The 125,375-nt window shown below is 42.8% G+C and overlaps 3 protein-coding genes across 16 annotated transcripts; 1 reads left to right on the forward strand and 2 right to left on the reverse strand.

The window, feature by feature from the left end:
* Window positions 1-1,083: 1,083 nt before the first annotated feature.
* On the reverse strand, window positions 1,084-23,342 carry TRMT61A (tRNA methyltransferase 61A). 2 transcript variants are annotated; one of them, XM_032189481.1, is made up of 4 exons: window positions 23,255-23,342; window positions 20,572-20,936; window positions 10,935-11,201; window positions 1,084-1,749 (listed from the first exon to the last, which is right to left on the reverse strand). In XM_032189481.1, exons 2-4 carry the CDS (start codon window positions 20,900-20,902, stop codon window positions 1,421-1,423), a joined length of 927 nt encoding a protein of 308 aa, XP_032045372.1. In that variant the 5' UTR covers window positions 20,903-20,936; window positions 23,255-23,342; the 3' UTR covers window positions 1,084-1,420. The 2 variants fall into 2 exon arrangements, with proteins under 2 accessions (XP_032045372.1, XP_032045373.1); XM_032189482.1 differs by having other exon boundaries at window positions 23,215-23,342.
* Window positions 23,343-27,618: 4,276 nt separating this feature from the next.
* CKB (creatine kinase B) lies at window positions 27,619-35,303 on the forward strand. Of its 2 annotated transcripts, none has more exons than XM_032188223.1 (8): window positions 27,619-27,682; window positions 28,413-28,625; window positions 29,743-29,897; window positions 30,622-30,754; window positions 31,633-31,804; window positions 33,287-33,410; window positions 34,163-34,352; window positions 34,937-35,303. In XM_032188223.1, the coding sequence occupies exons 2-8, from the start codon at window positions 28,433-28,435 to the stop codon at window positions 35,113-35,115; spliced, it is 1,146 nt and encodes a 381-aa protein (XP_032044114.1). In that variant the 5' UTR covers window positions 27,619-27,682; window positions 28,413-28,432; the 3' UTR covers window positions 35,116-35,303. The 2 variants fall into 2 exon arrangements, with proteins under 2 accessions (XP_032044114.1, XP_032044115.1); XM_032188224.1 differs by lacking the exon at window positions 28,413-28,625 and adding an exon at window positions 29,076-29,263.
* An 18,113-nt stretch (window positions 35,304-53,416) lies between these two features.
* MARK3 (microtubule affinity regulating kinase 3) lies at window positions 53,417-116,869 on the reverse strand. 12 transcript variants are annotated; one of them, XM_032187606.1, is made up of 21 exons: window positions 116,384-116,869; window positions 108,641-108,679; window positions 102,967-103,158; window positions 96,935-96,988; window positions 90,102-90,150; window positions 89,351-89,416; window positions 87,065-87,135; window positions 81,573-81,629; window positions 80,448-80,684; window positions 80,222-80,341; window positions 79,410-79,509; window positions 79,068-79,180; window positions 78,132-78,285; window positions 76,149-76,366; window positions 72,089-72,166; window positions 71,327-71,430; window positions 66,486-66,650; window positions 65,512-65,769; window positions 63,086-63,112; window positions 58,127-58,171; window positions 53,417-55,893 (listed from the first exon to the last, which is right to left on the reverse strand). In XM_032187606.1, exons 1-21 carry the CDS (start codon window positions 116,432-116,434, stop codon window positions 55,548-55,550), a joined length of 2,544 nt encoding a protein of 847 aa, XP_032043497.1. In that variant the 5' UTR covers window positions 116,435-116,869; the 3' UTR covers window positions 53,417-55,547. The 12 variants fall into 12 exon arrangements, with proteins under 12 accessions (XP_032043497.1, XP_032043499.1, XP_032043503.1 ...); XM_032187608.1 differs by lacking the exon at window positions 108,641-108,679; XM_032187612.1 differs by lacking the exon at window positions 72,089-72,166.
* Window positions 116,870-125,375: the final 8,506 nt, after the last annotated feature.

Below are 125,375 nucleotides of genomic sequence, written 5' to 3' on the forward strand. Positions count from 1 at the left end.
TTTCTGCCTTTAATCTGCTCAGCAGTTTATCTTTGCTGTCGTGATCGGTTGAGCTTTCTTTAAACCGTTATGGATTAGCATTCTGCTATAACACGTTAAAAGCTTAGCTTTGTTTATTTTTGTCGGGAATGGGGGAGGGATATCAGGTTCAAATGTTCAGGCAGCAGTTTGTGAACGGTTACTTTTCCTACACCATATTCAGGTACCAAATGCAAAGCGCAGCCAAATAGAGGCTGGAACAAAAATATTTGTGAATCCATTAAAAAGAAAGCAACAAGGAACTTCATATATTTGCATAATTATTTTACTCCGTGAATATAAAATGTAATCCAGCATTCAAAAAGTTCATCACACCCACCAGCCTTATATGGAAGACTGAAGAGTAAATGGAAGAGTAAAAGTCTAAAACCTTACTAAATAAAGCTGGCTGATGATTTTACTAAGTTTGCATTATTGTTGCAATTTGGAGACAGAAATCCTGCCGAAAGCAACACTTCTGTCACTCAGCCACAGGAATATAACACACCATAATGCACAAATAACACCAAGCAAACTGAACCTCAGCCACACTGCTTACAAAGAGCTGTTGGGGTAACATGAACCAGCCGTTCAGTGAATTTTCACAGTGGACTCGTCAACAATGACAGCTGATGATCTATTAGAAGATTACAGTACAAATCCAGGTCCAAATTTCTACTACAAATCAATCACAATCTACTATTTTAATCCAAATCCAACAATTAGCACGCTTATTTGACCTCTGTGTAACCGAAATGATTTGCAGATGCCAGAACGGAGTAAGAGGCTGTGCTCCTGAGCGCTGCCAATAACCCTCTGTGCAGCTGAACTCTGCTCCAAGGAAACACTGATTCTGTGATCAGCCATGCTGGCAAACACATGACCTTGCAACTTTCATATCTAAAACGAAGCAAGGAGGCACTTTCACATTCCTAAGAAAAACGCACACACTAGTTAGTGAAAGTGTGTTAAAAGAGAAGATCTTTTTTTTTAAAAAATGTATCTAGTGGTGCTCAGAAAAAATAAAAACATAAAACGAGGAAAGTAATTCAATAAAGAGGAAGAAAAAAATCCCAGTTTATTTGTGATTAGTATGCTGTTTGTTTTACTTTCTTATCAGGAGGGATCTTTATTCTGCAGATTCCAGTGAATGGCCCTTCCCTATTAATTTATCTCCTTTCTGATGGCAAGTGGAGCACGGTTCCAGAGTTCCAGCATTCCCTTAATGCTGCTCTGCTTAATGCTTGTGTGCTATTTAAACAAAGCATATTCCAACCAAATCTGACTATATATGGAATTCCCTGACAAGTAAAAACTTGGATGCCCTACAAGAAGGAACCATGAAAACAGCAAACACACACAAACACACAAGGCACTCCGAACTGCACAGACTCGCCATGGACTAAAAGAGGCTCTTGGTGGCAAAGGTCAGGTACCCGGTGTGACCGACCATTTCCTTCTGTGGCACGCCGCTTTTGAACTGCACAGTTCCTTGCTGCAGATTAGTGCAGGGGCTACCTTGGTTTGATGGGTTGCTGCTGTCAAAGCCAGCGCTAGAATTATCCTCGGCTGCTTTTCCAAGGTCAGGGATTTGCAAGCTAATTGTCCTTACGTTGTACACTCGGAGCAGAATTTCCAAGGTGTTAATCTCTGTGAAACCATATTCCTCCATTGCTAGGCAGGTTCTCTGGACTTGTTCAATGCAGGGGGAGAACGAGCAGATGCGGCCACCTACAAAATAAGGCAGGAAGTGGTAAAAGAGGGTAAAAACCAAAACGAAGCACTTTTTCTTTTTTTTTTTTTGAATCCTCTCAGCTGCACATAAAAATACTGTTATACAGAAGTGTGAATATTCCGAAAAAATCTTCGTGAGGCAACTGTGCGGGTTTTAAAAGTGTCAAAATCAAACACGGATGACTTTACAAGATGCTTCAGACCCTTCAAAAATTGCAGTGGCAGATTCATTCATCTTCCAAACGCAGTGCTGCCCATCACATTTGTTCACGATAAAACTGTTAACGTCGATCCCTTTCGAACCACTGCCCACTACTCTGGACCGAGGCACTGAGCTGCCGTTGGCACCTACACAAAGCCAGAAGTCATTCTTCACACACTGTACAGAGTCGCCTTCATTAGAATATAAGTGTGCGTGCACACACACCCTGACAAAAGCGGCTGTGTTTATTTGAGGACGATGGTATGCGTGTACAGAATGAAGTAATCTCTCCAGGCCATAGAAGGAGCGCTGCTAAGACTTTACCCTTTTAGTCAAGATGACGAGCACGTCTCTCGAGCATTAAAATTTACTGGATAGCACATCGGGCAGTTTCACAGCAAACGTTTCAAAACTCTAGGAAAGGTTTTTAAGTGATAAACTAACACTCGTCTCCTCATCTGCCCATGGCTCATTTTTGATTCTAAATAGGGAGAACTAATAGGCCCCCTACAACTTTCTGCTGGCTCCAGTGTCACCTTAGCAGCTGAGAATAGAAGGATTCAGATTTACTCTGAAAAGCCACAGCCAAATCAGATCAAAGAATTATAAGGACACTGTCTGCCATAAAGCCAGGGCATGTGCTTTCTCCCAGGACACAGCGTCCCACAAGGCGACTGCCCTTCCTGAAAAGCTTTTGTGCTGGGGGAAGGAGAGCTGGACAATGCAGCTTCAGCTATTGTTTCACTTAGTACAATTAGATGAAAATGTTTGCTGACCTGATTTGCATTCCTTCCCAGCCCTCTCCCAGGCTCATCCAGTCGAGCCTTCCAACACCAGTTGCCTAAGCAGTTAAAGAACCCATGCAAGTGAGAGCAAAGCCTCCTGCTAAAAATAGAGGCTATGCTGGGACTACACGAAGTCTGCTTTATCTCATACTCCCCCCTTTTTTTTTTCCTTTCTCGTTTCTAAAGTCATATCTCTAAAAAAAGAAAGCATCAGGTCTGAAAGCGTCAGTGCAGCACTCCAGTTACTGTGCAGCACTGATGTGCTGGGTACTGATTGGGGAAGAACACTTTCCATGACCATTAATCCACCACACACTAACAGGGAATTAATTTTAGTCCTGGAATAAAGTCTCTGCAGCCAGGGGTTCTTATCACGCATCTTCAGAACAAAGCACCCTGGACAAGTAGTTCCCCCGAGTGACAATTAAAAAACAATCTAATAATCACCTGCAAAAATAATGCTGGTATGTGTCATTATTAACCAACTCTGGTGATGCCAATTTAATTGCACGCCCAGTCTGCTAGCTCCCGTGAAATTAGATTTCTGTGTTTAGCAGGGTGGCCAGGGCTACCAGAACGGTTTTGAATCCACCAGCTCGTCCCTTCTGGCCAGAGCAGAGCACATTTCTGCCACGTCTGTAGATGCAAAAGAGAAAAGCCCAAGAAGAAATTCCTGTTACATAATTAGAAAGCTACTATAATGCACACAGGTTATTTAGAAAGCTGCTGCGTTCTTACTGTGTACGGAACTGAACAAACGTCTAGCTGAGCTAAATGTCAGCTCACAGCGACTCTTTGTCTGCAGAGAAAGAATTTGTGGGGAGATCAGAGACTTACTACTACTTCATTCACGCCTTGCTTTTCTGGTGTTTTGCACCGAAACAAAAACTGGAAATATATTTACATTTACAGTACGGCAGCTCTCCTTATTTGTTCCAACCACAAGGATTTCAAGACATCCTTAGGCTTTCGAGTTCACATGCTGTGGATTTACCGAGCAGCAAGGAGCCTGCACGCACTGCTGCAATACAAGCTGCAGGCCCGCCTACGGTTCTTGTCGAGCCTTCAATTAAAGCCCGAGCAACCTTCATCTTGCCTCAGAGCCATCAGCTGACTGCAGCACGTCAGCACCAAACTTGGTGCTGATTTATCAGGCTGCCCTCCTGCAAGGCAGACTGCCTGGGGGAAGCAGGGGTACAGAAAATGGGCTTTCAAGCCACTTCGTAGAGAAGAAGAAAGTTCTTGCTTGTAATAGCTGATCTCCAGGTGGGAGGTGCAAAAGGAAAGTTATTTCACTTACTGCACTGCTGGGAGATTCCCAGGTATGAAGAGTGATAAAACAGGGTAACACAGCTGGTATTCCACATAACTGAGTGGGTTTTATTAGCTTTTTCAATTGCATTTTTTCCCCTTAGCACCTATTGTTTTGGTTATTATTATGCGTTCCTCCCGAACCAATATACCTACAAACAGCTTAGAAGCAGAACCCCCAAGCATCTGTCTTTACAGATGGCAGCAAAGGGGGAAGGGGGTGTCCTCTGCTTTCTCCTCCCCACACCATCCGCAGGCTGGATTTGACTGGCAGGCTGGACGTGTCTGATTAGGCAGGTGTTAACAAAAGGTTGGAAGGCTGCAATTAGCAGAAGGCTGGAAGGCAAAAATGAAATTGCAGCTCCAGACTTAACAGAGACTGCCTAAAATAGAAAGACTTGGGGAGCTTCAATTGACACGATGCTTTATGAGTTGCAAAAGGGTGGACTCTGAGCAAGAGGAAGCACTGAGCAGGACATGCTCTTCTGCTCCAGGAGCAGCGATGCTGTCCTCAGCAGCCCAAATGCTTCTGAATTCTCTGCAGGCTGCCCTCTGCACCCCTGCAGGATTATCAGCTAGGCCCTTTCTGTCACAACCCTTTTTGTCACAACCCGTTCTGTCACAACCACCAAACAGACATAAATCTAGATTTCAGCACTCACAATGCTCAGATTCTCTGAGAGCCCTCTTGTCCTTTACACATCAAGAGGCATTTAGGGCTTAAAGGGCTTGAATATGCAGTGCTTTGTCTTGCCGTGCCAAGGATTCCTTAATGAAGGAAGAAAAGACATGTACTGCCTCCCTTTCAGCTCGCTGGGGAATGCTGCACTGTCTGCGGATGACAAAGGGGTAGACTAGACTAGAGAGCAGGAAAAACAACTGAACTCAGACTTCTGAGTACAAACCAGGTTCGTGTTCTCTCAGAGCTCTCCTTTTCGGAGAGCTACCATTCCTAAATTTGTTTAATGAGATCTGTGTGTCATCATAAATTGATACAGTAATTATCTGAGATTAATCCTGTTCGCATTGGGAAGCTGTGTGAGCTTTTTGATCTGAAGAGCTGTCTAAAAATGTGTTTATTCATGTATAATGCATCTGACAAGTGCTACAGTTGAGGAGAAGAGAATAATGAGTCTGTATTAAAGACTTAAATTTCTTTTTCCACCTTCAATTTTACAGAGAGTGAGTTTGAAACATTTAATGGAGAGGTTAAACCTCCTGAATCTGTAGGCTGAAATGAGCCCACACAGTCCTGGCAGTCATTGTAACCAGCAGCAGGGTCAAAAGCATATGAAAATTAAAGTACAATTGGAACAATTAGAGGAGAGAGCTTAAGGGAAGGGGGGGAAATAACAGAGGATTTGCATCTACATAGCACTGTACATTTTTAAAACATGGAACAGACAGTATCTAACTCATAATCACGGGACACACCCTGCTATCTCAGAGATCAGTGCCTTGAAAGTTGCTCCTCTTTCAAGAGCAGTTCCTGGTGTGTTCCTGTGCAACTCCAACAAGCAATTTGGCTTCTGGTTTGTCTGAGCAAGGACTGGCATCTCTACCAGTTCTACTCAGCTAAACTCTGCCGTAGGTTTCCAGTATGGAAAAGCTGGTAGTGCTGCCCAGCTGACAAGAACTCCAACTCATGACATGAAAACATGCGTCCAAGTTACGTACCCTCTCTTCTGCAGGCTGTAGCATGAGTCACGAGCTCTCTGCTAGGTTTTTTCATCGTCACAGTATTATTCAGAGGATGTGAAAAGAACATATGTAGTGCAGCACCATTAAGCTCTGGAGCCCATAATTTTGGAAACGATTCCGTGACGTACGGAATACAGCACAGCATTTTTATTTCTGGTAAAAGAACACAGCTCTGCGTTTTGGGATCTCAGTGCATCGTGGTAATTGGAAGATTGCGTTACAAAGATCGCATGGAAGAAAAAGACGACACAGGCATTAACATTATGTAGGGGCGAGGCAAGAAGAGTCACCGAGCAGCATCACCATGGCATTTACTCTGAGCTAGTAGGACGCTAAAAATATTGCCTCTGAAAAAGGGGACAGAACGTCCTTTAAGTGAGTGTGCTCGTGGGCGATTTGATGTAGCTTCCCTGACAAGTGAAATTAGAGGATTTGGCTGTCGGAAGAAATTAAAGGATGTTTCTTGATTCAGAAAAGAAAATTTTCTCCGAATCACTTGCCAGCTCATTAATAGGAGCTTGATGTGTTTTTCTGCAAATGTGACCTTAACCTCCATGTTTGTAGGTACATCCTTCCAGAGGAATTCATTCCTGCTCACTGGGACCAGGCTGGCAAAAGCATGTACAAAAACTAAATATCTGTTGGCTCCAAACTGGGGAATAAAACCTAACACTTCCTTTAAAGTTCCTTTCATCCCCAGCTACTTCCTACAAGCTGTGCAAAGGCCAGCGATTTGGGCCAGCCTTTCTCAACATGGATTATGATGCAGGAATCCTGCTGGACTCACATGTGAGAGAATCACTTCTGCTTCTGGGTATGGGGCCAGACCCATTGTGGGCACCTGACCCAACAATCCCTGACAGACCTGAGCTAGGTTAATGCCCTCCAACAACACAAAACTGGGGTTGGCCCAGCAAACAGCCCGTGCTTGGGAGCTGGAAGATAGCAGACTCTAGTGGGGCAGCTCTGCTCTTGACCAGATGCCCCCTCAACACTGAGAGGCTGTTTCGATTTAGTTAGTGGATTTTTAACCTCACCTTGAGTGAAGTCTCCTTCAAATCACAGCAGGTGCCACACTAGTAAAGGCTGGTGATGAAATTTTGCAAGCACTCATGGCTTCATCCATTTATCCCTAAACAATCTCCTGTGGTCAGAAGCATTGATATTGCCTTGAGTACCACCTGCATGGGTGGAGGAAGGCAGTCTAGACGGCATGCCAGACTGCAAGGCTCCACTTCCAGCCCTAACACATCCCCTGAGTGCTCCTGAGGGAGCCTGAGCCCAGCCAGCACCGGCCTCATGTCGCTGCCCTCTCGGCGTCATTCAGCCTGGGGTTCTCCCTACCCTGAGACTTGTGGCTGGGGATTTCAGCTGCTCCTCCAAGCCACACCTGGGTGGTTGAAAAACGGGACCGTGAATAACCTCTGGGCCTCAAGAAAAATAGCCAGTGAGGCTTTGTACATGGAACTGGTATTCCCTGAAAGCTCAGGGGAGGAGGGAGGCCAGCCCAAATGAAAATTGAAACTAGCAAAACCAAGCAATGCCTTACCTACACCACAGGCTGCTGGGAGGATGAGATATTATTTATTTGCTTGTACATCAACTGTAAGAACCAAACCCGGCAGGTTAGGACAACAATCGATGGCTGTGCTAGAGCAAAAATTGTAAGCAAGACCTACCTGTTTTAACTCCACTGTGAACAAGCAAAACAAACAAAAGACTTTGGAAATAAAAAGCAACAGCAAAGAGTAGAGCATTGCTGAAGGGCTTCTGTGATGGCAGGAAAATACATATGGGAGGTGGTCAGAGGGGACTTCCCCCGCAGAGTTTTGGGGGAGATCTGACAGCACCACGTTACCTGATTCACATGGTCTACCATGGATCATAATTTGACAAGCTCATAATTCATGGGCTTTATGACACTTAAAAGGGAGTGGAAAGTCTGGATGTAAGAGTAATATCGTTAATATAAAGAATGGAAATAACAGAGGGGTGGTTGTAATACGTTTGTTACTCAGACTGCTAATTTAAGCACCACCAAGGACGGATTTATTAATGCAAGAGGCCCATCCAGCCTAATATATGGCTGTATTTTTCCATCTCCCTATCTGAAAATTTAAGACCTGTAGGAAAATTATTACACAAATGCATCATCTTCCACGGCCTTGGAAGAAATAGGCAATATTTATGAGAGTGGAGTAGGTGGGTGCAGAATTATAATCAAAGCACTACAGTATTCAGCTGTGAGATGACTGAGTCAAAAGTTTCAGGGTATTTAAGAACTGTAGGATATGTTTGTTACCTCACTTTTTTTTTCCCCATTGTGTTTTTTTTTTGTTTTGTTTTAAATAAGCCCAAAGGGGTTAACAGCAACTTTGCAAAACCACCAAGGTCAGATAACGCGAAGAGCAGCCATGACTACAGAAACACATTCATCAGCTGACGCTCCTAAAGGAAAACAGTGCAAGCCTGGGAATGAAGGCAAGTTCTGCAGTGCAGCAGTGCCTGAGAGGTATTACAAGCAGCATTTCTGCTCGAAAGCGTGACTGGTGAAATGAGCACAGAAGGATGCAGCTGAGATGCAAGCCTGAACATCATCAGCAGAGCGCATCACTAGGGAACAAAAACCTTCTAGTCACAAGCTCTCTGTGCATTTTTATCCTTCTAGCTCTTCACAAATTGGCAGTGCTTTAAATGGGAGGCCAAGCTATTGTAAGCAGCACATTTACAGCCTACTGTAAGGCATAACGTGAGTGATAAGCGTACCCTGTGAAGAGGATCATTAGCACTCAGCCTACTAGGAGCTGCAAGATTCAGGATCTTGAGCCTAAGTAGGAGAGAAAATACTGATTTGATAAGGATTTGTTAAGGTTAAGAACTCTCTCTTACACACTGTCTCAGCTGAAAACTCCATAATGAACAGTGTGGTTTTAAAGAGGAGGCTAGCTGATGCTACGTATTGCATTTCTTTAGCCCTGACTTCATTCTAAGCACCTTAAGACTTTGGGGAATGAATGACCACTGTCTGGCAGCACAGCTGCAATATTAGCATTGTGCATCGCAGTAAAACCCACAATGTGACCCTGTCCAGATGTGAGTGAGAGGGCATGGAGGGAAAAGAATGGAACGACTCCTTTCCTCCAGTGATGCCCTATCATTATACTAACCCTTGGAACAGCCGTGAACATCAGCAGTACGTGCACAAACTGTTCTTACTGCAGAAGAGCTTTAACTACTTAAAAACAAAACAAAGGAGCACTATGAAATAATCTGCTGGCAGTAGGGAAAGAGAAGCACTTACAGTATTCTTCTATCATATTTTAGATTTTACAGCAGTAAAACAAACAAAAAACAAAACAAAACAGAAAACCAGACCAACCAACCTAAAACAAACAAACAAAAACTACCCACATGATTTGGAATAAAACAGAGGCATGTGTAAGTTTGTATCTACTGCTATTGCAATTGACTATACACAAAAAAACAGCTTTTGTTTTTATGCAAAAACAAAACAAAACAAAAGCTCCACGGCTCAACCAGGTACTATGAAACAGAAAAGATGAGCCATAGGCCTACACCAGGTCTTAGACACTGGTGGCTATTTGCAGTGAAAACTGCAGCAAGGATCAGCAGCTTTCCCTCTCGAGTGGTACCTAACATGTGTGATGCCACTTTACAAACACAACAATGTGGGGTTTTAAAATATGTTTTATATTGGCTAAGCAGATGTAACCTTGTAGCACAGGCAAATATAGACAAAGAATATGGCCAGTTTGGCCAGATTTAGAATGTACAGAAATCCTTTTCTAGGATTTCAAATGCTGAAGTGAGACAGGGATTCAAATCCTGGAGCTGCTCAAGCAGCTCTGCTTAGTATTCTAAACATGCAGCACTTAAATAATTCAAATTGGACTGCGCAATGCAGCGCCTTCTAAGCTGGGAAGTCAGCTGAGTGTTGTGCTCACTAGATTAGATAATTTGAGCATGGGAAGGACATTGTACAGTGCAGTGAAAATTATTTTCTTCCCAGGACACACTGGAAAGCAGCTACAAAATCAGCTGTAACCCTTGCAGGTAGAGTGCTAACGAGTCTCTATTTATTTACTTTTAAAAGAAAGAATGGATTACGTTGGTATTTGAAAGCTTTCCTGAAAATTTTCCAGAGGGACCCCAATGCTGGGGTTGGTCCTGACTCAGCAAGGTAGCGCACATTCAGTGACCTTTAAGAACAAGTTGAAATGCTGTGATTTCAGGAAGACCTAGCAATTTACCTGAAGTCAGTGTTCTACTAAGCTTGTGTCCCAGCACGGGGCTGGGTTCTGCTCCCTACACTTCCTTTACTAGCAACACCACTTTTGTAGCTGGGAGCAGCCTGGCCTACGTTAGCTCAGATTCACACCAGTACTGCTACAATGTTAGAACAATAATTAGGGGAAAACTTGTTCCAGGATAAAAGAATGATGTGTTCACTGAAGTTTATTTTTCAATAGGGAAAAGATTTATTATAAACTGAAAAAAGCCATCCAATTGCTCAATAGCAGTTCCCACCTGCTGTCACTGTCCAGGAATAGCTGGCACAAGCTGGAACAGCCTTTATGTTCAGTTCCTACTGTTACCAATGGCAAACTTCTCATTACCTCCAACAGCAGAGATTTAAGGCAGAAATTGGCAAGCATATTTAAGTACAACCACATTTTCTTTAACATTACCAATGGAGAGCTCTGTTAAATAGGTCCAAATCTGCAATGATTGATGTAAAGTGCTTCTGAACACCTTCTATACAAACACCTTTCCACTGAAGTGCCAAAGAAATTTGCTTTCAGCATTCATTGTTGCTGCTGCTGCCCACACACGCTCAGATCTAGCAAAATGCACTTGACAAAGCTTCAAACGTGTTGTGTTGTTTTTTTAAAAAAGTTTTTCCTTTTTTTTTTTTTAAGCAACCTGCCCCTGCTAATTGTAGCAGCTAGCACAGGCTTGTAGGAAAAAGTTGTTCTGCTCTTTTCAAATCTTTTGCTGCAAATCGCAGACCTCTTTTGAAGGTTTTTCATCCTTCGAAATGCCTACAGACTGACATTTGAGAACAGCGATCACACAATGGAAAGGAGCAGATCTAGCATATAGCTCAGAGGCAGAGATGTGTGCATGCACAGTACTTCCTAAAAAGAGATCAGTGCGGTTACCTTCAGCTTTTAACGCTGCCTTTGCATGTCCTATGGCTTCCCATGGAGACGGAATATCTAGGAACACAGCATCTGCAATGTTTGAGACACCAAACCCGTTCTTGCAGACATCCTGGTTGGTCACAGTCACCAGATGCTCCACCCCGTGCTCCCGAAACTCCTCCCTGGCCTTCTCAGCCCGCTGTTGGTGGAACTCCACCGTGTACAGGTGCCCTGTGGGAGCCACTGTCCTGATGAGAGCGTGGGAGAGGGATCCGCTGCCTGTACCTGGAAAAGAAAAAGAGCTCATGAAATGCCTTCTGACAGTGCTCCACGTTAGCATGTTGGTCTTCTCCATCAGTCCGGCTGCTTGGAACACTACTCGAAACCAACATGAACACAAATTGTTGGTTAAACTACTGAAAGAGAGCAGTCCTTCCCCAACAAGGAGACTGAATGATCTAGTAAACAGTCTTCAGGGTCCTCAAAGCATTATTTAAAATAATGCCAAGGGCCAACTATAGCTCTAACAAGAACCACAACAGGACAGGAGGGATCAAACCCAACAGGAAACATTCAGGAAAATAAACCAGAGATACTTTTTTCTTAAAGTGCCAGACTCTTCTAGCGTAAAAAAGAGATGAAAGCAAAGTTGAGCATTTTCAAAACCTCAAACTTTGTTAGAACAAAGAAGAGACGTTGGCAAGGGTCTGTGTTTGAAAACCCTACTGGTCCTAAAGGCCAAATTTTTTGCATGGACACGTGTACTGCCTCTTAAGACTCTGGGCACCCTCGGCTCACACTGGAATTATCCAAAACTAAGGCCTTCAGCTCCTTGCAGCCACACTGACCAAATGAGCTGATTACTCAAGTGACTTACCTATCCACGTGCCTGCACAACCTTCATGGAGTTTAACGAGAGCCACCACATACCTGCAACTGTCCATAATTGCCATGTACAGTGAGGGGCTACCTATGAAGACAAACTTTTTTTCTTGCTTTAATTTGATAATTTAGGAAACTTATTTTTAATGATCCATTGGCGTATTAACTAGATGAATGACTAATAACCATTTCACTAAAAAAAAACACCCATATACCAATTTGCCTTGCAAATTACTCACTGAAATGGCATTTAGCAGAATAACCCCCCAAACTCAAAACCCCACAGCTACCCCAAATTATCCGTGTTTATTGATTTATAATTCTGTACTGGGAGCACATTTCTCCTGTAAAAAGAAAATCTATTTCTAGCTATCTTCAGTGACGGTTCAGGCTGTATTTCAGCCTGAAGCAAGTTCTTTTAACTAGCATAGATTTTAGAAGTTTTTTTTTTCTTTTTTTTAAAGACAGAACCTGAAGTACAGCAGTAGCAGAGAAAGCTTAGACACTGCGGAGAGGAAGTTAATTAGGGGACACAGAGGCTGGTGTGCTGCTTAATTGGAGCAATACTTCCCCTAACCATACAGGAAGTCAGAGTTTACTGACAGATCCAAGGCTCTTTCCCTCTAGTCACAGAAGGGGAGAAATATTGCTGTGGCACTGCATTTAATCTGACAGCTCTGAAAAGGGAGCCGTTCAGACTGTAAACAGAGCTCAGGGCCCGTGCTTGCCATGGGATCAACCAAATGAGCTGCAGAATGGGCACTGCTCCTCGGCTCCCCTCTGCGAGGGTTGTGACCCCAGCAGGCAGGCCAGCAACTCCCCCAGCTCTAATGGGGCAGATTAGGCAGAGAAGGACCTACAATTTCAGCACTGGCCCCAAAGAGATCCAAGGGAAGAGAGAAGCTGTGGCACAAACATTTATTTAACGTGAAAATGCATGCATACGTGCCAGGATTAAAGCAAACAAAAGGCAAATGGCAGCTCTGTGTGCACATGTGGAAAACTGCTCACGGCACCTGTCAGCTCTAAACGTCGGCATTCTCCCTGTTCAAAACAGGCAATGGTATCACAGCAGCCACGTGGTTGCCAAAACTCTCTGATATACTTACATAGCAAAGAAACAGCATCTCATTGATTGTCTTCTAACGATAAAAGCAGCGATGCCCATGGGATGCTAAAATGACTGAAATTCTGCCTTTCCGTTTCAGGCCAGCAGGCAGGATTGCACAGCTGAGAACTTCTGCAACCTCACCAAATTTAATTATTTTACCTTTCAAATGGGTAATGCTGCCCGCTTTCTGCATCCTTCTCAGCTAATCTGGAAGAGCGAGCAGAAGGTCTGTCAGCACAGCTGGGATATGAGCAGAAAGGAGAGGCAGCTTGCGCATGTATCCGATTTCCTTGTTCATACTCTTTCACATTTTTAATCACTTTACTTTCAAATTAGCTTTTAAAAACACCAGAGAAGATACTGGAAGGAAATCCCATTAAGATATTTTGGCTTATTTTCTGTTACTCTTTTTTTTTTAATCCATAAACACTCCAAGCCAAAACCAGAACCAAAAACAGGATGTTGGAAGTCACTGCTTGCAGGCATGCCTCACAGACCGAGCTTTTGTTAGACAAGGTTGCCAGGAACTATTTGTTGTTGACTGGGCTGCTGCAAACATGAGAATAATACACACGGATCACACTTTACTCCATTAAATTCTATCACGCTAACATCACTAATGAGAGTATTTCTGAAGATGCTGCCTGCCTTCTCCTTGACAACACTCTCAAAACTGCAGGAAACAAAGAAGATGGCTATGAATCACCCACCATTGCAAATTTTCTTCTTTTCTTCAAAAGACCGGGGATTCTGAACCCAATCCTGTGAAATAACGAAGACCCTCAACTCTCGTGTGCCTGATAGTTTGCTGTGGTTCATCAAGAGTATCCTCACCAAGGGTCTGGCAGTTCCCAGACCCAGTTTCCTAAAACCCAGTCAGCACTGTCTGTAGAAGGCAGGGGTATGTTTCTCTGCTGTTATAGATGGGGAAATGAACGTTTATTTTCACCTCCTCCCTTGCAAATCTGCAATATCCACATCCGAATCTTCTCACCACCTTCTCAATTCCTTTCCAATTTCTCTCTGTCCTCATTTCAAAATCACTGTAGAAAAAAGCAGGGTTCAGCAACACGTGACACCTAGGCACCAGCCTGAAATAAGTTCCAGCCAGGTTCAGAATTCCTTGGGAAATGAAAGGCAGCCCTAGCATGATACAGCACCTGCCAGGAAAGCAGCAAAATGTAAGGAGCACTGCTGAAAACATGGACTGGAAGAACTCTACCAAACCTGAAATACTGTAGCTGAATTACCTGCATACAAAAGAACAAAACCTTGAATGCCCCAAATGAGTATTTCTATCGGAAGAGGCAAGCTAAGAAGTGGATGGACTGCAGTATTTTCATTTCTCTTCATTCATGGGCACAGTGAAATGCCTGTTCCTGATTTGGCCCTGAAAGCAGAAGGTAGGGCAAGAATTTTTACAGCAGGATCCTTGCCTTTCTGGCAGTTTGCACTATAAATAGCCTGAGAAACCGTTTGCTCTCTACCACAGGACAATAGCCATTTAACTAGAGCAAATTAATCATGAAAAGGCTCTGCAAGAGAGGTAAAACTGGAATAACTCAAACTGTACCAAAGGAATCCTTACCAGCACAGCTGGCGTTTTAGAGCTCATTTAGATGAAGAAACACGATCTGTGAATCTCACCCTGGCTGTTGCACCTATGACTTGTGAAAGTACAATGCACTTTTACATTGATTTTTGTGACTTTAAACATCTTGGTCAAAAAGCAGACATCTGCATTGTAGGCATTTAATGAGACGCCACAGGGTCCACAGTAGGCTATGCTCAAAGCTCAAAGCTCAGGGTTTGAGGAAGAAGAACTATGCGGGGAATCAGGATGTGGACCAGGAAAGCAGCCCATCTCAGTCCAAAGGCATGAATTAAGATCCCATGTTAAAACCATGGTTAGCTGGCTAGTGGCCCTGCAGATACAGCAACGTGCTGTTCTTCCCTTCCCAGGCTCATCTGAGCTCCGGGGAATGTTTCTCCCCTCTCCCAAGACAAGGACACCGGAGCAGCTTTAGAAGGATTTATATCCTAACAAGTGGACACCGAGGTGAAACAACAGCTCAGTGCCTATTGATACTTCCTTCTGAATTAGAGACAGCAAAGTATTGATCAGACGAAGAACTCGATCATTCTCCTGACCTCAAAAAGATTTGTTCTTCCCACTCTCTGCTTATTCAAGTGACAGGTTTTCCACAGAGAAGCCTTCGCACACCTCAGTCTTGAGGCAATGTCCACGTTAAGATCATTTCTCACCTTTTCAAAGCTGCTGCAGCCAACATCTGACCCCTTCAAAACCACCACCTGCTATTTCAGTACTGGAGTGATGCACATCAGGACACTGACAAGACACAGACGAGTGTTACCCCAGCACCAAACACAGCACTTGACTGAGAGCTGAGCAAGAGAGCACATTTTTACACTGTTTTCTGTTCAGTCTGGTTTTTGTATTACAAAGGATATTTGCCTACACTCCTGCAATCCCAGCCATGCTATGACACAGGAGACCTGATGTTGTGTTCCACTACGTTTTCTCAGTGCAAGCTATCACTTGGCTTGCCTTCCCCCCAGATTTCTCTTCATGGATACTACTTTCTTTAAAAAAAAGTACACATTGTGATTTATAACCCATAAAGTTTAGAGCTGTGCACCTGCAAAATACTTGCCGAGTTTATTACGGCAGCTTTGTAATCCAGAATAAAGCTGGGGAAGCTCGTAAGTGCACCCTGAAGTTCATATAGCTTGAAAACAGGAAAAGTGATAACTATGAAGAGCTATTAAATACTGGATCAATACAGTGCCTAGTGATATTTCAACAGAACTGAAGTATGTGGTGCAGTATTTGGCTACTCAAGGTATTCTAAAATGGGCAAATACAACAAAACAATGGCAGTGTTGCTGTGTTAGTCTCCTAGCTACCATGCTTAAACCCAGCAAATAGTAAGAGAGGTCATGAGTCAGCCACGAGAACGGATGGAGCCTCAAACCCAGAGGAAAATTAATCTTTAGACAGAGCTAACAACTCCACAGCTAGGATCTGTCAAGAAAGGCAGAGCAGAGGAAGACTGCTCACTGTACATGACAAGTTTATGTAACAGGGGAGTCATTAATCACTTTGAGCGAATATATAAAGAGATATTAAGCATCTGATGGAAGCTAACCCAGAGATCTTACCGTGAAGACAGTCAAAGGCATAAACGGTGGCAGAAATGAGAGACAGCAAGAGCTGGGATGGAGGGAGGGAAGAGGAGCGGGAGGGAAAGAATGACAAGGAAGGAGATTAGCCCTTTCCCTTGCCTGTCTGTTGAGGACACGCTGCCAAAACAGGCATCTTAGGAAGCAGGAGGCCAGAGAGGGCCACTGCTCACTGACCAGATCCAGGAGTCGGGGCGCTAACAGTGTGCAAGTTTTTAAGACTGGCATTGCCTACAAAAGGAATGGGAATGTAAAGACTGAAAACAATTTGCTCTTAGAGATTCAAGAGTCGGAGCTCCTTATGGGGAGATCTGCAAAACGGGCGTAGCATCGTGCAGTTCGGAGCTGCAGGAGAAATGCACTTGGTAGCCAAGTGAAATGGTAAGATGACAGCAAGCCTGGAAGTCTGGAAACAAACACTTTGGGGCATGAACAGCATTTCTCATCAGCTGCAGCCCTGCTGCAAGGCTGCATACATCAGAGTGATGCCTCAAGTGGCCACAGTTTTGGTTTAGGTCTTTGGTATGCCGAGAGAATACAATGTTCTCTGACGTGTCCTGATGAGGCCTTTCTTCTGCTTCAAAAGGTGTCACACCAGGATCGGGTTTTTGACTTCTTCTCTAAGGTGAACAGCTGCTAAGAGGTAGATGGGGGAGACATTATAAAGTTAATTAGCGTATGTTCCAAAATCAAATTAATAGTTACAAAGCTTTGGTCTGCACTTTACACAGAAGATACAGCTGCAAACAGTTTACTTGCACTTCTGCCACAGAGATGGTGCAGACATGAGCAGCGTTTGTCAAAAAGTCAGAGGAGTCAGGGCAGTACAGCTGACTTGCTGGGACTCCACAATACACTATTAATCATTTATTAAGTACCCATTAATCATTAAGTCCTCATTATTTTTTTATGAGCGTACTCTTAACAAAATCTATACTCAGACCATGAGGTTGAAAATTTCATAACTGTTTTGAAGAAGCTCTAGTGTAAGACTAGCCAGGGGCTCTTGTTATTCCTCCACAAAGAAGCCGTGAGGACCCAGGGTACTGCCCTCAGCCTTCAGAAATCCTGTCTGTGGCTTCAGAAATCCATTGCTCTGTGGCAGTGACCAGGGTTTAGCAATTTTTAATTTGGGATATAGCTGGAGGGAAGCAAAAAATCCAATTAACATTTTTGCTCATGTGAGTCTGATTTTGTTGAGTGCTAACGGATCAGTGGGATGGTGGTTTGAATACTTTTGACTAAATTACATTTTGTCTGAATACAACGCTCTGTCGAAGCCAAAATAATTCTTAGATTTATCAGATTAAACAAGGTTACACAGTGCTGTACTGCATTTCCCGGGTAATTCAGAGGGTTAGGACAGATAATTGTTTAGGTCTTACCAGGGACAGAGGACAGCAAAAAAGCCTATGTAAGTGGTCACTGGGAAAAAAAAAGGAAAAAGAAAAAAAAAAAAAGTTTTTACATACTTTGGTTTGGCCAAAGCATCTGAAAGGTTTCATATTTGTACCAATGTAGTATAAAAATAAATTTCAAAACCTCAAATTCTTTTGTTAAATGGGGTTATTATCCTATAGGCAGCTGTAATCACTGGGCTGAGAATAGCCTTGCCTTGGAAGTTGACATCAAGTTTAGTTTTAGAGAGTGTGGTGGCACGAAATAAAGACTCTGTTTATTCCTTTATTTAAACAGGGACTTGTGCATGCAAGGAACACAAGTAAGACCAGAGTTACCTGATGAGAATGAAAGTTTCGTACTACCAGGCCACCCACAGCAGGTATTTTAGCAGCTATCTCAAGTACCCTTTAATTCTGGAAAGATCGGGCTGCTAAATACTCCTTCAGGAGGTCAATTCCAAATACCAGGGACCAATACTTTCAAGAGATCTTAGCTCCAACAACAGCGATAATGGTTTTAAAATCTCAGCATACTGTCATAAATTAGCAATTAGCAGATCATATTCCTGTGCCTCCATCATGGAACATCGGGCAGATGCTGAGTTTCCTTATAGCCTCAATAGAGTATGCTTGGATCGCTTTAATTATGCATGTGCTGCTGACAAGCTTACTCTTTATGTATTTATTAGAGATAATTAAAATAGTAAAAACTGTATTAATATGTTTATATCACTTGTGACAAATCATTACTAATCAATTTGAACTGCACAACTGAAGCAACACCAAATTGAGCCTTCTGGTTGTTTTCCTGATTTCTTCTAAGCACACACAAAAGCTCACATACACTGGAATTCCCAGTGTTCGAACACGACACAGAGGACATTTCACCTTACTTTATCCACCCATACTTAACACAGGTGTGCAGATTACTCCACAATTCTGCTTGCTTGCCCTGGTTACATTCCTGTTACAGTTCTAAGACACAGGGAAAAGAGCCTGGCCTGTTTATTGTGCCTGCTTTGCCCATCCCTACAGCAGCTACGTGTTCAGATAACAAAAAAGACAGACCTCCATGCTAATTAATGCTCAAGATACATCTAAAGCCAGCAGCAATGGGAGGAAGCAGACTCAAATGTCATTATTAGGCCAGATTTCCTGTCTTGTTCCTATTAAACATCATTGGCTAACTCCTTCTAGGTCACGCAAGGTAAATCTAGAACTAATGATTTTGGATCACTGAACACAGTCTAATTTTGGATGCCACCAAAGTAGGTTACATCATCACACAGGAGGCTCCTGTCGTCAATACATGTACAATTTTTTAATTCAAATCACCACTTCTGGTCAGTTGTGTGCAAATTTGCAGTAAAGCTCTTGCTTCAAGATTAACCAGATGAATTCGACACAATGCTCCTTTTCTCTTCACGTACAGTGAATGTTTCAGGCAATACAAACACAACAAGCTCAACTGCAGTAGTAAAACTGTCCACTTGTCCTAGAAAGCTGAAGTTAAAATACTTTCATTAGAACAGCACAGACATTAAAATAAACCTGGGGACAGTTTCCCATTAGCAAAAGGATTGTTTGCAGCTACAACCTTTGACTCATAACATTTCTGGCAATCTGGACTGGTTACCTCACCAAGTGTTTCCATTTCTTAGCTGTTTAGATAAATGAGCTTTTAAAGATTTTCATCGAGGTACCTTTGACATTACTGAAAACATTTTATGTGCAGCTCTGTACTTTAACATTCACCTGTCCCAAGTGAGGCAGGACGTGCAGAAACTCACATCTCCCCAACCCAATTTGTTGTATTTATTCTTCCCACAAAGCAAGGAGGGGAGGAGGTAAAGACCTGCACTACGAACAACACTGCTACTTCCATGACAGCCCCAGAACCATGTAATTGCCCTACAAACTGAATTATGAACACATAAGGGCTTGGCCACTTTACCAGAGGTTTCTCTGCCTCTTTCAAGTGCCAGCACACAGCAGCCAGCTCCATGTGCCCCCTGTTTATTAGCGGGTGTAACTGGACGCAGAGATAAATGGTATTTCGGTTGTGCTGGAAAGCAGCCATTCTGGACCCAAAGCTGCCCAAAATTATGCACGGGTGGGAACAGGAAATGTTAAATGCAAGTAAATGCGGTGCAGTACAACCCCATCATGCAGATCCTTTGCTACAGAAGGAAGCATGTAGGACTGCTTCCTAAAAAGACTCCAAGTAAACAGCCAGAAAAAAATGAGGACAAACTCTCTACAGTTCATATTTTTCCCAGACTAGAGAAACATGATCAAATCAAGCAAGCCTCATACTGCCTGCAGCAATAAAACCATGAAGGCATTATTTTAAACTGTATTAACTAGGAAAATGTCTATCTAAATGAAATTTAACTCCTCCTTACTTGCGAATTATGCAAAATCATGGAAGGGGCAATACACTAAACCAAGTTTAGAAACACAACACAGGACTTTAATGAATGCATCAGCCATTATATCACAGAACTCTAGTGCGTTTTGCATGCAGTTGAAGTGCTACAAGTGGATCACACTTGGGAAGAGAACGATGAAATGTATGTACTTACGTGGTATCACATGGTGAATGTATTGACATTTTATTTCCCTTATTACTAGAGTTCAACCTCTCGTCTTCAGAGCCTTTTACTACTTCACCTCAACTGTTTTATCTCTAACTTATAATTCAAGGTCTGGATTTCGATTCAAATAATATATTTTGAAAATGTTTTTGAAGTGCTTAACAGTTTTAGAGAACGGAAAGAAAAATGTTTATGTATTTATTTTAAGAAGATGAATTAATCGTGTACTCAAAGGTATACATGTACATAAGGCCAACACACTGAAGTAGCATCGCTTGTTGAAGAAACAGCAGCTGATACCACGTGCAAATTAAATAGAATTACTCAATGTGTAGGCTGGGAAAATTACACCACAATGGAAAAAAAAAAAGACTTTTTGCAAAATGTAAAGTTAAGCCTGTTTTTCATGAAAAGTGTTGGTGTTAGCCCTTAATAAAGGATTTCAACATATTAATTATTACCTGATTCACAGACTATGGAGCCCGGCTTCAGTTCTAACATCATGGTGATTATAGAGATGTCAGTGGAATACAGAATCTGTGTCCTGTGCGGAAGATTCATAGTCCACAGTTCTGGAGTTGGATGAAGAATAAAAACCCATCCTCCTTTACTGCAGGTCACTTTGGAGCCATACTTCTTGCCTATGAGATCCATGGAATGCCGGATGACCCCGTACTTGGTCTGAGTTACGGTCCCATGTTGGACTTTCACAGGGAACATGGACTCGTGGCCCAAGAACACAATAGCTGTGTCACCATCCTTTATCGTATCTCCATATTCAATAAAACTCATTGTGACAGTCTTGTAGTGGGCTGGTGGCTGTCACCTAAATGGGAATAAACATCAAGACAGTTTTATGGTATCGTGATAGGGCTGTAAGTACAGACAAGTTACTTTATTTTCCCCAATATATAAAAAAGTACACACTGTGCAAATGAGATGTTAGCAAGAGAACTCCATGAAACTGAGGGACCTCCCTCTGCCACACTGTTTATTCAATTAAAATCAATGGAAAGATCCCACTGATTTGCATATAACCAGTATTTGTAGCATTATATGATACATTTAAAAGAAAATTTACCAAATACATTATAATTTACTCAGCCTGCTCCACAATGCTACTGGGAAACTTGCAAGGTAGTATCAATTTCAGCAGTCTGTTCACTTCCAGTTCACAAGCTCTCAGAGTATGTTGTTAAGTAGTGACTTTTATTTCCTTCTGTTGGCTCACCCCTTGGTTATTTGCAACATAAGACAATGGTTACTTGCCTGGATATCAATCACTAGTTATTAGGACCACTTAGCAAAAGTTTGCTTGAAAGTTTTCCAAATGAAACTTTAGAGATAAGATAAAGGTAGTATCCACATTAATTTAGGTATGAATTTGACTAAGTACAAAGAAAAAACAATATTACAACCTTTAATTTGCCATTGGGGGAGCAAAGTAATTGTCTGGGAAGTGATCTGTGCTGTAACTGAACATAAACAGCCATTTGCAAGCCAATGCAAACACAGTTGCATCATTTTAGTCCCGTGTTCTCAGAGCTGTTTAGAGAATTACAATTAAATTTTGTTTTCTTTGAGAAGAAAACATCGATCTTGGAAGGCAGTTTACAATAAAACCTGGCACTGCTTTTCAGATAAGGTAGCTAACAACCTAAGCTGCAGGTTGATCAATTTGTGGAAGGAATTGACTAATGAGGCAATGGTGATCCCGAAGTTAGAAATGAAGGCCAGCACTAATTTTAGTTTCGGAATAATTACTTAGTTTGGGTGCTTTTGTATCGAGCATGTAAGACCTACTTCACTGTTTTCACTAAAAAACTTTTTTCTAGTCTGTTTTTGTTGACCAATGTTTGTTTTAGTTCAATTTCCTGCTAAGCAGCTGGGTTTATAAATTGCCTGCTGGAGTCATTGAGACTGAGAGACAGAAATGGTTGTGGCCCAAACTTCCAAAGCTTATGACATGTAATACACGTATTCATATACCAAAGCAGAACAGGCTTGTCTGGACATATGGTGAAACAGCCAGAACATCCCATAAATGCAGAAATGTACACATACTGGACTTTGTGAGATAGTACAGTGATGCTTAACCAGGTTTTATAGCTTGCACCATCTGATTATATTGATGTTCTTAATCTTTCATGAATTACATCTGTAGTTCTCAGTCTGGATACTATTTATGAAATGTAGTTTTCAGCTCTTGTTTAGAATAATGCCATTTGGAAAGAGTGTGAGTGCAATCCATTTCTTTTACAGCAAAGCATCATTCCTGCAGCACTTCTGCAGGAATAAGGAGTTATTCTCCTTTTGGCTTCTAATTTCTCTGCCTCCCTTTGAGCACTACATTTATCACAGCTCATCAGAACAATGGATGCTGACATCCCCGGTGACAGCTCTCAGCACCTGGCAGGTTATTTTTGGGGTAAGCTGGGGGTCTGTGAGGAGCTCTGGTAGCTTCACTGCCTCCCCCTATGACATGGAGCACATCAGTTGACAAACATCAGTTATTTTCATGCATTTTCAGTCATTTTCCATTCCGTTATGAGTGCAGGGCCTAATGCCCTGTTGCTACACTCCCTCCTTTTCTCTTCCAGGTGTCACGGTGCGCCTGTGTGGATTTCTGCCACAGGCTGCTGGGGAGCGAGAGTGAAGGTGGACCTGTGGCTTGTGGCAAGGGGTTGGCGTTTTCCTCTGGGTTCCCCTTAACTTTACATCACCTGCGACTGCTACGACCTGCACTTGGTGACCCGGGCGATCCCTTGCGATCCCACAGAGGGAATCCCTACGATTTGTGCTGGCTCTGACCAAACCCCAGCTCTGTCTCTGCGCTCCCTGACCCCTGTGGCCGCAGAGCTGGCGGCTCCTTCATCTCCCTCAGGGCTAAGCCCTGCCACGGCGGTGGAGATGACCCTGCTGAGGAGGATGAGGAGGATGAGGAGGATGAGGAAGGCAGGCGCTGCCACACACACAGATAACACCCCAAACCCAAGCCACACGCGGTGGAGGCGGCTCGGGCGTGCAGCGCCTCAGTTCCGGACTTGTGAGGGGTTCAAAGCACAAACGGAGCAGCGAAAAGCGGGACCGGGGAGCGCCCTCACCTCCTGCCTGGGCGTCCCCCCGGGGCCACCGTGTCCTTACCGTTACCTCCCGGGGCTCAGCCCCGCCAGCACGCCCAGCCCGGCCCGGCCCGGCTCGGCTCTCCTCACACGCTGTGGCCGCCCAGCGCCTCCTCCCAGCCCGGTCGCAGGCTGCTGACGCTCCCCGCCGCCTCCGCCCCCGCCAGCCCTGCCTGCAGCCCTGCCTCGCTCCCCCGTGCCCCGGTTCCCCTCAGCGCTGCGCCCCCCGCCATGGAGGGGAGCCCCCGAGGGCTGGGCCGGGGACGCCCAGCCGGTCCCTGCCCGCTGTGGGGCTGCCCTACACCTGGCCATAAAGTGACTCGTGGGGTCCCTGTGGGTGGGGGTTTGGGTGGTTCTTCCCAATTTTGGCTTCTTTCCCCCCACACCGATTGCCTCCATGGGGCTTGTACCCTGGTGGTTTGCTGTGAGCCCATCGGGAGCTCGTCTTTATTATCTGTCAAAGTGTCAGGGCTACAGCTTGTGGGGTGAAGCCCCTTCCACAGGGAATGACACCCCCTTTGCCGTCGACACACGCAGGTCTTCCAGGCAAAGCGGCTTCCAGAAAGTTCCAGGCGCTCCCCGAGGAGCAGCGGGTGCAGGGACAGGCGGTTGACGACCAACCGACCGCTCAGCGCGGGTTTCTGAAGGCTGCCGGCGAAACCCACAACTGAATGTGGGCTCGTGAGAAGCCGAATCATTACCGAAACCCCAAATAGCGCTGTACTAACTCCTACTCGTGTCTTGTGTTTAGGATTGCAGTGATGTGGAGAGCCGTAGGTGCCCCGGCGGCGTGGGGATGGAGCCGGGAGGCAAGGAGAGGCGCCGGAGGACAGCATCGCCCCAGCTGCTGCTCCCAACAAGCCCAGGCCACCGGGCTTGGGAGGGGTGCGGGCACAGCACAGGGCATGTGAGTCACCTCGGACATGCAGGTAACGTTCCCGTCTCTATCAGATAACTCTGGAGGGTTCACCAATAAGTGGTAACGCACAAGAGTGGAGAAAAAGTCACACATCCACAATGAATGACACCACCGATGTACGCTGCTGACCTGAGAGCTGTTTGGATGACCGCCTGTGAGTTTTTTAATGGGTGTGATTTCGTTCGGGATAAGGGAAATTTTGCACACCATCTTCAGTGAGAACATGTTTTCTGTTATGCTATTGACCTGCCCATATCATAATTGCAGTACTCTTTGTTACTTAGTTATGAAACTCTCCTTCATCTAATCTAAATATAATGTATGCAGTTTCAGAGGTTTCTTAAACTGCAGACTCCTACTCAGCTGTTTTCCTGACTGGCAATCACGGCTCTGCTGCGCCTTTATATTTGCACCTACCTTGTTTTTCGTGTCATTTTTGTGTGTGTCGTTGGTTGCATTTGTCATAGTTTATATAGTTGTGTCCTTTCTTTCCCATGAAGTACTGCTGTTCAGATCACTGTGGGCCTGACTGTATGCAAGATTAGGACACTCAACAACTCATGGTTCTCACAGGCACTCAGTTTACTGCAAATGATCAGTAATTTTCAACAGGCTGCCCAACCAGTGTGAAAAAAATGCACCGTGGATAATTACTAGGCAGATACATATTAAATGATAAATTAAAATGGGAAGAAATTTTTCACTTGTGAAGTTAAGCAGATGCAGCTCCAGCCAGATCCTGCTATTTAGCTGTGTTAGGCATTGGAAAAAAAAATCAGTTATATGTAGCAAACTGTTTTCTCTTGCTATTTCCTAATTTGGAAGTATTCTTCTAGATATTCAAGAAGATGTTTATACCATATTTCTTCAGGTTCATCTTATGTTCACATGAATAATTTCAGAAGACACATTCACTAGCCAACACCCATCTCCTCTTGCAGTCCTACACTGCATAACATTTATAATTAAGCCTCTTAGGAAGTTAGCTTCGTGGCCCATGATTAACTTCCCTTAATTCTTCATTGTTAAAGCTTACTGCAGAGATCTCTGGAGTAATCACTCTACCTTTCCATCAGAAACTGCCAAGCTGCAGCGTAGTTTACAAGTCCGTATGCACTGATATCATCCCAGCATGGAAAGTACATTTTGATGCCTTTATCACAGTCCAACAGGCAATACAGGCTTATCCAAAGAAAGTATTCTCTCAGCAGATGAGCTAGATAAAACAGTTGATCAGAGGCTGTTGACACACAGCACAACATCTATAATTAAGTCACTAGGGAAGCCGGGATGGGATGCTGTAATGAAGGTAGGATCCAGTTTACACACAGTTTTCAACAAATCTCAAAGCATTGAATAAAACCCAGTGAGGTAATAGCCACTTCTGACTTAGTGAATTTTAGAAATTTGACAAATAATGGTGAGAAAAAGGGGATAGGGGGTGCAGTGTTTATTAAACATGTACACTGGATATATTTTGATTATGTTGCCACCATGACTCTCTTTACAAGTCTTTTTTCAGATAAAAGTTGTGTGAAGAAGAGGTGTCTGTTTGTGTCGGAAGTGCTATAATGAATGGCACATTGAGAACACGACTGGCTTATAATAACTAAAATGACTGGTATTCCCTGTTCTGCAGGCCTGGGAGGAAAAGAGCGTATCCAATCAACAGAAATGAACCCCTGGATTTGGGTTCTGGAGGTAACCTTGACTCTGCAAATCTATAAAACAATTATAGTAAAGAACAGGTGATTGCTTCTCTTGCATGTGGCAATAGATTATGGGATAAGACAAAAGGAACCTTCAGTTCCTTGTGGTAATGCTTTTTGGGTTTTGTGATGAAAAACACTTGAAAATACGATTGTAGAAGTTGTTCTTAGTCTTATTTGTTTTCTTCTACATTAAAAATGATAACTGGTTTATGTTAAAAAAAAAAAAAAAAAGAAAAAAAATCCTTAATCAGAACTCCCTGTGAATTTGGAAAAAAAAAGTTGCAACGAAGATCATCAAGGAATATAAAGTATTATGAGGATTCTGGGTATGATTTTACACTCACGTCCATTTAATACTTGCATATGAATGTTTTTACTTGCAACTTACACTATTCTGAAGTACGAGCAATGTGTGAAACTAGTAAAATTTAGGGGAAGACTTTGTGAGGTTAAAAAGGCAGAGGAGACTTAGAGAGGATTTGTTCTTTGATCCGGGAGATAAGAGACCAGACTTGCACGGATGCTGCGCCTTTGACTTCTGCCGGAGATCTGTACACTCAGCATCTCGGTGTATCAGACTTGGAGTAACTTGGAAACGTGGAAGGCAGCCAAGCACAACACATTTTTATTTGAGGTAGTCTCTGCTTTATTTTGTAATGATTTATTTATTTATTTTTTAATCCTAAGCAATTCTGTGCACTGCTTCACACTTCTGGCCATCTTGATGAGGGTACTGGTTGTGGTGCTGAAAGAATGGAGGTGGGAACAGAGTTTCTGTTGCTGTCTTCTGACAAAACTCATCTGAAGCAACGCAGTGCCGTGACTTAGATCTGCATTTATTTGGTTAAATACACGATCTGGATGGGAAGATAAGCATGGATTCTGTTGCACTTCAAAGAAACTGTTATGTGAAGGTGAAAAGCACATCAAGATAGTTGATCGCTTTGTTTATTTCAGTAAACACTGAAATTCTCAGCCATGTCATAGCTTTGAGAGAAATCCTGCAAACTATTGATGAATTTAAGGTGAGTTTCTGAGGGGTCAAATCCCAGCCTTTCTGCTCTCGTCTTCAGGGAGAAACCAGGCACTGTAATAAAACGTAGGGTTCCCTTTTTGCATATGGCAGAAGGAGGAGACCTTCTGCATGTTACACAATAAACACACGTCCAAATTCAGATATAAATGAGACAGCCCAGGGCTGGAGGCGCAGACAGGCCAGTGGCCACCCCTTGGGGCTGCTCAGTGACGGTCCCTGCTGGCCCACGGGCACCCCAACAGCCACGGGGAGGCTTTGTGGGGCGAGCCCCCGGGCCGTTACTCGCTGCCACCGCGCCTCACGCCGGTCCCGGCCCCACAGAGCCGTTATTTGTGGGGCGGCGGATAATTACACCTCACTGAACCCTCAACCACGGCACGACGCCTCAACAGAAAGCCTCGCTGCCCGCCTCGCTGTGCAGAGGCACCGTGTTTTGGGGACGTTTTCCGCCCCATAGCTGACGGGGGGCGGCGGTGGCTTCGTGCCCGCAGCCCCGTGAGGAGCCGGGCGGCCCCAGGCAGGCGCCGACCCCCGCGCGCCGCCCGCCCCCAAGGCGCGCAAAATGGCGGCCGGCTCGGCAGCGGCCGGCGACCGGCCGTTGGCCCCGCCCCCCCGCGCCTCGCCCAATGGAATGAATGGGCTATAAATAGCGGCCAATGGGGCGGTGGCTCGCTCCCTATATAAAAAGGGCGCGGCAGGAGCGCTGGGGCTCCAGTTCGGCGAGGGCAGCGGTTGGGTGCGGAGCTGGGCGCGGAGGTCCTTGCTTTGGCTGCGGAGCCCTCGGTAAGTCCCGGGGCAGCCGAGCCGTCCTGAGGCTTTTAAAAAAAAAAAAAAGAAAAGAGAAAAAGTATTTTTTTTTTTCCTTTTGTGTTGTACGGGTGCGGCTGGGAGGGTGTTGGGGGGGAGCGGGATGGGGGATGCAGGGCAGGGGCGCGCCGCAGGTGCTTACCGGGCTGATCCGCGGCCGGCGCCCCCGCTGTAAAGCCGGCTTAACCCGGTATTTAGCAGGGTAGTTACATAGCTTCGCCCCAGCCAGGTCCCCCCAGGGAGCCGTCCGTTGTATAACGCCTCCCACCGCTCTGCTCCCCAGCGGGGCAGGCAGCTCCGCCCGACCGGGGCCCCGCGGGCGCTGCCGGAGCCCCCCCCGGCCCCCTTCAGGGCTTCCCTAGACCCCACAACGCTCCTCCAGCCCCCCCAAGCCATTCTAGGACCCCCCCCAGGCTGCTCTGTCCCCCCCCGGGCTCGTCCCTTCGCACCCCCGAGCAGCCGGGACCGGCGCTGCCCTTGCCGGGATGTTTAAGGACAGGGCAAGGTGGAAAACTTTTTTTTTTTTTTTCCCGATCTCTTTATCCCGCCTTGTTTTGGTGGAAGGTGTTGTGACAACAAAGGTGTGAAAGGCACGGGTGGAATGACAGCCAAGGTGACCTTGCTGGGTGCCTGGCGTCCTCCCCTGGGTGTCGGGGAGGCTCGCCGAGCCCCCAGTGACAGCCTTCCCCTCTCTCTCCCCCCCCAGTGACTGCGGTAGGGTCAGCCATGCCCTTCTCAAACAGCCACAACCTCCTGAAGATGAAGCACTCTGCTACCGATGAGTTCCCCGACCTGAGCGCCCACAACAATCACATGGCCAAGGTGCTGACCCTGGACCTGTACAAGAAGCTGAGGGACAAACAGACTCCCAGTGGATTTACGCTGGATGATGTCATCCAGACTGGGGTTGACAACCCAGGTAACGGCCGGGCCCGTTAGATCCGCATAACGATCTGTTCTCCCTCGCTCCTGGAAGTGCTTCTTGACAACAGCACCCAAGGCTCTCGAGCTGCCGAGAGGCAGAGCTCATAAAGCCCCGCAGGACGGCTCTAAAGGCACGGCCGTGTTAAAAGGGGCCTTATTCCATCAAGCCATGTTCCTTGCTGAGATCTGACACATCAATTCCCAGACACTTCAATTATGTAACTGCTCTGCTAAATACTTTAAATCCGAACCAAAAAAAAAAAGCTTGTTCTAATTTTTACACAGCTTGGGAGGGGGAAGTTCTCTTATGCTGTGTGGGCTTACCCGGCTGCTCGGATCTTGTCCTATTCCAAAGTGGATGTCTGATGTTGTGTAGCACTTCTATGAAAAAAGGGGGAGCAGATGCGTTTACGTGTTAACATTACAGTATTTATTTTTACTCTAGCAATATCAAAATGGCCCAACTAAATAATCAGAGACTGCCTCCCGATGAGGAGTACCCGGACCTGAGCACCCACAACAACCACATGGCCAAAGTGCTAACCCTGGATTTGTACAAGAAACTGAGAGACAGAGTCACGCCCAGTGGCTTCACCCTGGATGATGTCATTCAGACTGGGGTTGATAATCCTGGTAAAATGCGTTGAGAATATTCTGTGTGAACCAGCCAAAGTAACTGGTGCTTTTGAATACGGTGACTTAAGCTAGGCTTGTGGAGGTGGTATTTATGAGCAGGCTACAAAAATGCAGTTCTGTCTGTAGCTGAGCAAACAGAGTGATGCGTGCTTGCTTAGAGCAAAGCATGATTGTTTAGGTATCGTTTTACCTGCTGGTCTAAATTAGCTAGTAAAATTGGATGTGCTGTGCAAAATTGTCCTCAACCAAAGCTTGACAAAAGTGTGCTTTAATGGCAACAGCTATGGTTTTCCATAGCACTGCATTTTGACTAACTGGATGAAACGTAAAATGTAGGGTCTCTCAGCTGCTCCTATGTGAGAATGCATTTCTAAGTGACTAGACCTACCACTAAAGAACTTGCCTGGTTAGTGCTGCTCTGGAGTACAGCCAAACATCACCCAAACTTAGCTCTTCTGACTTTATTACCACTCCAGGCCATCCCTTCATAATGACAGTAGGATGCGTAGCTGGCGATGAAGAATCCTATGAAGTGTTTAAGGAACTCTTTGATCCAGTTATTGAAGACAGGCATGGTGGCTACAAACCAACTGATCAACACAAGACTGACCTGAATGCTGCTAATCTGCAGGTATACATCTTGATCAATTGCTGGTCTGAGGCCTGGGTAAAGCTGTTGGTGGTTGTCTGAACTGATTGCTCAGGCCCTGTCCTCTCAGTTTCACCCTGTGTGGACTGACAGGCAGTGTGCCCAGTGCAGTCTTGCTTCTGAGCTTGCTGCTGTGGGGTTTCAATAGCTGGGTAGAACCAAGCAGCTGGCACACAGCAGAGACTTGCTTGATGGGCTGCTGCAGCAGAGGCCATGCCAAATATGTTGAACATGTATTTTTGTCCGCTCTTGGCTGTAGTCGAGCTAAACAGCCCATTCCCAGGAATCAAGGGGTGTTACAAACCTTAACACTTCCTGTGTTATACTAAAAATCAGCTGGTGGTCTCATACTATAGAATAGCCATTGTTACAGCTACCTAAACAAGAATTTGTTTTATGTTGATGCCTCTGGATTGCAGATCTAAAAGGGTAGCAAGCCCAGATGCTGGTCTTGGAATGTAAAACTGATGGCCTGATGGTGTCCCGATTTTCTAGCATGTACTTGGTAGCCCTAGCCTCAGAACAAGGGTTGTGTTACACAGATACTTGTGCTAAGGCTGAAGAAAATGCTCCCCAAATCTGTCTGCTTGGAGGCCAAGTAGTCGGTTTCAAGTATAAGGTGTACGCCCAAATGCACAGGAGCTGCATTATTTAGGGTAAGTAACTTGGCAACTAGGCTGTGCTCACCGATTTCCTAATCTTGTAGGGTGGTGATGACCTGGATCCCAATTACGTGCTCAGCTCTCGTGTCAGAACTGGCAGGAGCATCCGTGGATTCTGTCTTCCCCCTCACTGTAGTAGAGGAGAGAGGCGGGCTATTGAAAAGCTCTCTGTTGAAGGTAAAGTGAGAACGGGGTGGTCAGGGGGAACTACTCACATCTGGGCTGGAGCTGCTCCTTGCAGTTGGCACAAGCTGCCTTCCTCAAGGCTTAGCCTGAACACGGAGCTCTCCCTGAAAACAGCAGTTTGAATTCCAGTTGCATCAGCATTACAGTTTGTAGCTTAGAGCAAGAGCACATGTCAGAGGGAAGTTGGACTCTGTTAAGTTGACCTTTGCTGATCTTGAAAGCTTTTTTTTTTTTATGTGTGTGGGGAAAGAGGTTGGTTCATCATGGCTCAAGCTTGAAATGTAACAGGTATGTAGCAACTTCAGGGCTTGAGTCACATTTACAGTATTTTGTGGCTGCTTTTAATTGACTTTCATTAAGGTTCAGCTTGCTTAGGGGCGTAGTCTTGCTCCAAGGGTGCAGTTGACTAGAGTGAGCTCTGGTCTTCAGTGGAACTTCTTAGCTGCAGTTTTTTGTTGTTTCCCACCTCCTTTAAGTGAGAGGGAAGGAGATTCTCAAGGTGCATTCCTGGAGACTGATGCTGTCACTGTTCCAAAACTTCTCAAGGGCAGAGTAACAGTCCTTGACTGGAATACTGCTTGTTGTATTTGTGACCTTGGTTCTCCTTGGAAGAAAGCACTCTACTTCTACAGTTCAGCAGCTGTAGGGATCCCATACTGCATGTAAGAGAACAAAGGCGACTTGTTTAAGCCTGGAAGGTGCAGACAAATCATCTGATACAGCCTAAAGTTCTGCAGTGCCACAAAGGCATTGACATCACAGATGAAAGCAAGGGAGGAACCAAAACCAGCAGATAATTTGAATGCAGCCTCTAAAAGGCTGGCAATGTTCGTCATCTTTGGTTTCATCCTAAAAGTGTCTTTTTTCAGCTCTGGGTAGTCTGGGAGGTGATCTCAAGGGGAAGTACTATGCCCTGCGGAACATGACGGATGCGGAGCAGCAGCAGCTGATTGATGATCACTTCTTGTTCGACAAGCCTGTCTCTCCTCTGCTGCTGGCATCTGGGATGGCACGAGATTGGCCTGACGCCAGGGGAATCTGGTGAGTGTATGCCCAGAAGGAAGGAGTTGCACGAAGTCCCTGCAAAAAAAACTTGAAATTTTAGTTGTGGCTAATACTGCTGGGCAGAATGGCAGGCTCTGAGCTCATACTGCTGAATCGAAGGAGAATCTTCTGTGGTGTCCTCTGGGGAAGTTGCATCTAAAAGCAGAATTTGGAGAAGTGTTAGCATGCACTGCATTGGGCTGGTAGGAACAAGCCAGCTGGGCTAGCCTGTAGGCAGAGCCTACAATCCTTCACAGGTCTGTGAAGCACCAGACAGTAACCAAAGCAGCCTAGGAAAGTAGATCACTTTTAAGAGTTGATGTACCCCTGCATTTGTTTCTCATCTTAAGAGTGTAGAGTAACTTAAGGTGACAAACCACAGCATGGGTTTAGCTGAAACCTGGTACTGGCTGTGTAGCTGCTCCTGTGCTGTCTCATTGCTTCTGCTTGCAGGAACTCACTGATGCCAGACTAGGCTGGCTTTACCTGTACCAGTGATATTTTTTTCCCCCCTCTAGAGACTCAATGGCATGAGTTGACCGATGCAGAGGTGTGGAGCAGAAGGATTCTGCTTGTTAGATGTGGGTCACCTACATAGAACCCTGCACCTCTGGAGCTTCTGCAGCATAATTAACTTGCTCCCTTGTAAGCTAAGGGCTAGTTTCTATCAGCTGAAACACTCCAAGCTTATTACTGTAGCTGCTTCAACACAGCTCAGAGGAAGCATGCTTTGTTTCTGTAGGTCACCTTTAAGATTGCGTCACCTACCTGCAGATGCAAGTGCTAGATAGTGCTGTCATCTGAGCATGACTAATGTACAGGCTTGAAGTGTAAAGTCTCAGTGCACATAAATAACTTTCATCAGGTGCTAGTTAATTCTTGATCATAATCAGGCTGGGAAATTATTAGTGTGATGAATATTGACCAGCTGCAAGCTAAGGTAGAGTGGCCATTGTCATTTGGAGGTTTTTATGGCATCTCTGAAAAGCCCTTCTTCTACATGAAGAGTGGAAATTCTCCTTACTTCTCCTATAAGTACAAAGTGCAGCCTAACAGAATGTGATAAAAATTCTGATAAGTCGTGGTTACACACTGTCAATGTGGTGTCCTTATGAACATCTGTGTTCTGGGCTGCGTCAGTGTCTGCATTAATCATCCTCCTTCAAACTCTGACCAAACTAAATCTAAATTTGTAAACTCAAGACCAAAATAGCTGGTTAACTGAATTCTAGGCTTTCATACATGACACTAGCCAGGGTTATGGTTCCTACTCATTCTGACACGTTTAGATACAGGCCACTGCCAACCACCTCATGAAGAGAGCAGGGTAAAAGTACTAGGTCAACTCCTAGCTTCTTGATGAGTAAAAGAAGCAAAATATTTTTTTGAAGGAGCAACTAAAGAGGCTTCTTGAAAGCAACTGCAATGAGTAATTTGGTGCTGTTATATCTATACTGAAAATGGACACTTGTCTCCTAGGCACAATGATAACAAGACTTTCCTTGTCTGGATCAATGAGGAGGATCACCTTAGAGTTATTTCCATGCAGAAAGGTGGCAACATGAAAGAAGTATTTACTCGCTTCTGTACTGGACTAACACAGGTAAAGCAAATATTGACTGAGCTGTAGGTGTAAACGTTAAACATTTCTCTAGTTTGAGCTGACAACACATACTCTTCCAAGCTGGGAGTATAGGAGTCATCCTGTGTTCCCAGAGCCTTCTCTGTTGTTCCACAGGATGCTTCTTTGTAATTGGGGTCTCTGGGAGCACCCTGATGAGGTCTTCAGCTGTGAGGGCTCTAAAATGTCTGTACTGGCAAAACATTATGAAATGTAGAATAAGTTATCTTAATCTGATACCCTTATCAGAGTGTCTAAACTGCTTAAAGGATCTCTGCATGGTTCTATAAATCACAGCCTTTAGAGACCCTGGGTGGGAGGAGAAATTGCTTGAATGTGGATGGACAAAAATGGACTGAAGTTTCTAGGCTGAATGCCTTTCTCAGCATCTGGTCTTGATATCAACTTGAGCCTTACCAGCTCCTTCCTTAATCCTAACAGAGATGCCAATTCAACGTGCAGTAAATCAAGCTTGCCAGTAGATAGTGACTTTAGACTTTGTAGTGGAGCTTAAGCTTAATCTTGTGCCCAGCAGTGAGAAGGACTAAGGCCTTAAAAGCCCCTTGTTAGTGACTTTCTTTCCCAAATGGAGGGGGCTTATGGGACTGACTGAAATAGCTGCTCCAATGTTATGGCTGTTGCTATGCAACTGGAGCTGTAAATGAGCACTAATGGATGACCTACATCTTTCAGGCAGAGAACGATCTCTAAACATTCATTCTCTCTATTTATAGATAGAAAATCTCTTCAAGTCCAAAAACCATGAGTTCATGTGGAATCCGCATTTGGGCTACATCCTGACCTGCCCATCCAACCTGGGAACGGGGCTCCGTGCTGGTGTGCACATCAAGCTGCCACACCTTGGGAAACATGAGAAGTTTGGAGAGGTCCTCAAGAAGCTTCGGCTGCAGAAACGAGGCACAGGTGAGAAGTGAGGGTGCAGTGCTGCCTGTGTCAGGCACCTCTGACCAGGCACCAGTGAGAGCCTGGCTCCAACCAAAGCCAGGTCTTGGTTCATGCTGACAGTGACTGTCCAGAAGGGAGCCTTTGAAGGCACGTGGTTAAAACCAAGCCTTAAAGTCATAGTTTTGAAGAGGTGGAGATGCAGATACTTTGCTTAAACCTTACTGTATTCACCTTCTGAGCACTCCTAGGCATATCCTTCCCTGTGGTATTCTGAGCTCCAGATAAGGTGGACCTGGTGGGCCTGTTGTAAGCAGGGATGGGAATTCTGACTGAACTTGTGACTGGGAAATAGCTACAGCACGTACTTCTGGCCACAGGTTAGATTACTCATGGATTAAAAAAATTAAAAAGCTCGCCTAATGGTGTGCTCAAAGTGGCTCATGTTTAGTCACATGTAGCTTTATCTCCCTGCAGGGAGGAGGAGGTGGTGGCAACTTGTAGAGAATTGTCTTGCTGTGCTCCCACCTCGGGCTGGTGAGGGAAGAAAGGTAGATTTACTGGCTCAAGCAGTGGTCATGTACTAATTAAACCTCTTGCTCCAGGTGGTGTGGACACAGCTGCTGTCGGAGGAGTGTTTGATGTCTCCAATGCTGATCGCCTTGGCTTCTCTGAGGTGGAGCTGGTGCAGATGGTGGTGGATGGTGTGAAGCTGCTCATTGAGATGGAAAAACGCCTTGAGAAAGGCCAGTCCATTGATGACCTCATACCAGCTCAGAAATAAAGCACTTTATTCTCATGCTTCCTAACTTATTGGATGAATAATAAAATGTCACTCCAATTCAAACCCCTGGGGTCAGAGCCCACTTAGTTACACTGTAGAGAAGTCTTCCATCCATCTGTGTTAGAGTTTATTTTTTGATGGCTGAGATGTTGTTGAAAATGAAATAAACTGTTGTTTTGGCCTGATGCTGTGTTAGATGTGTTAACTGAATGTCTTCTGAGACTTAAGGGGCTTGATTTTCTTAATTATGCTAAGCTGGCTGTTTTTATGTGCTTGCACACCTTCCTGGCTGCACTGCTGCAGTCTATCTGCTTGAGTGTGCTTGCAGCAGTGTCAAAAGCGAGCTTTTAACATGATTGCAGTTGCTGTAAACCTGAGAACTAGTGCTAAACATGAGTCATTCCAAACCTGCCCTACCTCGGAGGCTTCAGCTTGTGCATCTGCTCATGGCAAGCGTAGACTGTTATTAGCCTGACTAGGGCAAGCCAGACTGACTCCTGGAAGGGAGGGGAAATGGAGCTGGGTACAAAGGGCTGCTGTTCAGAGACAGGTCCTCCTGGGGCTGCGGGGCAATGCTCTGAGGTCAGACCTCAGCCTGTAATAATACCTCCACTCAACTAGTTTGCAAAAAGATCACGTCCTTTAATCTCTGGCGATGTGCAGAAGCTTGGTGTAAATGCTAATTGCTCTTCTGGGGCTGAAAGTGAGGTGAAGCTCAGACCAAAATGATGCTTATATCTGAGCTCTTTGGGTTTAACTAAGGAAGAGATGGGGATTGCAAGCTAGTTACAGGAAAACAGCAAAAGCACTGCTTTCTTCAGCTATTTCTTGTTGGTCTGAGCCAGCAGAACAGCACAGTCAACTAAAATATACCAAATGGATATTTTTTTTTTCCAGTTCTGGTCTGGCTTGCAAGCTCAGGCTCTTCTCTGTGGTGTCAAACTGTAGTGTTGCATCAAGTAGGTCTGTTCTCCAGGGGGACTGCGATCAGTCTACGTGTGCTTGCTGTGTGGAATACCCACCTTATTAATCCACAAGAACAACTTTTTTTTTTTCTTTTTCCCAGAAACTGGGAGCATTGGACTCCTAAGGAAAAACAGCTTTTGCAGCTCATGTGACCTGGGAAGCAGAGCACTTTCTCAGCACCTGGGGTTTACAGAGGGAGTGTGCTGAAAGGCTGATAAATGGCTTTACAGGGAGCAGCTTTATGTAGGCTTGTGGAGATAAGTGAAGCTTGCTTTTGTAGAAGCTGTGATATTTCTAAGGCACTGATTGCGTGCTGTCGCTGAGCTGAAGTGATGGCTCTGGCTGGGGTAAGCTAAAGGCTGAGTGAATGTCTCAGATGAGACTTTTTTTGTCTTAAAATGCAGCTTTTTGTACGATTCGACTTTAGCTGGGTGCAGGAGAGGAGATCGCATGTAGGAATTTTGATCTGTGCTGAGTCCTTTCTGAGTTGCCACAAGGTTGGCAAGAGCAGGGGAGGGAAAACGGTGCCAGAAGCAGCCGATTAGTTCTGTGTACTTTTTCGATCCTCCTCGCTGTGCTTCGTGTCACTGTTCCACGGACACCCGGCAAACAGCTGGTGCTGCATCGTGTAATCAGAGAGGCACCACTAAATTAGTGCTCTCTTCAACACAGCATTGTTACTGCAGTCAGCAATTATCTAATGCAAGGAGGTGCCTGAAAACTTGCCTATTTTTTTTTTATTTATGTCACTTGGACTAATAAAACTGTCTTTCCTTGTGTATCCTGTTTCCTTAGCCCATCAGAGCTGCTGCACCTCTGGTTTGAGCACCTGGGTCCCCACAGTCTGAGGTGGGAGCTGGAGCTGGCTAACAAATTATGGTGCAAACGGCAAGCTAGTCTTTAATGCCTGAACCCAACCAGAAAACATTTCTTTCTTTAATTGATTTTCATTGCCACCCACCACCTTAGCTGTGTTGTTCCCTCTGTGTTTTTGTTTCAGCTTGCAGCAAGTGATTGGAAAAAAAAGGTGATCAAGAGAGAAATTCAACCTTCTACCCCCGTGTCTTAAAATTGTCAAGGTGCAGCTTGGTTCATGGCTCCCTATCATGCCCTGGGTTTCCTGGGGACGTCGCTGGCTGTGCGCAGTGGTCACTCCTCCTGCCTCGGGCACCTGCAGAGCTGTGGCAAGCCGTCGTGTGTCACGGATACCACAGCGTTAAACCAGGGGGAGAAGAGGAAGGTTGGTGGTGCCTGGTGTGCTTTGTACAGGGAGCTGAGTTAGCCTTGCTGCTGCAGCAGCCGTGACACACAGCTTTCGGGAAGGAACCGGAGCTGGCAGGGCCATGGGGCCGGGTGAGCTCACACCGAGCATCACCCAGCGGCGGTGGCGTCACCCATCAGCCAGCTTCTTGGCCAAAAAAGCGCTGATGAGCTGAGGGGGTGGGAAGCCGGGCGGGAGGAGCCCTTCCAGGAGCTCTCTGCCAAGGGTTTGGCAGCTCAGGGCTTCCCCTCGGAGGCTCGGGCTGCACTTACTTCACGTGCAGGTCGGGGAGCAGCAGTGGCTGCTGGCTGAAACGCGCTCCCGTTGCGCTGCCCTGTTGCACAACCTCACACGTGCTCCCGTCTAAACACGCACGCCAGCTTTAGAATGTTTTCAAGGCAATGTCTCCCTTTTAATCCCTTTTTTTCTCCTGGATTTTCCCCTCTGGGAGCAGGTGCCCAGCTGCAGCTGCCTGGGGCAGCTCGGGCGATGCCAGCAGCGGGATGCAGGGTGAGCCACCCTGTTCCCCTTGCTGCCGTGTTCCCAGGATCCTTCCCCGAGAAACGCAGCTATTTGGGCAGCCATTTACTTCTCCGATTACACTTCCTGGCAGCAGACTGCCCATAAATGCTGCTTTTAACATTTTTGTGCCATCTACTGGGAAATCATTCCTGGTCTTTCACCCGTTTGTGGACTCAGCCACTTGGAGGACGGTGGCGGGGAGGCTGCGAGCTCAGCACCGCGGCGCCGGCCTGGGCGCGCTGCCACACCACGGGAAGCTCCCGGCCCCACGGGAAGAGGCCGAGCTGCCCGCAGCCTCCCTTGTGCCCCAAGCCCAGCAGGGGACAGCGGCTCCACCGGGAGCTCCCCGGGCTGCAGGGAGGCTCCAGGCTTCTGCACTGGGGTGGCTGAAGTGGCCAAAGCCTCTGTCTCCCCAGAACAAGGGCTGGAGCGAGGTGGCTTGATTGTTGGCCGCCCCTGCCCATGTGCCAGCTGCAGCTGGGGACGGGGCAGCGCTTGCCTCCAGCTTTTCCATAATTAATCCATCATTAAGCTAAGCAGGAAAACGAGGGTGCTGTTGCCTAACGGCCCCAGCACCCACCTGGGAGGGAGGCGGTGTAGGCTCCAGCCTGCCCTCAGCTTATTCCCGTCTTTTACGCAATGTGGACGAGCTGGAGCTGGGCTGCTGGAGCGATTCCTCCCCCAAAACCCACAGCAGCGTGGTGGCGTGCTGGGCAGGGCGCTCTGCTGGAACGGAGACGGCGTCGCAGCCTTTTCATCTCCTGCTTGCTTCGCTTTTCGCCCGGGGTAAGGAGCAGTCAGCAGGCTCTGCCTTCCCCTGTATCCTAAAAAGAAAAAATCCCATTTCCTAACTGGGCACAGCCCACACGGCCAGTGGATCCAGCCCTCCTCCAGCAGGACAAGGCACATCTCTGCCACCCCGTGCGGGTTTATTTGTCCCCATGAGGGGGGAGCCTCCTGTGCCGGAGGAGGACACCCCACGGCCCCAGACGTCGCGATGAGCCTGTTCAGAACAAGCTCTTGCATCACTTGCCCCTCTTCCCCTGGTTTTGACATGTTGGGATTTAGCTCCCCAGGCAGAAATTACGCCTTCAAAACCTCCCAGCCAGCTCCAAGTAGCGGCACGGCCCAGCAGGGAAACGCCACGGCTGGCTCTGAGCTTGGATTTCGGGGGTGCTGTGTCAGTATGCTGGGTTTTCCCTGGGCTTTAAAGATCATCTTTTATTTTTTTTTTGTACAAATGGTGCCCAGAGCCAGGCTGAGAGCATCAGGTGGGAAGACACGGCTGCTGCCCGCAGTGCGGGGCTGGTAGGTAAATAGGCAGCGTGGTCGCAGGCTGGAGTCAGCGATTAATGGGGAAAATCTGCATCTAGCAGACAGGGTAAAAATAAACAGAGACGCATCCAAACCTAGCAAAGATGTTTGTTTTTCTCCTAGCAGTGAGCAAGAGCATGAGAGCCCCTATAAAACTTCATGTGGCGAAATGTCTCATGCCCAACACCTGGGCAAGGGGATAGCAAGGGTACCTGGTAGACCCCAGACGAATGAAAACGTCAAGGTTTTTGTTGTTGAAAGTCAAAAGCTTCAGCCTAGTGAACCTTTCCTGGATTACTCAGTGAAACCCTGGCAGGAAAGTGAACGTAATGCAACTGAAAATCTGTGTTCATTACCTGAGTCTGGCAGGGGTGCTTAGCACGCATGCTGGATGCTTTGCCTCCTGTTTGGAGCACCCCAAGTACTCAGAAATCCCCCAAACCACCCCAAATAGTGCCTGGGGCTGGCGGCAGGGCCAGGTGCTCGGCAGAGCCCTCCCGTAAGGGAGGACGGACAGCGGGAGGCTGGTGGGACCGTGCGGGTCGTCCTTGCAGAAGGGGTGGCATCGGGTCGGCTCGCTGCTGTGCAACAGCCTCCGAGTTGGGACTTGTCCGGGGAGAGCTGCCTGCAGAGATACCCGTGGGAACCTGCATGGGAAGAGGATTGCAGCGGGCGCGAACACCCATGGCCCCAGAGAGTCTGCTCCTCGCCACGGCTGGGTAAGGGCTTTTTTTTTTTTTTTTTTTTTTAAGGCAAAGCATCCTAATGCAGAGCTGGGAGGAGCCCCTTGCTTCTGTCCCTCTGGGATGGCCCCTGCTAAGACACCCCAAATCCTATTTCCCAAATCCTAAGAAACCCTCAGGAGAGGTTTGAGGACTTGTTACAACTCTCACAATGTCCTGAGCAGAATAAGGCTGCCAAGGTGTCCCCTAGCCCCTGTTGATCTTGCTAAAGCGCTCGCTTTGACTTAATCCCCCCGTGGGGTGCTGTGAAGTGGGGCGCAGGGCACGCATCCAGCCGCGAGCTGTAAGCTGTGCTCCTCTGGTACTTGGTGATTCGGTTTGGTCTTTCGCTGGGCTGCTTATTTATTTGTTTACTTATTTTGCAATGAGCCCTGTGGTTTGCAGAGGGGTTTGTCAGCAGGACGGGCCCGTGCAGCTGAGCACGGAGGGAGCTGCCTGCCATGGGGGGCAGCAGTGTGTGCCACTGCCTGGGCTGAGCGAGGTGACAAGGGCAGCATCAGCACGGGGAGGGGATCTGCTGGTTTCACAGACTTTGCTTCCTTTGCAGCAGCCTCAAAGGAAGCTCTCCCCAAATGCCCGCCATTTTTTTTTGTATTTTTTTTTAAAGCAGATGGAAGTTTCAGTGGTTTTGCTTGTTCGTTTATTTTTTTTTCTTGACAAGGGATCAAAAAAAAACCACAGGCTTCAAGCAGTGGTTACGAGGAAGGTCAGCGAGTGGCTGGTCAGCTGGAGCCCCTGAAGGGGCACAGGCAGCAGATGGTCAGTGTGCCTCTTCCAAATACTTTTATATAAGCAGTGTTAAAAACAGCAATGACACATGTTCGCATTTAGCCTATGTGCTCTTTCAGCCATCACTGCCTGCTGTACCTGTGCACCCTCCTCCTCTCTCTCCATCACCTCCATTTCCCTTGCCATTGGTGTGGCCACGCTGAGATTTTTCATACAATTTAGTTCAAGAGTGAAGCCTACGCAGGAACAGCTCCTCCAGAGAGCCATCCTCTAGATTTATTTAAAATGCCCTGCTGCTTTGCCTTTCAGCTCTGCTTATTCACTTTAAGTTAAAGTTAACCCACTGAAAACACCTGTCAGTTTACCTAAAAGGGTTTTGCATTACGCACATCCAGAAGATACAGAGAAACAATGAAAGGCACTTCTAAAACCCAGAGCTATTCCAGGCTGAACAGTTACTAGCAAGGCTCAGAACACCAGGAAGCGGGGTGAAACGACTTGTGCCTGCTGCTAAGATGCTCAGAAATATCCTCCCAGGTGCCAGCAAGAGAAGGGGGGCACTTTGTCTCTTGCTGCACTCTCAGCCCCACCGCCCTCCCGACCACAAGCCCCTGCCGCTAAGCCTTGATTAATCTTTGCTTCTGACTTCTGTGCGGGCCATTCAGCATCAGTTAATATTGAGCTTAGGGGAAAACCCAATAAAAGAACCACTAATCTTTGAACTTGGCACATAATCCCCCACGTGCTGTTGCCCGGCATGTCCCTTCTTGCCTTTCTCCCCCCCCGAGAAAGCCCCCGAGCGCTGGCTGCAACAAGGCTGGGACACGATAGCCGTGTCCGAGTGGCTGCAGCTTCCCAGCAAGTCTTTTCTGGGGATATTTTGGGCCTCAGAAGTGAGCCTCTCAGAAAGGTAAACTGTTGTGAAAGGCTCTTATCAAGCCAGACTGCAGGATATTTGCAAAATAAGCTGAAGATTAAATATATATTTATTTTAAGCCCTGTCATTTCCACCCTGCACAAAGCATGCAGCTGAGGCATATTTGAGAAGCCCTGACAGCTTGGCAGTAATTTCTTCCCTTTCCTTTCCAAGGCAGAACCCCACAGAGCCCCCACCAGCAGCAGCTGGGCTCTGTGGGCTGTGACCCTGGCCCGGGGGAAGGAAACCCCCAGGGCTGGGGACATCAACAACTGTGAAACCCCAGCCTCTGGCTTGGAGAAGAAGACGAGACCACTCCTTCAGCTGATGCTGGGCCCAGTAATAACGTTGCTATGCCTCTGTGTAAGGCTGCAGGTTTTGCAAAGCAGCACGCAGGCTTTTAACCAGCCCTCCGGGAGCATCTTTATCCCTGTTTGCAGTGGAGGAAGCTCCTCTGCTGGGGCTGGGCAGGGAGGGTGGCTCTTGGTGCCTCCCTCTTGGATGTGATCTTCTGCCCTCCCACTCAGCTTTGGAGCCTGGTCACTCCTCTTCTCCAGGACTACAGAAAATAATAAATCCAGGTTTATCATGCAGAGTTCCCCCTTAGCTGAACGTCTCTCAAGCACAAACTCACTCAGCCCCGGGCAAGGATTTTGACCAAGTATTTTTGTCCCAGCTAGCTGGATTTTTATTTATGCCACTTTTAGTCTGTTCCTTCCTCCAGATTAAAGAAACAAAAACAAAAGTAAAAATAAAGCACACAGGTCTCCAGAGAGCTCAACCTTTCCTCTCCCTGCCCTTCAGAAAGAGAAAATGCCTGCAGAACATCTCGTGGGAACTGAGAAGACTGCAAAAAAGCAAGTTAGCAAGGTGAAGAGCCCCACGGTCCACTTTCTCCTCCCAGGCTGGGGACCCTGGTTCCCCTGAAGGTCACCTCCCAGTGATGTGAGACCACCACAGGGGACGTCGCCCCACCACCCAGCTTGGTGCAGCCCCTCACTTCCCAGCACTAACACCCCAGAGCAGACCTGGCCCTCTCCTAGCCCCCAGTTTCAGGGGCTGTGCTTTGCCCTTGAGCTGTTGGGGGCCATGGGACCCCTCGTGTCCAGGTGCTGGCACTGGCAGCAGAAGGGCTCGGGGCTGGCAGGAGCATTTACAGCGTATGGGGATGGCAGCCAGGCTCCATCCTCAGCAGCCCGAATAAGGAAAGGGGGTAAAAGCAGGCACGAGCCAAGGAGAAAGCCCATCAGCGCGTGACAGCGCGGTAGGAAACCCGCAGCCAGAGCCAGGCTCTCCTGGCAGCTTCCTTCCCTCGTTCTCATGGAAACGGGAGCGATGCCCTCCTGCTTCGCTGTTTTCTCAGCTTATTTTTAAACACACCGCCTGTTTATGCTTCAGCATCCCCCTTCCCGGCCCCACCGTGTGTAGGATTTGGGGTGGGCCCCCAGGAGCAGGGCAGCCCCTCGAGGTGCAGGGTGAGGGCTGCAGCCCCCCGGGTGGCATCGCCGGCAAACCCTGGCCCCAAAGAGCTGAGGTGCTGAGGAGCTGGCGGTAGCTCCCGCGCTTGCCGTAGGTCAAAGTCACGTTCATCGGGGCCAGGAGCGCGGGCTGGCGTCTCTACACTGAGCAGACACTGAGTAAAAATATCTCCCTTGGCCCAGGCGCAGGGAACGGCCGCCTTTCTAGTAGAGACTTCCAAATCAGGGCATTTCGGTCCCCCCTCGGTGCTCTCGCTTCCCGCGTGCAGGCTCTGAATGGGGAATGCTCCTTTCTGCCTGCGCTAGAAGCAGCCGCCTGGTGTTCCTATTAAAGGATATTGTTTAATCTCTGGGCTGTCCTGGTGCTCGTGCAGGCTGGAGGCAGCAACCCTTGGCAAGCGCATCAGGAGCTCGGGTGTGTTTGGGGATGCTCTCAGTTCGTGAAGGGCTCAGCTCTGGAGTGCAGCAGGGCATTGCTACAAACGGGGCAGCCCGTGGCAGAGGTGGTGGGTCCCAGGAACTGATTCCCCCTCCCGACCACCTGGGTGGTGCTTCTCTGGAGCAACAAGACCTGCAAGCCTGCCGTGCTGTTTCCTACAGAGCATCAGGGTTTGTGCTGACGTGTTCACCCTGCCGCCCTGACAAGGTTCAGCTTGGCTCAGAGGTTCACAGAAGCCATAGAGATATCTGGGAACAGTGGATGGGGCTACGTCTCAGAAAACCTTGCCCATGGACCAGAAGCCCTTTTCCATACGTGCACACCGAAGCATGGGGTTTTGCCTTCAGCCAGGCCTGGCCAGCAGTGTATTGGGAAACCCCTGTCCCTCCTTTCCCTCTTTTCTCCTCCTCCCAGCTCCCCGAAGGCAAGGAGGGGCACAGGCTCATCACAGCAACAGAAGACTTTTTCCACGGAAACAGACGTCTGCTTCAGTCGATGGGTTGTCTTTGTGTTGAGCTCAGTCCCCTCTCTTGTGATTGTCACTGCTGCTATTATCTCCGTAACCGCTTTTCCTCCAGGTTTCCGGCACGTTCCTGCTCCAGGAACTCAGTACTTCAGCCCTGCCTGCTCCCAAGTGTCTTCAAAAGGCATCTGCGAGACCTGTGCTTCCTGGTGACAAGTGCTCCTTCCCTTGGATCATCTGGGGATGCCTCCTGCAGTGTGTGGCACCGGGCAGCCCAGCTGGCACCGCAGGAGCCACTCTGGGGACCAGGGGGAAGCAGCGACGCTCTCGGTTAGAGCCAAACTGGAGGGCGGCTTCGCTCCTCTGCCAAGGGAGAAAACATCGAATTCAAGTGTGTGACAGCCCAAGCAAGAGCCAACACTCCTTTTATTTTTTTTATTTTTATTTTTTTTTTTTTTTCTCTTGGTTGCTGCTGGGTAAGAGATTCATAAAAAAACCTTGCTGCTTCCTTCTGCAGTGGTGGTGAGATGGCCACAGTTATCCAGCCAGGGAGACTTCAGGACACGTCCCCCAGCTTCAGACACAATATTCCCGGATCTCATCTCCTTGCTCTCCTCTCCTGGATGCACACAGGACAACTCTGGTCCAGCTGACACAGGCGGCCACGCCATGGCTGTAGCCCGAGCTGTCAAAGAGAACTGCCCTTTTCAGCACAGCTTCAGACAGATATCAGAGCCTTACGGTGAGGATTCAAGAGATTTTCTGGCTCCCCAGAGACATGGCTGGCCAAGCATCTGCCTGAGTTGACTGAATATTTATGACCTCTGAAAAGCAGAGCAGCAGCTTACTCACAGGACAGATAATCATGGGGTTGATGAATCATTCCCATGGAAGATGAAAAAAATGTCCCTCCTCCAAGTTCTTCTCTGAGCTCCATGACTGTAATGCAAGCTCGAAGGTCCTCCTGGGTGTCCTTGGATGCTATGATCCCCTTTCCCTTCTCTTCTCCAGGAGAGAAACAAATTCAGCAAAATTCTCACAACACTGTGCAAAGTTACTGCTTTACTTCACTGAGAAGAAAATTGGGGATCTTCTCACAAACTCCTCTGCTCGTATCTACCAACAGAGAGATTTTGCTGTCCTCCACGTCAGCCAGACTCATCCAGAAGGCTGAGACAGCCAGGAAGAGACTTAGCCTTAGGAAAGTTTGACTCTTGCTCTTCCTGCCTGGTGACAAACTTGCACAAGCAGCACCAGTCCCCATGTGCGCAGCCAGGCCCTGCCCTTCCTCTTTCACACAGTCCCTGGCCTGGCCAGCATGGAAGGGCCTTCCGAAGCAAGGCCACGTAGCAGCCAGCAGAACAGCCAGCAAAAGGAGAAGTTAGTCTAGCAACTAGTCGAGAAATGTGGGCTAGGAAATGTCCTGGCCACAACCCAGCCTGGCCCCAGGCCAGAAAAGAGAAATGAAACCAGCTGAGATGGGAAGAGGCTTTTGCTATGGTTCGGCAGCATTCCTCCACTGCCACCAGCCACGGCCACTGTGACAGAGGAAGGTGGCAGCAGAGCAGGGTGCTCGTCTGTGGAAAAGCACAGCTAGAGAAGGATGTGCCAGGGCTGGGAACTTCTTTCTTGTGCGTCTTCTCCCACACCTGCCGGGCTGGTTCCTGGGGGCAGGAAGGCAGCAGCAGCAAATGCTGGTGAATAGGCTTGGGTTGTAACACAAAAAATAGCGAAGTGGGTCCTTCCCTCAGGGAGGCCAGTGCTGCAGCCTGTCCTCTTTGGGACTCCGCTCTATTTCTGTGCAGTCTCCTGGTTCTGGAGATAGAATCTTAGAATATGCTGAGTTGGAAGGGACCGTAAGTGTCATCGAGTCCAACTCCTGACTTCACACAGGACCACCCAAAAATCAGACCCTGTGTCTGAGAGCGGTGTCCAAACGCTGCTTGAGCTCTGTCAGACTCAGTGCCGTGACCACTGCCCTGAGGAGCCTGTCCCTGTGCCCGACCACCCTCTGGGTGCAGAACCTGTCCCTAACCCCCAGCCTGACCCTCCCCTGTCCCAGCTCCATGCCGTCCCCTCGGGTCCTGTCGCTGTCCCCAGAGAGCAGAGCTCAGCGCCTGCCCCTCCGCTCCCCTCATGAGGGAGCTGCAGGCCGCCATGAGGCCTCCCCTCAGCCTGCTCTGCTCGGGGCTGAACAACCAAGGGGCCTCAGCTGCTCCTCGTGCATCCTCCCCTCCAGGCCCTTCACCACCTCTGTAGCCCTCCACTGGGCACTCTCTAATAGTTTTATGTCCTTATATTGCAGTACCCAAAACCGCACACAGAAGTAGATGACTAATTGCACAGTGTAGACAGGCTTCAGGCTGTGCTCTGCCTCTCGGAGTCCCGTTGTCCTTCATGTGCTGGGATCACGCAGCCTGCGTGGATTCTCCGGAGTGAGATGGCCTACTTAGAGACCCCATCACTCTCAGAGACAGAATTTAGTACCTTTTCCTGAATCTCAGCCCACTCTGGGATTTTCCACACCGCAGCTGTTGAGTGGGATTGCTGGCAGGCCTTTTTGTCTCTGATGGCATCAAGGCTGAGCAGGGCTGCATTCTAGCTCCTACATGGTTTAACACCTAGTTTCCTTTGCCGTATGCCCCAGAAATGTGGGTAAAGGAGGCCACGTGCCTTTTAGACTCAACAGCAAATTGTACAACTCCATGGCAGCGCAGACAACTCGCTGTGCTATGATCTGAGGCACTGGTTTGGGAGCTCAAATTTGCTGATGGCCATACTCTCTTTGTGTGCACACTGAAGGTTTCTACAGGAGCACAAGCCCTTCTTCAGGGTGCCAGAGAGTGGCCTGAAGTCCTCCTAAGCTGCACAAAGAGCACCCGGGGAAGCTACCTCTTCTGCACTGCACTTACAGATGCCTATGGAGCCTGTCCCCTTCACGGAGTACTGCAGCAGCACGAGAAGCATCCAGAAAATCTTCCTCTAGCACAGACATTTTGACAACCAATACTGCAAAAGAGGTCACTGCCAGCATGACCCACGCGTTGGAGATGTCTCCAGCCTGCCTGCTTGTCCACAGGGTAGCTAAGGGAGGGCAAGGTACAGTGATAAGCAAGGACTTTGTAGGCTCAGTTTGCTGTAATCCTCAGAGCTGTTTCCAGTGGTAATTTTGTTTGAAAAGACGGAGTTACTGCACTGTTTCCAAGACACTGCTGGGGATGCTGAGAAGTGGAAGCTCCTGGATTTGCCCCCCAGCAGGCTGCAGGGTGCCCAGGCTGGGCAGAAGGCATGGTTTTAGGCATCCCATCTTTGTTAAACAAAGAATTGGATATAATTCTAAAAATACATGTAAATTTGAGCTGTCTGTTTTAAAAAGGGTTGAGGTGTTGGAAAAATGCTACTGAACTCATAGCAGAGATGGGCCAACGCCCCCAGTTGTTTACATCTCTGCACTAACAGCAGAAGGGTTACTGCGTTCTGGGGGCAGCTACTGTCAGGGTGAATTGAGGTCTCCCACCCCTCGAGCTGTGGGGCTTCTGCAGCTGTTGGAGCAGGCCAGTGCAGCCTAGACTTGGTAAGGGCAAGAAATTACCTTTTACTGTCTCCAGGCTGCAAAGGTCGAGCAGTGGGGGCACAAGAAAGGAGAGCTCCAGCACACCGCCCTGCACCATCCATGGGGGGGGGGAGAATCAGGCCCCTTTTTGAAGTCAGAATTTGGTTTCATTTGTCTTCATCCTCTGCAAAGCCCTACTCACAGGGTTGCCGTATCACCAGTGAATTTCTCAGTACAAATCTCACTTTCTCTGCCACCAGACAACATTGCATGAGAGATGACTGCCGGTAAGACCCACACACCCCCAGCCAGGACATGTATCTGAGCAGTTAGTAAAGAGAAAAGGGCAAGTTACAGCCATGAGTGCAACAGGTAGAGTCAGCAAACCACCAATTTTCATGCTGATCCAGAGCTTGACTTCCAAGTTTTTGGTTTGCCATTAGCAACATGTCTATGTTTGGCTTATTCCAAATTTAGGACTTGTTTTCATCCCCCCCCTTCCCCTAACTCAGCTGCTAAATCAATGAAACTCAGCCTTGCGGTGCAAATGCTGAATGTTGCTGCTTCCAAGACATACAGAAAACTGGAAAATGGCATCATCCAGGTGACATACAAGAGTAAGACTGAAATATTTGTTGTTCTCACATGTTGTCATAGGGCAGAAGGGGAGGATAAAGGTAACAGTAAGCTAATGAGAGATGCTGGCTGCACGTAGTAGATGGTATAAACAATGTGTTTCCCTCTACATGTTAGTTCTCATCCTTCCCAATTTTATGTTTGCCTTTGCTGTAAATATTTTAAGTTACCAGCATCATTAGGTACACAAATGAGACCTCAGCTCTCTTGTGCTCAGCTGAATCCATCCCTATTCTACCAGAATTCACCCCGAGTACGGCTCTGACCTGAAAAGAGACCTTTTAAGGAGAGCTGCCTCAGCTGTGGGATCTGGTCTCTGCTGTGAACCATCGTGGGCTTTTATTGCCCAGTTTCCTGGAGAAATAGGCTTTATGCAACCATGCACTGTGTGAGCACATGTACCCATCTGCTGGATTTGTCCTCCTTGTGACGTGGACCTGCAAGCTGGCTTTGGCTGGGTTTGTCAAATGGATCTGAGTAGAAGTCCCTGCAAGCCCTGAGAGCTCAGAGGAGAAAGGGACCTTTCTGTGCAGCCCCTGTAAGCCTCAGCTTTACTTCAAGAGCTGTTTGCACCACTCTGAGACAGTGCGGGGAGGTTTGTGGCTGGGCCTGAGAATCCATATGACCCCCAGCTCACGGAGCTCCTCTTCCACCACCAGTGCCTGCTCTCTTTCCCTTCACAACTTGTGAAAACTGCTTGCAATTGCAATGTCTGTCCTGTGCAGATCCAAAGGGCCACAGAGGTGAAAAATGCAAGCACTTGGTGGTGCAGTGTTCTCTTCCCTAAGGGGAAGTCTGGAAAGCGCTGAGGGGCAAAAAGCATTCAGACAGGATGACTCCCCCTCCTCTTCATCCCAGGCACTGCTGTGAATTCAGCAATTCATTACAGTTTTGTGCTTCCTTGAGCTCAGCTGCCCTCCAGGTGGAAGGATTAACACTGAGGAGACGCCTTCCCTTTGCCAAGCTCTGTACCACAGACTTGTGTTGAGACACTCAAGTGGGCCCTGGAGCACTTGTACTCTTTCCCCAGCTAGAACAGCACTTACCCTGTCTGGACTGATTCACAGAGCTCTGACAGCAGAGGAAACCTCAAAAACTGACTGTCACTCGAATCTAGACTTTAATTAGAAGAAGCATTCAGCCAGGAGGGTTCAGCCAATGCTCATCTCTCCCAAAGATGAGGAGGCAGCAACAAATTTCAGATGTCAGTGACAAAGGGGTCAGTTGTGTAAAACCAATGAAGTACACGTATTTGACCAAACATTTGCTCCTGGTGGCAGCTGCCACGTCTCTCGGTGACAAGGAGCAGAACTTGCTGAGAGCAAAGCTCAGCTCATCGCTCCTCCCGTGTCCCTGTGCCCAAAGTGCTCTGCTCACTGATGCCATGACTCCAGTACACAGCAGCCTCACAAGGCACACAGGGGCTTGGTGCTCCTCCTGGCTCTATCTGCAGCAAGGAGTCCTTTTTGCAGAAGGAACATGAAGGCTGAGATCAGCTGCAAGCAGCAGCTTCCACACTTCCACTCCCGGAATGCAAACATCAGGGCCATAAACGTTAGCACCAGTCACTGCTAATCCCCCGACCGCAAACTTCGGCTACAATAAAAGCAAAAGCCTCAGCAAAATATGGAATATGAAAAACTCCTGAGCAAATAAGGAAGTTTCATTTCTTGCTCGCTCAAAGCACGAGTGACAAGATTTGTTTGAAGATTAAAACAGACTCCAGGCATGGAAAATGCCAGGCGTAAGGCTTTACGGAGTTACTTAACACAGCGCAGTATAAATGGCAAGCCATCCCGGGTTATTTTAGAAAGGGCTGGCTGCAACTTCCAGCCTCGATGAGAGCGATTACCAAAGGATGAAGAGCAGAGCAGCTTCATTAATTACATTTCCCAACAGGAAACCGAGGACTCCCAAAAGCTGGAAAGGCGTTTAGCTGCCGGGCACTACATCTGCCCCGCTCAGCAGGGTGGCTTTTGGGGAAAACGGAGAAAAGCGACCGGGGTTTTGCTGTGCTGGTGCCCTGCGGAGCCGGCCAGCCCTGGGGATGCTCCTGGCGAGCCCCGGCCCTGGAGGGGCACCCTGCGGCCGCTGCCGGCACTGCAGCCTCCATCCTGCGGCCCCTGGCATGGGGCTGGGGGCTCGGGCTGCCCAGCAGGGCCCCCGGGCGAGCAGCAGGGCAGCGGGTGGAAAAGCCTGGGACTGCACCAGCGGTAGAGGTTTGCATTCTCAGTTTGCATCCCCTTTTGTTTACAAAGAATTATTTTCGTAATGAGAGTCGAAGAGCTGATTTTATTCACGTAATACATCCAGCGTGATCCCATCAGCGACTACAAGGAAATACGAAGTGCACGAACACTTTGTTTTTGTGCCCTGAATTTCATAATCGATATTAAACAACGCAGACCGGTGTTAAAGCGGTGGCTGAGAACGGCGGCGTTTCCGTGCCTCGAAATTCAGCGCCGTGGTTCCCACAGCAACCACAACCACGGACACTTCACACGAATCTCACGGCCGAGTCTCTGATCACGCAGTTCTGAGCACCCAACACGTGTAAGCAAAACGACAAGCAAAAGCAGTTTTGTTTTCTCCAGCTAGAACGATCTTACCTGCTAAGTCACATCTGCTACAGGGCGTTAATGGCACTTGCAGGTGAGCACGAACTCACAGCTGGCAATTAATACCCTGAAAATAGCTTCTGTACACAAATACTTACAGGCGTCAGTCAGTATTGACACATTTCTGTTTGCAGTTATTGCTGGAATGAAAAGCCCAATGTTCATAGCAAAGTTTAGAAGGCTGAAAAAGAGGGGTTAGGAGTCTTTCATTTTTTTTGCTTCAAATGCAGGACTGTTTCAGCTTCAGAAAAGACCATTTCTTCCTGGTTTTGCTAATTTTATCTAGCCCTTTTGCTTGGAGGTAGTACCTGGTGGTATATTAAGGGCAGACCAGAAGAAATAGGAACATGAAAACCAGAGTTATTTGAGTGAGTTTATGTGGTAGCAAGGAGTGCACGCACAGGGCTGCTGTATGTCTTCTGTCTTCCCTTCCTTAAGCATTTACTGCTGCTGTACCACTGGACACTGATGGGCCTTTGGTATGTAGCAGTATAACTTTTAAATAATTCTTATTACATTAGTTTGAGCTTTCATCCACAACTTACACACCTTCCTGCTGGCTAACAGTCTGTTCTGTGAAGCAACAGAGCCTTCAAAACAATGGTCAGTGGTGAAGTCAACGAAACAACTTACTATGAAGGGAAAATTTCTGGTCAAACACAGAATTGTCACAACCACACGGTATCAGAACTTCAGGTTGGGGGTTCAGTTGGCAGTATTGGTGATTTCTAATAACATGAACTTAGCTTGATAGGAAAGCACCAGGGCCCTTCTATGAAAACTTACAAAGAGATCATGCTGACAGAAACACAGGAAATTGCAAATCTACATGCTTAAATATTAATGTACAGTGGGATCAGCCTTCCAAAACTGTTTAATGCTTCCTAAACATCTGCAATCTGAATTAGAGAACAATTTTACATCAGTAAGAACCCCCTAAATAGTAGAAAATATCATCTAATGTCAAGATACTCTAAATGTTTAACTCTTCAGGTTACTACGAAAAGACCTGGTGTTGGAGAGCTGGTCAAGAATGCACTGCAAGAAACACTCAACCACCTTTGAAACACAGAGACCACTATGGTAGCTTGCTGGCAGCCTCTGCCCATACCCAGCCAGGTATCGAGAGAGCACTTGAACCTAAGCCAGCCAGAGCAAGTGGGTCTTGACCCAAAGCCATGCATGTACTGCTGCTCTCGCTGTCTTTAACAGAGAAAAGGGTTCTCCGGGTCGGCTGTAGTCCTAACTAAATTGCAATACATAATACATTGTATGACACAGCAGCTATGGGAAAGATGATTAAAGCCTCTGCATGTTATCCCAATAGGTCCCCGTACATTTGGGCTTATAACTGAAGTGGGGAGATCAATATTTAAACTCCAGATCTGCTGCAATCTTCCCATATGACTGGAAGGACTGAACTTCTAGCTTTATTTCTTTAACAGATATGTGAATCTTAATTTTAGGTCCAAATTTTATTTTATTTTTAAATCTAGATTATGTTGACAGAAAATATTATAATTAAAAAATCTGTGATCCAGTATCTTCCTGTATTTCATCTTGAAACTGCACCACAATGCAAGAGAAAAAAATATGAACCTTGCCCAAATCTGTAGTAAAACCTTTCAATCTACAAAGATTGGACCAAATGCTGTAGCTTGAATAAAAGCAGTGTGCAAAGCACTTAGACCAGCAGCACTAGCTGTTCCTTTGAACCACCTCTCCCCATTTTTCAACATGGTCCAAGACCTTAAACCTTGTCTTATGTTTATTCCATGACAAGTAAAATAAACCAAGGCATTTTAAAAAGCCCAAGTATAGATAGAATTTATATGAGGAAAAGTTTATCTGAACCTATTTATTCCTCTTCAGTGTTCATTTTTACCATGTATTTATCTATAAAAAACCCTTCAATTTAAAGCAGTCAGCCTCTCCCATAACTCTGAAGACATTTTTCTCTACCCATTAACCAAAAGACATCTTCAGAATCAGAGGACATGGGTTTCAGCCATGCAAAACTTCATTCACAAGCCCATTATAAGCCCTCCCCTCATCCCAACACTACCTTCGGACCACACATGCCAGGACACCAGTCATATTACTACAAAAAAACACATTTTGGGCTGCTAGACATGCATCTTAAAATGCCTAGACCCACTGCTACATCCTTACCACATGCTGGCCTCTGATTAATTTTAAAGCTCATCTCTTATGCAGCGAGAAAACAGCTGTAGTGCTGCAAAGCTGTATCAGCAGCAGCACCGATAGACCTACACTGCTCCTCAAAGCAGATGAATAAACAAAAGGCCTACGTTCTTGGAAGAAGTTGAAGGTTTGAAGAAGTTTGCAGATCTGAAGGAAGCAGTTTCCTTTCCGGGCAGCTCCTAGAGGCTTGAACAGTAAGCATGCAGTATGACAAAGAAACAAGGGTATGTTCTTGCAACTTGGTAATTTTACAAGGTATTTGGGAAGGAATCTGTTGAAAACTGTTTCTGATCATATTAAGTCATTTTTTTTTTTAATACCTTAAATACAGATTTACTCTGAAAGAACCTTTTGAAAACACCTTAAGAAAAATACTTAAGTACAAACTTCAAATATCCAAAGTATGATACTGGTGCACTTTTTAGAAACAATTACATACTTAACAGGTGAAGTAGGAATGGAGCATTTCAGAAAACATTTAATATGAAACCTTTTGGAACTTCCATCAAATACAGATTTACATCATTTATCAGAATACTTTTCAGTTCAGACAACAAAGTGCACTGCCAGGTGAAAAAAATACATTTGGAGGAGTGCTTAAAACGTAGGAAGTGAAAGGATAGGTGACTCTTCACCTGAGAAAGTACAATGATTGCCCTGAAATGTCTTATTGCTATTACAAAATGGAGTTTTCATGGCAAAAACCATACCGAGCAGCACAGGCACGGGCAGAGCACTGAAAGCCAACTGAACTCCAACTGAACACCTGGAGTTCTAAAGCCATGGCAGGATACAGAATATACAGAGAATAAAATGCAAATTCAGGAATATTTACTACATTTAACAACTATGATTACCCTTTAAACTAGCATAATCAATATCAATGCTTAGGGAAAGAGGGGGGAAGTCTGCTGCCTTCACAGACTACAGGTCACAAGAACTAACTTGCAAAATATTAAGGGGTTTGCATTTTCACCTCGTGTCAAATCTGAACTGTGTACTATGAATAACTATTAGCTCACTGCAAATTTAAAATGCAAATTTCGGCTCCAGTTTAAAGCACATGTGAAGTACATGCTTAAGTGCCTCACTGAAATATAGCCATAAAACATCAATACAAAAAGTCAAGTAGATAATGCGGGGTATTATCTACAGAAGTCCTTCATGAAAGAAATTGAGTATCACTAGGAAAAAAAGCCTGAAGAAATCTCTTGATTCTAGTCTGCAAAAATCAAATCCAGCTCACCACAGTGATGGTTAAGAAGCAGGGACCATCCGATAGTAGCTTCATGTCCTACAGGAAGCTAGTTGGCCATCAGAGTTCATCGGGGTAGGTTTCCACACTGTATGTCACAAAAGTGACAACAGACTCCTCAGCAGAATCTAGAGACACAGCTGGCATAAAGCCATCAAAAGCAATACAACCAGAGCCAAGTGGAAGCACGCTGGAAGAGAGCTGCAAGGAAAAGTTTCAACTGCTGCTGCCTATGGCTGTAGTTTAGTACACTGGATGTTACAACGGAGGAGATCAGTAGCAAAATTATATTCCCACTTTTGGGTTTCAATACTGCAGACACCCAGAAAGCAAAGTACTGCCACACCTGCAGCAATACCTCAGAACGGCACTGACTCGGACGTGGTGACTTGCATCAAAACATGGTTGCTGTTTGAGAGTCCTTTTGTGCTTTGTATCAGCCTGACCTAGTCTAACGTGGAGAACTTGGTCTGAAAGAAAAAGTCACTAGTCAATGTTTAGCGCACTGCATTGTTCTGTAGAGGAACTGTGGAGCAACGGAGAAACGCTCTTAGCTGCGATCAATACTCATAAACCAAAAGGACAAAGATACAATTTTAGTAGTTTAGCAGAAGCAGAAGAATGGAAGCATTTACCCAAATTTTAATGCACAAATCAACTACATTTTAAAATTTTGATTCAGACTTAAATAATAAATAGGTGGGCAAAATATAATGCAAGACTTACTCAGTAAAAGTGAACTTTTAATAATCTCATGAGCTCTACTTAGAAAACAGGACTAATAATGTTCACAACCGTAAATCCAAACCCTTCACACACTTTTTTTTTTTTCCTTAACACAGCAGTGAACTGTAAACCTGCGTTTACTGGTTATCTCTTCAGTTATTTTAAATATTAACTCAAGTGTTTCCTCCTTGGCCATTTCAATTTTTAGCACCAAAATTAGCCCAAAAAGAGGTACTGGTACAGCTCGATGTTGTAAATGAATTGTTTACATATAATACTTTATATATTATACACACATACTGTACATTCACACGTCCACACAAACAGGAGGCATATTTAAATGAATATATTCTGTGTTTCAATTTGTTGTCAAAGACTTAGGAGCAATGGAAATAAAGCAGAAGGGGTAATATTTTACATAGTAGGCAACTTTAATGCTGTAGTGCACTTATAAAAAAGTCCAACTCTCCCTCCCAGCTCAGCAGCTTTTTTTTAATATCACTATTCAGAAGGATGCAGAAGTTATTGCCTAAATGTTATTCTATACATTTCCATTGGAATTCTCAAAAACACTTGCTAACTAATTTACAACTTAACTATTTTTCTTGTTACAGCTTTAACTCATTGGCAATTTTGGAAGCAATGTTTTTAAAAGCTATGGATGTTCCCGATATCCGCTTAAAGCGAACTCCATTCAGGGACAGTCTTGGCAGTTTACACACCTCCATCTCCCACTGTACAAGGTTTTCCGCATGCCCATCTCCATGGACGCAGAAAAGCAAGAAACGCTCTCTTTGTTCATAGTCACAATTATTGGCATCCAGGACCTTCCGGATTTCCCTCATCATGTCATTGGGATCCATGGAGCTGGTGGTTTTCATGCTCCACGTAAAACGCAGCGAGCGAGGCTTGGCTTCCTTGTTTTCATCCTTCTGATCCACAGCTACATTGCGGCTGAAAGACAGCAAGTTTTTAGTCAGCAGGGCAAGAGACCTCCCCCGAGCTGCGTGTTAGTGAAGCGAACTCACACTCAGCACACACTACTTGTACAAAAGCAGTGTCTAGGGGCTGTGAGCAGCGCCCCGTGCTCCCCACAGCTACACAAACACACAGTGAAGATAAAGCGTTAGCGTTTGGGGCTGAAACAAAGGTAAGGTTCGACTTGTGAAACAACTGGAAGTCACTGGAGTCGGGAGCATGAGGTAAGTTACCTTAGTGTGGTAAAACTACACACACCAGCTATGATTCAGTTTTAAGCTGGGTGCTGCTCAAAGCCCTGTTCTTGGGCCATGTGGCCCGGGGCACCCAGCATCGGCTTGGTGCTAGAAGTTTCTGGAACATCAAACAGCTGCTTGGTGACGTGTGACAAAATATTGTGACAAAACGGCGCCCAGCCTGCGTCACGGGAGCGCTGGGCCGTGGGAAGCACCCACACAAACACAACGGTGACCAGCTGTTCCTCAGCATCTCCTCCTGTCCAGCAGGGTGGGGACCGAGGGCTGGAAGGGCCATGGCGTGCCTCAGCGGAGGCAACCAGCAGGAAAATGGAGCTCGGGGCCCTGCGCTGGGTCACCCGCCTGCTCACCCAGGCCCAACGCGTGCCGCCCAGTTCTGGGCTAGATGGGTTTCACTCTGAAATCATTATTTTCACAGATTTGAGGGGTTCACTGAAGACCCACCATATTGTAGGATATTGGGGTTACTTTCAACAGGGTGGAAATAGTCTGTCTTTAAGTTGGTCACTGATTTGTTTACCTACATCAGTTATTGGTATTAAAGTGATGAAGTGTTTCACTACTAGATCTACGGAACTAAGCACCTTGAAATGCAGGAGAGAAAGTTGGAAGTCACTATTAAACATCTTCACATTGTTAGCAAAGAACCTAGGTAAAAGGGTTCCTATTTTCCTATTACGGCTGCAGTTTTAAGAAAGTACAAAATATTGAGGCTGCATTTCCCAGGTCTGCCTTTTTTTTTTTTTTTTTTTAAAGCTTTTTTTTTTTTTTTTTTTAAGCTTTTCCCTTGGTAAGGAGAAATAAGGTTATTCAGGACAATGAAAAAGAAACGTTCCAGAAATTTCTAGTTCATAATGATTCTTCTACTTTCATTAAAATCAGTGGTTGTGCAGCTAAAGAGTAAGGAGCTACATTTGGACCTTTAGGATAAAAAATGACAGATTTACTTTAGGAATGTCTACATGCTGTCAGTCATCTCTTCAAATTTTATTGTTCCCAGGGCAAGAGATTTTAATATATTGACAATGATGCTTTAATATTTTCTGAAAACACACAACCTAATTGACCCTAAACCATGCAATTTAGGCCTCATGTTGAACTTCAAAGTTCAGTTTACAATAAGTCAAGCTCTTTCTTAAAATATTTGGCAATGAATTTTTGGTTACATGATCCCTTCCTTCTCCCAGCATTAAGCAGACAACTATGAAAAAGTTACATAAAAAGCAATAGCAAAGTCAAAACAAAATAAATCTATCACAAAGATAACACATTTCATAATTTCACATTCTATTAGAAAGACTTCCAGTAACTATGAGAATCATAGGATTATGCTGTCAAATCCAGCTATGTGGTTTGCCACATGTTACAAACATCAGCAAGCAAATTAAAGAGTATTCTGTTTTAAGGTTTTAATTTAATAAAGCTGCAAGAACTGGCAAAAGGGATAGGGGGAGGAACACCAACTTTTATTCAATGCTCATTTTATTTTGGAAAGCCTTTTCTACTTGAAAACAGTTGGTGGAATGAACACAAATCTGTTGATTTCTAGTATTGTTTGATATGAAGATTTGAGGAAGAGTTTAACATGAAAAATAGCTTAGCCATTTGTGATTTTGGAGATGAAAAATGTATTTTAATGTCCTTCAGCGGTTATCCCACACATCTGGAGTCTCACTAGACACCATTTACCTACAGATCTACAAGACAACAGCAAATTATAAATACTAAAATGCAAAAACACACAAGGGAAAAGGCAACATGGAAGATGAAAGTTTAGAAACAAGCCAGTCAATGCTTTAATAGCTGTTCCGCAGACAAAAATGCTTCTTTGTTTAGTTTCAAAGCCTTAAACAAAACAAAAGCTGCTGCCTGAAGCCACTGTGCCACATAATCAAGGGGAGAAAGGTTCAAACTCACCTAAGTAACATTTTAAACAAAAATTTTACCCTCACCTTGAGCCCTCAAATCTCCCGTTCCTCTCATATTCAGTCGGGAGCCTCATTGAAAAGAATGCAGAAGCAAAAGGAAGTGGGAAAGAGAAGACAAATCTTACACTACAATATACAATATCTGAATAGTTGCTCAAAGACACCGTAATCATACTGAAGTTGTGTTAAAATACAAAGCAACAAAGATGTAATGAACTTACTAGATTAGAACAAATTCAGAACAGAGCATCTTGCCGAAGTGAAAAAAAAACTATTAACTACAGTTTTTAAAAAGACCCCTAGCTACTTTTCACATTGTTTGCTTTACGTGGTAGAACTCATCAAATAAAGCCGAATACCTAAAAGTATAAAACATTAAGCTAAAATTACAATATATTAAAATTACTTTATCATTTAATAAGTACCTGCTAAATGATAAACGTCTCCTAATCATTAAGCTATTTATTTAAAAAAATCATGGTGCTTGCACACACACCAAATACCAAAATATTAGATGTTTAAACAATACCAAACCATTTAAAAAAGAACATGCATATACATTTTAATAAAAGTTCGGAGGTAAATCTGAGATTTCTTATGCTGTGATAGCTATTAATTCCCATGCTGATGCATCTTCTACATCCAAAAGAAAGCCTAAGCTTTCTTTTTGTACTACTTAAAGCTATGTTGCTGATCACTAACATACCAGTATCAAGGAGAATTATTACAGGGAAAATCATCATCTTCCTCTATGTTCCTATTATTGCAGTACCATGTCTCTACATCTCAGTGTTAATTCTGCTTGTAGGGAAGTCATCTTTATAAAACTCTTAATCCATGCTACTCCAAGTTAGTACAGGGCTTCACTCAGTAAAGTAAATATATTAAAACACTTCGGCTATCAGGTGTCTAGGGACAAGAATGTAGGACAACAAGCTTATTTTTTCATGCACATGAGATTTATATTAGGTTGTGTGAGGTGTTACGAGGTTTAGTTTCCTCATTTTCTTCCTTTTAAGGGGTTGTGGTGAGGAAACAGGCCTTTAAGATCAGTGGAAAAGAGTGGAAAGAGTACAGTCTTGATGCAATGGAACAGACTGCAAGAGTGCACTGCAGAATGCAGTGATAGCACTTGCTGTGCAGGATATGGAGTTCAAAATCCATACTGCAATATAAATATAGGTTTTAAAAAAATGCTAGGTCACTCATCATGTTGTTCATCACCAGAACATCCCTATTCTGTGAGGTACTGCACAGCACATGGGAAGATGCTGGTTCCTCTGCTAGGAAATGTTTTCCATTGACTAATAAAAAGCTGTAACAAGCAAAAGGGATACATAAGGAAGACAGTGAGAAGAAAACAGCTGGCAAGTCCTCAAATAAATCTAGCACTTCAAAATGTGCTTTATTGGTAGCCATTTCATCATATTTTTATATTCAAATGTTAAAATTCAACTTTCTTAAAGGGGGAAACTTCCAGTTCCCCCCAGTAACACAGCAGGATGACCGACTCAAAGGCTGCAGCCCTCCCAGCGTCCTTATTACTTGACTGCAGCCAATACTTCTATCTGATTTCTGAAACCCATGTTAACAGTTTAAAACATCAATAGCACTGATGATCATTTAGGTATGCACATTAAGATCATGTGATATTCCACTATGGTGGATACCAGAGAATGTACAAAAAGATTGATTAGGTCTGCACACACAATCCCTGAACTCATCTTCTACAACAATTTTGTAAGACTGAATTAGGAGAAGATTGTCAGGGAGAGAACTATTACTTGTACCAACTGAACAAATCCACCACACCTTCCAGATGCTGGAAAGAGAGGCTCTTTTTACTAGGGAAAGCTAACAAGTGAGAAGACTGCTCAACAGAGAAATTAAGAGTACTTGGACTTTAAAGTGACATTGTGTTCCTACAAAGTGTAGGCAATATCTTTAAGAGCTGCAAACATTTGCAGCTCATTTTACTTCAATTTATTTTGATTTTAAACTTGCCAAAGGTTGTAGAAAATGGGATGATAACCAGAATTCCCAATGAGGAACGGCCTTACTGTTACCAGCACCTGTCCAGTTTGAGGATGTTCTCAGACCTTTTTAGGTTGAATGGTTCAGGTTCTGAAATACTGTAGTCTGAATTAAAGAAAGATCATTTCCACCTGATCATGCCACCTTTGAATAATAACACTACTTCATGGGAACCTTTTTGAAAAATCTTACTTTATTAAGTTTTTCCGTGCATCAGGGTTCCACTCATTTAGCACCAGGAACTCGTACGCGGTGACACTCACTGTCAAATACGAAACACCAGCCAGAGAGGGGTGCCCGTCTCTGTAAATGCTTCTTCCTTCACCAAGGAAATGGTTACAGCACAGCACTCATGCCTTGGGAACATTAACTTCCTGTGCTGCCAGCATTGTTTTGGTGGGTCTGCAGCTCAGATGTAGCCCTTAGGGCTCCTCACTGCTACCACAGTTGTCACTTCTGTAAAAACCGCAAGTTGCTGTGTTACATTCCAAGTTTCCTGGTTTTGCTTTTATTGTTACATAAATTAATTTTACGGACCAAGATGCTCCTTCGTCTTGAGAATGGAACAAATATATAGAAAAGTTACATCCTCATTTGTCAGGCAATGCCTATAACACTTTTATTTTTGCTATAGAGTTTCTGAAAGGCTTTCAAAAATAAGAATGTTTCTGCATGTCTGTCCTGAGTTTTATTATACTGTGTTTTCTGTTCTTTACATCTTTGTATGCTCTTTGTTAAAAATCCCACTAAACACAAAAGAGAACTGTCTAAAATGATATAGAAAAACAGCAAAGAGGGCAAGACTAAAATAACATTAATTTACGGAAACGGACAAAAGATGCTGCAGTAAAATCTAGAACACAGAAAGTGAGTTTTTGCTGTCAGAAAAAAGTTAGCTTTCCACAATATGCGTATTGGCAAGCACAGTGCATAGTACAAGATTTTATATATGTATATATACACACATGTATACAAATATATATATATACAAACATATATGTATATATACAAATGTATATGTATACAGTAGCTCTGTGTACCAGTTCTACACTAGTAGAACTACATTGTTTAAAAAGGAATGACTATATATCTACTTTTATCCAGCTCCTCAGGAATGATGCTGCAGTACTGTACACGTGGGTTACAGTAGTTCTTGCAGTATTAAAGACAGTGAGTTTAGGTAAGATTCATAGCACATGAAATAGGAAAAAACTGCTAACAAATAACATTTTCAATTTATTTTTGTACCTACATACAGCATCAGGTGCAGAGGGGTACAATGCACATGTAAAACAGAATTTAAAAAGCACAGCCTGGTTCTGCGTAGGTGGTATAAGACTCTGCAAATCTCTTATTCAAAAGACAGCTGCTGCAGCTTCCATTGAATGTATTTCCACTATAGCCTAAAATTCCTGGCCAACTAAAGATTATTATTTTTTTAAATAATTAGAGGTTACTGTTGTTTTTTAAATCCCAAAGTTGAAGAATAGCATTCTAGTTCAGATCTGAACATTTTTCATTTTAGCATTTTTCATTTTTCTTCAGAGCAGCAGGATAACAAACTTACACGCATCCAGTTGTGGCGGTTACACAGATCACAATACTTTGTTTTAAAATGAATGCAACTACAGAGACAAAAGCTCCCTTTTACCAAGTGGTATGTGCCCTGTAGCTCTTTATGCATGATGGGTTAGAACTATTGCCTCTGCTCAGTTTCATCTCTATACTCTGTTGGATCTTTCCTTCCCTTAGCTGTCAGTTCATGCATGTTCCTTTTCTCAAGCTAGCTATGACAGTGCCAGCCAACCAAACCAACCAACATCAGTTCTAAACATTGGCATGTTTGGAAGTGCCCTGGTAATTATAAAGTGAAATGAAATTTTCTTGTTTAGTTGGGGGGAGTACCTTTAGACTACGAACTGAATAAACCCAAATTTAAGCAGCTATTAACATATCTCAGGTCTCCCTAATACTAAATATTTCCTTGAAATGGTCTGACTAATTTCAAATTAGTAGCACAAAGCCTTACAGTTTGAAAGATAAACAGATTACTTTTTTTTTTTTTTTGGCACTGATTACCTATTTTTGATCAATATTTGTAAATTGGAAGCATCATCCTTTAAGGAGCTCCAAGGAATGATTCAACATAACTGAATATTGCTGATAAATAATGAAGATTCTGCTGCAAAATCTACACGCAGATCAAAATTGTGCAATCAACTTTAATGCTTCATAATGGATTAAAAAGACATAACATTCCCAAATTGTAAGGCTAAATTCAATCCTTTGGGATTGAAATGTGAATTACACTTCTCAGCTTTTTCCTTTTGTTAATACATTAGTATAGACATTATACTTTGCTTGTAACTGAAGTGCTCTACTTGCACTTCAGCTGCAATTCACTTCAGCAAACACATCCCATTTTAAAATAGTTATTTGATCTTCAATCTTCCATACAAAACAATTCACAGCCATGCTGTGTTAGATTCACAGCCATGTTCAGTTTGCTTCCTACTATATCAACTACAGATAAAGCTTCACAATGACTTTTTTCAATACCATAAAACAGAGAACGTAAGTTTAGCATTACTTACCTTCATTTGCTTGTAACATTATGTTTTGTTTATATTTTCATCATTGTTATCAAACACCTCATTTTTCAAACATAAGCATGCTAAAGTGTATTAGTACGAAGAACAGAATTACTTTGGTACTACCAACTCTATCAAAGAAAGAAGAATTCACAAGGCATGCTTAGCATCTTGTTATACAGGTGCCACAGATTCTTAGAAATCATCACGAGTTAATGGATTTATTCTATGCTTTCCTCTCAAGAAAGAAAGTATTTAGTTCTCAGCAGAAAGTTTAGTTTTCAGAAAACCAAGGCTAGAAAGCCAAATCTGTTGTTAATTGCAGGAGCCGCTTTTTTTAAATATAAATAAATCCTACCTTTTGATAAACCTGAATGACATGTTTCTAAAAGAAATTAAGCCAAAATAATAATTAACAAAAAGTTTTGTACAAAATAAATTGAAAAATCCATTTAGAGTGAAGCATGCAAAAAGACCTCATTTAAATGCACACTGAAATTACACTTCAATACATTCTAAGATTAGGCACATAATTTAAGGTCTAAAGACTCTGAACTTTTTTTTTTTTTTAGCATGAATATTTCCAAACATTTTTTTTTTTTCTAGGAAATACATCACCAGTAGTTATTATATGTTAACATACGTACTGGTTTCAAAATACCTTAAAACTGAAAACGTGCAAAGTTACAGAAAAACGTGTTTGGATTTTCCTCACATAATTCAAATAGAAAGTAAAATCAGTAACTCCAACTATTATTAGATCTTGAGTACCTTCAAAGTTAGATTTCTTCCTTCCTTCCTAACACTGTCATCCATGTTGTGCTAAAAACTGCCTTAAATATTTAGCTAATTCAGTGAGAGAAGCTGTAACTGTTGCCTACACCAGAACATACATAGTTAATAAGCAGAATGATTCTGATCACCCATAGAGGAAACTAGAATCAAATAACATTTTTTTTTTTAATTTAAGATAAGAAATATAACTGTGTATACTTTGATGGGACTGTCCATTTCCCAAGCACTTCGTACCTACTATAACAGAGCACCAACTGCAAGAGGTCCTCCAGATGCAAACTTAACCATCTGTAGCAGTGCTATTGTGTTATAATTGCATGTTATTTAATCAAGTCCAGATGGAATTTAAACTATTGCTACAGTACTGGGGGAAAAACTTTTTAAAGCAAACCACACTGCACTGCAGAAGTTGAAAATCAGAGGTAATGATAGAAGTTTGACTGCTGTCTAAACAAGTGCGTCACTCTGAATGACAAAGACTGTGTTCCAGCAACACAAGTAAAAAGCTTGCATGTTCACAGTTTGACTGTCCACATTTGGAATGTCAGATGGAAAATTAAGTAAGGGTATTACAAACAAAAGTATAGAGGGAGAGACGTGCCAAAAGGATGCATTTGATTAAGACTTGACAAAAAGCATAAGGCTTTATGGAAAAAAATGAATTTCATCTTTTATCTCTAAAGAGAAAAAAAAAAAGCAACTTCCTACAGTGCACTATTTCCCAGAAAAGTGCTTGCTGAGAATGCTGAGTAGCATAAAACATTTACCAAAGGGCTAGGCTGCCCTTTTTCACAGAACTAGAACTTCCCCTTGCCTTTTTTTTTTTTTTTTTTTTTTTATAAATTAATTCCCTAAATTGAAATCAGCCAGTTGTGAAAAATTGGAAGTTTGGCTTAACATTATTTTGTAGAAATGGGAGACTAGGAAGAGGATGCTGGGGGGAGGTAATGTACAGTCACAGAATGTACAGGAGGGAAATGGCTTGGTGCCAATATGATAAGCCTAAAATAAATGCAAGCATACCAGGATCAGAATGATGTATTTCAAAAGTTTCATATGGTGAGGAGGGTATAAAAATATGGAGGTTATCTTAAAACAAAAGATAAGAAACTTCTGCAAACACAAATTGTGGATATCTGAGTGGTCTCAAGCATGTGATATATGAACCCTGCAGGTTATAAATATGTAAGGAAAATAGGTGTTTTTTCCCAGCTTGTGGTCTCACCCCGACTATTTTAGTGCTTGTGGGAGCTAATGAAATCATACATATGTGAAACCAAGAATCCAATTAGAATAAAAACTGTTAGGAATAAGCAGCTGCTTAAGCCAAGCCTTGGCTAGCCCAACACATCTTCACACCAAAACCAGAACCTGCACATGAACTAAATGTCAAAGTAGGATTAAATCTTTCAAGGCCTGACCAGACTGCTGCCTAGATGGAAACTGTAGTACTGCCATTACTTTAGGATGACCTACGCTAGTACTGCTGCCAAAAGAAGTTGTTGTCTCTTGCCCCCATCCTTTCACCTCTGATATTTTTACCCTTGAGGAAACATCAATAACCTGAGACTGGGAGAAACAGCCAGAGCTTCTAACACATTAATTATCAAGACTGGGATCCTAGTTTATACATTCTACTGAAAGACTACACAGACAGAGTGAGCAGCTTTTGAACTGAGCTGCAGTATTTCAGCTCTGCAACATTTGTACCCCAGACGTGAGGATTATGAGCCCAGCATAATCAGCACAGACCAAGCTGTCTCAGTTTTTAGCAATTGAATCAAGTGGTATAAAACCAAATGGCTTTCTGTAACTATAAAGAACTGAAAAAAAAAACACACATAGGCAGGTGCATTTTAAGTTGCAGATACATAGCTCGGCTGTTGACCAGGGAACATGGCCAAAACAACCTAATGAGCTACTTGGTAATTTCTACTATCTGACAAAAAGAGAAGTTTCTGGATAGCATTACTGCTTGAAATCACTTACCTTCTTGTTAGTTTCGAAGTTAGTTTGCTAAAGAGATTAGTGGAACCCCTGGTTCGAGTCTGAGAGAGCGGCGTCGCCTCGTGGGACAGACTGGGGGAGGCCGGGGGTCCGTTGTAGGTAGCAGTGCGACGCTCCCTGAGCTGGCCGTGGAAAGTGCTCCGACTAGCCGTTCCTCTGGGGAAACGAATACGATCAGGTGTGGTTGCACTGCTTATGCTGTGAGTTGAAGCAACAGGAGTTCTTTGATCGGGAATAGTGCTAGAGCAGAAAACAAAAAGACAACGCTAGAACTTCTTTACGGAAGCACGACCGTTTTGCAGGAAACACAAAACACTAAGTTCTACAGTAAAGCATAAGCAGACACTTTTTTATAGGCCAGGGTTGGAAATATCAACACTATTACAGCACTGTATGGAATCAAAATTCGTAAGTTAGGATTAAAAGGCTGTCGAAACAGAAACCTACATAGGCAGAAAAATGCAACACAAGTATCCTGGAAAAGACCAGATAAACTAGGCATACAGTGTTTCACTGAGAAGACTGATAAAAGAATAGATGAGCCAAGTTTCCTTCCAGGAAAGAGAAGCAATGGATAACTTTAGTACCTCTCCCTCCACAATCTATCCATCTTTGAAAAACTTGCTAATTTGAAAATATCCTACAGAAAATTGTCTACATGCGAACGGTTCCAAGTAGTGAAGTCCTTCAGAATACACAGATTACAGTCTCCCAACAAACTTTGACAATAGGGCATGTCCAATACTCCTAACGCTAAAAAAAATAACGTTCATTATTGCAGGATTATGTCACAGACAGCCTGACACACCACAAGACAAATGTAAACGAGACTAGAAATGAGGAAACACACATCTTGTGGGCAATATATACTAGAACACTCTAGGACTAAAATTCCACAGCACAAAGTTAAGAAGCAGTGGGTATAAGTTAGTTTCACAACGATTTCAGGTTCTTACATAGGCCTGAAGTTATCTGCGCCATTGTCTATTGGAGGCAACATCATCTTCGTGTGCACAGAGGCTGACATGGACATCGACTTCTGATGTCGCAGCCGAACACTGGAGAAGGATGTAGTACAAACTGAAGCAGGGCTAGCTGCGTAAGCGAACATTTCTGTCAGGCTGTGAGGGGGTTTGGGTTCAGGCAGAGGCAGAAAGAAGAGCGTGATGGACCAACAACAAACTACTGCATAGAAAAAAAAGCAAACTTTTCCTTCTATTAACCAGATTGTGAAAGAACATGAACTCTACTGGCCATCTTATATGTACACAGCAGTAACTACCCTAAGCTCCTCTCAGAAAGCATCCTTACTATACATAGCACTTGACATCTGTGAAGTGATAATTCTTGTATCAATAGCATTAGCTAGCAGTGCCACCCTCCTTAGCTGGGCAAATGTACAGAACCTGAACAACCCACTGCTCTGAGCTCATGCACAAGTATATTTTATTACTAATGTAATTTGTATTGGTGTCAACATTAAAGAAATGCATTAAAAAAAAACACCGAGTGCATTTTCCAAAATTGACCAAAGATAGCTCCATTACTGCAGTGAAATAATCTGTTTCCAGAAAGTATCCACGTTGAGAGAAATCAGTGCAAGTCGGACAAGTATTCACATCTTGATCTACAACTAACAGCTCAGACACTTCATGGGCACAACCAAGAACAGTATCATGACATTTAACAAGTCCAGAGATGTCCAAACAAAAAAGCTACTAATAATCAACCTGCATTTATAAGAAGAAATGAGTAGCTCTTGTTCTCTGAAGGAGAAGGTACGACTGTTGAAGAGCATCTCATTGGTTGGCTATGAACCCTGAATTCCTCACGTTAACATTCAGGATTTGAAGGAAGGTCTACAGTGCTGGCCAGTGATCTGTCAGCCTTATAACATGCTAAAATAGAAACATTCAATATTTTTCTTACTTTGCGCCAAAGCACTCTTTGCAGCCTTCACATTATCTAGTAATAAAGGGGATGAGAGAAACCTGAGAGGCCACATGAGGTATCACTCAAAGGGCTACATCATATCATACATCTTAAGTTTGCTTTAAGAGTAAGTCAGTTATAACTTCAAAATGTTGTTTAAGGTTAAGAAATCAGTAATTGTCAGCGCATTTCATGACACTGCACTTTCACTTACAAGTTACTTCATAGCTACACACTCTGAAATTCAAGTCCTGTTGTTGCATTCTGGTAATTTGGAGAGGAGAATGCTAGTCCAGCTGTATCAGCTGACCCATTTCTTGGACCTAGCTCTCAAATTGCTAAGTAGAAAATACCTCAGAATTCAGACATCAGAACTCCTTGCTAAAACAGTTAACAAAATGTGCTCCCTCTTACAGATCCTGAAGAAGTTAAAACACAAGAACTTCATCTGAGTCATGCCTGCATCTCTTTGCACTGCTGAATCCAGCAAGATGCCAGCTACAATCACTGCTAAAACCAGGTTTGCAAAACAGTCCAGCTTTTACATTGTACCAAGGTATTACAAAATTCCAAGGAAATGAACATTCATCCCAAAAGCAATACCCCAAAGTAATCCTCAAATATCTGGTCACTAGCCACTCAAGCATTTCACAATTATAGCTCCTTTCCTAGCAGTCTGTTGCAAAGGACAAAGGAGAAAGAATCTAGTTTTACAACACATTAAACCCAAGTTTTACCTCGCCTTAGATACCTTTTGTCATCTACCTCCAAAGATGTGGTAACTCAAGGTATCGATAAGGTACCAGAGCACATACTAAATCATGAAAGTTCCTTCTCTGAAGCTTTGCTGGAGATCAACTTCCTTGGATTACCAGCCTGGGATCGTAGAAACAGGAAGCTAAATTCATCAATTAACACTAAGGCTTACTAAAATCTAAGGCTGTTGTAAATCATTTGTGTTACAAATGATTTAAAGCAATTGCCTATCATTATGAAGAGCATTTAATGAGTCCCCAAGTGCATTAATTAATGCTTAGGCTTTGGAGGAGAGCCAAGAGCCATCTCCAGCAGAATACCTGTGTCGGCCACACAATGTGTTGAAGATGGGATGTGAAATTAAAAACCCTTTTCTATTAGTCTGGCATGGGGTCTTCAAGATTGCTTTCTTGATCATCAGCTCCACTAACTGACTACCAATTCTTGAAAGTTTCCATACCTCCAAAACCAGCACCTTCTCTGAATTCAGTGTGTAAAATAAAAACAGAACATTTTATTACTTTTTCTACAGAAAGACTGGAGACTAAATCTGTGCATCTTGCCTTTTTAAAGCAGGTCTCCCAAGTTTTAATTGGGTCACTGTCAGCATCTAGCTACAGAAAATCAAAAATCCAATCTGCAACAAATGATTTAAAGTAATTACTCTTGCCTTTAACATTTGCTACCAACAGACATTTCAAAAGCACAGAAAGCAATTTTAACAAGACCTTGGATTTCTACTAAGCCTAGAATCTACTTCAGATCTTGCTTCACAGAGAAAAAAAAACATTACAAGTTTCTAAAGTTACTTTTTACCGAGTTGAGAGAAAAACATTGATATTACAAAAACACACCTGAAGAAAGGCAGAATTCATTCTGAAGAGCCAGTCCCATCAATAGCCATGTTTGCTTAACCTGCATTAAAGGTCTGCATTTCATGTGATCAGTCAAGCCTTCGCCCAGTTACAGCAACAAAATACATTCAGCTTTAATTCTGCAAACCTCTACAAGAACTCTGAAACTGTGCCGAAATGAACATGCAGTTTAACATTGAAGCATTTCAGACAATGAGAAGTCTCCAACTCTAAAGCAATTAGCAATACAGTCTCCTCTTATCTTCTTTAACACACTATAAAGAGTCACGAAAGTAGTAAGCAAAAACATGGGATAAAAGTTGTATTTTCTTTTTTTTCCCTGATAGCCAAAATGTAAATGCTCAGACATTTTAAGTGATTCAAACAGAGGTAGAATTTGCAAGATGAGCAAATGATGTTTTGATACCATTTATCGTATTGACAATAAAAGGTAAGTTACATAAGGATAACCAATTATAGAACTAAAATAGAACACATTTGCCAAGTACACAATGTAAACTCTGAACTTCAAACCATTATATGACAAACTAGAGAGGCAGAAGTTTGCTGAGAAAGTCAAGGCTGGGGAAAAAAACAACTCCAGAAGACAACTCCTTAGCAGTATGACGTTATTCCTAAATTAAGACCATACCTGATTCTCAAGCATTCCTAGTAAATAATAACTTGGAAGAAATATAATAAAGAAATCGTCAAGATATTGCAAAGATATTAGTTGGTGAACAAAAATGTTGTTAACAAACCAAGAAATCAAGTAATCAAATCTGATCAAAACTATTCTGGACAAAAAGATTAATTTTCAAAATGCGTTGGGAAAGAAAAAATGCTATTAACATTTCAAATGAAATAAAGGATGGTGAATTTCAATCTAAACAAACTTGGTAACATTAACAAGGACTAACCAATGAAGTCTGAGACAGACACACTAAGAGACAGTACCAAATAGCTGTGCTGTACTTCACAAGACAGTTGACTGTGGGCCCAGCTGGCCAGCTAAGACTTTTGGCACTCTTCAAAGCTAGGAGGAAGAGAGAGGGTCAAAATCATGTTCTTTACCCTAGGCTCCAGAGGTCAAACAAGGGACAAACTTTCCATTCAACATCACAACTTCATCACTCTTCCTAATATGCTTTTGAAAAAAAGGGAAAAAAATATGTGCAAAAAATTGCAAATCTTTCACCAAATTCAAAAGAAGCTAGTAGAAAAAAAGTATTTTCTTCCCATGCTTTATTATATAACATAAAATTATGAAGGGGCAGGGAAAACTCTGGGGAGTAGTGGAGAAGGCGTACATTCCTCCAAGCTTAAGCATTTTTGTTAAGTACTAGCTATCTTAGTGCTCTCCTGGCAACAGTCAACTACTCAATTGTAACCAGCTTTTGACACCAGCAAAAATTCTGTGAAGAACAGTTGGCTGTAACTTAAAGCAGTTCTGCCACCCAGCAAATTCGGTGGTATTCTCCACAAGTGTTACTCTACAGCTAATGTCTATGTTCACTGTAATATCTACTTTCTGCAGCTCCCCTCAGGGCTTGGTGCACAGGAAAGGATGGCACCAGTGGTGGCTGTGGTGCTAACACTTGAGTTAGATGACTCCACTTTCACTACATGCTCTAGTCAGGCTTTCAATGAAGTAACAGTAAACACATTGATATCTCCATATTCTGAGTGGAAACAGAGAGGAACAATGTTTTCCTTCTCAAGATGAGTTCTGTAAATACTAGGAAGCACTCAGACTTCAAGAATATCACTACTGAACATTATCAGTTCAAGATAATGGCCTATCACCGTTTCATCTTTGCTTAAAAAAATTGACTTTTTCCCTTGTGACTTTACAGGGGGAAAAAATAAATTCCAAATAATCACAACTGCAAGCAAAGTTTAGAGTGAAATGTAAAAACAGAATGGCCCAGCAGAGATATACTTTGTAGTTTGACACTAAATAAACCTCTTCTGCAAGCGTATGTTGTTTGACCACAGGAGTTAACCACTCACTTCAGATGATGGCTGTACAAATACGAAATGTATTTAACCAAGCATTAGGATCTTCATTCTGTGTATAAAGACTGCATGAGTTAAGCATAGGAAAAAACATACTTACAGGTGATCCATAACCAAAGATCTGTACTCACCTTTAGGAATTACTCTAGAATATTATTGATTTTTAAATTAGGCATTACAATATTTTGGAAATGTGAAGACAAGGGACGTACACCATAGGAAGACATTTCATATACCTGTTCTCCTTGCCATTTTGTATCACTGAATGCCTATCAGCAGTGGTTCTTTCACTACAAACATATGTGTTGCGCCGTGTCATTGCTCCAGGGGCAGTATTATTCTACAATTAAAAAACATAGGCTTGTTACTCCCTGCAAAAAGGCTTTTCTAGTGTTAATACTACATATAATTTAAGGCTGTTTTACTTCATGCTACTTCTACAGAGTTATAAAACTTGCAATCACTCAGTAACTAGTTAATATACGAACACCTTCCAGTATTTTTAAATAATGCAATAAAAAAAAAAAAATCAAGCTGTTCTTGTATTTCATGTTGATGGCTCAAAATCAGTATAGCTTAAAGTTCTTAATTACCAATGTTCTGAATTACAAATTCTCAGCATGTATATCATTCATCCACATCTGGAGAGCCTATTTTTGAAATACTTTACCACTTGTAGATTGTGGAATTTCCCTTTAAGTTATGATCATACCCTTAAACAAGATAGCAAAAGTGAAGGCTTAAGAAACAGATATGGTAAAATTCAGTGGGAAAGCAAACACAGACTTTTAAATATTAAAATACTAGAGAACACTTGACAAGTTTTGAAAAACAGGGAAGAGTAAGTCAAATTAAAAGAGACAAATTGCAGAGAATTTTAATAAGACATTGTAAAAATATACATGTATAAATACAAGCATAAGACATTGAGGACAAGAGAACCAGGGGAATTTAAGCTACAGACCTTATTTTATAGGGGAGAAAAGAAATAGAATTACTTTGCCTCTGTCTTTACAGAGAAAGAGGGTGGAGATATGCCCAAGTTGGCGGTCAATTTTCCAGGAACGACTGAGAAGCTAGGTAATTCACAGATAACAGAATTATAAAATGTTAGATGCAATTACTGTAGGAAAAGTATGGTGGTCCAGATAAACATGCACCCCCAGGTTGTAGAGGAAGTAAAAGCTGGCAAGCCGTTTATTTTTTCCCCACCCCAAGGACATAACACAATAAACTGCATATGGTTGGAAAGTAGAAAAAACCTTTAGAAATTTTCTTTAAAGAAAAGGATCACAGGGCAAAGCAGGAAGCAAAATAGGATATTAACTTTAAACATCACTGCTGGGGAACATCTTGGAGGCTAGCTTAAGGGAATGACTGGTCAGCACCTGGATAAGCACATATTGAGTAAGGATGGCCACTAAGAGTCAGGCAGGGGACTTCATGCTCAACTAACCTTTTGGAGTTCTTTGAAGAATTACTGCTATGATAGGCAAGGAAAATTCAATGGACTTTTAAAATAGCATTAAGAAAACATGTCACAAACTGGTTACATTACAGCATTGTGGGAGGAAGGATAAAAAAAAAGGGAAAAGGTAGATCAAGCACAGGAGAGTAGCCAAACCTTTTTTTGTTTCCAAACCTGAAATAAAACTGTTAACTGGAATATTCTTAACAACAAGCAAATGCTCCTCCTGTGCTTTCTATACACACAGCTTTTGCTGCCTTAAGGCAAAATATTGGCTATACAGTCAGTGAGTCTCAAGTAGCACAATTCCTGAGTTGCGGATTTAGGAATGAAGTCATCTTGTCTATTTAAAAGACAGACAACCTCTTAAATGTCTTTGCATGAATGTACAAACAAATGAAAAAGTGAACTGTGCAGTCTCCTAGCATTAAAAAGTACTAAGAGCATGAAGAATATCTTAGATTAGCAGAACTGAGCACTTACCCAGCTCTTTTTCTAGTCTTTGCCTGTGTTCTAAGACAGAAGTATCAGGATACTTTTTGTTGTCTGGCTCAGATTTCAGAGGTTGTGATAGGAGATCTAAGCATTTCGAGCTTTCAAATTTCAGTTTTAGCAAGAATACAGTCTTGGTATAGGAGCCTTTACGCTTTTTAGTGTACAACCTTTCATGATTTGATTTAGGCAGCTCTTCAGCTGTGACATTTTTATTTATTTATTTTTTTTGGTTCAGCCAGTCTGTAGATTACTGATCTCTGGACATGACTAACTCGCACAGGTGCACAGAACAGGACGCCTGAAACTGGTGCCAACAGCATCACACACACTGATGGAACGACAAGACAGAATCGAGCTAAGTTCATCCTCGTGGCATTGGGTGCCTTCTTTTCAGGAGGTGATGACAGTGCAAAGGTGCATTTTAAGGCTTCTGCGCACATATACAAAGTCCCATCACAGCATAAAGGATGAATTTGTGGTACAAAGTCCTCCTCGCTTCCTAGAGTAAGTTTTATGCTTACTGTTTAGACGGGCGATTTTCACATTAGGAGACAGCAAGATGAGGACTGATGAAAAATTTTCAAAGAGTCAGCTTCTGACTTAAAACAAGGAATCAATCTACTTACTTAAGAGCACTACTATGGCTTTTGGCCTAAATCATTTTCCAAACATGCCACCCATTCTTTCTCTCCAGTTTTCTAAGCTAAGGGCTCTGGGACAAACTTATTACAAGCACTGATGAAAAACCTGAAGCTGAGAGTGATAAACAAGCAATTATTAGTTGCTGCTAACTATGCCTCTTCTGTAGCAGGACTTCATTACTAACTTGCTATTTGCCGAGTAAACCTGAAGCTCTCTCACACACATTTGTTCAGCTTGCAGAACTATTTAGTTTGCAAGAGTTCACATGCTCTTTCAACTTCCAAAGTACATCTTGGAGTCTCAAACTCCAATACCAGACTTAGTTATCAGCTCTACAAGCATAATTCTTATCCTTAAGTGCATGCCTGTAAGCTTTGTTGTTAAATGAGTAGCATGCAGCTGGCTAAAGGTCCTAACAACTCAAAAGAGAACACGAGTCTCTAGTGCAGACCAGTTCTACTACTTTTGCAGTATCTGTCAAAGTAGTAAGTACTTTTAAACATGGTATTTTGCTGTCTCTTCAGTGATTTTCTGATCATATTACTGATTTTTGGACATAAACACCTGGTAAGAACACCAGCTCTCTCCACCTCAGAATACTTTTGTTTCCTACATCAGGACAATGTGGTACCTCTAACATCCTTCTTCCTTCTAGATTCATACTAATATTATTACAAACAGAGCTCTCTAATCAGTTTTGGAAATTGTGTAAAAAAATCAGTGCTCCCCTCCATCCCCAACAGCCAGAAAGGAAAAGACTAATCCCTAACAGAGGAGGGGAAAAAAAAAAAAAAAAAGTAAAAAGGTGTTTGCATAGTGACATGAAGAGCTGTAAATAGGGACAATTTTAACCACCAAGTGACATCAATAGTCTGGTTACATGTTCAGTTTTGTTCAGTTTGTAGTACTGCTTGTACAAGATCAGAGTTGCACACAGAAGACCTAAGTATCCTATTGCTGTGAGCTCAAATTTTGCTTCCATTACAGTAGTACGAAGTTGGAAATAAAACAACTGGAATAAATCCCCAGGATTTGGGAGTGCTGTAACAGAGCAGATCAAAATATTGAAGATGCTAAATGTAAAACATATCACAATTGCGAGGCAAAGCTCTTGACTAAGACATCAGATAATACTGAGTGAGGTCCAGTTTGACTGTCCTACAATTTTGGGACTTGATAGCCAAGAACTGCCATGTAAGAAGAAACAATCTGAACAGTTTCTAGACTGATCAAAAACCAGGAAGGGCAGGGGACCAGAAAAATCAGAAGAGGATCCACCCAAATCATGAGCTCTTGTTCACATTTATAAAGAGCTGATGCAGTAGAAGACAGATCTTCCTAAGGAATCTCTGACTGAGATCCTCCAGCCACGTCACTTTCAGCCACTGATCCAATTGACAATATGTAACCAAAATGAAGAAAAACAAGAAAATCTTACTTCATTTCTATTACTTCATACTGTCAAAAAATCTCCAAGCTCACAAAGTTCTGTTTTCCTTTTGTTGTAACTAATGATTGATGCTGAGCATATGACCAAATAAGACAGCTTTGTGGGATAACAGCTTAAAAAAAATCACTCCATAGTGAATTGAATGAAGGACTGGGAAGTTACTTCTGAAAAGAAGGAAATCTTCCAATACAAAATCTCAAAGTTCTACAAACTAAATGTTACAGAACTCAAGCCATTATTATATGAAAACACATTTCCAATTTTGCTGTGTGGAGAGGCACCACAAAGTATACAAGTTAAAGCCAAACTGAACAAGGATTTTCCAGGTTTTTCCCTTCCACCTACTATTTGACCCTGTAAATTCATTAGTTATGCATCTTAGGGTGGTTTTTGTTGTTGTTTGGTGATGGAGGAAAGCTCATAAGGACAAAGTCAGACACTGTGCTTTTAAGCAAAGGTTGAAAGACACCCTTTGAAGTTTTTAGATCAACATCTATTTGAAAATCTCAATATACGTAACTATGACTTGGAACAGCCTGTTTGAGGACAAAGATGAACTGGCTCCTTAAACATATGAAACAGGATAATACAAACAGGGACTTCATTCTTCTGTACAAAAGGCCACAAAAGAGTAATTGAGGATATCAAAAATATCGTAATATATACTAAGTTTCAGGAGACAGCCTGGTTAAATTTTTTTTTTTTTTGTACATGTTTTTTTTTTATTTTAATAAGTAAACTATTACTGCTCACTAACAGCTGCTAGTGCTAATTACTAATACCTACCAATTACTTCAGGAATATTAACAGATAACTTTTAACAGATAACTTGTGTAGCTGACTGATGAGGGAAGAAAAAGGCAAGACTATGAAGAGTATGAGACACCTACATTTACATCAGATGAAAAGTAAAGCCAACACCACTGATAAATCACAGGTTTAGCACTTCCCCCCCTTCAAAATAAGTGTTTAATGGTTTTGATAAGTAAGCGCTTCTACTTACACTAGGAACAGCCGAACTTTTCTTACGTTCAGGAATATCAGCCTTATTTGGATTGCTGGCATTTCCAAGCATTGGGCTAGCTGGTGCAATTCCTCTTCCAGCAACAGCACTACTGCTAGATTTTCTTGATTGAATTCCTTCCTCTTTGAGGTCACTGTCTGTAGTGCTAGTCTGGCTTCTTTTGGGATATGCCACTACTGGGGGGATGGATGGTCCAGCTTAAAAAGCAAACAAAAGACAAAGAAAATGGATTTTTCTTCTCAAGTCCAGTTGATATTTTTCCCTATTACGTAAATTTATTCACACACATAAGGATCAAAATAATGAACACTGGAAATCAAAGTTGAAAAAAGGTCATTGTTCTTGAAATTATTATAATATGCACATTTTAGAAGACAGTAAAATATTGTGAAAAGAAAAAAAAAATCAAACATTTGTATCTTCATGTTTGCCTTTGCTCTTTGAAGGGGAACCTGAAACAAGCTTTCCCCCCATCCCCTCACGCTTCTTTTTTTTAATTAAGATCTGACATATTTGAAATTCTAGTTACCTCTGGTAGGGCCTTCCCTTGCATTATAGTTCAAAGATATGCAACACTTCAGTTTGCTAAAGGCAGGGAGGGCCATAACAGAAAACTCTTTAAATTTATTAGGTGAAGATATTATTTGATTTCAATGGAAGAATTAAGAATTTCATGGAGTCTTTTGGTGTTTGAGTATTGACACTGTTTTAGCTTTGTAGAAAAAAACAGCACTGAATAATCACCTTAAAGACACTTAACAAGTAATCGACTCATCCAGATCTGATGACCCTTCGCTAGCACAAACCTGGCACACACAAGCTAGTATCTAATAAAAATGGAGTTTTGAGACATGTACCTGGAGATGCAACCCCGTACTACCAGCAGTACAAATGGCCTGGATGCTGTGTTCTTAGAACAGCCCAGAAATGGCTTCGGTTTGCCACAAACCTCCCCAGGCATGCGAGGAGCAACTGGGAGGCGCAGAAAACTGTTCTGGCACACCTGAGAGTGATGCAGCCATTCAACAGCCCCAAACTCCCACTTGCATAAATAGGTTCCTAGACACTAGGAAAAAAGCCTGTGTGGATGTCAGGATTTTGTTTTCTTCTGTTTTCCCAATTGCATTTCCTCAGAGGAGGATACATCAAGATGCATTAACTCTCTAGGTAGTATTTTCAATAACAGCTAATCAAGAACATGCACGTGTGTGTACACACACATACATTACATATATGTAAAAATGAAAGACAGGATCACAAAACATAGTAACTGTCATCCTAAGAGACTCTCCAGGAAAAGCAACCTCTGAATGCACTAGGGTTATTTACAAGTAGACCAAACGGAGACTCTTTTTTATGAGGTAGCGTCTAGGCAGGAAGATGTTTAAGATATTTAGAAAACCCTAAGCACAGTCTTGCACACTCACAAAGCAGAAGAGTTCTAAGTTTGTCTGAGTCACGGATCTTTAGAAATTTAATTTTTGCAGGACAATCAAATGATGCTATCCTCAGGAAACAGGAAACAAGAAATATTGGCAAACTGGCATTTCTACAAGTTTTAGACGCTAGCTGACCTACTAGTGTCAACAGAAAACAAAAGCTGACCAGGCATACAAGTGTATGGGGGAGGAGTGCTGTGCTTTTCATTAAAAAGGCTGTTGCAAGATTCTCTTCAATTTATGTAACAAGATGCCCAGAATGGTCAAGAATGCAAGGGAAGACACAAGGCAAAACAAGAAAATTAAGTTGACGTACTCAGCATTCCTCTAGAAGCTATTTTGGAAGGCTTTCTAACAAAACTGATTTAAAAAAATATTACTTACTCAATAAATTATTTAATCACCGCGCTGTAAACTACACTGTCATCCTTCTCCTTACCTTTGGGGGATGGAGACAATTTCAGAAACCAAACATGACCAGCAGTCACCATATGCCACAACACCATAAATGAGAATTGCTCACCGTGATCGCTGTACCGCCGCTGCTTCTGGCTAGAAGATATGCTTCTCTGAACTTTGTGATGAGGAGATTGTCCAGTGCTATTATTTAGATCACTACTTGGCCTAACTTTGGCAAGTGAAAGATTGCTGCTGGAGCTTGAATCACTTGCATCCAACTACAATACAAATATTAAAACGAGGAGTTCAGACAAAACAGATTAAACATCCACCAACATGCCTCTACTATGTAAGAAATTTTGTGATAGCAAGAAGTTGCTTAGGAGCCCAGGCATCAGAGCCTCACTATGCCAACTCCAACTTCTCTTAAATTATTTGTAACAGTCTTATGTGAAGCTTTATGTGAAGCTCAGCAGAATTTGGAGTTCCTGAAAGGACAGTCAGATACAGAAAATCTATCTTTATACTTAACATCCTCTCTCCTCAGTTCTGTAAGATTTTAACAGGAAGAGAGAATACACTCAGTATCAAGATACCACACCAACTCCTCCAGCAGAGGAACCAAGAGCAATTTACTGATGCCTAGTCCTCTCAGCATCAAGTGGAAAAGTAGTCTACAATGCAAGAATGTTTTTAGGGTGATCAGTCCTATTCTTCAGTTCTCTTAAAATATTTGTAACTGGCACATTCACACTTGAGATCCTAGAGAATATAGTAACTGTCATACAATCCTTAAGAGGAATACCTGCTGCCCAAGCAGAACAGTTCTTGGGAGCCTAAAGACAAGTGTTTACTGAATAGGATCATGCTGAGAACACACACAACATGATTTGGACAGTTCAGTTAACACTGATGATGAGAATAACGTAACTTCAACTGTACTGGACATGTGTACATTACAGAAACATTATGCCTATAGTTACTGACTTAAATTTTGCTTCTGATTTTGCTATGGACAACGATTCCTTTGTTTCTTTGCATTTGGAAGAGCAATACTTACCTCCGATGATTTCCTTCCTAGCAGTAAGTACGTAGCTGTGATTTCATCATACTTCATTTTACTAAGGGATTCTTGAATTTCTTCTTGAGAATATCCCATTCCTACCATAATATCTAAAAACAAATACATACTCTGTAAGTAACAAACACTTTGATGCTTACACTGTCTGAGTGTTTAAGTTCAAGAGAAAGAATGGAACATGTAAAGAACGAAACTGTTAAGCATGAGAACAAAATCTTGATGAAACATCAAGATTAAAAGATTAGTTACTTCTCCCAAATGGGAAACAAATACAGAGTGGTGGAAAAAATAAAAAAATAATTCTGAAAAATTCTCAATTACCTATTCTTTTCTGGTCCGAGATGTCTAGTTCTGGTTCAACAAAAGGTTTGAGCTCATCCTCCTCATGCCCTGCATTGATCCACCTGTCCTTCATAATTTGCTATAAAGAAAAAAATGTTATTATAATATACTTATTAGCAAAGCTAATTGTGGAAAAAACAACTCCCCCATCTATCAACAGTAATGCTTTTTCTCATTTTTCTTTTTCAGAATAGGTCCCAGTGCCTACTCTAGTTTTGCTTTGCTCCAGTGAGGAAAAAGAACCATGCACATCAAGGCAAGCTACTTTCCAATCAGCTGCACAAAGCTGAAAAGTGAAAAGCCCAACAACACAGACCAGAAGCTGTGCTACATCTCTGACAAGTCTAGCTAGTAGGTTCATACCAAACTATGGAAGCATACGGAAGCCTGCATCATTTTCACCTTTCTTCTCCATGACAGTACAAAATGCAAACAGAAAGCATCTACAGCATAGCCTAGTACTGAATACTTCCAGATCACTTATGCTAAGTCCTGGTAGATCACCCATTAATGCAGGAATCCAAAAACTAGCTATCATGAAAAATTGCATGATGTACGCTGTGTAATGTCTCATTCATTTTGGAAGTAACTGTGTGGTTAGGTGCTTTGCAATCCCTGCAAATGAAACCTTAAAAAATAAAAGTCGTGCCATTTACTCAGTCCCCTTGGAACCCACTCCAAATAAACTATTCATGAACAGCATGACAATAACAACTTATTGATCAGCTCAAAAAATCAAGTTTGCAAAACATCATGTCTAGCTTACTGAGGCAGTTTATTTGTGCCATTACCTCTAGAGTGCCTCTTTTCGTTGGGTTTAGCACCAGGAAACGTTTGAGGAGGTTTTCACAGTCTGTGGACATGTAGAAAGGAATCCTGTACTTTCCCCTTAGTACTCTTTCTCTAAGTTCCTTGGTAAAAGAGTAAGAAGTAGAGAGAGTAAGTTGTAAGCAGTACATAACTAAACCATGAGGTAAACAGGCCCCCTGAGGGCCAGCATTTTCTACACAGACTCACCTTTAAGTTCTGTCCATCAAAAGGAAGAGATCCACTCACAAGGGTATAAAGAATAACACCTAAACTCCAGACATCTACTTCAGGTCCATCATATTTCTTCCCTTGAAAAAGTTCTGGAGCAGCATATGGTGGGCTGCCACAAAAGGTGTCCAGTTTATTTCCAACTGTAAACTCATTGCTAAAACCAAAGTCAGCTATTTTAATGTTCATATCTGCATCTAGCAATAGATTTTCAGCCTGGAAGAGAAAGAATGGTTTGTAAAATGAATTTAAAACACTTTACTTAAAAAGCTACCACCATTTTTTAGTCATTCTTAGGATACAAAAAGCTGAAACATCTGTTAAAATTCTCTTCCTTGCAAGGCATTTTGATATGTCTGTCATTCGTATATTCTGTTTTAAAAAATGTCTGTACAATGGCTTTAGTCTATTGTAGCTGTTATGATAACTGAAAACTGTGTTATTACCATCCATTTTCTCCACAGAAATTCATCTTGAGATGCTGTAACTTACATTTTTCATCTATTAAGCTAAAAACAAGAACACTCACTATCCATACTTTACATGACATTCCTTCATAAGTTCGGTAATACACACAACCTTTAAATGTTTCTCTTTTTTTTTTTTTTTTTTTTTTTTTTTTTGTTTTGAACAAGATGTGTGGCAACATTATTAATATAAAAGGCACAGTTTAAAGAAGGGATATACCACTTTGTAATATGGCTTCTTCTTGGCAAAGTTTTGTCATCACAACTGATAACTCATTCTTTCAAGACCAAAACTTGACACACCTCTATCAAAGTACTTAAAAAACAAAACAGAACAACAACAAAAAAACCCTCAGCTAATACTGAGCTGCATCAGATTTAAATCTGATCTGAGGGTAAAAGACTATCTTTCAGAAATCATTACATTTCAATATTGAGAAGCCTTACAAATCCTTTTCCTTTTATTTTAAATGGTTCTATACCTTAAACATTTATCAAAACTTGCTATAATACAAGAAAAAAATCCCTCCAAATAGCTTAATATATGCTACATTTTACAGATACAATAAAGATCCCACCCACAAGTACATAAACTGATTGACACAGACACACACATCACACACTTTTCCCTACTCACCTTGAGATCTCTATGAACAATATGCTTTTGATGGCAATACTGCACTGCAGATACTATCTGGATAGAAAACAAGGCCAATTATATAAGTGACATCTCAAAGAAACAAAGTTTTAATTAAGAAGTTCAACATTTATTACTAAAGCTGACAGGTACTTATCAGTTCAGAGCTACAAACTACTACAGTGACCAGCATATTCGGGAGAAAGCTGCTACATAACTTAGGTGCTTGTTATTCAATCTACTTGGTTTCTGCTACATTTGAAAGAGCATTTTGCTCTCTCCAGCGTGGCTAATTATAGACCAGTAGAAGCAATGACTTTCAGAAAGGTTACTGAAGTATTTCCATTCCAATACTGTATACAGCTACAAAAGCTTTCCATCGAGACTGATGTTTTCCAGTCCTTATGCAAAGGTGATTTTTCATGCCACAGCATGGCATGAAAAAGAGAAAAGGCTACTGAAGAAATTACTGGGGGAAAAGCTTCTTTGCTGAAATTTCACTTACGTGGTGAGACACGACTATGCATCTGACAGGAGGTCTACAGTGCATATACTGTATTGTATTTGTATCCTGCACAAGAGTAGCAATCACAATGGAAAAAACTTCTATGTCTCTCACGTGTAACAGAATAATTTCTTCCATCATAATTTCCAACCTTTTTTTTTTTTTCTGCTTTATATAGCAAGCTATATAAGCTGCTTATGCAGTTGTCCTAGTGTATTGCTCTAGAGTTATGAGCATCACCAGGGAAGTTTGCACGTATAGAAAAGCCGGGTAAGGTCATATTGCTGTGCGATCACAAATGCTGTCGAATACATTTTATTGTCATGCAAACGTGGTCAGAACTGAGGCAGATGTTATGACTTCTCAAAAGTAAGTGGAACTGCACAGAACAATAATTTACTGTGATAACTACACTTAGATATGCTTCTATTCTTTGTTCAAGATTAACATTTCTAGTCCAGAAGGATGAGATGTCATTAACATCACAAAAAGTAACTCAGTATTGCAGCTTAGCATAGGAATCCTCCTGTCCCTGTAGGAAGCAATGCTTCTTTTTCAGTATTTAGAATAAGTAAAGGTAAGGTTCCTGGTAGGTCAAAGAACTGACCTATCAGTCACTTTGCATTTAAAACTTAAGCAACCAACATTATCTTAATCTTTGTGCCCCTGCATTATTGAATCATGCATATGCACAAAGTGCCACCTTAGGAGCCAAGTATTCGATGACAAGTTGAAATATTTCTATTCCCTACAGTTTCATTCTGCTTCCACTTGTTCCTTTATGCACTGACTCCCTCTTTCAGACTCCCAGCTCAGCTTTTTACAGTTAGTGAAATTGCTGAAGTTCTCCCATGCCACCACTTGTACCATCCTCGTGGTTTTCCTTCCTTTCCTCCCTGCTGAAATTACTCAGCTCCAGCCACCAGCCCGCTTTCCCAGGTGCTTCCAAGGCTGACAGCGTGACAAAGACCTCATGCTTTATTCAGGACTGCAGAGACACGGCACTAGCTGCTCGCTTCTGAACTGCTTTTACTTTGACTAACTAAGAGCAGAAAGTCTAGCAGATTATCAATCAGTTGTTTTCCCTGGGGATGCTTCTGAACTACTCTGCATTGCAAAAGGATAGCACAGAGACTGCAGAAACGAAGGGAAATAATGCAATATGTGTAAGAAAGATTAACAGCAGTCAAAACTGAATGAAAAAAACAAAAACAAAACCAACAGCATAAAGCATGGCTTCACTGAATTGAGTTCCTTGCCTTCCACCTTCCATCACTACTTCTGTTGACAGCCCCCTCGCTCCAACCTATGTGAGTGTGAGAAATTTGCTGACACTTGGGCAGGTGGGGAGAACGGGGGAGAAACAGAAGACTTCTACCTGTAACAATAGGAGCATTTAAAGACTTTCTTTTGGAGGGATTTCAAAAATTTGTATAATCACAGGATTTTAAGAACAAGATAGAACAAGTTACCTCTAAGAAGACAAACTATTCTTCCTAAGGATTAGCTGATAGAACAAAACAAGAAAAGGAGAGAAAAATGACCTCTCCAGGTCCCTTCCACAGTGCTACAATGAGCATTTATCTTCTTAACTGGAACATACAACAGTAAGATTTATTTTGTGGATTTTTTTAAATATAAATTTAAGACTTGTCCTAATACCTACCAATATTAAAAATTCTACAATCTGCTTCTACAGGAAAGAATTGAGAAGACTGAAGGAATCCAGATCTAATCTGCAGCAGTAAAGGAGGAGAGGGAAATAATACATATTCATTTTCAATTTTTGTTGGTGGGAGAGCTCCCCTTCAACCCCCCTGAGACTTGACTCCCTATTTTTGCATTCACTCTCATCCAGATGGGCAGACTTCCGTACGGAGTAAGGATGCTAAGATTGAACCAGAACTGCGTGGAAGTCTTCTAGGGAAAGAAAAGCTAGGTGACATTAAGAATGCAAAACATTCTGGATTTGAATTTCTCATACACAGCTGCACAAAAGAAGACTGAAATGGAGAACTGCAGAGCATGGCTGTATTTTTAGTGTCCCTTGTCAAGCATTACTGGAATAATTTGATCACTGTCTTTTACAGGGCTTTTTTCCCCTGCTAAAAGCCCTGAATATGCATAACAGAATGGACAAAAAAAAATATATATATTTTTTTAAATAAATGAAGATGGGAGAATTAGCAAATTCATCGTTGCCTGATAGAGAGGGAGACGCTAAAATGCCTCCTCAGATAAAACACAGATGTTTTATGCAGAAATCACATCTACTGAAGGAAGAAACAGGATCTGAAAATATAATAATATAACCTATTGTATGTACCAAGCTCAATAGCACAGCACAACTCTTTCTGCAGCTTAAAAAGGCCCCTGCCTGTTAAACTAGCTAGTGATTTTTTTTTTTTTAAATCCCTATTATGTCCTAGTCTAACATAAGAACAGCTGCATTGAATCAGATAAAAGTTCTACACAGTGTTATCCCTCCAGCAATAGCTAAAAGCTACACGAAGCTATTGTGAGACTACAGCAAAGTGAATAGTTTCATGACCCATAAACCTAGTAAGATCTAGGTTTGATCTGTCCCTCAGAGTCCTGGTGTTGAATAAATGTCAAGCTCTGATCAAAGTTTTCTGACTTTTGTCCCACACGCATGCTCATTTCTCTAGCAAACTATGATGAGCTTACACTATAGCTTCTCTCCTTGGGAAAAAAAGAGAATCCTAGTAATAACCCAGACACTCACGCTTTTGATGCTCTCAAGAACCCCCTATCTTTGAGATCAAGATCCTCTATAATTGGATAAATTTAGTAACCAGCAAGTCAGCTATTCAGGAAGGATAGGTAGCTAATTCCTCCAGGTTTCTGAAAGTAAATCAGACTTATAAAAAGAAACTGAAAACATATTTCAGTAGATTGAAGAGCAGCTGTCTATCTGTCTTTATGAACAGCATTTATCCTACTGAAGTCCAGAAATAAAGCAGGGAATCTGTAGTAAAACATTTGATGGGTCAAACACCCAGCTTAGCAGTTAACTATCTTTTAAATTCTTTTCCTTCGTGTTTGTTTTTGAAACAGGTTATTTATTTTAAAGCTACATATATCCTGTACTACACATATTATTCCATAAAATGAAGTGCTAAGTGTACTTGTAAAATAAGTCTGACATGGTTCCACAAGTTTTCATGTAAAGGCAAGTTGAATCCTTAGACAAAAAAGGCAATTGTTGAACAAATGTGCAGTGGAATTACTACAAGATCTTTTTCCATGCAGTTCCTGATAAAAGAAAGGTAGCACAGAGAGCAAAGAACCATACCAGTGGTACTTTTCAACATTCACGGGAGAGAGAGCAGCAAATCCTCTCAAACTATTCTTAAGTATTCCAGGTGACATTACAAAAGGAAAGGTTATGGTCTGGGATTTAGAAAAAGACAGCTAAAGTGGAAATGACTGCTTTAAAAACCAGTACAATTGATCACATTCCAACACACAGCACAGAAGCACGTAAGAAATTCTTAATCACAAAGGAAAGCACTCTAGAGTTGACAGAACATAAGATATAAAGAGACATAAGATTTTATTAAACAAGAAAAAAATGTTCCTTACTCTGAAGCTGAATATTACTCTAGTACACAAAAATCATTCCTTCTGGGAATATAAAGTCTGCAGCTGCTTTTTCTGAGGGCTTGTTTTTTGTTTTTATTTTTATGATTATTTTTGCAAAAGATTAAAGAACATATGTACAAGATTTAAAATGACGAGAGAAAAAGAAACAAGGTTTTTATAGAAATGAGTTTGTTGCATCCTTATTTTGGACTAAATGAGTTTCTATTTTTCTCCTTATTTGAACTGCTACTTTTGAGTTTATTACTATATTGCTTTAGCAAATCTTACTACCACAAGTTATGACAGCTTCCTAGTTCCCATATTATTTGTTTTGGTCACACTATCTACTCTAGAGAATTGTAAAAGTTTTCTTTATATGGCATTTTGTGAAAGTAATTAATTTCCTGGAAGGTTCATACTTAATATCAAATTACTTCTATTTTTGTATGGCTGCACTTTAAGATGTGAAACTACCATAGCTTTTCCCTCCAGCAGTGAAACTGCCATGTCATTGCCACAATTTGAAAACTCCCACATATAGTTAAAGCAAACCCTCTTGCCCATATTCATTATTTTAAAGTGTCATGAAACAGAAGCATAATTTTAATGTTATGAGAAAAAATATTTAAATTATCCAATGGGATAGAAATAACATAAGCATTCACAAGTTTCAGCACATGAGCAGAAACTGAAGTATATCAGACCAAATAGATCTGCAAATGAAACTTCAAATGCTGCAAGAGCAGAGACTTGGATTTTTAACTAGTTATGCCAAATTATGTGCATACGTTCAATACTGCTTTGACTGTAGCATAGAAATGCTTTTTACAGATCAATGATATTCCAACATTTTTGCAAGTCCAGTTTATCCATCATAAAGAAAACAAGAAAGCCTAGTTTTTTGTTTGTTTGTTTTTAATTATTATTATTTTTTAGAACAGCTGTTAAATTGCATCTCTTTGTGCAAGTGCATGGTTGTAAATGGGTGCCTCTACCAGGCACTGCCCGTGTTTACTGCTGACCTGGTTTGTAGCACGTTACACTTGAACAACTTCCAAAAGGTTACAGACAAGCTGAACGTAGAATATGTGAAATCAACCCAGAGGAAATGAATTTTGGAACAGAATCCATGTCCAAATCAAGCAGTCATTGTGTTCTGGCACTCCTGGACACCCTGGCACAAGCACTAAGGAAGCTAGCACTGCTGACTGGACTACTAACCCCTTCAAAGCACTACTGGAACCAAGTTTCTTCTTACTCAGTGCTACAAGTCCACACACCATGCTGAGTCAAACACATAGGACAGCTGTTTTACCCATTTCACCACTAAAAATGGGTGTGGGGGGGGCAGGAAGCTGATGTATAGGGATGTTATACATACCTGTCTAAATTTAGCTCTAGCCTCCTTTTCCTTCATTCTTCCATGTGCAACCAGATAGTCAAACACCTCCCCTACAAGTCAATAACAAGACACGTTAATGACAGTGTCAGGATGTAGAGATTCCTCTCTAGCAGTTACCCACAGCAACTTCACTGGATGATTATGCTTCAGGTTAATCTTAGGTTTAACATTACAGGTTAGCTCAAGAGAACAAGGCGTAAATGATGTGAATACAAACAATTTACTACAACGTTCTCTCTTACACAAGAAAACAATAAGGCTTAATGAAAGACTGGATACAGACAAACATTTCCTTCCAATTGTTTAGGACAAAAACTGAGCAGCAATACTTCTGTTTTGTAAATAAAGATGACCTATACCCCTTCACAGACTTTCTCACATGGGTATCTTTTGCACCACAAAAATAAGCCTCATACATGAATGCATCTGATGATATCTGTAATATTGTTATATCAGCACCAGAATTTTTCTTTGTACATGTGTATACAAGAGTTCTAACCAACACAGAAATCTTAGTTCTAACCTAGGCTTGGAAGAGGTATCTGCAATGACATTCTCAGTAATGAGGCCAGTAGGACACTGAGATAATCCATCCCACAAGCATCAGACTGGTAAAACACCACTTCTGAACAAGCCCTGTGGTGTATGGTTCATACGTCTAAAGGCGAATAAAGTAGTACTGAAGAGCTGTGTTTTTTTGATGTTTTGTTTTTTGTTTGCTTTTAAATAATAATAAAAAAAAAATGTAAGAGTCTTACAGCAGGAAAATCAACAACTGAGCTATCTGAGAGAGTGTCAGGATTTTCTACAAAATAGTCTTGCTCTCCTCTGTAGCACATTTAATACCCAAGTCAGAAAATTCTCTCAGGTGTATTTCACAGCTGTTTCTTGAGAAAATTTGAAGGAGCAAAGCTGAACACGCCTTTATAATTCAGGGGAAAACGATACCAGAGAAAGAAATATAGGCAACTTAGGCAAATGTTGCAGTTCTAGGAATACAGTCTCTCATCCTCCAACCACAGAATTTATACAGTTCACGTGTGACCAGTACTTCAAGGAGGAAATAAGGAAAATGATCCCCGTCACTCAGGTCACTGGCCATGCCTGTCTTGCACAACACTGCACATGCACAGGGCGCTGCTCACAGCCCTTCAGACCTGCACACATTTCTCCATTATTCTAAGATCTTTAGAGCGCTGTTGGCCCTTCTACCTTGTGGAGGCCAATCACTAGATGGCAACAAGACTTCACTTTTAAGTCTAGCACCAACAAACTGCACGGAGACGCCTTCACAAACATGCACTAGCCAATATCCTAACAGCATTTTACCAGCCGCCTTGGTTCTGGTTAGACAAAGCTTGGTGGAGCATTTAGGGACCCACTAGAAGACAACTGAGGCAGTTAGAGGATCTTTACCTGATTTAAGAATTAACTTCACACAATCTAGCAGAGTTAGAATTCAATGCTGAAACTATCATCTGAGAAAAAACTCTGTATTTCACTCCTACAACTGAAGAAAATCCTCAACTATTGGCGATTCCCAGATGCTGATGCTAAAGAGTCACACTGACAAACAGAGGGCTATTAGGTTTTAGCCAGCAAGGAGTAACTTAATCCCCAATATCTTAATTCTAGCTCTGGTGAAACTATCTGACACTGCATCATGCAGTCTTTTTTTCTTCCTCCTCTGCAATCAAGAATAAATGTTAAAGTTCCTCCACAACCTCCCTCCTGAAATGGACATAAGGCTAAGCCTAATAACTCTTGACAGTAGAAGGTCTGTGATTACGGTATGTCAAATGTCATCAACTTTAAAAAAAAACAGAAGTTTCAGTACTCACGCTTTTGAAAGCAACAGTTAAAAATATAAAAGTGTTTCTCTTTTATTTTATTTTAACCAAGCGTCTTATATAAGACAAGACACCAGTCCTAGGGAGCTTAATACAAAAAATTTTGAAAGGTTGATATTTATTATTATAGACAGAACTAATCAAAGGCTGAACAAAGATTCCAGTTAAAATTTAAGTTGTAAAAGCAAAACAAATGTTACTAAATTGCAGTAAGTTTGGAATGAAGTTTTACAAGTTATAATTAAGGAGCCTGAATGAGTAACTTGAGAATATTAAAGACATTGCTTAAAAAATTTACCCTACCACAACATTAATATTTGATAAACAGGAAGGTAAAACTTCAAGGGAAAAAAAAAGTGCTTTCTGCCACTTGGCAATTTATTTACATTTGTCATCACAGCAGAGAGGTACTTACCCCCACTCGCATATTCCATTATTAAATAGAGAGTTTTTTCAGTTTCAATGACTTCAAATAACTTCACTGGAAGAGAAAGCAACTTATTAATCAGTTAGCTAGTTGCAGAAGTATTAACTCTATAAGGAATTCTGTCAGGAAAAAAAAACACAATTTTCTTGATTCTTGACAGTACTAGATTATTACTCTAAAACAGCTTTTTCTGTCCTAAATGGAAAATACAATAGCATATTTACTCAACTCATAAAATACAATCATTTGATGTGATTATATGGGAAAAGCAACTACATTAAACAAAACTTCCATAAATTTGAGTGTCAGTAATGGCCATTTTTACACACTGTACTGGCATACATGGCGACAAATAAGTTATCAGTCAGTTGGCTGACAGTGCCCTAACAATAGTACATTGTTTAAACTTCATAATCCAGTTCAATTTCTTGACCATTTCTCGTTTTGGTACAAAATTCTTTTAATGAGAGCCTGAATCCAATAAAAAATCAGCATTATGATAACTTTGCTCCTTTTGAGCAATCGGCTATGAAATAACTATTTTGTGGAGAGGGCCTAAATTTTTGTTGTTGTTGTTTTTAAACACACTGCTATGACAATGAATTTCTTACTGCTATTTTACAGTAAATTACCCCCCTATTTTAAGATTATTTTACAATTATCACATAACATTTTTAATGGTGGAAAAAAGAGGTAACATTTCACCGGATTTGAACATAACGAGAAACAAACAAGGTACCTATATTTGGATGATTTAAGATCTTCATTATTCTTACTTCTCTAAAGAGCTGAAATAAACATAAAACATGAAATAAGTTAACGAAAATAATAGGTAACACTCTTCCTTTGTAAAGCCTGATTATTTTGATATACTTGCTTCATTTTAAACATAAAGGGCAAACTTTATTAGCGTTTCAAGGAAGTTCATAACAACTTATTGGAGAGAACAGTTAAGTACTTGCTTCTTTTAAGCCTCCCCTCAAAAACCTGCCAACACCCACAGAAGTGCTGCAGATAGCTCAGGAGACAAGTGTTCTCAGCTCTGTGGTTCTCACACTTTTGGGGCCAAAAGACCACTATGAGCCCAAGCAGCTTCTTGATGGCCACTGTACATCACATCTCATATATTCTTTCACATCTTCATAGAAAATCCTGGGTTCAAAGTTTTATGAACCCCCCTCCAGAGCATTGTTTGAAGGCCACCGTGCTGTGTTAGTGGTATGGGCTCCTCAGCACTGCGTCAGAGCCTAGCCTTCCACAGAACACCACCGAAATCCTCTCCTACGTGACAGGAACTGAGAGGTGAAATATCAGCTGCTTATATCGCACAAAAAATGTGTCATTCAACTAAACCAGCAACAAGCAAGTTTTAAGCACAGATGGTCAGGCAAGATTACTTCTTGGGCCTTCAGAAGCATTCCTTCAAGACGACTGAGGCACAAAAACATTTAGCTCTGGATTTGTCACCACAGCTTCAACTACTTTCATTGCCAGACACCTAGCCTCCAAGACTGCTGATGCAGTACACTGAACGTTAGCCAAAATTAACGGGGCAAAACACAGCCTTTTCCTGAGCAAACAAACCCCAGCAGACACACCACTGCTTGGAGGTACAATCTCAAAGGGATCAGCCACCCTCTTCACCATCTACCTTCCTACACTACAGGCCTGTATACTTCTACTTAAACACCTTGAAGTGCAAATACTGTTGTGTTCAGATTCCCTTATCTTCCTACAGCCACTCTTTACCAAAAAAAAGGATCTTCTGAGGTAGCACTTCTGAGCTATATAGTGTGTGACTGTTCTCCCTCTATAGCTTCCCCCCAAGAGAGCCTAAGCCTCCAGATGGCTGACATTCTTAAGCCTTGATTATTTTCTAACAGCATGCTTCCAAACGAGGGAGTAATCAAGCGGTTTTATTATAAACCTAACACCAACATCTACAGGAATACCAGTAACGTAACAGGTCGTACTGAACATAATGTAAAGAGACTGAAGCAGAAAGAAAGTACACGACTCCACAGGAGAGCAGACAAGGAAGAAAAGAAAGGGATTTTGTAAAGTAAGAGATAACAGCACTGTTATTAACAGTAGGAAAGCAAAAGGTGCTGTTAAGATTCTCCTTAGGTCAGATTTCACACAAAGTGAGGACAGTTAATGGCTACATTTATTAATAATGACTCTGAAAAACTGAAGGTGTAGTTACTCAAAATAAAAAAAAAGTAAAACACGGGAAACAAAAGAGAAACAAAGCCAACAAAACAGAACCATTCCACCTTTCTGCCTTTTAATAAAACAAGCTGCAGAAAAATATAAAATCACAATATGGAAACCATTTCCAACAGTTCTTTGCTTTCCAGTGCTTCTGTGAGGCTACCATTTGGATTGCAACTCATTAAAATGCCTAAAAGGATTTCTCCCCTATGCCATAGCCACAGCTGTGAAAGGCACAGTACCTGAACACAGAATAAAACTAAACAGTTTTTAAATAGTTTTAATTACAGTATATTCATTATCTAGATCTATGCCTGACACTTTTCTAGATGATAAACTGCCTAAACGCAATCAAGACTGATTGATCAATTAAATTTTTGGCCATGGAAGACAGTTTCACAAGCTGTGGGCATGTTTTCTTTTCCCCCCTAAGATAAGTAAATTGCCTTTTTTATTTTATTACATTGTTTCTGGAGCTTTTTTCATATGTAGTTCAATGAGGTAGAGCACGTAACCATAGCTCTCTAAACACAAGACATTTAAATGCAGTTGAATCTATTTTTTTTTTTTCCAGTTCAGATGGAATAGCCTGTAATAAATATACTCTGAATACTTCATATTTTTTATTGCAGCCTGTATAACTAAAAGCCTCCACTCAGCCTGTTTTGAAGACAGCGTGCAGAATTTGCTCACAACTGACCGTCAATTTCCTCTGGACTCCCTTCTGACCCCCAGATCAAGGTCTGTTGGGTCAGACTCATCAAGTGCAACCCCACTGCTGCACAGATGCAGCCCTTGCCTATTGCTCAGCTGTCAGCCCATTTATCACCACCTCACCTACCTACCAAGGTATGTTCAGGGGATTACGAATGGCAGTATCAGCAATGACCAAAATCATAATTAGTCCCACCAAACAAGAACAAACAAAGGCAATAGAGAATAGGACAATAAAGATGAGGGCAAAATTCATGGTATCATCATGTAAACAAATACACTCATTAATCTAATCTTTTTATAGAGAACGCTGACTTGGCTGGAGCCAGCTACTTCCTCCACTGCAGTGTGCAGTTTGATGGGCTAATATGATAAAGGCAGGCTCATATCACATTTTGGGCTGTTGTAAATATATCATTGTTCCACAGGACTACTCTGCCTTACTAACCCAGATGAAGCCCATCAAAAAGTGGTGTCTACATATGAGCTATTTGCAGTTGCTGACTAGAAACAAGCTCTTTAAAAATAGTTATTTTTGTCTTAGGGGAAGTTCAAAATAGAAATACTTGAGAATAGGATACAAACTCCACCAAATGTTTTATCATAATTTTAGTTATATAAATGCACTTCAGATTGTGTTCTGTAGACAGTTTAAATGTTATATTTGGCATTTTGACACAGACAGCAACTTCAGCAGGGACATCTGCAAATGTCTGGCATTGTATTATATTCTATTTCTGATAGAGGAATAGAACGTAAAACATGATACAACTTTCACATATTACACTGAAAGGTTTTCTACATTTAATTCCCCCAAAATGCTATTTGCATCAACCTCCAGTAAATGAAGCATTAATTATTGCCATACTTTTTAAAGCCCACAGCACAGTTCATTATAGATAGCAAGGTCTGGCAAAAGCCCACACATCTGAGGTTTTCTGACACAGGAACGCAGATGAACGTGTAACATCATAACATGCAACATAAGGTTCTCTACTCAGAAAATAATTCTCTAGGTTTCAGGAACTTGTCATAATGTGACCATAGAGGCAGACTATCAACTGTAAACAGTGCTTATCAGTTTAATTTCTAATACAGAGATTGAAAACTACTCCCAACTTGTTGAATAGCTCATTTTCCGTCAACAGGAGCTCTGCAAATGTTTCTAGGGAAAGACAAACATCCTAAGTCTGCCAAACAAATGTCTCTCAGCTTTGTTGTGGTCTCGTCCTTTGACTGTAAGTCGTGTTAGATACAGGGAAAGAATTTAATACTGCCAGTGGACAAACAGAGCAAAAAGAAAAGTAGCAATGGAAACACTGACACATACTGAGGAATAATCTTGAACCAATTTTACTTGAACTTTATTATGCTGATACATCTAAAACAACATGGATTGGGGAAATAGCGAACCAGCTTTCAAGCCAACCCTTTGAGTAAGCTGAAAGACAGATTACAAAGTGTTCCTGCATTAGCTATTGCAAGAGTTTCAGTAACAAAGGATTTCAAAAAACACTGAAGAAAAGTTTGGTAAAAAGCAAGTCAGTACGCTAGTCAGATGCAGAGCACATTTCCTGGCCTCCTTCCCCTCAAAGCAGGGAGGCTTTTCACAAGATGTTCTCCCAAGCCAGCTCAAGCTTTAACTGTGTACTAGGCTCCTCCTGATAACTGCTCACCGAAACAGGCCCTATATATAGTTAGCAGCCTCAATCAGGAAGCCTTTACACAATGCAAGTTTGTACCAAGTAACACACAACTTGAAAACACACAAAATATGTGCTATAAACAAAAGAAGTCTGTGTCTTTTAAATTTTCATACCTTCTTTGCACTTTTTAAAAACAGACTGATCAGAAGTCAGGAAGAACATGGTTCATATTCAGATTTGTAGCTAAGAACTCTAAAAAGATTTCACAAAAAGGTCCAAACAAGTGGCAAAACATCTGCACATAATGAACAAAAAAATCTGGCTGAGGAGCCAAGTTCTAAAAAAGGAAAATGAGAAGTTATTTAGTGCTATTACATGGGCTTAGGAAAAAAAAAATCTTGCGTATAATGGCATTGCTGATTCAAAAGAAAAAAAACAAACAATTTTTTTTTTTTTTGTCTAGAAGGAAGTGAGCTACTGTAGCATCAACACTCATTTCGAGCAAGACTGATACTCACTGTGATTGGGTACAAAGTACATTTTGGGAGAATAATGATTATGACTAACAACACTAGCATGGGAAAAAAGCCCCGAGAATTCTCTTTTCTTTTAAGGCAGGAAAGTAACACTTAGTTTCCTCTTTGCTAAGCAAAAGTAGCAGAGCTGTAATAAGCTCCTAAAACTAGAGTAGCTGCATGTGGCTACCACTGACTTCCCCAGCAGCACAGAGCCCCTCTGAAGAACCGCACTCTGAAAACAAATCCATCAAAGCTGCAGCCACCCGCAGCTCACCGCACAGTACTGCTCCAGAGAGCGGCACCCCTTAGCAAGGGTAACTCCCCTCTGGCAGCTGGAGTCTTCCACGCCGATACAAGACAGAAATCAGGATCAGAAACCTTAATCACCACTCGTTTCGCCACCTGAGGATGAGTAGGGTATGCAGACACTCTACACCACACCCTCTTCTCGGCACTGCCCTTCCCTCCCCACCATACCTCGCATATTTCATCCCTCCCTCCAGAAGCCCTGATGAGAAGCACTTCATCTCAGCTTGCCCTGACTCCACAGGTCATGCGTGCAGCTTGCTTCAAATGTGCTGAGACTACAGCAGTGCTAAGAGCACTGGGGGGAAGCAGGCAAGTTCTTTCAAAAAAAAGCCCTGATAAAGCAAAATCAATAAGTAATGCATTGTGTATGTACTGTTTACTATAAGCAGGTGCTTAAAATTAAGAAAATGACTTTCCACTTCTGAATTGAGAACACTGAGATATCTTGCAAAACCTTTTTAAGTGCTTATATAGCCAGTGAGCTTAGAGAAGTGAACATATTAGCAATCCCTCCCCAACTCTGATTGGATTTCTACCCCACTACTTTGAACTATTCTTCCAGACTCCCATTTTAAGAACCTAATGGTAGAAAACACTGACTTAGAAATCACACCTTACAATCTAATTTTATTAACTGTAAATAAAAATGAAACGACAACTGAGAGGGAGATGAGAGTGGAGACCGAAGAGGCTGAAACCAGGAACCAAAGGGTCAACAAGCACACCTCCAGCCAGTGCCGACTGGTGAAAGGTTGGCTTTGTACCTGACTATTAGCTCAAGCTAGCGGCATTAAGACACAGTCTCCAGATAACACTATTTGAAGGAGTAAGATTTTTTTTTTCCCCCCTCAAAACACATCTTCTCTACTTTTCTCTGACCATTTTCTTCTATGCTCAGTGACCCCTCCCCTTACCACCACAGCTCTTCTTTTCCAAATGCACCCCAAAGTTAATATAACTTTTTAGGTACTCCAATTTGCACAGATCTGCTGCACAAACCCGCTGTATGTAAATCATCACATGACCTCATTTGCATTTCATTTCTTCTCCGCTTAGCCAGAAATTAATAATAATGTCAAGAATTAAACTGAAAAAATCTGAGAAAACTGCAACCGTATTATCTACTTTTATGTAGCCTACAGGGGCAGTAGAAGGCAATGATGTTGCTTCTTGCTAAAATGATGGTGGCTTTCTTCTGTAGGCTGTTCTTTGCCTCTCAACCAAACCATACAATGCAAGGACCTGTGTATTTTTCCGATTTACTTTTGCACCATTAATTTTGATAAAACCATCTTGTCACGCAATCTTTTCAGTATTTGCATAAAACCCAAATGTATATGTTCTCCAGTTTACTCTGGTTATGCAATTTAATATTGTTTGCAGTTAAGTTCTGGGTATTCTCTCGTTCAAACAGAAATATTGCAAGGAGCTTTATTTTTTTTTTTTTTAATCAAAGTACTTAAAAGTAAATAAAAAGACTGACTGTAGCACTTAAAAGGACAGAGTTAGAAAAGTCCTAGGTAAAAGTGACATTTAAATGTACTTCCTGCAGGCACTCCAAAGCAGATTGGCTTGCCTGATGAAAGAGTAGGATTTATCACTACTTACTAAAATAGATAAGGCGATACAACTGTAACGGCACATAAAACATTTGAGACTAGAAGGAAGAAACCAGAATAGCCGTGCTTCAAGTTCTTCCATAAAACTGTAACACCATTTCTGCTGAAAATTATGTGAAAGCCATAGACACTGCTTGGCCTTCGGTCCAGAGGCAATGTTTTCAAGGCCAGCTTAAGAGGACAGAACATACGCTTTCTGTTTTTAAACTCAACAAAATGACCAATGTGAAAGAGACACGGAGGCATGACACCAAACCACGAACATCCTCGCTACAGTCACACTACGTTTGTGGGAAAGGAAGCCGCTAACACCACTGTCTTCTCTTTACAGCTCTGTATGAGGTCATCTATAAAACAGTACATGCATCTTGAACAACTGCTAAGTCGTCAAAAATATCTGGTAAAAATGCAATTATTAAATACAGTAGTCAGATGTGTGAAAGTTGTGCAGCATTTTCAGATTCTACAGCATAGGCATTCACCTCAATGGGAGGAGGTGGTAAAAGGAAACAAGTTATAATACCAGTTGAAAAATTAAATGCAAAAACCTACCTTTTGTAGACTAGTTGGATTCAGCTGTGTTTTGTCAATTATTTTTATGGCAACCTAAAGAAAGAATTCATAATCAGTATTTTCCATATGAATTACTGTAGCATTACAACAAAATGGACAAATCCAGTAACAAATGGAAAGCACGAAAGTTATACAGATACACTCAAGGTTCTTCAGAAAATTATGTACCTGTACTCGGTTTTAAGCTGAAAGCATTTGGAATTAATGATTAAAGTATAATTTATTTCTATTTCAACAAATTAAAAAGGAGAGTGGAAAAAAAATGGCATTTTGAGACAATTAAGACAAGGGAAGCTCACTTAGTCTTGCTTCACAATAAAATCATCACATATTACAGTGGAAATTCCAATACCAGACAGAGAGCAGGGTGCCTACAGATGATATTTACACAGTATAATTACACTTCAGATTACACAGTACTAACTGCACACTGGCAGTTTATGAAGATGCTTCTAAAAGCAAGGACTTCAGAGCAAATTGAAAGTAATGCAACATAAATTTTTGCAAGAACTAAGTTCACCTTTGGAAATTCACTGAATATTTATATCAGTTTTCTTCCTGATGGGTATGAAAGGAAATATCACTTTTGTGTCATCAAAAAGCCATTGGTTATACTGCAACAACTTGTGAAGTTAGTTCCTTTCCTGATTCTCACCTTCTTGGTAAATCACAGAAATGCTAAGGAACAGAATGAAAATTTCACAAAATAATCAAAAGAAATTCAGTGCCATGGTAACTAGTCAGAGCCTGAAGATTTGAGACAATGAATAGGCAGAGATGAGCCCCAGTGCAGTGTAATTTGGATACAGGCTGAGTTAAAACAGGAAGAAGGAATCTTTCTAGAATTACTTGCCAATTGGTATTTTTCCTTTCTAAATTAGAGGCTAAACATACCAGAAGAAACTCTGCAGAAGCCAAGGAGATGGTGCCTCTCAAAAAGGCAAGATGCTGCAACTCTGCTGATTATCATACTTCACTGGTACAAAGAAAGGGCCCTCAATGCCCCTTGAATTTTTGGCTCAAAGAGTAGACACTGCTCCTTCCTATGCCACAGCTCCCATTTTGCTGCATCGCTTTGTGCCATCTTTGCCATTTCATTACTGCGGGCTTGGTAGCATATGGAATATAAAAAAATCTTACACCAAAACAAATTTATTTCCCTAAGTTCAAGTGCAAAACACATGGATGGGCCCTCATGATAGAAAGGGTAAGAAATGAACAGTGTTCAGTGCCTGGGTGTGTCAGAGATTTACATGACAGATATATATATATATATATATGTGCTGTTGTTTTTTTTTTCTTCTGAAACTGAAATTCAAGATTCAGTTTCAGCCCTCTAGATTCAAGATATGGTAAAATATTACCAAGAAACTATTTAAGAATACTTTTGCTTTAGAGAATATTTTGTCCTAAGGTATGCTACTGAAATTACAGATGATTATTTCCCAAGGCAAAATTCCATTACAAAATCTTGAGAAATCCCTTCAAAAATACAAACAAAAGACATACACATTAAGCAACAGGTATTTTTATATTAGCAGCTGTACACGAAACCAAGAAAGATTTTTATCTCTACCTTTATGCCTGCTGAACTGTTGTTACGCAGGTTACCAGTTATTTACTTTCTGCAGTTTCTCAGATTCAGCCTAGACGTAGCCCACTGCCTTTTCCAACAGCAGATGATGGCATTTGATAGGCATCTGGTGTCCCAAGACTACCTGTGCTGTGGAACATGGCTGTTTGCTGAAGTGCACGTCACTCAAAAGTTGTATTTGTGTTCCAAGCTCTACTATTCTCACCAGCCTTTGTAAGATTTAAGCTTGTTTCAACCCCCAGAGTCTCAGGGCACTTGGTTTCAGAGACACTCCTCACCTCTCGCTCTGTGCGTCAGTGCTGGATGAACCGAGAGCTCCCTGACACTGGCAAACAAATTCAGCCCTGGAGATACAGGGAAGGAACACACCTCAATTTTCTGAAAGGTAGATACACAGGACTGGTCAGTCCACTAATTATAGCCTTAAAGGCAGGGTGAATTCAGAGAACTCCTATCCACTTGAACACTGGGTAGTCCAATGTGTTAACACGGACTTGGAGAGCTCGAACTTCTCACCAGAACGGGACAATTTCAGGCCCCTTGATAAGGCCTCCAAACCACAAACAAAGGGAGGCTGCCCTCAAGAATATTCCCGATGAGCTTGAGAAAGAAAATCCTGGTTTACTCAGCACAGTTAGTGAAGCATCAAATTGCCTTCTAAAGCAGAGACTTTGCTCTCTTTACACAAAGCAAATTTGGAACGATTTCAAGCATTGTGTGCAGCGGCCAATGTTGGAGGAATGAAAGTCCACCTACACCATTACATTGTTGCAGGAGCCATAATATTCTGCGAGAGATTATTAGCAGAATTAAAACTGACTTTGCTTTCGCCATTGATGATAATGTGACTTGAAAAATTCCTCCTACGTTAGTTAAAGTGGTCAAAAAAAGCTGAGACACTGAGCAAATCGACCAAACTGCTACCATTCAGATTATTTTCTCCCTCTTAAATTTCACAGTTTTTCCAAGGGAAAACAAAACAAAACAAAACAAAAAGATGACAATGGATTCCTTGGAGTCAGGCTTGGGTCCTGGAAGAATTTTGTCTTAGCAGAAAACTTTCACCTCCTGGCAATTAACTCAATACTGCCTTCACTGCACAGAGGCATCCATATGTTTCTGGCTGCAATTCCAACCACCTTGGAAACAGCAAAAGGTAGTTTTATCTTTTAGATTAATTTTGGCAAGTATGGAAAATTTGTCAGAGGAAATAACCCCAGATAAGTTACAACAGAAAAGACATGGCTTAAAGTCAAAGAATTAACAAAAGCAGATTTACAATGAAGATTCTTGATTTTAAAAGGGCAGACAGACTACAAATAATATCCTCCTTGACAAAGGATCTCAAAGGAGTGTATTTCCAAACCCCAGCTCTGAAGCAGGGAAGCCAACCCTCCCTCTGTACCTCTGCTGTGAACAGGACATTGACTCCTTGGCCAGACAATTCAACCCCCCCCCCCAGGTTAGGCTGATGTTCTGCTCATCCCCCCCAAAGGGCTGCACATTTCTCCCTCCCTGTAATTTGAGGGCAGGCTCTCCTTCTGCAGATATTCTGAAGATGGGAATGGAAAAAAAAAATCCAGGAATTTACTCCAGTTGGAAACAAAAAGCTGTTATCTCAAGCAAAAGGAAAATTTGTAGGGAAGGACTCCAGAGGTAAGGAGATGAGTAACTCCCCTAGAGGAATGCTTGAACAAACATACCCTTCCCCCAAGAAGCGACGGAGAAGTGCTGATCTGATGCATGAGTTAGAAGTTAATCAGGGCGGAGATACAAAAAAAAAAGGAATTGTCATAAAGTGAAATGGAACTGGACTCTTAAAAGGATATCAGGAACAGACGCACAGATAATATGATAAGATAAGCAGGGTTAAAAAACAGCAAGGATACTGTAGAGAGGAAAGCTTATTCACATGTGACTCCTGAAAATAAATATTTTATTTTAGGTTTCCATATATAAGGTGGAAAAAGGAACAGGAACAAAGACAGGATAGCTTGCAGGAATGAGTGTATAAGGCAGGAAGTCACAAATTCAGGAAGATGAGTGCTGTCTGAGGCCAGACAGAGAGAATTATCCCAGAATTAAGAGTGGCTTAAAAAAACAAAAAAAAAAAGGCATTCCTGCTGCAAAGATTTCTAACATTATCAAGTGCAAAATGGCAGCATAGGTTTAGAAAATATCTGATAATTTATTTTTAAGGGAGAAGTAAATAGGGCACCTACAAGCCTTGTAGCTGAGCCATTTCTCATCAAATTCTTGAGCTCAAAGCTTGCAGGGAAAAAACAGGGAAAGAGAGAGGGTTAAATGCAACCTACTTTCCTACTGTTAATTGCGCTTGATGGAAACACACCAGGTATGGTTATCTTGACTATCGTAAAAGCTCATTTAGGAGGACACAAATTATTGAACTAGATAAGCTGAAATGTGCCCAGATCAATTAATTAACAAAAACCACAACTGGGTAAAGAGATACCAGGTTGGAAATAAATGAGTAAGAGTTTTTCAAGGATCAGACTTGTGACCGATCTTGTTTAATATCTGTATCAGTGGCCTTGACATGGGAAGTCAGACCATAATTCTTTCAACAACCTTAATTATTAAGAGGCACTGTCACATACATTGGAAAAGTGATACAAACAACCTTGGAGATGAAAACCAGCAAAGAAAGTGAGATTCAGCAAAGTACAAGGTGCTGGTGATGATCACAACCAAACCAAACATCAGTGTGCCAGCTACGAAAAAATGTGAGCGCAATCCAAAGATGGATCAGATTAATATTTCTGTAGGGGCAAGAATAAATTAATGACACCAGGGAAATAGTTATCCAGCATGTTGTGAAGAATCCTGGTCACACACATCCAAAATATGAAAACTATCAATAGTTCAGCTAGTAGGAGAAACTTTTGCACATCTCTCCTAGAAATATTGTTTAAAATATCTTCAAGATACTCCTGTAAAAATAGTTTGTTTCCTCCAAAGGAAACCTGGACCAATGGCCAGATCCTTGGAAGTTTTTATGCTCTTAATTGATTGAATGACATCTATCCCATGAGAATTACAGAAACTTCATATCGAAATCTTTCCAAGTTTTGTCAAAGATTTTACACCATAACTTGATTTGTTGGAATTTCAAACAATAACAAGACGGAGGCCAACACACAGTTTTGCACAAAGAAAAGAAACCATAACAAAATTTTTGCAAAGCCCCAAACAGGCCACATGATTCTCTCCTACACCCATACCTATAAAAACAGCAAAGAAATACTAACCGTGCATTTCCTGTGTTAAGTATCATTAAAAAAGGAAATTTAAGTGGAAAGCAGTTAACTGTAAACTCTATCTAGAAAAGAGCACTACCTTTAACAGCAGAAAACAACTGCTGATCACCAGAACTGACAGCTTAACAAAATCAAATCAAAAATCCCTCTCAGCAACTCCTGCAAAATGATACCTCCTCAGTTCCTCCTATGGATTCCACTTTAGGGGAATTTCTTTTTCCAGGGTTAAAGTGCTGTAGTCAACTACTTAGCTTTCTTTAAAGATTTTTGCTGATATCAACAAACGTTTAATTAATTAGACACACTTGTCAAGACTAGGTCAACAAGAAGTTTCTCCCTCTTTTTCAGCATGTAGTGCTGCTATTAATAAGAACAGCACCAAGCTACACCTTGCTCTAACAAGCAAACAGCAATATGGCTCACCAAATCAGAACCATCATTAGGTACAAGTTATTAATTACATTACAGCAGCATGCAGAAACTAATTATGGGGCTGAGTTAGACACTATGAAGAGATACAAGAGAAAGCTTGTCTTTACCACACAACCGAACAGCAGACCCACAAACCAGCCCCAAACAAACTGGGATGTCTTCCCAAGGCAGCCTAGCACTGCAGACACCAGCAGAACTGGGAGGTGTGTGGCTCTGTCCAGGAAATACTGTGGGTAGGCTACTTAGATCAAGAATAATCAATAAGGTGTATTAATTGCCATTCCTAATTTCACCTCCACTACAGCTCTGCAGTGTAACAACACCAAGAAGCAATCTTTCCAGCAAGCTTATTTAATTGTTTATTTAATATATTTAGTTTATTATATTGCTTATTTAATATACTTAGCTTATTTAATATATTTAGCCCTTTTTCAGGAACGGAGGATTTAGCGGAGAATTCTAGTAGCAAACTTGAACACAATTCCGAAGTGCAGGGACTTGCAAATCTGAGACCATTTTCAAGAGGAGTTGTTTTGGGGTCATCAGAAATAGAAAACTGGATTTTCTTTTTAGATTTTTTTTTTCCTGCATCAGTGACAGTAGGTCCAGTAAGAAGTGCTAAACGTTCACAGACTTGGACAAGACCATTCTGAGAGAATATGCAAACCCACTGCAATTCACTGTTGTTTACACTCACACCACTTTACCTCTCTGCCTGTAAGGATGTGCCTTGCCAGCTTTACTTTTGCAAAATTCCCCTTTCCAATCGTTTTGAGGAGTCTGTAATTTCCAATGTGCGGCTGCTCATCGGCGCAGGAAGCTATAGAATTCCTGCAACGAGCTCCGGACCGCCCAGTTCGAGAGGAAACTTCCTGCCGTCCATCTCCGTGGGACGTGTGCTGCAATACAAACATACACAGATAAGGCTGAGAAATAAAGAAAAAGACATCAATAATGAGCAGCATACAACATGCAAATAGATTAACTACTCATTTGAAAAACCCTTCAAAGGATCCAGCTCAAACTTCAGCTTCTCACTGAACTTTGCTGTAAGGTGGACAGGGAGGCTCTCACTTCTTAACACTATTTATTCCACAACCTGGGAAAGAGCAAGTGCAATTTTGGCTGAGCTGCAGGAACAGGGAAGCATTTTTAGCATACACGGAGTGCAGAATCAGAGTCAGGGAACACCGAGGTGTTTGATGTTATCTCCTGTTTGAGTTACCTTGCCCAACTAGAGCAGGAAAGCTTTGTGCAAGGAGACACGAACAAAGCTTTGCCACAAGCAGACAGTAGAAGGTTCATCCTTACTGGACACTTTAGTACTGCTGATAAAATAAAATTCCTCTCTGAGAGGTGTTTTTTCTCTCTTCTGCTGGGATTCTCTTTCCTACAAAACTTAATGACTGAAAATACTCAAGACAGCCTGAGAACAAGGGGAGAAATCTCACCCAGTCTAAAGGAACCTCGGATATTAACAGGCTGAGCATCAGATAGGGAGACCTGAGACGCTGCCTGGAAACTGTTAAGTTCCTTCCTCTTAGCTTCTCTGAACAGCTATTAATTGTAAAAAGATTGGGTAGATATCCATAATATTCTTTATTTATTCATCAGATCACATGGCTGGGGTAACAGCAAAGTCCCTTTTCCTTGCCTGGGTGGAAGCCTGTTTCTGAAAGAGCAGGTGCCCCTCGTGTCCCTCAGCTCTCAGCTCGTGCTTGAGGTCTCCGCACCACATTCACTAATTAAAGCACTACTCAGAAATGCTCAGTAGCCTGCAAATGTGGAGCAAGTGTTCGCTACACAGAGATGACATGCTAAATTTACTGCCATCCCAGAATTCCCGCATCGTGCTGCCTGCCTGAAGACACCCAGAGGAGGTTCAGGACAAAAAGCAGAAGATATTGCTGTTTAATTCTTCCCTCTTGAAATGTTAAGTTTTCCAGCTCTCTCTGCTCGTTCTTTTCGTTGATTATACAGTTCTCTGAAGCAACAGCATTCATCAAGAAGTTAAAGCATTAGCCTCAGTTAAACCTTTGCTACAACCCAAATGCCAAAGCAGCCCTACTTTCTGTCTGAACTCTACCCAAGAACACAGCTCAGTTTAGAAGACAAAACTTCAAGGTTCCTTCAAAATAGTCCTAAGTATTTAGAGGGCTAGTTAAGTGCTATTTGTTTCAGTGCCTCAGTATCAAATACCCCCTTATTTAGAAAAACATCATTATTAGGTATCTGTTACATCAATATGCAACAAGAATACCAATCAATGTGCCCAGTGACCTATTTAATTGCAATATATTATAGGTGGCTTCAACTTTTCTGTAAAGCATCACCTTTAGAGAAGAGGGTCTTTAACCACATAACCCAGGGTGAGATTATATTGAGCTTGTATTGGCGATATCTGTCTTGTTATCCACTGGCAGAACCAAGTATGTTTTGTTCCACATCTATTCTACTATGGGAATTCAAGACAAAATAGAGCAGATACATTAGCCTACAAGACAAGAATGTTCAATAACAGCATTTAGAGGTGATTTCTCCTCGAGTTGTCTAAGCATGCTGTCCTGTTTCTTAAACAAACCCTACATTTCCTATATGACTACGTACACTTTCTGCATTGTACCGTAGCCTTTCCTGGTATTTCCCCAACACTGCAATAGCTCTCTCCCTTTCCATGAGGCCTGTATCATACTCAGCAGCACAATGTTACCTCCATGTGTCCCGCACTCCCTTCTGTTCTTTCTAATGCTTCCCGTGGTGCTTATTTCAGCCCCAAAGGGCCCCATCCAGGTACCTATCCTTCTAACTCCTTTTTGTGCCAGTTGCAACTCTCCTACTCCTGCTCTTGCTGAAACCCAACAGCCAGAACCATGGCACACAGCAGCACCCAGTCTGACAAATCACTGCAGCAAAGGGATGACAGATCAGAACTGAAGAGCCAACAACCATGGTACAGACACAAGTGAAAAAAATACACGCTTGCATGACACTTGGCAAGTTCACAATATTTAATAACCTGATGTAACCTTGTGACCACACACTCTGGCATCTTAAGTTCCTTGGTTTGTTAATTTGAGTGCAACAGCTGTGATCAAATTATTTTTAAAAAGACATTCATTTCATTTAAGAAATACTACGGATAGGAAGGCTACGGCAACTCCTGGAAAATTGTTTCAATAGTTACTATTAAAAAACAGAACAAAAACTGTGGTGCGTATAATGTTTTAGTATCAATCTGGCTTTAGCTTGTCTTTATGGCCTCATTATTACATTGTTACCAGATTTCTACTTCCAATATAGCACTTAATTACTCTGGTCACAAGACCCCTTCACTTTAATAAGATATATATATATATATATATGCATATATATATATACACACTGAACTCCCTAAACAGACTGCTGTAAGAATAATTAATGACTAGGAAACACTTCTTGTATTTTTTTTTTTTTTTTTTTTTTTTAAGTACCATCTCCAATTTTTCCAACATCTTTCTGTAGGTTTTGTGCCAGAACTTGGACAAGCCATGCCGACAGCAGTCGCAAGAGGATTAAGCACAGATTACATCTTCTGTTCAATGCTCTGCTGAAGGGCATCTGTATCTGATCACCTCAAACTAACCCCGACTCTTAAAAAGAGTTATTGCTTCCCAGTCCCTCAGCACAATTTTCATACATGTGAGAAACCAGGAATGCTGGTACATTGGGCTGTAGTGAAATACAGAGCTTCCTGACACACAGAGCTGATGATGTGCTCCTGTGATCTGCCATGCTGCCCTATTTAATATTCTAGCAATCTCTATCCTAGTTTTTCGAGCAGCAGTACACAATTCTTCCAAACCACTGATAAAAGGCACAGAAACAAAAAGCGCATCCATAACAAGATCCAGGAGAAATGCAAGCGCTTGATAACAGTTCCTTGGTTTCAACACTATCTCGAGACCCACGACAACTGGGTAAGCGCCTACCAAGCGAGCATTCTCAAGGAGAGGATCGACAAGACCAACTGCCCAGCCGAAGGCACTACTGAAGCCAGTGAAATCCTGTACCAACAACGTCACTGTTCTGCATGCCATTAATGCCAGGCTGGCGCTAGTCGCTCAGGCCATCCTCTTCATCCCTACATGCAGTGGCAAATCAGTGCCAACCCTCTGTGCTTCCCCAAACTGAGACTTCTACCAAACCTTGCGACAGGCAACGCAGACAACTCCTCTGCCAGTTCCTTTGGTACCTTCAAGCGTCACATTATTCAGACCAGCTAGAAAAAAAAGCAGCAACTGCTGATGCTAGATGTGAACGTCTTCTTCCATTGCTACCCCCAGCAATCATGTCGTGTGATGCCCTGTACAGCAGAACTGCTCAGGTTAGAGCCCTTCCACACCTGGGCACGCAGTACAGGCACACACACTTTAGCAAGAGCAAGCCTACCTCCATGCAGGGCTTACTACTTCCTAGCTTAAGCTCCCCAGCACATGGACTCAACGAGAAGGCAGCTTTTAAACCACACAGAAACCAGAAAACATTATCTGCTGCCTTGTGCTTGAACTAACAACCGTCAGACCTGAGCTACCTCGTGGTGCAGTTCAGACATGGGCAGTGGGTACGACGTATTCCCAACCAAGGAATCTGTGCAGAGACTATTCAGACCTGATCTTATTCATGTTCTACCCTGCATAAACAATACACGTGGTAAAAGACATCCCAGAATGACAGAATTTTCCTACATTAACATATTCCCATACTAACATACTCTGCTGTATGTAGCAAAACACGCCAATTAACACATCTTGGGAGCTTCACTGTCCTCTGTAGAGGAATGAATTCTTGTGTCCTATCATTTTCTTCATGCTTTCTAGCTTTGCACTTAAAGGGAAGAATTAACAGCTGTGAGCTTATTTGGACTAGTGTTGATAAATTTAACACAATCTCCTTGTATGGAGGTTTGCATTTCCATCCCAACTCTGATTATTTCTTTTCAAGAATATGACCTTTTTCAGCTGTGTTTCTTGAATATCAAGCTGTGTGTTCCTAAGCAGTTCAGTTCTCTCCAACTGACTTGCTCATAGCTGCGTTCAGCTCTGTAGAAATCTGTCCATTTACAGGAATTTCTAATTTGGACTTTTATTTCACTTCACATTAAGTAAATCCATCAGCAAGTCCTTCCTCTGTCAAATACGGAATCATTACGTTGAACAGCAAACTTCCTAAAAACTGCAGAAAACAACCTCCAAGTTTCAACATGGACTTTTATTTATTTTTAACTTATGAAAATGAAGGAAGAAGAGGCCTTGGTAGCATACGGTACTAAAAGGCATAAACTCAAAACCCAGCAAAAAGTGCTGCTCCCACCCAAATCATTTTTGAGAAGCCACGGCAGGTAGATGGGAAGAAAACTTAAATGGTGTAGGCAAAAAGTACAAATATAGATGGTCCAGGAAACGTTCAAGTCAGGCACTGGCTTGCACAGCATTTGGCTGTACTTGGCTACTTCCCAGGGTAGCTTCCTCAGCAGCTACTTTGAGGCAGCAAAACTGCCACCACAGATTAACAGTTCCTACCTCGCCCTAAAGAAATAGCAATAGCATCCCCTGCCCTCTTCATCAAGATGTGGGCCATTTGTCTTTCCCTAAGCAGACCCTCAGCGCTGCAGATTTTGCCTCCCTCAACCCACCAACGCCTAGATTCTGCTCAGCCTCGTACTTTTTAACCTGGTCCACATTTGTAGGGCTAAAGCCTTCAACGAGAAAGGGGTTTTACTTTAAAAGCCTAATATTTGAAACAAGCTTTTTTTTTTTTTTTTTAAATACATTTCTATACTTTGTGGTAGATGAGCAGCATCTCTTTGGATGCGCATTCATTGTAAGCATAACACTTGTGACACCATGCCTGGGGGATTCCCAAAATACCTCTCTTCACGCAATAGTCAATGCAGGGGAGACTGCTATGCTGCAGATGGGAACTGAAGCAAGGAGACTGTGTACATTGTATGGCCCTGGGCTAGCCAGTGTCTCTCTTTTTTCTTTTCTTTATTAAGAAAAGTCTTCTGAATTCCATTCACAGCAAGACAGCATGTTCTTCAGCATCCTGGTATGCATCAAGTTCAATTTTAAAATCTTTTAAAGACTTCAAAGACTTTTTTTTTTTGCACATAGTAGGAGGGAGGGTCCTCTAAAAAATAACTAAAAACTTCAAGCCAATGACATAACCTCTCCCAGAAACACGCGTTCTTCCCCAGCCCCCCCACCCCAACCCCACCCTGGTATTACTCAACCCCGAAGGACTCGGAAATGAAGTAAAACATCTCCGCTCGTGAGAGACCTTGCTGCGAGGGAGGGGCTGAGCCCAAGACCAACTATATTTGGAACACAACACAAAACCCACCTTGTCGCAAAAGCCTTCCCCCAATGATGAGCCGACATCCTTTCATAGCCAGATAATGATTAGCATGAAGAGAAAGAAAAAGAAAAGAAAAGAAAGTAAAAAGCAAATGAGGTATGAAGGTGCTGGTAACCGAGATCTCTTTGGCAGGTGTTAGCTTTATCCAGTAACTGCATGTTTAGAGGTTTCTGAACATCCAGAGCGTTAGAAACACAGGACAGGGGATGACTAGTGTCAAAGTTCTTCTAATATTTAAGGTGGTGCCAACAGCTGAGAAAACACCTGGAAGAGACCCTCTGATATCCATGTGAAGAGCTGAAAAACATTAAGAAATTAGAATGGCCGAGACATGCAGAAATCCGTGTTTATTGATAGTAAATAGGAAGCGTTCTTTCTAAACCAGGGAAGACAAGCAGCATCAATATTTTTAAAGCAGTACACAATGGTGAAAATTACCTTCTGATCAACCCATTGAACTATGAAAAATTAATCTTACAAAAATCTGTAGGAACATTCATTACCTTAGCTGTTATCACACTTGTATGAAATGCTATGAAATTATATCACAGAATTTCCTGGAGAGCTGTCAGACTAGCAAGAACCATGACAGTCTCATCAGATTGAGCATTTTTACTTACATTAAGAAAAAAAAATATTTTTAAAGCCTGTCCCTTACAGTGTGAATAATCTAAACACTCCAGGACATGGTGAACATTTGAAACACTGAGAAAATCTCTTCATTACCTGAACCTGGGCACAACATATAAATACATGGGAATTTCTCACCCCCCACACCTTTCATAGCACTCATTTATAGAACAACAAATCAGGACATAAATCACAGGTTTTTAAAACACCAATATATTTTAAATTAAATATTTGAAGACTAATTTCACTGCAGCCCATCCTAATAATGGACAGTATTTTACTTTGCATTTATCACTAAAATATTTAATAACACACAGACTGCTGAGTACTACTCAGTGTAAGAGAAAAGAGGTTAGCCCTAAAAATATTCACAGAGGGAGTGTCTTATTGTGCAGATATAGCCATGAAAAAGCACAGTAAGGCATCCTGCAACTGCTTACGAAGGAATTCTACTGGAAAGTCAAAACAAAGACTTGAATTTCTAGTAACCACCGAGAGGGTTCACAGCAGACGTTTTGCCACAATTGTCTAAATACAAATCACTGCTCAGGGAATCCTTAAATCGTGATTTATTTTAAATTATTATAAAAGATAGGAAATACAGGAAAATAATGTAGTAGAAAGATAGCAGGTAAGGATATTTTGTGCTTATCCTGGTTTTTACTTCCCTCCTGCCATAGCCCAGAGCATGAGGCAGGACACCAGGGGAGGTGGATTTTGTCTGCTTATGTTTGTGTAACCAATTCTTTGGTTCCAGCACATATCATTAAAAGACAGCTTTCAAACTGGCTGGCTACATAATCAATCTTAAGGAGGCACAGTCATGGCTTCCATCTCATGAAATTTTAAATGCTGTCTTACAAAGGAAAATACTACCCGAGGTGGCACTCCAGTTACCAGTCCACAAAGGCAGATTTATTCACTGAAGTGATAACCATTACGGTTGCCGGGATCAAGTGGAACAATTGAGAGGGTCAGAACTCAGCAAGAGAGATAAACAGACCTTCTGTGAATGCATTAGAGCTGGTAAAGGGGAGAAAACGCTAATTTGGATGCTTCCATTGTCAGAAGGGGAAGGATTCACTGCCCAGTTCTCAGCCCGTTGTACTCGTTTATTTAACTGGTATGACACTTCATGAAAACGAGCGGCCGCTTTAATTGGGTCATATTTGTCAAACAAGCAGCTTAAAGGGAGAACCTGGAGAGTAAATACCATCTTTAGCACACACAGACCATACCTCTTGGCACACATGCCCAATACCCTGTGTGGGGGAAGGGGGAAAGAAAGAGGGAAAAAAAGAGAAATGTGTCAGGACCAGGCAGCTACAAACCCAGCCGAGCACAGCAACCCACCTCCCTGCACGGGGCAGCCTGATGGAGGCTGCCAGCAGGGACTGCTGCTTTAGAAAGGGAATGCCACGAACAAGAGGCTCACTTGTATGATCCCAAAACCTGCGTGAAGAGCGGAGACAGAGCTGACCCTACAGATCAGGCAGGGACAGGGCTGGTGGAAAAGGCAAGACGCTCCCGTCGCAGATGCGGAGTCCTTTGCAGCTCTCCCTGCCACACGCTGCGTTGATGCATTCGATATTGTTGGGTTCATACTCTATGCAGCGTATGAAAGAGGGAATTTGCAATTCTGTGATTAGTGCTGAACCACACAACAGTGAAGAAATCCTGCTTATACAGTCAAAAAGATAAGGCTGGGGCTGGTTTGAAAAGCTTTCTAAAAGCTCTTTTGTTGCTTCACATTATCAAGATCTGACATTTACCATATCTTTCAAGCCAAAGTTTCTTTACTGCTGATTAAAACGGATATTTATTGACATCAGCCGGGGGAATAATAGCTGAAGAGCCAACCATACTCTATCCTTCATCAACAATACTGCCAACTAAGTTGTTTCCAGAATCATCATTGTCAGTAATTACATGCTAAACAAAAAAAAAAACCTCACGGTTGGTTTTCAAAGACCACATTGAGCTCGCAGATAGAAAACTTTGTTTAGGCTTTATCCCTGCAGGAACAAATTTTATTTGAAAGTTAATTTTTGTTTATATGTATACACACACACACAGAGCTCAACAAGCTGCTGCTGTACGGGCCAAGAACTTACATACCTAAGGGTTGAATCTGGGAGGCTCACTGCAGAGTTATCACAGGTCTACCTTTTATCAGCAGTAGGCACCTACTTGCCATGCCCACTCTGCATATTTTTAGGGGCAGGTGATCTCCGCATTAAGGGGAGACGACCTGGACAGGCCACAAGCCAAAAAAAAAAAAAAAAAAAAAGGTGACCTCCGTTTTTGATCTGGCTGACATATCCACAAGGCAGCATTACTTGACTGAGAAGAGGAAGTTGCAGACACATGCTACTTCTGTATCAGATGAAATGGAGATCTAGAAAGACAAATGCCTCTGCTCTTAAAATTCCTTAGGCTGAAGTCACCTGAGATGTGCAGTTAATGGGAGCTGCCTGCTTACATCAACAGGAGCATTTCTCAGCTAGAATTAAAACAGAGAATTGGGCAGGTGAGGATATTAAATGATTTGGTAAGAAAGCCTAGAAAGAAGTCTACCAAGTTTAGTGTACTGAAAACCATATTTCCTCTTTTTTATTTTCATTCAGTAATTTCTGTAGTTGTGTTCTGTTGTGCAGACCGCTTCTAAGGTCACCGTGTGAGTCACATTTGATAAAACACAGGAACACAAAGTCTGAGCTCCTTCTGGGGTAAGGTTCCATAGCTTAGTTTTCTTAGCTACTGAAATAACATTTAAAAAAAAAAAAAAAAAAAAATAGTTCCCAGAAAGGCAATTTGAGAAAGGCGCACCACTCAGTCAACTCTTTTTAAAACCCCTACTTTAAGTTATCTTAGCCTTTAGGTGCTGTACTATGACTGGCTTAAAGCAAACAAAACCCAAGTAAGTGTTTCCAGCCTTTCCCACCTGAACCGGTAAATCCCATCTTCTCCTTTGTGTCAGCATTTGCAGCCACACAGAATGGGGATAAAACCACTTTTTTTTTGGAGGATTAGTTTTAGGCAGATCACGGAGCTGACCAGACCTGTTGTACAGCTACATGATAATTACTGCCAACACAAACCACAGGTGGGAAGAGGCAGCCAAGGCTGATTCCTGCAGCAGCCTTACCCTGGTCAAGCTGACAGTGAAACTGAATGATTAAACGATAGAGCACAGATTGTTTAGCAGAGCTGAAGAACAAACCATCCCCCTTCAAGACGTGAAAATGCTAGCAGTCAGTGAAGTGCAGTATCACACCACCTGATCAGGTATTTTTTTGAGTACAACCACTGCAGCACTGAGCCTATCAGGTATCGCAGGCACTAAGAAAGCCACCAAAACCATTTCCTGCTCTCTGAAAACAATAAAAATAAAATATAAATAATAAAAATAGGGAAAAAATGCATCCCAGATTAACTAGGAATAAAATATGTTTTAGGAATTATTTTGCCACCTTCACTTAATCTAATTCAAAACAGAACTTTTATAACTGGTGAAAAATAAGAGACAAGGTAGCTGGCTCTGTAGAAGAAAGTCTACCACAACTCTTGGCCACAGGAACACTTCCTCAACCCCCTTACAAAAAAAAAAAATCACTTACGGAAGAAAACATTCTGATTACAGATCTATTTGTAACAGGAGAAGTCTGATAAATAATATATAGAATAATGCAAGCTTGTGTACTCTTTGCAAATGCTCTAATGCATTTCATATCTAATTGGTAATAAATCAGGAGGTAATGCTAACCTTCGCAGTATCTTAAAAGTAAATTTTTGAATCTAATCTTTACTATTTTTTTAAATAAAAAAATAAATGAGATACTTTCAGTGCACAGAATCCTTTTGTGTAGGCTTGTACAAGCACAGTTGCCATCACACTGGCATTCTTCAATAGCAAATTTTTCACATTAGGCACAGTCATGGAGATAAGAGCGTATTTCAGTCTTGCTTTTACTCAAATTACTTACATTTTCAATTCAGATTGGTCTAGAACTAATATTCAAAGCAGTTACCTTTTCCCCCCAGAAAAACAGCTGTGCAATGAACACAAATTAAAATTAAACTCTTTAGCCTACATTTTTTCTTTTTTTATTTCATGCTGTTAAAAAATAAAAAACAAACCAACCTCCATACCACTTCTCTTTCCTTCCTTCTACCTACAGTTCTCTATCGCCTTGCCACTCCTGGATTTTTTCTTTAATGAATATTTGTCCTACAGTCCAAAACCTCGCTCCTTCTGCTCCTATTTCTTTGTCACTGGTTGTCCTCCATCCTGCTGTGTGTGTTCCTCCATGCCTCCTATTATCTTTTGTTCTCCACCATCTATCTTCATTTCCATTGTGTTTCCACACTCCTTCCTCTTCCATCCATCTCCTCTTTTCCTCATCACTAGTGAAACAGGTTTACTCACTCTTCTGTCACCTAAAGGTCCTTCTTCTGTATCTACCTTCACTCCTGGTTTTGGACAAAGGAGGTCTCCGCTGCTTCTGTTGCTTCTCCTACAGGCCTGATGTCACTCTGCAGATGACAGAGAAGATCTGACCCTCTCCTTCGTGTCTGTCCCCTAAGCAGCCACTGCTGTAAGCGACAACACCAGCGAGGAGTTGTTCCACCTTTGTGGTGAGGAGCCAGCTCGTTTGCAGGCAAACAGCCAGCTTCCAACTGTCCAAGTGTGAAGTTCCGATGATCACAGATCATCTGGGATGCCTTTCCTCTCAAAACCAGGTGACTCGTAGCCAAATTCTTTAATCTCAAAGGCACTAATGGCTTGATAGCTGCTAGTGGCTTTGGGGAAAAGTCACTGTGACAGTATTTCCACTTCAGCAGCGTATGCATGAAGCGTCTCGATAAGAAGTGGCATACACTGCTTTAAAAGAAAAAAAAAATAAATAAAAGTACTGACAATTAGACCATGACTACTTCACAGGAACTGCCAACTGCTGAACGTGGTTAAGTGCAAGCATAGGCAACGATAATTTATGTTCACCATCATTCTGGAGGCTAACTTCATTTTCAGAACTGCAAGTATAGGCATGGATAAACTATGATCAGTACACTTGAATCAGATTCAACACCAGCCAAGGCTTCGTCAGCAGCTGTAACCTTCCCAACAGCGAGAAGGCGTTCAGGGGCTCCCTGACCACAGCCCAAAGGCTGGCTGAATGCTTTGGCACTTCTTAAGCCTCTTCCCACCTGAGCTTCAAAGAGCCCTAGGAGCATTAACCAACTTCTCAAGTGAGAGAATATCAAGGGCTCAATTTACCTGCCAAAAGAGCACATCAAGCTTTGGGGTGGAAGAACAATTACTGGAAGCATCAAGAGTGTTACATTTTGTATTTAAAAAGAAAAAACAGACCCGGGGTAATTTTGTATCCATTTCCAGCTGTAGCAGCAATTCAGGCAGACTAAAGGTGGATTTCAATGTAAACAAGGCAGGGCAGGATACATTTTGGTGAATTTGTCAAAACATGTGAGCCTGATGGTCAAAACATGAGAGCCTGCTTTCTGAGGGATACAGCACTGTACCGTGGCATCGATTCAACAGATCTGGCAATTACTCAGATTAATCACTCTCTGTCAATACCAATACCTACAGGTATTCCTGTGGCCACCAGCCCAAATTACTGCAGTTGAAAGATACGCCTTAATCAAAACCTGAGGCTATCCATCTGCAAGCAAGAAAATCCCTGCATGTTAAATTATGGAGATTACCAAAGAGGAGTGCTAGACCAATATTCTGAAGTGCGAACAAGGTGCCTTAAGTGGAGGATATGTAAAACCTAACTTCAAGTGGGAGAACACACAGCTCGTGAGCCGCGTATTTCCTCAAGCACATGCTAAGCCTTCCTACCACCGCGTTACCTGTAGTGGAGTCAGAGTTAACTGCACTGGAGAACCCGATCTGAACAGTTTTAAAAGTGATTTACTGGGTGACCTCCATGCATTTACGTGGAGCCTGAAAACCTCAGCCAGGCTTGCTTCTAGACTAAAATAATTATCTGAATAAACTCTGTAAAGTATTTTCTGAAGTATGCTGCATCACCTCTCCCCATGGCATAGGAAGAGCCACATAGTACTTTAATTATTTTCTTCCACAAGGCAGGAAGCTCATTGAGATTTTACAACCAAATATGCTTAGCTGGCTTTTTGTTCAATGCAGCCCTTAGCCTGCAGGTTGAATCTAGTGCTAAAACAAATAAAGATCACAGAAGTTAGAGGTGCCTATTATGTCAATAAAATCCAAATCCCTCGTAATGCAGTAATTGTTCCATGCAGCATGTTTTCCAACGCTTTGTCTGGTCTTGTTTTAAACAATGGGGCTACCATCACTTTCCTTGGACTATTTATGGTCTGAGCAACCCAACAGTTTTTTCTGATCTCTAACCAACGTTCACACTTTTAATGTCAGACAAAAACATACCCGAGACCTCACAAAAATCCCCCCCCCCCAGTCCAGTTAAGCATCAGACTTGTTAAAAAAAAAAAAAAAAAAACCATCAGACAGCCTTTGTAGAAAGCTAAACACCAAGTTCACCCATCGAGTCATTTTTGACCACGGGGACTGACACCTCCCTTCTGCATAGGCAATTACATCTTCCCCCAGCAATAAAAGGATAAATGGTTGGATGGGATGTGCTGGATCGAGGGAGTTTCAGCACAGGAGCCACAACACGGCTCTGTGTGCAGAAAGGGAGGCTCCCACCGAGCCTCATTTTTGGCTGGCTGCTCATGCGGTACAACTATCCCCCCCACCTCCCTTTTTAGCATGCGACCTGTGCGATCGCTAATACAGCCTTATAGCCTGGTAAACAAACGCTGATTCCTACACCTTATCTTTGTCTAGAAAAAATGAATTAAAAAAAAAAAAAAGGGGGGGTGGGATGCTTAATGAGGGAGCCGATTTCGTTAGAAGGCACCTTCTAACGCCAGCCGGGCAGGTGACGAGGCGTCATCCCCGCACAGAGCCCTGCAGGCGAGGCTCCCTCTGAGGGTCCCCCAGCCCCATGGGGCTGCCCCCTGCTCCCCCATTTTCCCCCCCTGTGAAGCGGGGCCGGCCGGGGGGGCTCCCCGGGCACTCACGTTCTCGGTGTCGCGCTCGTTCACCGTGGGCAGCGGGGTGCGAGTGGACATTTTCCTGGGCTCGGGCGGCAGCGCTGCCGGGGCCGCACACACGCACTGGGGCCGGGCCGGGCTTCTCCTTCTCCTCCTTCTTCTTCTCCTTCTGGGAGCCGGGGGTCGCGGGCAGCCAGCATGAAGCCCCGGGGGGCGGCGTGGCGGCGGCCGAGCTAGATCCCCCCCGGGATCCCCTCCTCCGCCGGCCCCGGGCTCATCCGACGGCCGGGCCGGGCTCCGCGGGGCTCAGCGGCGGCGCCTCATGGGGCCGGCACCGGCAGAACGAGGCGAGGCGGCGGCTCTCGGGGGGCTCCCGAGCAAGCCGGGGGGCTCCCCTTCTCCTTCTCCTCCTCCTCCTCCTCCGTCCCGTCCCCCCCGCGGCCCCTCTTCACCGCTCGGCCGCCGCTCGCATGCCGGCCCAGCCCGATAGCCCCCGAGAAGGCCGGCGCCCCGCGGCAGGGCGGTGGGCGCCCTCCTGCCTCCCTCCCTCCCCGCCCGCCTCTGCCTGCCTGCTCCCCGCCGAGCCAAGATGGCCGCCCGGCTTCCTCCGCGCCGAGCCCAGCTCCGACATGAACCGGAAGGGCCCGCCCCGAGCCCGGCCGCCACGGGGAGGCCGGCGCCGGCGGCGTGTTGCTAAGGGCGGCGGGGCGGAGCGGGGGCCATGGCGGCCCCGGCTCTGCCACACCTCAAGGCGGCGGGGAGCGGGGCGGTGCTGCTGTGAGGGGACGGGGGCTGCCCCTCCCCGGGCAGCCGGCGCCATCCCGGCCCGGCCCCTTGGGGTGTGTGTGTGGGGGGAGCGCCGAGGGGAGACCTCGTAAATGTGTAAAAACACCTGAGGGGGGTGTTAAAAGGATGGGGTCTGCCTCGCTGCGGTTGGGTCCAGGCATAGGAGAGGCAGCGGGAACAAGCAGGATGTCCTGGCTCAGTATCACAGAATCACAGAATCATCTAGGTTGGAGGAGACCTCCAAGATCACCCAGTCCAACCTCTGACCTAACGCTAACCAGTCATCCACTAAACTATATCACTGAGCTCTACATCTAAACGTTTTTTAAAGCCCTCCAGGGATGGTGACTCCACCACTTCCCTGGGCAGCCCATGCCAATGCCTCACAACCCTTTCAGTAAAGAAGTTCTTCCTAACATCTAACCTAAAACTCCCCTGGCACAACTTTAGCCCATTGCCTCTTGTCTGGTCATCGGACACATGAGGGGCACTTCTGTCCTGATTGCTGACAGAGCGCTGGCACAGGGTGCCCAGAGGTTGCGTCTCTCTCCTGTGAGTCTCCTTCTCTGGAGATGTTCACAACCCACCTGGATGCCATCCTGTGCAGTGTGATCCTGCTCGGCATGGGTGTTGGACTGGGTGACCTCCAGAGGTCCCTTCCAACCTCGGCCACGCTGTGATCCTGTGAGGAGCAGGGCAGGAGAGGCAGTGCCCAAGGAAGAGGTGTGCGGCACGAAGGAGCACAACACCTCCATGAGGAGCAAGCCCATGAGGACCTCTCTCCCTCTGGAAACTCGTCCGCTCTATCACGGTGCTCAGAGCAAACAGCACGGCCAAGATTTGGTCCTCGAGCCTCCAGCTGCCAAAGCCTATCCTTGCTGTTGACCGCCGCCGGCCCCAAAGAGGGTGTGCACTAGTGTGATAAAGACGGGAGCTCACGCGCGGGGAAGGCTTGAGGCTGGTGTTAGGGGATCTAACCTGGTGCAGACAGGCTCCAGCAACATGCTGTGGGCTTAAGGGTTCGTTGGCTGGAGGAGGGTGGAAGCCTGTGCTATCTAAACGTGCTTCATCTGCCCAGCAGTTACTCTGCACAGTCATTTTCAAGTTTACAAGGAAGAAAGCATGTTATGAGTAGGTACAATTATGAATAAAAAAGTGAGAAAAGGAAGTAACTTGTGTGTATTCAGTGTATAGTTGGTTTAGAAACAACATTTTTTTTTTTTTTTCCTGGAGAAAAGGCAGAAAAAAATGCAGAAAAAATGCTGGATCGGGTGGGATTTGTAGAAACTTGGCGTCTCTGGAGATCTGGCAGTGTAGCGATAACATTTTGTCTTTCTAAAGCATAGTTTATCTGACAAACTTTATGCCTCTTATAAATATTTACCAGCTTGGCCTTGAAATCCATCCTACAATGTAGGTAATATTTTCCTCACTTTTAGAGACACTAGCAAGGAAATATAGCCCTTGAACACTACCCGATAAATAAGTTGCATGCCTGTTACTCTATCATCAGGACCAGAAAACTCCACACCAGCTCACCTGCAGAAGGAGAAACTCAGGATTTACACGGGGTCGTATCTTCCTTGCTCACTCCCAAGCTAAGTTAACTCCTTGCTCTGTCAGTGACAGGAATTTGGGGTAATTTGAAGAATACTCGCCTCTTGTGCAAACGATGTATGTTCGTATATATGCACATCTATATGTCTGTGTGCATACATGCTCAGCTTGTACACATCCTTGGTGGAGCCGCTGTCCTTCCGCAGCACGCAGGACCCTTTGCGCTGGGAACAGCGAGGGAGTTGCCTCTATCTGGTGTGCCAAGGTCAGTCACAAAGCCTGAAGCAAAGCCAGGAAAAGTATCCAGATCTCCTGACTCTCTGTGTTTGCCACGGGGCTGCTTCTTCATCGCTTTCTTTTCGGTTGCCAGTAGAATGTGTTCTCTAGAATTTGTTTATGAAAAAAAATGGTAATTGACTTATGGCAGAGGCAGAAAAAGGTAAAAATAGACAGAGATTTACTTTGTTTGTTAACCAGATGAATGCTCTCATCCTGCATTTTTGGGAACTGCAGCTAGCATGGGAATGCTGAACTACAAGCAGCAAAGCCTGGGAGCAGTTTTCAGAGTGCGAGCTGAAATCACTGGAGCTGTTTGTGCATACAAACATAAACGAGGAGACATTAAAGTATGGTGCTATATCTATTTGTGTTGCCATTCCATGGACACAGATCAGATTTTATGCTGTATAATTATGGAGAGTTAGGTGAAAGTCCTAGACCCGTGGATGCAATAGGAGTTCTGCTGTTGCATTTGGTAGAGTCCACTTTTTTCGCTTGCTGTCCAAATAAAAAGGGGCTGTGGAAGGGGGTGGTGAGGGAAGAGAGGCCATGGGGGAAGAAATGTTTGTTTCTATCAGGGTCATGTTTCTGACTGGCAAAGTGATTTCGAAGTAAGAAGTTTTGAAGAAAATGCTTGAGACCACAAAAATAACAGCAGCTCATTTTGCTGTTTTATGGCCGATAAATGGCCACATTAGTGTTGGTTGTCCCATGTAGCAAAACCTGCACAGGAAATGACAAATTACACAACAGCTACTTGAGTTTTTATTTCATTGTTGCTATATTCTGCCTCTCATGTTTAGAAAGATGAGTTCATTTCAAAGTGTATTAATTTTCTTAGAAATTTGGCCATAGTAAAAAAAATAAATAAAATGATTGCACGGGATTCCTATTTCTTTGTTGCCCATAAATATTCACAAATCAAAAAAGTGATTATTTTTTTTCCTATCTAAGCATTCAGAAAGCTCATAAAGAGATCTAACAATTAAATTGTTTTTTCTGGTTCTTGTGCTAGTGATAGTGACAGTGGTTTTGTAAGTGGGACTTCGATGACAATGCTTGTATATTATATATTACCCAGAATAGGCTGCAACTTTTGCTTTGAGCTGTAGTGACTCTGTCATACTAACAGTTGTAAAAACTTGTTTTTGTCAGTAAAGTTGGAGAATATGACTCAAAGACACACAGGAAGCAGCTTTGCTAGTTAAGGTGCCATTTTATGTCACTTTTTTGGCTATCGCCACACATGGAAAACAAAGGAAAACAATATGATACAAAACAACATCATTATGTGAAAGCATTTAGATTTTTTTTTTTTTTCTTCTGAACATTAAAAGTTGCGGCTAGTCACGAAGAATCTCTTAGTATTACACTGCACGTACATAGTAGATCCTAACTTTAACACTGTGATCAGAGCAAAAATGATGGAACTGGCTACAACTGGTGGACAAAATGCAAGGATTTATTTTAATGTATTCAAATGTATGTTGTGGTGTTTTTTTTTTCAGTGTTAATTCTGGAAAAGGGACTGCATATGCAGAACTGACTGAGATATTTATATTCCCCTCACCTCACTTTAGAGGCTGGGGACTGAAAGACATCAGCTGGTGGAGGCAAGTAGAAAATCAGCTAATGTAATTGTTAGAGCTGCCTTGTCCTGCACTGCGGCTGTGACAGTATACACCACCTGGGAATCTGCCGAAATGTTAAATCATTTTCAGTTATACAAAAATACCAGTTTAGACTGACAATTATTAACCTGATGTGACTTTTTGGTGTTTCTTCAAGCCTTTAAAAACACATTTTTAAAGCCACAGGAATGTAGCCAGTATTATGCATTCTTATTCTGATGCCTTGTTTGTTTGTTTGTTTCTTAGAAATTCTAAGATTATTCCATGTAGTGGATAATTTTCAGGACTGCTTCATTATCAGAGTTGCCTTTAAAGCTAAAAGCATTGTTTGTATGTGTTTTCAAAATTGCAACTTCCAAAGAAAAATCTTAACAGTGTTTTATAATAGGGAGGAGAAATGTGTGATTTTGAAAATGGTGGTGACAAAGCTATTGACAGAAAAGCACTGATTACTGTCTACAACCTCAGTCAATAGTCCACACTCAATTATAATGAGGCCCAAGTGCAACCCACTGCAAGGCCAGAGTGAAATGTGTTTTTGACAGCAGAAAAAACAATGGAAAGAGAAAATATTTGCCTCCTCAGTTTCACGTCCACACTGTTACACCAGCAGATAAAGAGAGCTGAAAGGTGGGATGAGGTTTTGAGTATTGATGTCTTCCTTAGACCCTTGCGGTTTTGACTTCGAAGCTTGCCTTTCCATACAGGGGAAGACCGAGTCCCTGGGGACAGCAGAACAGTGGGAGCAGCAAAATTGCTCCGTGTTCCTCAGATACCAGAGAGCTCAGGCACCAGGCTGTGAATATGAGGAAACAGGAGCAAGCAGTGGTGGTTCCTGGATCGCGAGCTCCATGTAATTCCTTACTTGCCAGGCCAAGCTTTGCCTGCAGAGCCATACGGCATGGTACCTGAGATGTGAACTTGCACGATGGGATCGCTCTCAAGTGCATGAGCTGCACTATTTCCACCACCGTTTGACTCAACGCCTGCCTGTTCTGGCAGGTTGGCACAAGGTCAGTGTTGGGAAACGTGAGAGAATAAAAAAAATCTCCTTAGCTTTCCATAAACCTGATGCCTTGCGGGTTATAAAGGAAACACCAGGACAAGGAGTCAGTTGGCAGTCATGCTCTGAACTCGACTCTGTGAAGCTAGAATAGGTGTTTTATAACAACCCTCTTCTATTCCTACTAGTGCATGACCCCAACAGAGCTGCATCTCAAACACAAATCCTTTCGGATTCCTTGCGATCTGAGTCAGGCGTGTTACTGTTCCTCCTACACCGTTTCCTGTGTGGTTAGTCCTGAATCAAAGCCTCCATTCACAATGATGGGAAAAGAATAGATGACTCTAGTGCACGTAATGTTTTCAAGTGCAAATTAATAATTGGTGTGCCTGAGTGTTAGTGGGAAGCAATTGTTTGGTAGCAGTGAGATAAATTCCAGGCTTTCTGGGCACAGGTTATCTAAAAATGGTATTGCCCACGCTTGTTCAAAAAGGAACATCTAAAATTGTCGACAGGCTAATGGAAAGTACGCAGCTCAGCTGAATTTCCTAGGGCCCACCATAAGCCCCAAGAGCTGTTTTTGCCAGGAGAGACTTGCCAAGAAGATGTTAGGCACAGCTTCCTTCTCCATCTCCAGCCCAGAGCATTGGGCATCCAACCAGCATCTCGTGCTTGTGATAACCACACGCACCTTCAGGCAAATTAATGGTCCAGGAGCCTCTCAGCTGCCATCCCTGTTGATTACACACTTCTCCAGAGGCCTCTGAGTGTGTCTGCACAAAATGCACATGCACACCCACTTGTATGTCCTGACTGCATATGCCACAGTGTGCACTGAGGTAGGAGCTCAGGCTGAGCACAGTGGTCTCTGAAGGTGCCCCGGATGAAGGCTCAGGTTCCTGCTCGAGCTATCCACAAAGCCTTGGCAGAACCAAGCCCTGAAGTCCCTCTCTGGATTTCCCTGAAATAACTTGCATTTGATTTAGATCTTATCTTTCAGGGAAAAAAAAAACAAACAAACAAACAAAAAAAACAAAACAAAACAAAACAAAAAAACCCAAAACTTTCATCTTCATTTGCATATTGCCAGGGGCAAGGAAGCCATGAGCAATCTGGGAAAACTGTTCCTGTCGTTGTACACCCTCACCTTTAGAAACATTTGCTTCTGCTAGGAATATACATAATGGCAGCTTTCAGCTACTGGATCTCTCCTACATTTGTCTCTTGGATGATCAGATGTTCACTCCCCACCAGGACTGGGCTCGCCCCATAGCCATTTCTTTCAGAGACTGAAGATATTTAAACCCTGGGGTCTGTCAACAAAATTCACCCTGTTCAGTTTTGTAAGGGTTTGCATGCATGCTTTCTCTGATTCATCTCCACCTTATCAGTCCGTCTGTGCTGTGGATACCAGACATGAACATGGTATTCCAGCTGTAATAACACAAAACCCAAATACAGACGTGATATAACTTATTTTGCTGATGCCCCAGTCAAAGAACCCATTTAGCCCTTTTGGATACAGTAACTGAACTCTGGAAGCGTATGTTTGGCCGTGACTCACATGCCCTTTCAGTATCTCTGACCCTTCCCCTCCACACACATGGAGTCTTCTGCCTTCAAAGTGTGCTTTATTTTTCCTACAAGCAGGATGTTAAACTTTGGTCATACTCAAATGTGTATCACTCACCTGAGCACAGTTTTTCAAACTGTTTTACTTTGCCACAGTGACACATGTTTTAATTCCCATTTCTTGTCGTCATCTGCAAGGCTTATAAGTGATCCTTTCTATTCCCTTATGGTCTTTGATAAACCGGTGAATCGGTGCAGATCAAAAACCTTGCACCAGCCGTGCTGGGGTGGGGAAGGGCTGGAGGTGAAAATAACTCAAAGGAAAGCCAGCTGATGGCAGGGGATGAGCAAAGGGACAGGGTGCAAGGACACAGGGTGGAAAACCCAGCTGGGGAGGATGCTGAGCTGAGCAGGGAGCAGGGTCTGCCACCTGAGGTGCCCCCAGAGCCCCTCCAGGAGCAGCACGGTGATGGTGTAAGGCAATCAGCTGGGTGTTGGGGACGTGCCACACGGCGTTCCCATCCTTCTGCTGCCACAAGTCGGGGGCCTTAAAGAAGTCAAAGTTTTGTTTTTCCATCAGCTTCGTTAACTTTATCACTCAATCTTGCAATCTGCTCAGTAAAAGATAACAAGTCAGTTTGAAAGGGTCCCTTCCCATAAAACCCTGTTGATTGGCATTAATTATATTTCCCTCTTTGTTAATCGGGATCCATGTGAGTCACTCCATTGTGCTGCTGGGACTCGTGTCAGGGAGACAGGCCTATAAATACTTACATCTTTCTATCTATCTACCTTCTTCATGAACTTCCACAACATTTACTTTCCCTCGGAGCTTCCCCAGTGTCCAGAAAGTTACCGGTGACCGCACACAGCTGCAGCGCTGCGTTGATGTGTTGGGGATATATCCTCAGCAATCGCCTGACAAAGGCAGGCAGATGATATATTCCACCGAAGGGAAGGTTTTCTGAACAATGAATTAATGTTACAGCCGTGAACAACCTTTACAAGATCACAGGAAGATTTACTTTGCCTGTTTATCTTGAGTTTCTCTATCATGATATAGCACCAAGACTACAAAACATCTTTTTTTAATGCATGAATGAGTTTTAAGGAAGGATTTGTAGGGGCTGCAAAGCACAGGTGGATTTTTTGGATGGTCCCCAGCATGGAGTTTCACAGCACCTTTGCTCTTACAATACTAAACCACCTTTTGCCTTCCCTTCTCGTCAAATGCTGACAGCAACCCAGGAAACCATGAAGCAGCCCTGCTGTTACACTAGATGTGTAGCAACCTCATCACTTTTTTTTTTTTTTTTTTTAGTTTCAGAGCACCAAGGAGGTGAGAAATACATATTATATTTGGGCTTGTTTCATAGGAAAAGATGAGCTGCTGATTTGAAAATATCTGATAGGAGGTCAACAGCTTCAAATGGAATTGGAAAAATATCAGATTAATGCTGTTGCCACAGGCCTGATTAGAATTCACATCACACAAGAACATAAAAACACTTTTGGAGAGCAAGAGGATGTTTTATCGTCTGAGCACAGCGCTGTTTTCAAGATGCACAGAAGAAAAGAGCAAAATGAATTAGAAGGAGTGCTTTCCGATTACTGAAATAAAAACCAGCAATTGAAAATTAGGACTGTCCCGGTTGAAACAAACACAAATAATCAACTCAAGCCCTGTGTTCTCGTGTCGGACGGCGCTGACGATGGCTGGATTCCTTGCTGCCACCGCTGCTGTGAGCCTGGTGAGCTCTGGGCTTGGAGCCCTGGGACATTGTCCCCAGACAGCCAGGGCAGAGACCCTGCTTGTTCCTGGCTGGGAGTGCCAGTCGCAGCTTAGCTTTTCTTCACTGATGACACTGTCTCAGGATTAGCTCTGCGGTTTGCATGAATCACATGGCTCTGTATGACTTGCTCGAAGTGCCCGGTGCTATATAAACCTAATAAATGACTCGTTCCTTCTGGCAGTGAAGTCTGTGCATGCTGCAGGTATCCTCTGTGGAGAAAATTCAGCCTGCGGCGTAGAGCTGAAGACTTTTCTCGATTTCTATATATCTCGTATCGGTTTTCTTTCTGCAGAATCACATGATTTACGGGCAAACGCGCTCACAAACATATTGTGTTAATTACCATTCATTGCTTTCCTTCCCTCCACCTTTGCCCTGCCCTGCTTTAGCCTGCTGCT

This window comes from Aythya fuligula, chromosome 5, assembly GCF_009819795.1.
Source record: "Aythya fuligula isolate bAytFul2 chromosome 5, bAytFul2.pri, whole genome shotgun sequence".
NCBI lineage: Eukaryota > Metazoa > Chordata > Aves > Anseriformes > Anatidae > Aythya > Aythya fuligula.

Excerpts from the sequence above, each read along its gene's own strand:
- TRMT61A (XM_032189481.1), bottom strand. The coding sequence starts at position 20,902 with ATGAGTTTTATTGAATATGGAGATACGATAAAGGATGGTGACACAGCT. Across the intron at positions 11,202-20,571 it reads CTCCATAGTCTGTGAATCAG|GTACAGGCAGCGGATCCCTC; the intron begins GTAATAATTAAT and ends TTTCTTTTCCAG. Across the intron at positions 1,750-10,934 it reads GGCAGCGTTAAAAGCTGAAG|GTGGCCGCATCTGCTCGTTC; the intron begins GTAACCGCACTG and ends CTTATTTTGTAG.
- CKB (XM_032188223.1), top strand. The coding sequence starts at position 28,433 with ATGCCCTTCTCAAACAGCCACAACCTCCTGAAGATGAAGCACTCTGCT. Across the intron at positions 31,805-33,286 it reads CCTGACGCCAGGGGAATCTG|GCACAATGATAACAAGACTT; the intron begins GTGAGTGTATGC and ends CTTGTCTCCTAG. Across the intron at positions 34,353-34,936 it reads GCTGCAGAAACGAGGCACAG|GTGGTGTGGACACAGCTGCT; the intron begins GTGAGAAGTGAG and ends CTCTTGCTCCAG.
- MARK3 (XM_032187606.1), bottom strand. The coding sequence starts at position 116,434 with ATGTCCACTCGCACCCCGCTGCCCACGGTGAACGAGCGCGACACCGAG. Across the intron at positions 87,136-89,350 it reads AATGGAATATGCGAGTGGGG|GGGAGGTGTTTGACTATCTG; the intron begins GTAAGTACCTCT and ends ATTGACTTGTAG. Across the intron at positions 72,167-76,148 it reads AAAGTTCGGCTGTTCCTAGT|CTTCTCAGTCGTTCCTGGAA; the intron begins GTAAGTAGAAGC and ends TGAATTACCTAG.